Source organism: Juglans microcarpa x Juglans regia, chromosome 5D (assembly GCF_004785595.1).
Source record: "Juglans microcarpa x Juglans regia isolate MS1-56 chromosome 5D, Jm3101_v1.0, whole genome shotgun sequence".
NCBI lineage: Eukaryota > Viridiplantae > Streptophyta > Magnoliopsida > Fagales > Juglandaceae > Juglans > Juglans microcarpa x Juglans regia.
The window spans coordinates 34,339,383-34,483,561 of NC_054602.1; the positions used below are offsets into that span (position 1 = coordinate 34,339,383).

Sequence of the window (144,179 nt, forward strand, 5' to 3'; positions counted from 1 at the left end):
TCCAAGTCAGAAGGAGGGATGGGCTTTAAGGATATGAAAACCTTCAATATGGCTCTTCTAGCAAAGCAAGGGTGGCTAATTCTGCAAGAGGAATCATCCCTACTGCATAAAGTCTACAGAGCTAGATATTTTCCTCGTGGCCAATTCCTAGATGCAGGCTTAGGACAACACCCTTCCTATGCATAGAGAGGAATATGGGAGGCCAAAAATAAGCTGAAACAAGGATGTATCTGGAGGGTGGACAATGGGAGATCAATTAATACATGGTCTGATAACTAGATACTAGGTTTCAAGCCGTCGAGCTACAACTTAAGAGAGTCTGAACATTCCCATATGGATGCCACAATTACATATCTCATTGACCAGACTACCAAGTGGTGGGATTTGGAAAAAATTAGAAGGTTATTTCAACCACAGGTAGCAGCAAAGATCTTGAAGATTGGGCTTGGCACAGGAGAACATGCAGACAAACTAGTATGGGTAGCAGCAAAAGATGGCAAATACAGTGTAAGGAGTGCCTATAGGTTCTTCAAAGAAAGGGGTCAGAAAATAAATGAAGGGGAAAGCTCAATTGCAAGTAGACAAAAGGGGGTGTAGAAGGCAATATGGAAGATCTCATCTCCAAAATAGGCACTGGAGCATGCCATCTCACTGCTTAAGCTACATCAGAAAATGAAAGACAAAGCCAGAGAAGAAAGCAAAATCTCCGATTGGAAGGGAAAAGCCATCGACAGGAGTGCTGACACTTAGGCTGTATTTGGATGTTGAACTGAGTTAAGTAGGGATGATGAAATATTATTAGAATATTATTTTTTAATATTATTATTATTTTGAAATTTGAAAAAATTAAATTATTTGTTATATTTTGTGTTGAAATTTAAAAAAATTATAATGATGAGTTGAGATGAGTTTAGTAACCAAACGTACCCTTAATGTTGACGGGGTTATCTTCCAAGACCAACACAGGGCAGGGGTGGGCATAATTAATAGGCGAGTTTTGCTACACAACCTCCACCACATTCCACACTTTACTATTTTTTTAATTTTTTAATTTTTTAATTTTTTTTTAAACACACATTAATTTTTGTGTTGAAATTTAAAAAAATTGTAATGATGAGTTGAGATGGGTTTAGTAACCAAACGTACCTTTAATGTTGACGGGGCTATCTTCCAAGACCAACACAGGGCAGGGGTGGGCATAATTAATAGGCGAGTTTTGCTACACAATCTCCACCACATTCCACACTCTACTATTTTTTAAATTTTTAAATTTTTAAATTTTTTTTTAAATTTTTTTTGACTTTATTTCTTTTAAATTATTTCAAATTTTTTATTCATTATTCATATAATAAATATTTAATAAAAGAAAAAAATTAAAAAAATATATAAAGTGTAGAATATTAGGAGATTGTGAAGATTTTTTTATTAATAGGCTGCTAGTAAGAGTAGTGGTCAATGGTCTCTGCTGGGGAATATCATAAAGGAAACCAAATTGCTCATGGCTAGATTCAGATCTTGCACCATTTAACACGTTGGACTTATGGGGAATGAAGTAGCTCATAGGTTAGCTAGAGATGCTTGGTATGTAGATGACATTTCAATTTGGTGGGAATCTTGCCGAGAGGTCGTACAACAAATTGTCTATTTCAATGAAGCTTATTCAATTAAAAAAAAAAAAAGAGATAGTCTTTCTATTTCTTCACTGTTACTTTCCTCTCCTTTCACCCACCGGTGAATCTCATTTTCATTTTAGTGGATACTTCAAACAAGTAGCATTAATTGTTTTCCTAAAGAATTATTGCCACCTTATCATTTTAAGTGTTATTTGAATAGTAAGATTAAATTAGATGATTTATAAATAATAATAAAATAATTTATGAATAATAGTAAAATATTTTGAGTTGAGATGTTTTATGAAGTTTTGAGAAATGAGAGATAAAATGTTGAAGAAAAATATTATGAAGTTAAGAAATTTTTAGAATATAATTTTTTAATATAATTTTTATTTTAGAATTTAAAAAAGTTAAATTATCTTTTGTGTTTTGTTTAGAAGTTTATAAAAGTTGTAATGATTAAGTAATGATTAGATAAAAATTTAAAAATTTAAAATTAAAAAATATTTATATTTATAATTTTTAAATATTAAGATAAAATAAAATAAGAGGCATTTCCTATCCAAACCAGACCTTAAGCACACTAAGCATGAGGAATTTAGGAAGAGAGCGGTTAAGGACTGGACTCGGTGAGATACCCATTTTTACACCATCCAATATTAGCCTAACACGTGTATTTCTTAGGAAGTTTACAATAAAATTGGGTGTAGAAAAAAAATTCATGCAAGTCTCACTTCACTCTCCACCTACCCCCCCCCCCCTCCTCTCTCTCTCTCTCTCTCTCTCTCTCTCTCTCTCTCAAAGGCCACTATAGATCTCCCTCCTCGAAACTTAAGGATAGAACTCGTGATCTCCTTTAGTCAATCTCCTCAAAACCGAACGATAGATCTCATGTACTAAGTGAGCTCTTAAGATTAGGGTTCCATCGAAGGCTCAATTAGGGATAAAGGGAGAGGATTTTGTCAGGGAGCGGGGGAGGAGAGAAGGGAGAAGAGAGGGAGTAAGGAGGAGGAGAAAGGGAGAGAAGGGTTCTGTCGGGGAGCTAGAGGGTTCTGTTGAAGGCTCAATTAGATCTCATTTGGATATATATATGAGATGAGATTAAATGAGATAAAAGTTAAAAGTTAAATAAAATATTATTAGAATATAATTTTTTAATATTATTTTTATTTTAAGATTTAAAAAAATTAAATTATTTATTATATTTTATGTATAAATTTAAAAAAATTATAATGATTATATAAAATGAGATGAGATATCATCTTGATAACCAAGCAAAATGCAGATATAATTTACTATTGTAAACCGCTTACGCGTCGAAAGATAATTTGAGGGCGTAAAACACATAAAAACGGAAGCACTCGTTTGAAGATAAACTCATTTAGGAAATGGATATGCCCATGAATAAAGTTGAGGAAAACAACTGTCAATATGTGATGAAGGATTCAAGGATGCGAAATTTGACTTAAATCACGTCTTTTCAAGTGATCTAAATGAAATCAAGTAATTTATCTCAAGTATCTTGTGAAATTTTGAACTTGACATAGTTTAATAATACAATTCAGGTTGAACTCTAGGGTTAAATATTAATTAATTTTTAACTTTTCAATACACGTGCTTTCAACTCCAGTTAATTTACTAATTTTTCTATTAGTAAATCAATGACAATGTGCTGTTACTTACGCCACGTCAACGCCAATGATGGATTACGACTTAAGCAATATTCGATGCAATTGCCTAGGTCCTACCAATGACCACAGCCATAGTTATTTTTAAAAATTTTAATTTTTTCACGCGTGACTCTAAAGTCAGGTTTTATTTCACAAAATTTTAAAATTTTTTCATCGCATCTTAACATCTAAACATAATTTAAATATAAAAATTTAAAAATTTTTATCTAATTATTACCTAATCATTATAATTTTTTTAAAATTCTAAATAAAACATAAAAAATAATTAAATTTTTTTAAATTCCAAATATAAAAAAAATTATATTCTAATCATCTTTTAGTTTTATAATTTCTATTCACTTTTTTCTCTTTTATTTTTTAAAGTTATATTAAAATTTTAAATCAAATCATTTCATTATTATTCGTAAATTATTTTATTATTATTTACAGATTTCTCATAACTAAACGAGACGTATGTGATTTCAATATTTAATATTTTAATATTAACTCTAAATCTTTTTTTTTTTTAAATAATAAGTTTGTTACTGTACCGGCATGGACAATCTTAATATTTAATACCAAAACTATTGTTATTGCAACCATTATCAATTTATTACCATACCAACCTCACTGTACAACTACAAACACCAGACATTGATCCCTGCAAATTCAAACCCTATTAAACGTTTTTTCAAATCGTTGGTCCAATCACAACCAACATAAAATTATAGTTTTACAGCTTTGAGGAAGAGTCAAACACGTGAATCGTAGCGTTTTTGAACTCCATCTTCCAAGGCCAAATTCCTAAAATTGCCTATCGGCGCTCCATGTCAATTGTCATCAATCCCCAACTTGAACTCCACGGCCACCATCTCTAAAAAGCTCTTCTGGCCGTCGGATGTTCATCCCCCCTCGATCCTACGGACAGGAACAGGGCCCCTCCTCCCTGGCAAATGCCTATGACCATTAGAACACTCTCGAATAGCTAAATCCAAATTCAAGTTTTACATTAGATTATCTATATATTTTTTATATAATAATAAAATAATATTAATTTATTTTAAAAAAAAAATTAAATTATTATATTTTACCATTCTACTGATTAAATTTATTAATCAAACACTTAATTAAATTTATATTTTCATAATACAATGAGAGTGCTCTTAGTGCGTCACGTAGCACTAGGCAAGGTCTCGTCATTAATTTGTCGGCTCCAAGACTATCATGGCATTGATTTGACTTTTACCAAAATACTCCCATTAAATGTGGGCGTACTTTTCACGTTAAGCAAATGTGTTTGAATGTTAAAGAAAATTGAGTTGAGTTAAGTGATATAATAAAATATTATTAAAATAATATTTTTTAATATTATTATTATTTTAAAATTTAAAAAAGTTAAATTATTTATTATATTTTATATTAGAATTTGAAAAAATTATATGATGAGTTGAGAGGAGTTGAAGATCTAAACTATTATTTATTTTATTCATTTCAAATATTTTCTCTAATTACTAATGTTATCTTCATATATTTTGATATTTGCAATATCTCTTCATATACAATAGCATATAATTATGTTCTATTTTAAATTAATCCAAATTTATGAATTAAATCAAAATATAAATTAATTTAAAAAATAAAAAGAAGATATTTTGTCTACATGCGAAAAATAGTTCACTTGATGATTTAGAATAGCATTAGCATTGGTCTATGCATATGCATATGCAAAGTCATATTTGCATAATATAGCCCTAAAATATTTCACATTGACTTATACATATCCAAATATTTAGCTATCTATGAACAGTGCTTATCTAAATTTAGATAACTACTATTCACCCTACAAATTATATTTTAATCATTATTTCTCTCTCCTCCCACTCTCTCTCATAATCCTTTCATTTTCTCACTCCTTCAACAACACAACAAATCTTCACTTGCACATTCATTTTATTATTATGATATATTATATATATATTCATTTTATTATATTTTTAATATAATATATAAAAAAATTATATTTTTTATTATTACATTTGTATTATTAATGTCAAATATATGTAGTGGATGCTAATTACAAAATATATATAAAAAAATTAATTTTAGCAAAAAATTAATAATAATAAAATAATTTTATTATTATTTTGTCTCAAATATGCATAAGCAAATGTGAGAATTTTATTTGAATGGCAAAGTGGATATACAAAAGAGGTAATTTTGCATATGCATATGCATAGACCAATGCTAATGCTCTTATTCGAAAAGATCCCTGAAGCTAAAAATCATTATTTGAGCAAAACTTGGTGCCTAAGGGTGTTATTTGAGAGAAATCCAGAGTCGTTGACGGAAGAAAGCATGAGAAAGAGAGAAAAGGAGTCTGAAATGAAGATAAAAGATATTGAAGAAATGAGAAAAATCAGACGAGAAAAGAGAAATGAATTAAAAATATTTTACATAGATAAACAGTTCTCTCTAGATGTAGTAGGATCACTGTAGCAAATGAAAAATAAAGATGAAATATAATATCCATTGTAGGTCATTTTTGAGCAAATTTCTTTATATTTAAAAAAAAAAATGTATTATAAAACATCCATCGGAAGTGCTCTAACATAACAATGTTTCAAGGTTAATATCTTCCTATAATTATACTTTATTCCCAAATTACCCACTTCTTATATTTTGTTTTTATTTTTGTTTTTTTGTTTTTTATGTTCAAAATATAAGTGATAATTAGGTAGCTTATAATTATTATACTTGGAAGCTTATTATTTTTCATAAGTTTTTAAAGTACACGATAATAATATTAGAATTTATTCATTTTAAATAAATAATAACTTGAATAAATATATTACTTATGATTTAATAATTTTAATTTAAGAGACAATTGATACGAATTATCATTTATTAATTATAATTTTTGCGTCTGTGCAATTTCCGAGGCATCCCTTCCATCGGTGGAGAGCTTCGGCCTTCCCCCTTTCTTCACAACGGTTTGGAATCTTTGGATACATCAAGTATTGTTTGTGTGCAAGATATGAAAAATCTGTAAATATAATAAAATAATTTATAAATAATAATAAAATAGTTTGAGTAAATGTTAATTTAAGAATCTCTTTCGATTTTTTTTTTTGACATTTTCATTCATCATAGATGATTTATTTTATGAATTCCTTTAACCATTCATTACTTTTTATTATGAATAATTTTTACTAAAAAATGTAGAACTTGAATCACATTTATTGATGGATTATATTTTTATATGATTATCTACTTAAATAATTTATATATATAATTATTTAAAAGATATCGCATTCGCATGTATTATTCAAAATGACAAAATTTAAAATAAAAAACTATTAATTAATAAAAACACTTTCGAATATAATGGAATGAATATATATTAACTCATCTTAATGCTGAAAGAAATATTCATCAATGGAATTTGTTGGAGTCTTAAATGTAGGCTGTAGCTAAGCTATGGGGCATCAAAACCAACAACTTGACTCATTTTTTTTATTTTATTTTTTATTTTTAGGATTCAGGCACCGAGAGCTTGACTTTAAGCCTAATTTATTTTTATAGATGAGATGAAGATGAAGATGAAGATAAAAATTAAATAAAATATTATTAAAATATATTTTTTAATATTATTTTTATTTTAAAATTTAAAAAATTGAATTATTTATTTTATTTTATGTGAAGATTGAAAAAAATTATAATAATTAAATAAGATAAAAATGATTGTGAAAATAAACGAGAGCTAATTACAAGAAACAACCTCCAAAAAATTTATCTATTTTTTTTAAACACTGCATTAGAAATGTGTCACAGTTTATATAGCTATGAGAGCATCCACATCCGATCCTCCGTAGCATTTCTTACCTTAAATTTTAGTACAAATTCTCAACTTTTTGACAAAAATCTTCTCCGGCTGTTTATTTGGAAAAATTTTGGGATTTGAATAGTAACTCATTAAATAGAGAGAGTTATTATTTATCTCTAAATTATTTTTTTATAAATATTTTATTCTAATCAATAAAGCAAATTATTCTTCTAATCATCTGTATATTTTCTCATGCTCATATTTATTAGAGTTGAAATTTGAAAAAATGTCACTATTGAGATGATTTAGTTTTTTTTAAATGAAAACATTTTAAAATATGATTTTTTAAAATATTATTATTACGAAAGTATTGATTTTAAAAATATTATTGTTTAGAGAGATAAATAGTTTTTAAAAAAATGTTACATATGAAAAACCGAAAAGATGGGCACAACAAATAATTAAATAACTATGAAAATGTGAAAAAAAAAAGTTGAAATCTTTTTTTCAGATCTTCTTTCGAGATACAAAAAATAGTAGTTAAAGATGTAGAAAGAAATCAGTAGAATAGAAAAAAAAAAAATAGAGTGTGATGTAGGAGCTTTGGAAGAATTAGTAAAATTTAGAAAAAAAAATATAAAAAGATAATTTTTAACTAAAATTTAGGGAAAAATCTGTCTATCCATAAATTATTGACCATGGCTAATTATGGTTTCGGTTTAATAATCATGATGGTAAATTACAGAATCCTACTTCCATTGGATGAATTTCATCATGCTATAAAAAAGATACTTCTTCTCGGCCGACAGCAAACAATAGCGGGGAAAATGTTTTTTTTTTTTCCTCTTATGAAAGTTATAATTGGGCATTCACAAGACCCACGTCATAAAGTTGTGTCGATGGAGATTACTATGTTCAGCATATCAAGATTTAGGTCCGTTTAGATATAGAAATATTCTCAATCTATCTCATTTCTTTTCATCTCATCATTATAATTTGTTCAAATTCTCATATAAAATATAATAAATAATTCAACTTTTTTAAATCTTAAAATAATAATAATATTAAAAAATAATATTATAATAATATTTTATTTAATTCATTTAAAACCATCTCATCTCATCTCATCTCACTATCCAAACCAGCCCAACATTAGATAAAATTTTGAGGCATGTGAAGTTTTTGCAACGTACTATTTTGTTCATTTTAATATTGCACGTACAACCCACCCAACATTTTCTTTTTTTCACCTATTTTTCAAGCATCATAGCAATTATACAAGATTGGGTAAAGTTTAATATTTATATTAATGAAGTAATTAATACCTCCTATGGTTTTTGTTAATTTTATTATTTTGAAATTTTCAGCAATGACGTTTTAAGAAATGTGGGATATATGCACATTGAGAAAAATACGCGAGTTTGAGCTTTAAATTGAAGAATTTAGGTAAAGTTTTGACTGTAATTTGTAAAACAAATGTTGTAGTTTGAGGTGCGCATTGATGGTTTTGATAGTTTGAGTGTAAGTTTATGGATACAAAATAAAATTTCAATCTTAAAAGAAAGATAGTGATCATATAAAATATAAATGACCTTATAATGGTCTTATCTTTTGAAGATATAATCAGTTAAATTACATTATATATAAATTACCATATGTACTATAGTAATCATTAGTCCTAAGATTATGAGAAAAGGAGTAATAATTAAGCAAAAGAATGGGAGAGTTTTCTTACACCATCGCATAGAAATATAAAAAAAAAAAAAAAAAATTAATAAAATCCAATTATTAATAGTATAGAACGAAGTAAATTACTTTTTTAATCTATAGTTTTATACTTTTTCTCACGTGTGAGTCATATATTGAATATATAATTTAACGATGAATATTGACAATGTTAGGACATAATTGTAATATTGGAAACTACTTGGGTCATTTGCTAGCAAAAACACTTGTATACCATGTTCATTGGCATATATGGTGTATATATATACGGTATTTGAAGAGGTGGATAGGGAAGACAACGTAGTCGGCAAGGGCATTAAAAAGATGCACAGGGCTGCACAGAAATGCACGTTAAAACGCACCCACCCACCCCGCACTGCCGCGCACACAACTCGCGCTTACACAGTCATAACTCACAATGTAAAAAAAAAAAAAAAAAAATACATCATTGTTCAGATATTGAATTGAATTGAGTTGAGATGATAAAATAATATTAAAATAATCTTTTTTAATATTATTATTATTTTAAAATTTAAAAAAATTAAATTGTTTATTATATTTTTTGTTAAAATTTAAAAAAATTATAATGATAAATTGAGATAAGTTTATGTATCAAACAAAACCTTAGTCAGTTAAAGTGTCTCGTCTCATTTTATTTTATTTCATCATTATAATTTTTTTAAATTTTTATATAAAATAAAATAAATAATTTTACTTTTCAAATTTTAAAATAATAATAATATTAAAAAATAATATTTTATTCAAATTTTAATAATTTCATCTCACCGAACCTTTGTCAAACCTTTCCATGGCTGCAGCCTGCAGGGATCGAGACTCGACGTTTCTCTCTGCATATTGCCAAGTTTCCCCTAATTCTCTGCTCGCTGCTATAAGTACCACTGCTCTCCTCAAACCCTTCCCCCACCCCGCTCACAACCAATGTCACCGAAAGCTACTGCTTCCCGTTGATGTAAAAAGAAAACAAAAAAGTATGGAAGAATCTATTAAGCTCAGGAGGGATAGCGCCATGGAGTAATAGCACTGGCTTTTGATTCTTCTGTTCTGTAGCGCTATCCATCCTGAGTTTCACCGGTTCTTCTTGCTCTCTCTCTCTCTCTCTCTCTATCCGTCCTGGCCTTCTGCAGGTGCAGCAGCAAGCTAGCAGTCTTTACCAAAGAGATCAACGAGAGAATGTTCATGTGGTAAGCAGTAGTAGTACTGGTACTTCATCCTTTTACATGCCCATTCATGCTTTTTCCTCTTCGATCTAATGTACCATGCCTTCTGTGTTTGGGAAGCTAGCTAACTAGCTAGCCGGATGAAGTTTTTGTCATTTCTATTTAGTTTGAGAATAAAGGTAAAGAACATATCATGTAGAAAAAAGATCAAATGGGAGTTGGCAGCTTGAGACAAAATGAGATCAAATCGATCAGGGTCTGCGCTTGATCTAATATTCATTGACCAGCTGCCAGTTTTTAAGACCATATTTTTCGTAAATAACAACGATCATGGACATATTTTTAAGATTTAAAGAATGGAAGACATAACCTTTTCACATTTTAGCATATATAAAATGATGCCTGGCTAGCTGTTGATCATCGACATCTTGAGTTTTCATGACAAATCAATTTGGGAATCCAAACAGAAAGAGATGGGAAAAGAGAGAGAGAGTGAGAGAGATGAAGAGAAGGAAAAAGTATTGGTATGTTTCTGTCTGCTAAAGTTTAATTATGTGCATAAAATTATGTTTCTGGACTCGATCGTCCATTAATATCACATGCAATTGCAGGGAGTAAGGGCTGTTGTTGACCAAACTTTCCAACTGCGTGGTGTGGCCGGCGTTACATCTTATGCCCCCAAATTCGAGCTTTTCTGATATTTATAATTTTATTCCATCTTCTTCAGGTACTCAGACGTCCACGCTTCCTTTGCCGCTTCCACTAATATTATGTCACTCAGCACAGTATCTTCTTCCACTTCTGATATGATTGGCTATGTATAGACATCTTTGCGTACTTTACTGATATGATTGACTATGTATTAAAAAAAAATCTTCCTTTGCCGCTTCCACTAATATTATGTCACTCAGCACAGTATCTTCTTCCACTTCTGATATGATTGGCTATGTATAGACATCTTTGCGTACTTTACTGATATGATTGACTATGTATTAAAAAAAAATTAATGCAGCCAACCACATCATAAAGAGTAAGCAAAAATGACTATTTAGCAAAATTCATTTTATAAAAGAAAAAATACTATTTAGTCCTTTCAATCATGTTACCGCTCAAAGTTACCACTTGAATATTTAATTTTTTTAATTAATTTATTTTATTTAATAATTAAAGAAGTGATTATTAGTGAAATTATATATGTATTTTAATTTTTTGTTAAAAATATTAAGAATTATTCTAAAAAAATAAACTATAAATTTATGCTAGATATACGTTAGCGGTAAGTGCTGAGCGGTCCGTTAGCACCACCCTTTATAAAACGGTTTGACTATATATTTGGGATGTATTTTCTGGACTCTAGAGTGATCGAATTACCCTTTGGTTTTGAGGAAGCCAATTAACGATTAGTCCACAAATTCTAACTTAGGTCCATGGAATAGGAAGCTTCTGCAAATTTCATATGAAAATCCCTGAAATTATTTTTTTTTAAAAAGAAGATAGAAAGAAAGAAAAGAAAAGAAAACAGTTTATGCAAGGGAGTGAGATTCTGATAAACAAATGTACCCGGTCAATTTGTTGAGATGGTTAAATTTAGAGATGGGTTAAGATGGTTTTAGATTAATTAAATAAAATATTGTTAAAATATTATCTTTAATATTATTATTGTTTTGAAATTTGAAAATGTTGAATTGTTTATTATATTTTGTGTGAGAATTTGAGAAAATTACAATAATAAGATAGATAAATTGATGTAAGTTTCAAATCCAAAAAATAGCTTAATGCTTTTTCTTTAAATTGAAGTCGACCTGTCAATTTACTTTATTTGTATTACTGGCAAAACCTAAGGATTTTGTTGGTTTGACCTTAGATAAATCAATCGAAAGTCCTACCATATAAGACTTAAAAAAAAAAAAAAAAAACCCGAAAGTCCTTGCGAAGATATAACAATTTTTTTTTTAAACGTAGGTGTAAATAATAACTTTCAAATTATTATAAGATAACCCTCCTCCTATTTCTTAAAAAATGCAATTTGATTTTCTTTTTAATCAGAAAATGCAATCTTGATATTAATAACAATGTTGTCCATCAGCCATTACAATATATTGAATACAAACAGGCACACAATCTATATCTATTAATTCATTGTCTAACAGCACAACTTTCCTTGCTAGTTGTTGAGCAACACCATTTAACTCCCTCCTCTCATGCTGAATTTTCTAAGTAGGATTACTAAGAAGAGTTCTTATGTCAACAAAAGAAGTTAAGCTTCCCTGACCTGGCCTCCAACGATGAAGCTGCTTGGACCACCTGACTAAAACTACCTTAAAAAATGAAGTAATCTAGGCCAAGATCTTGACAGAATAAAATAACAGTGATTAAGCCCATGTCTTCAGCAATTGAAGGATTAACACAACAAAACATAGGCTTCATCAAACTTGCAAGAACTAAACCAAAACAATCTCTTAGCACCTAATGTGGGAATTTATTTCACACATTTTCTTAGTCCTAATTGTTTTGATTCAAAGTGTTTTGTATGTAGTCATTGAACTTTGTATATGATTTGAGTATGGTTGTATTGAATACCTTTTGTTAATTGCAATTGAATGATTTCGGTTTTCATTCTTGCAATTTACTGGTCATGAATTGCTACTTAAGATGTTGAATGAAGTAACGAAAGTTGAAGTTCAATATTAGTTCGTGAATTCATCAAACCTTGGCAGTATAGTTTAGAAATAAATACACACCTTTGTGACCTACATTCAAGAATTCCACAGACCATAATGAATTTATATTAATTTTTGTGATCATGATAGTAAACATATGATTAATATAGGTATATGTGTTATACCTTGAAAGAGGATATCACATAAAAAAAAAAAAAGGAAATTCGGTCATTGTATTAGCAAAACAATAATGCAAGCAACTAGGTTTAAACTCATTGAAGGAATTCAGTGGATGAAATTCAAGCCCTATGAACTTTCATATTTGATTTTTTAGGTTAAGAATTTGCAGTCAGTCACATCAATTTGGGATTGTCTAAATAATATAGGAAATTTTATAAATTGGTACTTGAATCTCCTCCTTGTGGAAACAATATTCTTTGTGCCCAGTTCTACTTGTCACGATCCATGCACTTGTGGTAGAGTGTAAGGACCACCAAGTTTTTGGAGCTATTGTCAGGAAGGATTGTTTTCAATATTAATACAAATAAATTTATGTATTAATTTAGATTATATTGTTCTGTTTTGTTATTCATTTAGATGGACCCCACCATCTCAAGGCCAAATTTCATTTTTTTCTAGGGTTTTTTAGGCTGATTTGTGCTTTTGTTTGTCAATTTATGTATTTTGTATTTAATGTATGCCATGTAACTGTGAGCTAATTGAGTTTTTTTTTTTTTTTTTTTTTTTTTTTTTTTTTTTTTTTTATCTCTAGAAATTGAGAGAACCCTACGTACATTAAGGAGAAAACAAAGATTGGAGCTAGAGCAAGAACAAGCAGTAGCCATGGCAGATAACCAGAATCAAAGGGTGTTGCGTGACTATGCCGTGCCGAATGTCAATGGTGCTCATCCCAGCATTGTGAGACCTATCGTTAATGCTAAAAACTTTGAGATTAAGCCTGTTCTCATCCAGATTTTGCAGCAAGAGCAGTTTGGTGGAGGACCTACTGAGGATCCACATGCACACCTTGCCAATTTCTTGGAAATTTGTGATACAATTAAGATGAATGGAGTTAGTGATGATGCTATTCGGTTCTGACTTTTTCCATTTTCTATAAAGGATAAAGCCAAGACCTGGTTGAGTTCCAAAGCGCTTAACTCTTTCACCACCTGGAATGCTTTGTCACAAGATTTTCTAAGTAAGTATTTTCCCCATGTAAGACTGCCAAACTTAGAAATGATATTACCAGTTTTGTTTAGTTTGATGGTGAATCTTTGTATGAAACCTTAAAGAGATTTAAAGAATTGTAGAGGAAGTGTCCACATCATGGTCTTCCTAATTGGCTGATTGTACAGACTTTCTATAATAGATTAACACATTAGTCAGGATTACCATAGATGCAGCTGCATGAGGTAATTTAATGAGTAAGTCAACATAAGAGGCTTATGAGTTGTTAAAAGAAATTACCTCTAACAATTATCAGTGGTCTAATGAAGTAGGTATGCCTAAGAAAGTTCCAAGTATGTATGATGTAGATGGCATAAACATGTTGAATGCCAATGTTGATTCTTTGGTAAAAATGTTCGATAAGCTAGGTAATGTGAATTCTTTTTCTAGTTTTGTATTGAGTTGTGATTGTTGTGGAGGAGCTTACATGAGTTCTGATTGTATGCAGGTAGAGCAAGCCCAATTTGTGTCTAATTTAACAGGTAGCAGCAGCAGAAGAACCCTTATTCCAACACATACAACTCAGGCTGGAGGAATTATCCTAACTTTTCATGGAAAGATCAAGGTAACCAAGGTAGTAATTCTAGACCTTTCGATCTTCCTGGATTCCAACCAAGACCATTCCAACCAAAAAGTAAGTAGCCTTGGGAGATAGCTATTGAGAAGTTAACCAATGTCAGTTCAGAGAGATTTGAGAGACTAGAAGCAAAGTTTGATCAATTGGCGAGTTCCAACAAAAATGTGGAGATGCAATTGGGGCAGTTAGCCAATTCCATCAATCTCGTGGACAGGACAATTTTCCTAGTAAGACAAAGGTCAATCCGAAGGAGCATTGCAAGGTAGTCACCTTGAGAAGTGGTAAGCAACTTGGTCAGGTAAGTGGTGAGACTGTAGTTGGTGATGAAGTAAAACATGAAGAGGTGAGCAAGAAGGTCGGTGAAGAAGTTGAGGACCTAGCCAAGACACCATCCCCACTACCACCAGTCGAACCTTATGTCCCTCCTATTCATTTTCCTCAAAGGCTTAAGTAGAATAAAATTGATCAACAGTCTGAGAAATTTTTGAAAGTGTTTAGGCAGCTTCACATTAATATTCCTTTTGTAGATGCCTTAGCACAGATTCCTGCCTATACAAAGTTCCTAAAAGAGATTGTGTCTAAGAAGAGGAAATTGGAGAATTTCAAGACCATTGCCTTGACGAAGGAATGCAATGCCATTATCTAGAATAAGCTTCCACCAAAGCTAAGAGATCCATGGAGTTTTTCTATCCCTTGTACTATAGATGATGCTAATTTTTCTAAAGGTTTGTATGATTTAGGTGCTAGTGTTTCACTAATGCCTTTATTTGTGTCTAGGAAGCTTGAATTAAAGGAGTTGAAGCCTACTATCATCTCTCTACAGCTAGCTGATTGATCGGTGAAATATCCTTTGGGTGTTCTTAAGAATGTGTGATCAAGGTAAAAAAGTTTATCATTCCAGATGATTTTATTGTGTTGGAGATGGAAGAAGGCACCGAGATCCTTATCATTTTAGGCTGCTTTTTCTAACTACAGCTGGAGTTGTCATAGATGTTAAGAATGGTAGGCTGACTTTGAAAGTTGGTGAAGAAGAGGTACAATTTAATTTATTTGATGTTGCTAAATATCCTTCTTTTAATGATCATATTTTTCAAGTTGATGTTGTAGATGAGTCGACCAGAGAGATTTTGAGAGCTGAAAATACTAAAGAACCTCTCGAGAACTGTATAGTGAGTGCAAGGACAAGTAAAGATGATAATTTTGAGGTTGCAGAAGTAGCGTGTGCATTAGAGGCTACATGTCCTAAGCAGAAGCAGATAGGTATTCATTTTGAGGATCTAGGCAAAGGTAAGCCATTCCCTCCCCTTTCTAATGTGCAAGCACCAGTTCTGGAGTTAAAGCCATTACCCTCACATCTCAGGTATGCCTTTTTATGTGAGAATAGTACTTTGCCTGTGATTGTGAGTACTTCTTTGTCTAATGATTAACTTGACAAATTGATTCGTATTGTGAGATTGAGAAAAAAACTATAGGATGGATTATATCAGACCTTAGAGGAATTAGCCCTTCATTGTGTATGCATAGAATTCTAATGGGGGATAACCATAAACTTGTTGTTGGAAATCAGAGACGGTTAAATCTTAACGTGAAAGAAGTAGTTAGGGCTGAAGTTCTTAAATGGTTAGATGCAAGGATTATTTATCCTATATCTGATAGTTCATGGATTAGTCCAATGCATGTAGTACCTAAAAAGGGTGGGATGACTGTAGCGTATAATGAAAATAATGAATTAATTCCCACTAGAACAGCAACTAGGTGGAGAGTCTGCATAGATTATATGAAACTTAATAGTGTTATCCGTAAGGATCATTTTCCTTTACCCTTTCTTGATCAGGTGCTTAAGAGACTTGATGGGTATGTATATTACTATTTTCTAGATGGTTATTCAGGATATAACCAGATTCCTATATCCCCGAAGACCAAGAAAAGACCACATTCACTTGTCCTTATGGTAATCTGCATTCTGCAAGACGCCTTCTGATTTGTCTAATGCACCTGCTACATTCCATTAACATTGCATGATGGCTATTTTATATGATTTTGTTGAAAAGATTATGGAGGTTTTCATGGATGATTTTTCTGTTTTTTAATCTTCTTTTGATAGTGTTTAGATAACTTGTCACGAGTTTTGTAGCGATGTGAGGAAACCAATTTAGTTTTGAATTGGGTGAAATGTCATTTTATGGTGCAGGAAGGTATTGTTTTAGGCCAAAAAAATTTCAGCAAGAGGTATTGAGGTGGATCGAGCAAAAATAGAAATTATTGAAAAATTGCCACCACCTACCAATGTTAAGAGAGTTAGAAGTTTCCTTGGTCATGCAGGATTTTACCAGCGTTTTATTAAAGATTTGTCTAAAATTCCTAAACCTCTTTGTAATCTGTTGAATAAGGATGTTGTGTTTGATTTTAATGAGGACTGTTTGAATGCTTTTAATAGGTTGAAGCAAGAGTTGGTGTCAGCACCAATTATGCAGCCCCAGATTGGAGTTTGCCTTTTGAGCTAATGTGTGATACTAATAATTTCACTTTACGTGCTGTTCTCGACCAGAAAAAAGACAGGAAGTTGCATATTATATATTATACTAGTAGAGTTTTAAATAATGCACAATTGAATTATGCAACTACTGAAACAGAATTGCTTGATGTTTTGTTTGCTTTTGACAAATTTCGATCTTATCTTGTAGGTTCCAAGGTGATTATATATATAGACCATTCAACAATCAAGTATTTGCTGAAAAAGAAAGATGCCAAACCACGCTTGATTCGGCAGGTGCTGTTGCTTCAAGAATTTGATCTTGAGATTCAAGACAAGAGAGGCATGGAGAATGTGGTGGCATATCACTTGTCTAGATTAGAGGGGCAATCAAGAGTAGATGAGGTGCCCACTAATGAAAGCTTTCTAGATGAGCAGTTGTGTTTCAGTTATCCATTGGTATGTTGAATTGGTGAACTATTTGGTGAGTGGCATTGTTCCCCTTTATTTGAGCTATCATCAAAAGAAAAAGTTTTTGTGGGATGTGAAGCATTATTTTTGGAAAAATCGCTACTTTATAAACATTGTACATATGAGATGATTAGAAGATGTGTGCCCCAGGATGAGATGCAAGATATCCTTGACCATTGCCATTCCTTGGAGTGTGGTGAACATTTTAGTATGTCCAAGACAATTGCAAAGGTATGGCAGTCTGGTTTTTACTGGTCGACCATGTATCAAGATGGTAGACAATATGCAAGCATGTGTGATAGATGTCAGAGGGTTGATAACATTTTGAAAAAGAATAAGATGCCCTTGACCAATATCCTGGAGGTTGAACTGTTTGATTTGTGGGGAATTGATTTCATGGGCCCATTTCCCTATTCCTTCAATAATCAGTACATCCTGTAGGAGTGGATTATGTGTCTAAATGGGTTGAAGCTGCAACTCAGACTAATGACTCTCGGGTGGTGATGAGATTTGTGAAGAAAAATATTTTTTCAAGATTTGGTGTGCCAAGAGCCATTATTAGTGATGAAGGCTCCTATTTTTGTAATTGGTCATTTGAGGCTTTGTTGAAGAAATATGGGGTTACTCATAAGGTGGCACTTGCCTATCATCCCAAAATAAATGGGCAAGTGGAACTTGCAAATAGGGAATTGAAGCAAATTTTGGAGAAAATTGTGAGCAATTCAAGGAATGATTGAGCGAATAAGTTAGATGATGCACTTTGGGCCTATAGGACAGCTTTCAAGACATCTTTGGGTATGTCTCCTTACAGACTTGTCTTTGGAAAGTCTTGTCACTTACCAGTTGAATTGGAATATAGGGCCTATTGGGCAATTAAGGAGTTGGACATGGACTTGAAAGCTACAGGATTGTTATAGTTGAGTAAGTTGGAGGAGTTTAGGTTGGATGCTTATGAAAATGCTCGGATTTACAAGGAAAATAACAAGCATTGGCATAGCAAGCATCTTTAGATTAAAAACTTCAAAATTGGGCACCAGGTGTTGCTCTTCAACTCAAGACTTAGGCCCCGTTTAGATAGTAAAATTATTTCATCTCATCTCATCTCATCATTACAACTTTTTCAAATTCTCACACAAAATATAATAAACAATTCAACTTTTTCAAATCTCAAAACAATAATATTATTAAAAAATAATATTATAATAATATTTTATTCAACTTTAATTGAAAACTATCTTATCTTATTTCACTATCCAAATAGAGCCTTAAGCTATTCCTAGGCAAGATTCGGTCTAGGTGATCTAGCCTATTCACAGTAACAAAAGTATCCATATGGTGCTGTTGAGATGCATAGTGAGGTCACTGATGCATTCAAGGTTAAAGGGCAGCATTTGAAGCCTTATCTTGTTGGTAATGTAGTTCCTAAATGAGTTACTTCTTGAAAAATCCTACCTATGGTTGATGGTGTAGAAGTCAAGTTAATGACTATAAACAAGCATTTCTTTTGTTTTTGTTTTTGTTTTTATTTAAGTTTTTTTTTTTAATAATGAAGGCTGTGACACACATTCTTTTGGTTGTGTTGTGTAGGTTCGGAAAAATCAAACAAGAAGCTAGTTTGTGTTCAATTCAATTGGACATTTGTTATATTCAGCCTTGCTAAAAGGGGAGTTTTAGTCTTCCATTTTTCTTTCCTTTGACAATGTGAAAGTTAAGTTTGGGGAGTGGATAATTGATTATGCTGAATGTTGGTGCTGGCTATGTTTGTTTGAGAAAGAAAATTTTGTTTCTTTGAAATTCTGGTTTGTTCACATTCATGCAAGTTAATTGGTGATCATATCCATGTCTTCCAAATCAGATTTTTATATGAAAAATTAAGAAAAATGAACCTGCATTTGCACTTTTATGAGACTTATTTAGGATCAACATTACACTTTTGGGTTCTTTATTGTGTTAAGCATTGCATTTTTTTATTTAGGATAGGCGATATCTTATAAAGCAAGATTAAACATACTTGTTTTCTTTAGGATTATTGAAGTACACTTTTCCTTGCAAAGTTGTATTAGTCGTGTGACTATGCATAAAAGATGAGTGCGATGTTTTTCTTGTAATTATCCCATTTGATCTAGTCCTAAACAAGGTTTAAGTAAATAAAGTGATAATGAATAGAAAGTTGAATAAATAAATGTGTACGAAGTTCTATCTACTCTAATTTTTTGAGTTGCTTAGTAACTAGAGGTATTCGTTACCAATATTTACTTTTATGTCAAACGACAACTTGAAATATGAGTATGCAAAAGCACTTTAAGTGTGTGACTTGTTGAATAACCGGGTGCATCTATCACAAATACTTGTATTCGCGTCAAAAGGCGAGTGACAACTTAAAGACAAAGAATAAATAATAATAATAATAATACAATATATATATCTCTACTTTGCTATCTTGTTTGTAGTAGTGAGAAGGGGTGATTGCAGGTTGAGTTGTTACATAATTCAATCATGTTGGTTGCATGATAAATATGATTGAGTTTGGAATTATGTATGGATATTTGAACTAGAGAATGTGAGTATGCTTGGTTTTCCTTTATTTGCAATTATGTACTAAGTTAAAGATTTGATGTTTGCATGATAGGTCATTTGGGTGTGATGAGTTGAGCCTAACTATGGTTATTGTCCTTTATTTTTATGGTTTTCTTTTTGCTTGTGGACAAACAAACATTCAAGTTTGGGGGTATTTGATTTGGAAATTTATTTCACACATTTTCTTAGTCCTAATTGTTTTGATTCAGAGTGTTTTATATGTTTCTTACCTTCTTTGTCTATAATTTTAGGTGTCTTTTACATTTATTTAATTCTTAAAAATTCTTAATATTTTACAGGTGTTCAATTATTGAATTAAGTTGAAATTGGGCTGATATAAAGAGGCAGAATTCGGGTTAAGCATAGAAAGCAAATCCTAGTTGGGCTGGTCTAGTCAAAACATAACACTTTTTAGTTTTTGAGTTTTAACTGGAGTTACAGACCTTGGTTTCAGGTATTGTTTGGCTCTTTGGAGACCTAAGACGTAGACCTAAAACTTTTATGAGAGTACAAAACCCAGTTCTGCCTTTTTGAAGTTCAAAACTTAGTAGAAACGAAGAAGTCCGAATCTATCCAGAAGTTTACTGTAGCCTAGACCTTGTTTTGGTTTTTAGCCTGTATCTAGAGTTCTAGAAGTCAGAATAAAGCAAGCTTAGCTGCACTGGAAATCTGAGAATGAGATCTAAAACTTTTGTGAAGGGCCCAACTCCAAAATATGTCGTTTGGATGCTCTAACTCTAGCTGGAAGTCAAGTAATAAAATCAGCCAAGCATTCCAGATTTTAGCAGCAGATATGGGGGATTTTTTTTTTTTTTTAAAAAAAAAAATTTGAAAGGAGAATTGGTTTTGAATTGATTAGATGGCCTTCAGTTATTACTGGTAGAAGATAAGATGCTGAAATTGGAAAAAAAAAAAAAAAAGGCAAGTTGACGTTAAAAACTAGAGGAATGAATGAAACCAAAAAAAAAAAAAAAAGAAAGATTAAAGGAGCTATAATTTCGAAGAGGAAGAATGAAGCTCACGATTTCTGCAATTACAAAGTTTTTTCTTTCTTTCTCTATTTTTTAGCTATTGAATTGGTATTAAGAATGTTGAATTCGAATTTATATTTGAGAAATAATTGGATTCTTTTATTAGTTATGATTTGCTAGTTTTCTTATTCTAGGGCTAGGATGTAGTCATTGAATTTTAGATATGATTTGAGTATGGTTGTATTGACTACCCTTTGTTAATTACAATTGGATGATTTCGATTTTCATTCTTGCAATTTTCTGGCCATGAATTGCATGCTTAAGATGTTGAATGAAGTAACGAAAGTTGAAGTTCAATATTAGTTCGTAAATTCATCAAACCTTGGCAATGTAGTTTAGAAATAAATACACAACCTTCTGACCTACATTCAAGAATTCCACAGAGCATAATGAATTTATATTAATTTTTGTGATCACGACAGTAGACATAGGATTAATATAGGTATAGGTGTTATACCTTGAAAACGGATATCACATAAAAAAAAGAAAAGGAAATTCGGTCATTGTAATTAGCACATTAATGCAAGCAACCAGGTTTAAGCTCATTGAAGGAGTTCAATTTATGAAATCCAAGCCCTAGGAACCTTTCATACTTGATTTTTCAGGTTAAGAATTTGCAGTCAGTCACATCAAGTTGAGATTGTCTAAATAATATAAGAAATTTTATAAATTAGTAATTGAATCTCTTCCTTGCGGAAACGATATTCTTTGTTTCCTATTCTACTTGTCACAACCCATGCACTTGTGTTAGAGTCTAGGAATCACCAACACCACACCAGCTCCAATTTTATTATGGTTAGTACAGATAGCCACATCCCAATTCACCTTAATGCAATCAGGAGGAGGGACTTCCCAATGTAATGCAACAAGTTCTGTAATACTTCTAGTCGCAGGTCGATGGTGCATTGCATCCTTAAAATTCTCAATCTCTTGATAACTTGTTGATAAACAGAAGCAGGAGATTGAAAACAACCTTCATGTATAAAAGTATTGCTTATTAACCATATACATCGAGCCAAGATAGCAAACAATACCAAGTCATGTTGCATTAGTTTATCATACATATGTTCAAACAGACTAAAAAAGTCTACTATTGTGATAGCAGCTTTTTGGAGAGCTCATGAGCCCAAAAGCCACACATCCCCTGCTATGGGGCATGTCCATAAAATATGGCTTGGGGTCTCATCTTCAGCTAAACACATAGGGCATACAGACTTAGTAGCCACATGTCTCTTGTATAAATTGACTCTAGTAGGTAAAGCATTAGTGCATGGACGCCATAAGAACATCCTGACAACATTAGTGGTTTGCAAGGACCAAATCTTTCTCCATAAACTCCCATCCTGCCCTTGCTTAGAAGATTCACCAATAGACAATGTTAATATTTGCTTATGCAAGTGTTAGGCACTCCTTACAAAAAATGAGCTAGTAACAATTCCCCTCCATATCAATTTGTTAGCTGAAGGCATCATACTAACAGGTATCTTAAGAATTTCTTTCAAGTCCTTCATTAAAAGTAGCTTGAACTTCTTCCACCACCTAGTATGAGGATCAATGAGGTTAGCAACCACAACTTTCTCAAGAAGCACAGATAGATGAGACTGGATTTTGTAAGAAAAATCCCTTGGCAGTCACTTGTTCTTCCAAACTTTGATTTGAGTACCATCACTCACTCTCTAGATAAGACTGTCATTTAATAGAGGAATGGTTTGGAAAATACTTCTCTATATGTAAGAGGGCTTTAGAACCTAACTCAGCCTGCAAGAGCATAGTGTGTGGGAAATATTTTGCTTTAAAAATATTTCTTGGAAGGGAATCTGGGTCCATAAGAAATCTCCAAGCTTGCTTGGTTAGAAGAGCTATGTTAAAGCCATGCAAGTCTCTGAAACCAAGTCTTCCATAGGTTTTTCCAACACTTAATAGCTCCCAACGTTTCCAATGGATCTTAGACTGATTATCCTAGTGACCCCACCATAACATAACAAAAAAAGAGTGTAATTGTCTACAATGAGATTTAGGCAGCAAGAACACACTCATGCTATAAGTTGGAATAGCTTGTAATGCAGCTTTAATAAGAATTTCTTTTTCCAGCTTGTGATAGAAACTTATTTTTCCAATTATTAAGCCTCTTACCCACCCTCTCCATAATACTTTTGAAAGCACTCAAACGAGATCTATCAATAAGAGAGGGAAGACTTAAGTATTTGTTAAGGTTAGAAGAAGCTTTTAATCTTGCCAACTCCATAATGTACTGCTTGATTGTTGGCTTAGTATTTCTACTAAAAAATAAAGAAGTCTTCTCTCTATTAAGTTGTTGTCCTGATGCTTCTTCATAGACACCAAGAATCTGTTTAAATTGGCTAATTCCTGCATATTAGCTTGACAAAATAGGAGTCTATGATTTGCAAAAAACAGATGACTCATTTTGATCTTTCCCTTAGCAATTGTAATACCAGTGAGAAGTTTTTGTTGTTCTGTAACACATAGTTGACAGCTGAGTACTTCAACACAGAGAATAAATAGGTATGGTGATAATGGACAGGCTTGCCTCAATCCCCTTTGAGGTTTAAACCTTTGCTGAGGAACACCATTCAACAGAACAGAAAATGAAGAAGTAGTAACATAGTTTAAGATCAGATCAATCCACTTGGATGCAAAACCCAATTTAGCCATCACAGCTCTTTGAAATTCTCATTCTACCATGTCATATGCCTTACTCATATCCAATTTCAAAGCCATATACCCCTTGTTACCATGAAGCTGCATGTGCATAGTGAGTGAAGTTTCGTAGGCATCCAAAATATTATCTATAATTAATCTACTATGGACAAAAGCACATTGATTTGGTAAAATAAGTGAATGCAAAACTAATTTCAATCTTTTAATAAGAATCTTTGTAATAATTTTGTATATAACATTATATAGACTAATTGGTCTATATTCAGAAACACTACTTGGATTTTTGGTTTTTGGAATCAACACCACATATGTGAAGTTGATAGACTCAATATTAGAATTAGAGTTTAAGAATGAAAGTAAAGCATGACAGACCTTACTACCAACCACAGACCAATGATCTTGGTAGAAACATGCACCATACCCATAAAGACCAGGAGCTTTGTGGGCTCCCATTTGAAAGACAGCAGCTTTAATTTCTTCCTCAGTGAATTCCTGTAGCAAAGCATCATTCATTTCTACAAATACTTTTGGGGTCAAAGCATTTAAACAAGCATCGATCTGAGAAGGATAAGAGGAAGTAAACAAAGATTGATAGAACTTTGTAAAAGCACTGCCTATCTTGATAACATCAGTATGAGTGACCCCATGTTCATCAACCACTTGCAAAATCTTGTTCCTCATTCTTCTTTGACTAGCGCATAAATGGTAGAACTTTATGTTTCTGACACCGTGTTGATGCCAATGTATTTTAGCACGCTGTTTCCATTTCAGATGTAACCTTTCCTGTAGACAATTTATTTCTCTTTAAAGTTGCTTTGCTTCTTCCACTAATGAAGCTATCAAATTAGTCTGAATGGCCTCTAACTTTGTGAGTTTTTCTTGCAAAGTTTGATCAATAACTAGAGTTTTATTATGGACCCACCTTTTTAAGGATTTCATACAACTGCCAAGTTTTGTTGAAATAGTGGTAAGACTACTAGAAGATGCCAAACATCTTGATCTACTTCTATGCAATCCTCAAAAGTGGACCAATGAGCTTCATATCTGCTTGCTCTATAAGTAGGAGCAGAGGGACAAAGTCTTTGTTCCACAGTCAATAAGATAGGAGAGTGATCAAAAGTCACTGAAGTAAGCACCATAATCTCCCTATCCCCAATTTCATCACACCATGCAATAGAGGCCACTGTTTTATCAAGCTTTTCTTTGGTAAAACCGCCACATGTCCTATTATTTGACTAGGTAAATTTCCCTTTATAAAACCCCAGATCATTAAGCTGACAATCTTGCAAGACATCACTAAACATTGCAATATGCTTATCACTTCTTCTAGCACCACCATACTTCTCACTGTGAAATAATATTTCATTGAAATCACCAAGATAAAGCCACATCTGTGGTTGAAAAAAGTGCAGATGACGTAATATATTATAGCATTCCTCTCTCTCTCTCTCTCTCTCTCTCTCTCTTTTTAGTGATTGGGTGCCCATAAAAGCATGTGAGCATCCATAGGTGTTTGGAGGATGTTGTTGCCATCCATCCGCTAATTATCTTTGTGAAAAACTGTGTATCTCAAGTGGAATGTCATCTTTCCACAATAATGCTAGACCACCACCATGACCAACACCATCAACAGGAAATAGACAATGATAGTCCAAGAAATTTTTCAATTTTCCAAGCTTAGTTTTGTACCTTAGTTAAAATTGAAAATAAAATGCTAGGCTTTTATCCTTAACCATAAAGTTAAGGTCATGAACTGTTCGAGGGTTGCTAAGCCCTCGACAGTTCTAACTTAAAAGCCTAATTTCTCCCGACGGGGTTGGCTGCCAGCCTCCACTGATACATTCAAGGATGATCAAAGAGACATTTGTTTTCTTGCCATTCTCAGTTTATCAGTATTAAGAAGGGCAGCAGTAGGTAAAGATTTCCTCTTACGATTAACAATAATATATGCATGAGAAGGTACAGTCTCATTACAAATAGAATTTCAAACCTTGGTTTTCAACTTTTGTAGGGAAATATGTAGCATTGAAGCCTTCTGATTCAATGATTCCTCCATTGTCTCAAATTCGAACCCCTCATTAGTGATGGGGTTAGCATTAGGATCTGGGGCATCTTACATAGCAGGTGGTAGACCAATGTGCAGAGCAATGACATATAGATCAAATGGAGTAGTTACATCAGTTACAATTAGGATAGGTACCTTATCAGAGGAACAACCAATCATATTCACTTGTGTAGGAATATCACCATGCCACTTGTTATTATCCTTGCCAGGAACCAATGAGGCAATCACATAACTATCATGACAGTTTCCTGAAGAATTGGATGGGGATAACTACTCAGCAGAAGGGAGATTGGATGGTTGCTCTGATCGACCACCAAGATGTTTACCCACACCACCATGTGTAGTAGAAGTCGCAACCCTCAATCAAGAACCATATTACAAATTAGAAGTGACAAAATCAGAAGAAGAACCAGATTAACCAAACATCAAGAATCAACCATGCATAATAACACCACAAAAGAAACAGAAATGTGGCAAACGTTCAGATTGAAAAGACACAAAAACTTGGTGTCCCTTTAGAGATAGCATAGTCTCTCGTACAAGAGGTTTCAGTAGATCAACATCAACAAGAACCTACAGATACTTGCCCCAACCATTAACAATAGCATCCACATCCATAGTTATAGCTTTACCAATCAAGTTGCCAATCCGAGTCCTAATAACATAATTCATACAACCAAATGGCAAATTGTGTAATTGGACCTAGAAATGAGAGAGAGTAAATATAAAATCATTAAGGGAAGTAAAGCCATCAAAGAATTTCAAACATATCAAATGTTGATCAAATAGCCATGGTTGACCCTCCCAAACATTATGAAAATCTTGATTAGAACAAAATTCAAAGAGAAACAAATTGGCCCCAACTTCAATGTTGTTAACTTCTAGCACAAATTTCCATATATTTATGCATAGTATGTTTAAAGGCCTCTCTGTTAATCTTCTTTTCAACCAAAATCTTACCCACCAGACAAAAGAAGCCTTTGGACATAGTATGTTCAACATCCTTCTCGACTACTATAACGCCCTCTTTCTCTGTGTCAGTAAGACACAATTTACTTCACAAATTCATAAGTTCTTCTACCACTAAGACAACCAAATGAAAAGACAAAATACATAAGCAAGAGAAGACAAAATTTTTGCACAAAACAACCTTGCCTATGGCAAGAAAAACACATTCCACTCAAGAGTGAAGGGAGAAAAATTCCTCCTCAAAGAACTAGGGGATAGCCTTGAGAGGAAACGAATATCTAGGTTTTAAGAAAACAAAGGTCGTGGTTATAAAAAAAAAAATGCAATTTGATTGATTGAGTTTTGTATGATATCTTAGAAATAGCATGGCTGCCATGTTGGCACATTAGTTACATTCTATTGGTTGTAATAAGTTTTAGTATTACTCTGACTTTTGATATAAATACCTCACATGTACTTCATAACAGTGGTAAGAAAATACACAGTTTCAACACAAAACATGTGCACGAGTTCTCTCTCTTTCTCTCGCCTTCTACATTTATCATGTACTCAACTTTATCTCAGAAACCTCCTTGGCAGAATTCAGATTTTGTCATGGTATCAAAGAAATCTGACTAGTTGTTCTTGAATTCTCCATGGATCTAACAATGGTTTTATCCTTTCATTCTTCTCAAGTCTCAATCGAAGATCCATCTAGCCCTTATTTTCTCCATCACCTAGAGTTATGCTAGTGATATAACGATTAAATGGAGACAATTATCATTCTTGGGCCAAATCAATGTCTAAAGCCCTAAGTGCAAAGAACACGATGGGTTTTTATCAATGGAACCCTCAAGAAACCCCAGAATAAAGAATATACGATTTGTCAGCATGTATTAGGTGTAATGATATGGTTGTATCATGGATTATTAACTCTGTTGTAAAGAATATCGGTTCAAGCATCATGTACATTGATGTAGCGGAAGGCATGTGGAGAGATTTAAATGAGTGATTTTCACAAGAAGATCGACCTCATATTTTTCAATCGAGAAAAACAATCAATTCCCTAAAGCAAGAATAGAAATCGGAAGTGATTATTACACATAACTAAAATCATATTGGAATGAATGAGCTAATTTCAAGAAAATCACAACAAGAGAAATATGTGATGCAGTTTTTTATGGGATTGAACGAATCTTTCAATAGTTTGAGGAGTCAAATTTTGTTGCTTGAACCCTTTCCATCCATTAACAAAGTTATCGCACTTACACTTTAAGAAGAGAAACAAAGATAGGTGCTTGTCAATTTTGTCCTAAATCTTGAAACGATTACTGCACTGTTGACAAAAAAAGCACTGAATCTTGAGTCCATTGTTGCGTTAATGACTAAATCTAAAAAACCTGAAAATTCTTCTTCCAAACAATCTGGCTTAGGCAAAGATCGACCTTGTGAAGTCATTGTGGATACAATGGACATACCTTTGATAATTGCTACAAAATACATGGTTTTCCACCAAGCTTCAAATCCAAGAGAGCGACAACTCATTGAGCAAATCAAACATCTTCTTCCTTTGTAGGTCGAGGAAGTAATGAGATTCAAACGTTGACATTTGCTCAAGAGCAATGTCAGCAACTTCTTGCAATGCTTAGGCCCTCTGTTGCCATCCCTCACTCTATAAATCAGACCACTTCTCTTTTACAAGAATCAAACTCCATATCTCTTTCAGCATTTGGTATTCTTCCAACTCTACAATATTTTCCTTGTGAAAATTTTTCAGGTAAATCCACATCTTCAGCATTTTTAATTTCTTCAAACCATACACCTTGGATAATCGACATTGGAGCTACAGACCATAACTCCACTCAATTCTTTTCTTCAATCACTTATGCCATTAAATCTTTAGTAAAGTTACCAAATGGTAATCTTGTCGAAGTCACTCATGTTGGAAAAATTTCTCTTTCTAAAACAATTGGTCTTACACAATGTTCTTTGTGTTCCATGTTTCTCATTCAATCTTATCTTAGCTAACAAGTTAACTTGTGATTCCTTTTGTCATATCATTTTCATTTCTAATCTCTATTTTCTTTAGGACCTATCTACATGGACTATGATTGGCATGGGTGAGTAAAGAATGGGTTTATATAATTTCTTGCAACAATCTTCGGTTGGTTCTTCTGTTGCTTCCTCAGTTCATCAAGACTATAATTTGTGGCACAGTAGACTAGGCCACATTTCTTTTTCTAGACTAGAATTTCTCAATAAATCTGTCTTAGATATACAAATGTTAGATTCTACAACTTTCTTTCCATTTACAATTTGTCCATTAGCTAAACAAAAATGGTTGCCTTTTACACCTAATGATGATATTTCTAAATCTCCTTTTGTTCTCATTCATTGTGACCTATAGGGTCCATTTTTTGTTTCTGCTCTTGATGACTCTAAATACTTTCTAGAGATTAATTTCAAACAGCTTATGGTGTAAATACCCTCTTTACACTGTCCAATAAGCAACTGCCATGTCGTGGTTCCATAGAGAAAAACATACAAGCTACCTCACTCAATTAAAATACACCCCCTCCCCTTCCCCACCCCAAAACCCCCTTTCATGGGATTTTTTTTTCTCCATTCTTTTCCTTTCTTTCCTTGAAAGAAAAACTCCCTTCAGTATCTCTCTCGCTCTTTCATCCCTTCAGCTTTCTCCTCTATTTCAATCTATGTTCGGAAGAAATACATTCAAAGCTGATTCCATATGAATTTGGTTCATTTTGATCCTCTGCTTTTATTTTCTTAGTAAAAAATTCATAAGGAATCTCAAAGAGAGAGAGATGTTGAAGGGAGTTTTTCTTTACGACAGAGAAGGAAAGAGAGGAAAAAGCAAGAGAGAGAGAGGGGAGAAAAACATCCCAGTACACGGGTGGGTTTGTGGGAGGGGGCAAGTGAGGTGTATTTTAATTGAGAGAGGTGGGTTGTATATTTTTTTCCATGGAACCACGATGTGGCAGTTGCTTATTGGATGGTGTAAACACCCTCTTTACACCATAACCAATCTCTAGCATCTCTCTACTTTCTAACTATTGTAGAAGACTACTCAAAATCTACTTGGTTGACCTCATGCAAAACAAATCTCAAACCAAGACTTATTTGCAATCATTCTTTAATCTAGTGGAAACACAATCTCAAACACCGATTAAACAAATCAGAACAGACAATGGAGTTGAATTTCATATGCCTGAATATTTCTCAATCAATGGTGTGATTCATCAAAGAATTTGTGAAAAAACTTCAACAAAATGGTATAGTTGAGAGAAAACACCAGCATCTTTTGAATATTGCACACTCCTTGCGTTTTCAAGCATATCTACCATTGGAATTTTGGGGTGATTTCATCTTAATTGCAACCCACTCGATTAATCTAACTCCAACTCCTTTGTTGTTAAACAAGTCACCCTATGAAATCTTATATTCCACTCCTCCTTCATCTATTCATCTTAGAGTGTTTGGTTGCCTTTGTTTTGCATCTACCTTAACTAGAAATCGAACCAAATTTGATTTTAGAGCCAAAAAATGCATTTTCATTGGGTATTCATTTGCTATCAAAGAATACAAACTATTTGATCTTGAGACTCACACTACTTTCATTTTTGGATATGTTTTTTTTTTTCATGAAACAATTTTTCCTTTTTCTTTCTCTATTTCTCATTCTTGTCTTCCACAACAATCTTCCTCTGTTTTACCAAAAACAATACCAGATGCTGCTGATTCTCTTTTCTACAATTCCTCTTCTTCTAGTACAAATATTTCTTCTCCTCCTCCTGCTACTTCTCTTCCCATTCGACAATCAACAAGGTCACGAAATCAACCAAGTTATTTGCAAGACTACCATTATCAGGTGGCTACTTCTCATCCATTACAATTTGTTTCCTTGGCAGATACTTCCTCAGGTACAAAGCTTTCTCTCTCTAACTTTCTTTCTTGTCATAAACTCTCTCCCTCTCACAAAAACTTTGCTTTAACTATTTCTTAACATATAAAGCCTATATCTTTTTCCCAAGCCATTCATATTCCTAAATGGAAAACAACAATGAATGCTGAAATTAAAGCTCTTGAGGACAATGAAACTTGGACACTACTGCTTTACTTGTAGGAAAAAAATCTATAGGGTGTAAATGGGTATATAGAATTAAAGACAAGGTTGATGGTAGCATAAAAAGATATATAGCCAGATTGGTTGCCAAAAGATATACTAAGTTGAAGTTTAGACTTTCAAGAAACTTTTTGCCCAGTTGCAAAACTAACCACAAGCAATGTTTGTTAGTTTTGGCAGCTACTAAAAATTGGTATCTACATCAATTAGATGTAAATAATGTCTTTTTACATGGTAACCTCAATGAAGAAGTTTACATGGATATACCCCCTGGTTATGCACAAAAGGAGGAGGAGCATGTTTGTACACTTAAGAAGTCTCTTTATGGCCTATGACAAGCCTCTAGACAGTGGTTTCACAAATTATTTGTCGCTACACTTGATTATAGTTTTCATCAAGCTCATTTAGATCACTCTTTTTTTATCAGGTTTGATGCTTCTTCTTTTATTACTTTGTTAGTTTGTGTTGATGACATAATTTTTGTAAGTAATGATCTTCAGTCCATTACTGAGTTGACAACATTTATGGATAACAAATTCAAAATCAAGGATTTGGGAGTTTTGAAGTATTTCATTAGTTTAGAAGTAGTCAGATCATCCAATGACATTTCTTTATGTCAAAGAAAGTATGCATTGGATATATTGCAGGATTTAGGATTCTTAGTAGCCAAATCAGTGAAATTTCCTATGGAACAAAATGTCATATTTTCTTCTACTGAATGTGAACTCTTTGCAAATCCTTCTAGCTATCGGAGGCTCATTGGTAGACTCATCTACCTTACTATATCCAAACCCGATCTGGCATATGCTCTTCAAGTTCTTAGTCAATATATGGACAAGCTGAGACAACTTCACCTAGATGTTGTGCATAGAGTGCTTAAGTATTTGAAAGACACACCTAATTAGGGTCTTTTCTTCTTTGCCACTCCTGATCTTCACCTTAAAGCATTTTGTGATTTAGATTAGGCTAGCTGTGTAGATACTTGCAAGTATGTGACAAGTTTTTGTTTTTTGTTTTGTTTTGGTGTTTTTTTTTTTTTTTTTGAGTCTTTGATTTCTCGGAAATCAAAGAAACAACAAACTGTTATAAGGTCCTCTGCTGAAACAGAATATAGGGCCATGGCTTTTACAACATGTGAACTCTCTTGGTTACTTGTCTTGTTAAAAGATTTTTAGCTCCAACACTCTTAGCCCGCACTTCTCTTTTGTGACGACAAAGCTACTCTTCATATTGCAGTCAACCTAGTTTTCCACGAAAGAACCAAACGTATTGAAATGGACTGTCATATGGTCAGAAAAAAAAAATTACATGCCAATGTGATCAAGACTCTTCATGTTACTACTCTTCATATTGTTCTTCTTGTCATATGCAGGGTCATAACTTACGGACGTGCAATCCTGGAAAAGCTAGCAAGAATGGGAGAAATAGAGTTGGTAGAAAAGGCCAATCGGAGACAAAAAAATCTACTAGAAGAACAGGGGATTGAGCCAAGTGCTTCTGATAAAGTTGAAGTTCCCCCTCTCGTTGCTATGGAAAATATTGTTGTTATAGAAAATATTATGAGGATGGAAATGGGAACAGAGGAGGACGGGGTGGAAAAGATGACTAAATTAATCCCTCCATCAGCAGATCATGTGGTGCTGTTGGTTTCTGAGAAGGAAGATAATTCGGTGCAATTGGTAGACCAGGTGGTGTAGTTGGTATCTGAGAAAGAAGATCCTTCGGTGCAGCTAACTGAATTAAATCCTCTAGTGACAGACCATGTGGTGCAGTTGGTGCCACCTACTGAACCAGAGGCTGAAAAGGAAATGGTGTTAAACGTTGATGACCCAGATTGTGCTTGGAATGTTATGGGTGTGTGTCGAGTGGAGCATTCTATGGATAAGAATCAGAATATGCTTGAGGCCTGGATTGCGGAAGTGGATGTTTTGATAATTGTGTAGAATCAACCTTTGGTGGAAGAGGAATCTGATGAGGAAGTTGATGAAGACGTCTTTATAAAGGAAAATATTTCTTCGGAACCGGAACATCATCTAGAGATTTTTTCACAGGATAAGGAGTATCTCACAGAATTTGAGGTGAATGAAGGTAAAAAAAGGTATAAGAAAAAGATGTTTATTAAAATGCGAAGTTCTTCTTGGGTTCTTGCCCGAAAATCTAATCTTGATCAATGATTGATTCCATCTTCATATGGAATATTAGAGAGGTCGAGACCTCTAGAAGTAGATTAAAGACGTTGGTTGGAAGATACAAACCAAAAATTGTTGCTATATTAGAACCTTTTCAAAATTTAGAGGGTGCTCGTTAATTGGCAAGATGTCTAAATTTTGATAAGGTTATTTCAAATGAGGTGGAAGGGGGGAAAATATGGATTTTTTGGAGTAGTAATTATAAGGTGCAAGTTGTCAGGATGGGAACGCAATTTATTTCAGTAGTTGTAGGTGATGGTGCGGAGAAGTTTTTGTTATCTGTGATTGATGCCAAATGTTCCTGGGTGGAAAGGCGACATCTGTGGGACGAGCTCAACATTAATAATTTGGGTTCAGAACCTTGTGTAGTTGTGGGGGATTTTAATATTATCCGGAACAATTCGGAAAGAAGAAGAGGAAGACCTCGGCCTAATGTTGCTATGGATGATTTTAATGATTGGATTCATCAATGGGGTCTTATGGAGATGGCTACGAAAGGGAGTATGTTCACTTGGTGTAATGGGAAGTCGGGTTTGGCCCGTTCGTGGGCACGGCTTGATCACGCTCTAATGGATATTTCTTTCATTAATTTGTTTCCTAATGCTATTTGCTCTTATTTGTCTAGGTCTGCTTCGGATCATGCCCCCATGTTCATTGAGTTCAAAAAAGATCATTTCTTCTATGTGTCGGCTCCATTTCGTTTTCAACAAATGTGGGTGGATCATCATGGTTTCCTAGATTGTGTTCGATCTGCTTGGAATTTACGGGTGGAAGGTTCCTCGTTACATATTTTAAGCAGGAAATTAAAACAAACAAAGGTGATGCTTCGGGATTGGAATAAAAGGGTATTTTGCCGCACCCTGGGGCGTATTGATGCTCTTGAAAAACAGGATGAGGTGATTGAACAACAACTCCAAACGAACTGGGAGGTGAATTTGGAGACAGAGCTACATGAGGCAGTCTTAGATTTAGCTGGTTGGAGGCGTCGGGAAGAGATGAGATTGGCACAAATGGCTAAGTTGAAATGGAAGTTGGAGGGCGATCGTAATTCAAAGTTTTTTCATGCTTGTTTTGCTAATAAGAGAAGGAAAAAAGTGCTGGAAATGAGATCGAATGGGGTCGTTCATGAGAGTCGTGAAAGCATACACCAAGAGGCGGTGGAATTTTTTCAAAACTCACTTCAGGGAGAGCCACCCGTAGAGCAACCTAGTCTGGAAGGGCTCATTGATCCGGTCATACTAGAGGAGGAAAATGTCTCCTTGTTTCACCCGCCTACGCTAGAGGAAGTATTTGAGGCCTTGTCATCCATTCCAAATCATAGTACTCCGGGTCTTGATGGGTTTGGATCGGGTTTTTATAAAAGCAGTTGGGAGGTGGTTAAGGTTAATGTGTGGAAGGCTGTATTGGAATTCTTTATGACTAAGAATCTTCCTAAATTTTTCACGGCATCATATTTGGTTCTTATACCAAAGATGGAGTCACCTACAGGTTTTGATAAGTTCCGTCCTATTAGTTTTTATTCTGTGTTTTATAAAATTTGCTCCAAGATTATTGTCTCTTGATTAACAGGTATTTTACCTCGCTTGATTTCTTTGGAGCAATGAGCATTTATTCTTGGAAGGAGTATTTTTTAGAACATTAGCCTCACCCAGGAGTTGGTGCATTCTATTAATAAAAGGATTCACGGGGGTAATATTATGCTAAAAGTGGATATGGCGAAAGCTTATAATTGGGTGGACTGGGGGTTTGTGATAACTGTCTTACGAAGGTTTGGTTTTTCCTCTCAATTTTGTGATTTGATTTATTCATGTATTTCTAGCCCTTGGTATTCTGTCATGATGAATGGTACCGTTAAGGGTTTCTTTTTGGGCGGTCGAGGTCTTCGTCAAGGTGATCCTCTGTCTCCTTATTTGTTTATCATTCAACAAGATGTCCTATCCCGTTTGATCCATAGGAGTGTGCGAGAGAGTCAGTTTGTCCTTTTCTCTCAGGCCCGAGGTACGCCTATTGTCTCTCATTTGATGTATGTTGATGATGTCATGGTTTTTTCTAATGGAAGTCAGAGGTTGGTGCAGGTTCTTCAACAAATTTTGGTTCAATATGAGAGGTGGTCAGGACAATCTATCAATGTTCAGAAATCTACTTGTATTGTTCTGATAAAATTCCTACTATGCGCAAGTAGCGGCTTTTATGTCAGATGGGCTTTATGGAAGGGAACTTCCCTTTCAAATATTTAGGAGTGCCGATAATTCGAGAGAGATTGAAACAAGCTCATTTAGAAGACATGGTGAATAAAGTGAGGCAAAAGATCAGTGGTTAGAAGATGAGGCTTCTTTCTTCGGGAGGAAAACTTGTTCTTTTGAGGCATGTTATATCCAGTATGACTATTCACCTATTTGCTGTTTTACAGGTCTCTCAAATTACTATTTCCAAGATTCATAGATTGATGAGCTCATTCTTTTGGGGAGAAGTTGATGGGCGAGATAAAAAGAAATGGGTAGCGTGGAATCATATTTGTAATCCTGTGGAAGAAGGAGGGCTTAGTGTACGAAGTCTTCAGGACATTCAAAAAGCCTTGCATATGCGCTTTGCTTGGAACCTTATTCAAGGTAATTTTTTATGGGCTAATTTTTTCAAAGTAAAATATGTTGGTTCGCGGCCGTGGTCTCTTATAGAAACTAATAAAGGATCTATATTTTGGAGAATGGTTGCAAATTGTATTCCGTTGTTGTTAAATAACTCCAAGTGGAAGCTTAGAGAGGGAGATATTTTTTTTCTGGTATGACAAATGGAGGGATAATGGTCCTCTAATTAATGATATGCCTGTAGTGGGTTCACCTCTTTTGAAAGTTAAAGATTGCAAGTTGTCGGATAGTTGGGACGTGGAGTTATTGGAGAGTTTAGTAGGGCAGGATAAGGTGGATGAGATTATAACCGTTTTGGCAGGGCCGAATTATGGGAAGGATGTTCTAATTTGGACTCCTATGGATACCGGTATTTTCTCTACAAAATCTGCATGTACTTGTATTCGTATAAGAGGTAATCCTATAGATTGGCATGCGTGGATTTGGCATAATAGTCTTCCATTAAAAATGTCTATCCATTTTTGGAGGGCTTGGTTTATGGCCTTGAGTGTGGATGATAGATTACGCCGTATTGGTACGCCGTATTGGTATTCCTCTTGTTTCTAAATGTGATTGTTGTAATAATAGTCATATTGAAGACATTAACCATGTGCTCTTTGAAGGTGATTTTCTAAAAAGAATTTGGTCCTTTTTTGGCAATCTTTTTGGTATACCTCTTGGTAGATTTTGGAAATAGAATGCTGAGATTTGGTTTAAGCGTGCTAGCTGCTCTTCCCAGGTGGGTTTTATTGTTGGCATCATCCCCGTTATTGTTACTTGGCGTCTATGGAGGAGGAGGTGTCTTGCTCGGATGGAATGTATTCTGGAAACTCATAATTCTGTTGTTCATTCTATTTGTGTGTGGTTAGGGTCTTTTTCTCAGGCGGCTAAGGAAAATAAGAGTCTATCTCGTAGAGATGGCATGATCCTTGAGGCCCTGCAGATAAATCCGGTGGTTCCGAAAGTTCCATGTTGCAAAGTGGTAAGATGGTTTAAACCGCCATTGAGGTGGTATAAATTGAACATGGATGGTAGTAGTATTGGTAATCCAGGTTCCTGTGGCAATGGCGGGGTCATTCGTGATGATTCAAGTAGGCTTGTCCAGATTTATGTCTCTCATGTTGGTTATGGTTCTAATAACAAAGTGGAGATCATAGCACTCCTTCCTGGGTTGAGAATTTGCAAATTGTTGAACATCTCAAATGTGATAGTTGAAATGGATTCTATGGTGGTTATTTCTTGGTGGCTCAGAGGGAGATGTGGTGTGTGGTACCTTGATGATTTTTGGGAGGAAATTGTTGGTTTGACCTGCATAATTCGTTGTCGTTTTCAGCATGTTTTTCGTGAAGGTAATAAGGTGGTAGATTGGTTAGCCAAGGAAGGGGCTTTAGGTATTGATTTTGATTTTTCTAATAATTCTACTATGCCTCGGGTTCTTCGAGGCCTGATTTGTTTGGATTCTTTGGGCCTTCCCTCTTTGTAGTGTTAGGTCTGGATTTTTTGTGGTGGTTTCCTTTTCCCTTTTGTCCTAAAGGCTTGTTATAGTTAGTTTTTTTTTTCTGCTTGTGGTTTTTTGGGGTCACCCATGAACTTTGTTTTGTTATCACAGTATTCCTCCGCTACAAGTGAGGTTTTTTTATTAATAAATATGGGAGGGAGTCACTATTAGACATGTGACCTTCCGCTCTTTTAAAAAAAAAAAATGTTACTTCTCACCACCACTTGGGTGATTTTTTCAAAAAGACTCTCGGTTCTACTCAGTTTCATTCTTTTCTTTATAAGATGGGTGTTTTTTATATACACACTCCATCTTGAGGGGAACTCTAGAAATAGCATAGCTGCCATGTTGACACATTAGTTTCATTTTATTGGAAGTCTTAGTTTTACTCTGAATTTTGATATAAATACCTCACATGTACTTCATAATGGTGGTAAAAAAAAATACACAATTTTAACACAAAACACATGTTCAAGTTCTCTCTTTTTCTCTAGTCTTCTACATTTTTCTTGTACTCAACTTCTCTCTTAAAAACCTCCATGTCAGAATTCAGATTCTATCATGATGCCCAAGTGATAGATGATATCACTTTTTCATCATATAAATATCACATAATTCAAAAACATAAAAAATATGCGAGTCTCATGAAAACTTGTGATAAAATTCGAACAAAACATAAATATAGTTCCATTATTTGGGTTTTTTGTAAAATCTTTGTAATAAGATTCAAACAAAGATAAATATAGCATATGGATTATTATATACTATCAGATCTTGAAATTTACACGCGTACCAAGCAAAATTTAATCCTTTAGTGTCCATATATTGTGTCTATATCTCTTCGAATTATCAAAACTACATTCATATATAAAAAATTATAAAGCCAATGTGGCTTAATAATTGTGTTACATTAACGGCTTGCTTTTGTAAAGGTACTAACATGATTTTGTAATAACGTTTTATCAAGTGATCCTAAAATTAAGATGGTGAAGTGCTCCTGAGTTCAAAATTTTGCAGTCACATTCTTGGAGCAACAAATTTGAGGTATTTTCCTTTAAATTGTCGTGAAACTCTTTACTATAAAGTATATGCATCTATGAGATTAGTTTGAAATTTGTCCTGGACACTCAAAGTCAATACCAATAAAAAATATTTATCGAGTGATTATAGCCTCATTTATTTTTATCGATAAGATGAGTTGAGATGAAAGTTTAAAATTAAATAAAATATTGTTAGAATATTTTTTTAATATTATTTTTATTTTGAGATTTGAAAAAATTAAATTGTTTATTTTATTTTACGTGAAAATTTGAAAAAGTTGTAATGATTAGATGAAATGAGTTGTGAAAGTAAACAAAGCTAAACGGGGGCATCAATTTTTGATATAATGCATAAACTTGAAATTAGCTTAAAACAAAATTTGTTGGTTAAGGTTATGATGTCTAATTTATTATTATATGGATTGATTAAAGTTTATTTATATTTGACTTGCCCCAAAATCAATTGCTAACTATCAAAGTTGACAATTTTTATTACAACCAACTATTTTATGGTTTCCTACAATAAAAAATTAACAATTTATTAATATAAATTATCATAATGCCAACAGATTTATATATAAAATAAATATTTTATTTTATTTTTCTAATCTCTTCCCTACTTAGAGTTTTGACACGTCACATGTGGCACCCAAAGCTATATGATACAAGTTAAGAAGTGGCACATGTTTAACAAAAGAGTAGAATTATATAAAAAGTATGAAAGCTAAAAAAACATTTGAAATAAAAGTATTTAAATTTAAAAAAAAAAATTAAAACACAAGGGAAAATAGCAAAACAAACTCAAAAAAACCAAAATTTGAAAAATAACAAGAGAAACATACAACTATAAAATTTGAAAACGATGGTTGCCCATATTGGTTAGACATACAACTACAAAATTTTTCAAATCTTAAAAAAATAATAATATTATTATTAATCTATCATCTAAACATCTTTTAATTTAAAAACGAAATTTAACTTTTATACAATCATTTTGCCGAAATTTCAGACAAAAGTCAAGAAAAAAAAAAAAAAAAATCAAACACAAAGAGTTTCTCATAACCCATCCGCTTTCACAAATCTCAATACAAAAAATAATTAGTAAGTATTCTTGATATTTTCAGTCAATCATAACAAGTCATGCCAATTAAAAATAATGTATACGTAATAAATTTTTTATCTAGTTTTGCAAAATCCAATAACAAACCCATCTCAAAATATTTAAAAAAAAAAAAAGATTATGAAAATTTCTCAAAAGTTCCTTAAATCAAACGTCTATGGATTTTCAAAAAAATAATATTACATATAATCGTACGTAAAATGTTTTAGTATTGTATAATTTTTTTAAAAAAATATGAAATTTATTATTAAAAAATTAACTTTTTTATATAAATATTATATTTATTTATTTTTTTAAAAAAATTATGTAATTTTTATCTATTCAATAATTACAAATATCTTCATGATTACAAATATATATATATTATTTTTTTCAAGAAAGATTGTACGAGCTTTGCTTTGTCGGATTTGCTGTACAGGCCGAGCGAGGGTCGTAGTACTGTAGTACATGCAATGTAAAGGGATTGTATTGTGTATCTCTCGATATTTACGCACTCCCCCTTCCAAATATGTACACACACGATAAAGTAAGTACGTTCTGTAGATAAAGTACCTGCTAAAATATATGGTTGCCGGGCTTTCTTCAGTCCCCCTCCCTTCCTCCCTTCGTCTCTCACAATGGCGACTGCTCTCTCGCTTCACCATTTTCTTTGCCTACGCTCGCTGAAGACTAATTGCTTTTCTTCATCTAAATCTCCAACGCTCATCCGAAACCCAACTTGCCCCGTCCGTCTCCGACCCGTGCCCCAATCATCAACTCAGAAGCACGCTGACAGTGGCAGCCCCTCTCTAGAGACTCAAACTCCGCCCCTTGATGACTCAAAACCCGAAGCTTCGCGTAATCCTGTTGACCCGAATCCTCCATCCACCTCGTCTATTCCTTACTCCTTTTCTTCTCTTTTTCTTCGTCTAAGGTGCGCCCGATTTCGAAATGCTTTGAGCGTTGGGTTTCAATTCCAAGGTCTGAGTCTCATTTTGAGGTAGTTAATTTTGGGGTTTTGCAGAGATGGGATTAAGTTTGATGGGCTCGGGGTGGAGATATTGTCGATTGCATTGCCTGCTGCGTTGGCTTTGGCAGCTGACCCGCTTGCGTCGTTGGTTGATACAGCCTTTGTTGGCCATTTAGGTACTTCTGTTTCGCTTCAGTCTGTGGATGTGGTATATGTGACATCTCTTTGAATGATTGTGAATTCGGAACCTTGTGTTTTGAGTCATTTTTTGGGACAATCGGAGTCTTTGAACTCGTTAATAGTACTTTTTTAAGTATTGGAATGTTGCATATCTTATCCAGTTTTGGGACGGTGTTCTGGGATGTCTTGCTTATTAGGACGTGTGCAATTTCAGTTTCATATTTCCTATACGCACCATATATGATGGCCTGTTTTCGTCTTGCTCATTAGATGACTACCACTAAAAGAAGTTTTTTTTCCCTCTCATTATCTTTCTCATGTAGGATCTGCTGAACTGGCCGCTGTTGGGGTATCGGTTTCAGTTTTCAATTTGGTGTCAAAATTGTTTAATGTGCCATTACTCAACGTCACAACGTCCTTTGTTGCCGAAGAGCAGGCCTTGGTTGGTAAAGCGGCTGAAGATTCCAATCAAATTGACAAGGGTAAGTGTTAAATGTAGTCTGGCATATTATATCAATATTCATTTTGAGTTTCTAGGATTTTGATTTTGTGTCCTTTTGTTTTTAGTCTTATTGGGGTGTTCCGTTTTTTGGTTGTTATTAAGATGGCATGGGTGAGCGCGAAGGCAAGAAACTGCTTCCCTCGGTATCAACTTCTTTAGCACTTGCCGCTAGCATTGGTCTTGCTGAAGCTGTTGCACTTTCATTCGGCTCTGGTTTCTTAATGAATATCATGGGTATACCTGTTGTACGTAGACTTAACTTAATTATGAATTTAATTACCATTGCTTACTTTGTTATCAAACTATTTATATTATGTTTAGAATCATTGTTAAATTTAATAAATATATGTTGATGGTTCTATTCATGTAACGAAATTGTTGATGCAAATGTCTCTCCTTTGACATGATAGGTTGTATAGATTTTTTTCTTTGAAGAAAATTTTTGGACATCTAGAGTAAAAGATGTAAACTTTTTATAGAAATTTAATGATGAATATGAAAGTGGGTGAGGAATGGATTTAGCAAATCAGGAAACACTGTGAACCAGTGGGACGTTTTTGCAATGAACTCTAGGTGAAAGAATGACCACAAATTTGAGTCTTTTAAGTGAAATTTCTAAATGAGCATCATGTGGGAAATTGTCATAGCCTGTCTTGGAATACCTAAATATGGTAAATCCTATTCATTGGAGCCTCTAGTCTATTGCAATGCAGTGCCTTCTATATTTGGTAGCTTTTGTATGTGATGTGACTTTTTCTTGTATGCTTTTTAATATAATACTGAAGATATTGTTTGGAAAGTGTTAATGAGGTTTGATCGGTTGTAGGACTCACCAATGCGAGTGCCAGCTGAGCAGTTTCTTACCCTTAGGGCGTTTGGTGCTCCACCAATTGTAATTGCACTTGCTGCACAAGGCACTTTTCGTGGATTTATGGACACAAAAACACCACTTTATGCCATTGGCAAGTTGCAGCATGTCTCCTCTCTCTCTCTCTCTCTCTCTCTCTCTCTCTCTCTGGGTCTGTGTGTACCTGAACAAACACATTTACATCTGCTGTTGTGGCTTCTGGCTTGCATATATGTTTACGTGAACTCATACATTCAAGTTTATATTCTTTTTGCATTCATGAAAATGAGCTTTGAACAGAATTTCTCACATAAATAATTCTGATACAATTTACTTATAAAAAAAATAATTCTGATACAATTTAATGGATCACAAACTTCTAGAACTTTTGGAACATATGTTGTGACAGATTGCTTCTACTTATAAAAAAAAAAAAATTCTGATTGAGCAGTAGCACTTGACCGACCAATCAATTTATTGATTTCAACTAGTTAGGATCATACATAAACTGTATACACACATGCATTAATCAGATTGCCCTGTGGTCACATAAAAGAAGGTTCGACAAGTACATTTTCTCTTTTTCATGAAGGGATTGCTAGTAGTATACATGATGATGATGGACTCTTGAATATCAGGTGCTGGTAACTTGCTTAATGCACTATTGGATCCAATATTGATTTTTCTTTTTGGTCTTGGCATCAGTGGTGCAGCGATTTCTACTGTGATTTCTGAGTACGTCATAATGTGGTAAACTTTATGATGTTTGATGTTCTGTGAGTTGCATATTGCTTTAGTCTTTTCTCTCCTAACAGATTCTTTCATGTCACCCAGATATTTAATTGCTTTTATTCTTCTCTGGAAATTGAGTGGGGAGATTTCGCTTATTTCTCCAAACATTGATGGGAGAAGACTTGCCAGCTATCTAAAATCTGGTATGCACACTTCTAGTTTATGGGTGTCTGACTGTTTTGCTCTTTAATGTTTGGAAGCCTTATGATAGGAAAATTTAAAGAAGAGAGCTATTGTTTTGAATTGTTGACTGATATAGGCATGTGCCTTTGTCGTGTTTTTGTTGAATTTATGATTGAGTCACAATATTGTTCTCTCAACAGGATCAATGTTATAATCAAAGATTATGGGTAGCAGGTCTAGTATCAATTTTTCTCTCATGAGTTTATGCATTTGTATGGAATTTAAATTTTATGGAATGTACTGTAGTTTCCTTTCATGGCTTATCACTTATCATCAAATGAAATTCAGTTGGCTACCTTATGCTAAGCGAAGTTTTTTAATTAGTAGATACTACACCAAGTGAGTGTACTAGTACTGATTATTACATTTTTCAGGTGGGCTTCTTATTGGCAGGACCCTAGCTGTGCTTGTAACCATGACATTGGCAACATCCATGGCGGCTAGGGAGGGTCCCATACCTATGGCTGGTTATCAGATTTGTGCACAGGTTTGGTTGGCAGTGTCTTTGCTGACTGATGCTTTAGCACTTGCTGGTCAGGTATAGCTTACATATCGACTTATCACTATGTCCCAGATATAATCAAGTTGCATGCCTTAAAATTGACCGAGTATATATCAGGAGTTGCTTGGCAGCTTTTGTGGATCTCTGTCAAATTATTTCTTTGTGACATGCATAAGTTCCCTGGATGATTAGAATCTCATCTCAACCGTTGGAGATGCTTTTGAGGTGTACCTAATTGGTTTATTGCCTGCCTTAGGCACCTACTAGTCATGACCAACAAAAGAAATGAAGTTTTGGTAAAACCTTTTTCTATTTTTGGAACATCAGATATATGAATGAATACTAAGTTTGACTTCAGAAGTTCTGATGGACGAAAACCTTGGAAGTGCATTCTGCTTACTACATATCACCTGAAGTTCACACCAATCTTGCCAATTTTTTATTTGAAAACATAACTTTATGCCATTAAGAAACACTTTGAGCTTATTTATGTTCAAGAATCCATTTTAAAAAATTGTGGTAAAATTTGCCGAAGACCAAATTGTTGGCTAGTCTGGGGAAGCTTCTGGGAAAGTCTAAAATCAAGAGCTTTCTAAAAAACAAGTCTAAAATCACCTACAAAAAAAGCAGAGTATAAAATCAAGATGCACAGATGTGCGCGCACACATACACAGAGCACAGAGGATGCATTCACAAATGCAGACAGAAGCTGGAACTAATGATGCAATAGTTGCATCTGTTTTGCATCGTCTTTACATGACATTATTCTTCACAGGCTCTTCTTGCGAGTGGTTACTCCCAAGGAAATTATGGAGAGGCACGTCAAGTAATTTACAGAGTTCTTCAGGTTTATAACAATCTCCTATGATTACTGTTCTGAACTACTTTGATTTTTCTTTTGTCCCAAAAGAACAAATATGAGAACTGACATAATAATTTCATGTTATTTTTCTTCTAAATTTACGCAGATTGGTTTAGGAACAGGAATTGTATTGGCTGTCATTTTATTTCTTGGGTTCGGGGCATTTTCTAGCTTGTTCACTACAGATGTGGAAGTTCTGAAAATTGCCTGGTCAGGTGTTCTGGTAAGAACCTACAAAATCTGAAACCTTTTCCAGTTGAGCACATTTATATGTTTTGGGTAGATGCTGAGAATGATCTTTTTGTTGTGGTCTTTCGGAGTTATATGCTATGGAGTAAGGGCAGCATATTTAGTCTTTTCAGGTCCAGTTAAGTTAGAGTGTGAACCCATCAAACCCACTGTAAATTTTGACCTTTTTTGCCCAGGCTATGGACTGTGAAGATAGTATGCGGTACGTAGCTTTAAACAGTATGTTGTAGATTTTAATTTACCTGTGTGGTGACAGCTCTTGACACTTCCCAGTTTAGATAGGTTATTTTAAATTTTAGTAAATGCGAAAAAGGGCAGGGAACCTAGGTTGATCCCTCTTTTACCTTGATGATATTGGACAAGAATTATTATTTTTTCATTTAGTAATTTCTTGTTACAAATGATTCTGTTGAGCATATCCAACATGTCGCTCGTCTGCAGTTTGTAGCTGGATCACAGCCAATTAATGCTTTAGCATTTGTTCTTGACGGGCTCTACTATGGGGTTTCAGACTTCGGATACGCTGCCTACTCTATGGTGCATCCCTATTCCTATTGTAATGACATTTGCTTATTTTATATGTTCTCCTTTCTTAGCTCCCTTGTGATAAATAGGTGCTTGTTGGATTGATCTCCTCAATCTTCCTACTTGTGGCTGCTCCAGTATTTGGTCTTGCTGGAGTCTGGATGGGTTTGTTTCTCTTCATGACCTTGCGTGTTGTAGCTGGAATTTGGAGGTAATATAATTTCTGATTCATGACTATACAAGGCAATGTCAAGTCATTGCATTGTTATAATTGATGGACAAATCAGGTATCAACTGTTACGTGGTGCTGTTTGACGATTACTTCTTCCTTTTATTTATTCTTTTAAAGGTGGGAGGGGGTGTATCTTGCTTACTTTATCACGATAATTCCAAGCAGATTGGTTAGCTCATAAGGTCTTTGGCATTCTCAAAATAAGTTTACATTTTGAGCATGAATTTCAGAATAGATGATTTATATTTGGGTATATTCATATCCACCTGTTATTATCGGACAACTCTTTTCTTCCATCCCTGTAACTCTTTCGATAAAATTCCCCCAGGTTGGGCACTAGAAGTGGACCATGGAAAATGGTCTGGTCAGAGTTGAAACAAGAAACGGAGATATGATTCATGTTCTGCGTGCCAAAATTTCTGCCATCTGGTTTTGACTTTGAGATCCATCAGGATCATAAAACATTATGCTGTTAGAAAGAAATCCTGGTTTTGAAGTCGATCAAGCAACCTTTTACCAGTGCTCAAATCACAAGAGTTTTGGGTCAGGATATTAAACAGTTCTGAAGCTACAAGGATTCATTAATCAGAGTGGATTTTTGTCAGCTGCTAACAACTAAATGGATACGAGTATGGCTGGTTTGACGAGGAGGCAGGTACAATGTATTATTGGAGGTAGCTAAACATAACAAGGGTTTGAAGGGCGAGTTTTCTCCCTTTTTGGGCTTAATCAGATTCATATGTCTATCAGAGTTTGTTGTATATTCTTCGAGCTCTTTCTTTACAACCATGTCAGTTGCAAAGTGGGTAAATGCATAGATATGTATACACATGTATATTCCGATAATTAAGGTTTGTGCAGTAATTGTAAAAGAAATTTTCAGGTTTTTTGGAAAGATCTTAGAAGGATTTAGTTTTTAATATCTGAAAGACTCATTTAATTTAGGGCTCATAATTATGGGGCTTGTATAGGGGTGGATTGTGGTGTTAGGCTCTCCTCATGACTCACCATTTGATAAAAGTTTTTGTACCTATTTCTAATTACAATTCCGAAAGTCCTCTTGCTGTGATGGTATGGTGTTCTATTTCTCTCTCTTGGGAAGTTTGGACATTTAAGCATGCTGTAAGAATGCTTTTTCAAATAATATTTTCAATATGTAATACCCAGCAAGCTGAGCTGACAAGAGTTCAAAGCATTTCCGCCTAAAAAATCAACCACCTGGTTTGAGAGTTCTTGCAGGATGTCTAGAAATAAGTCAGATATGAGAATTTTTATTCCGAGAATCATATTATATATATATATATATATATATATATATATATATTTTATAGGGGGTGCTTCGAACCCAGATTTTCTATTTGGAAAACCGGACTATAGGCCATCAGCTCTGGCCGGGAATCATATTATATTACTAGTATTTCCAAATATAAATATAAATTTTAATGCATCGCATTTATCAGAATTTGGATGTGGGATGCCAAATAAAATGTTAGATTCCTTGAACAAAATGGCACGTTACAACTTTAAATGACCAGATAAAAAAAAACACCTTGATTTAATATTTAAAGGAGGAAATTAACAATCAAGTTCCTCAAGTACCTCCCTATGGAAAGAAGAATGGGTTAATTTCTGATACAGCTCAAGCTTTCCATCAATGATACTGTCTGTCTACCTCCTTATGGAAAGAAGAAAAAGGATGTACATATGAGTAAAGGGTGCGACTAACCCTACCTAAATAGATGCAAAGACTCGGAGAAAATGGAAACTACTGCTGCGGCTGCTGGTCCTAGTCCTCCAAAACATGAACAAAATTATTGGCAAAGATCTATCATAAAAGCATTTCCAAGTCAGAGTACATTGAATCAAGGAATTTTTTCTCTTCTACTAAGCAAAAATCATAATCCGGCCTCAAGCTATCCAGATTCACACTCCCTTTTAAATACGACTGTCCACACTGTTCCAATAAGCAAAAATCACAGTCGTGCCTCAAGACATCAAAGCTTCCATCCGCATCCAAATGTAACTCCCGCATATGATTTGAGTTGCCAGGCAAGTAAGCATCTGGACTCTGCAGCTGGTGAGGAAAATAGGCCTCAGAACAATCAGGTTTCTCCTTTAAATGTGGCTCCTGGATTTTATTCGAGCTGCCAGGCAAGTGAGCATCGAGATTCTGCAATTGGTGAGGGAAATAGTCCTTAAAGCAATCTAGTTTCTCCTTCAGATGTAGCACCCGCATACGATTCGAGCTGCTGCTACTAGGTAAGTGAGCATCTAGCTTCTGCACCTGCTGAGGAAAATAGTCCTTAGAGAAATCAGGTTTCTCCTCCACATTGTGGAATACACAAGACTGATAACGTTTTGGATTCAGCTTCATTGGTTCCTCAAACACGCAAACCTTAGAACAGCCTTGTTGTTCATTTGATTCCTCATCAGCAACTTCAGAGTAATTGAGCCTGCTTACAGTGGACAGTTGACTAATCATTGATTCCTTAACTTCACCAACCTCAGAATTACCCAATGATGCTTCAAACTCTGTCGGTGAGGTTTTAGATGTATCTGAAGACACTGATTCAGCAATTTGGTCGGGGAAGTTAAGGCGTGACAAAGGACCATACATAGCCCTTGCAGCTTCATCATAAGCAAGAGCTGCTTGAACAGCAGTGTCAAAAGTACCAAGCCAAAGCCGACTTCCCCTTCTCGAAGGTACATAAGTCCCATTAAGTGGTTGCCGGATTTCAGCAACCCACTTGCCCCAAGTCCTCTGCCTTACACCTCTATATTTGCAATGTGTGTTTTCAGGGCCACCTTTTCCTCTCATGCACCCCTTTCTCGAGCCCTTAGCTGGAACCTTACGTATCACATCTACTCCATCTTTTCCAGCATCAAGTTCATTGTTTAATTTCTTCCACTTTGCTAGAGTCTCCTCTATAGAATCACACTCAGTGCGTCTCTTCCGCAATCTTCTTTGCCTGCAATCATAGACCAGAAAGATCCGTTAATTAGCCATGTCAAGTCAGCAAGTAACAAGTGCAAAGCTGATTTAGACATCCCTACTCCCCCAACAAAACGAGATAGAGAAATAGTTCTACATGAAGCTTAAAGATTGGATCCTATTAACCTATAATTACTTTTAAGTGCATAATCTGTAATTAAAAATAAAATAAAAGACCATACTAAGGACTAGTTATCAAGTAGACGTTGATAGAATGAATAATCCAAAATGAAAATTTCAGTTACTCAATTACATCAAAGCAAACAGGGGAATGATTAACTAGAAGGCACAATTATTTTCTCAAAGAGATCTAGTTTTGGTAAACTGATCCTGATATTTAGCCTCCGTTCGGATCCTAAGAGTATCTCAAATCATATGTAAATAGTAGTGAACGGTTTATGAATAGTAATAAAGTAGTCTAATAACAGTTGTGTTAGCATAAATAACAAAACTAATTCAAAGGTACAAGGAATGAATATTTCATGTACCAAACATCTCAGTGATAAAATAAGAAACAAATAAAAAGGAGTAAGCAAGTAAGTGAAAAAAGCCCTATTTTTTCTGATTTTAGTTTGAAAACTCACCTTTCATCATTATAACTTTCCTAAATTTTTACACAAAATATAATAAATAATTTCATTTTTTTAAATCTCAAAACAATAATAATATTAAAAAATAATATTCTAATAATATTTTATTCTACTATTTATAAACCTTCGCAACTAATTCAAACAGAGAACTCATATAAGCCTTAAAATCCTAGTATGAACTCACAGCAACACCATCTATTGAGTTATGGGGTAAAAAAAAAATTAACTCCAATTCATTAAACCCCGCAACCTCCATCTCAACAAGTTGCTGCAGTAAGTCAGAAGCACCCACCCTTAACAAACCTGGACTGCACTCGATGTTTATCCACTCTCATCGTTCCTAGAGACTCCTCCAGTCCCATCCACCATACGTAAAAGCAAAAGGACCCACCAAGGAAGGAGGAGTAGATATGGAATCATGGGAACACCATATCCATATGTACAATAAATACATAAGAAAATCAACCACATATAAGAATTAAAGCAGACAAGTACGTTCAAGAAACAGAGATCGGGAGTTGGTCTATTTGCCACCCTCACACAAAAACCTAAGAAAAGCACATCAAACACGAGTAAGTACAGTTAAGTACGCTGATATAAGATAGAAAAATATCAAGAAACGTAGAAAAAAAAATGGGGGAATAAGTGCTACTAAAACTCATGATGAAGAAGAAGCCTCCTAACATCGTAATAACCCAAAAAAGGAAACGGGCCATGACTAACCCGTGAGCCATCTCTCTGACTGGGGACTCGTTCAAAAAGCCTCGGTGGAAGCTCGTGTTCTAAGCTCTGGGTAGGTATATATGATATTTGTTTCTTTGTTGTAGCGTTTTGCAGTGCTTGCTCTGTTTGTCTTGATAACGCTGGTATTGAGACCTTTGCCTTGGAGACGAAGTAACTCTGTCAACCGATCAACAAAGGATATCGATATATATAGAGAGAGAATAACAACATGCCATCAGGCACTCTCTCTGTTGCTGCGATGTTTCCGCGTATGCATATCCACAAAGGCTATATTTATGTAACCATGTGATCACGTGGCTATCGTATTTATCTTGCCGTGTCATACCTCGGATAGATTTGAGACACGTGGCTGGTGGCTATTTATCTTGGCATCCAGAGCTCTCTTCTGTACAAGTGAAGTTTAATTCTTGGTTTCATTTCCATTTTAAGGTGGACATGACGCGTGTGTGTAAAGTGGTTTAGGGTGGAAGAGGATGGGAAAAAGATCATTTTTTATACTCTTTTTTTTTTTTATTAAAGCAAAAGAAAAAAAAATGTATGGCTATTCTTGCTTTTCAACACGTTTGTGTCCAAGCAAGTACGTGTCAGTAACTAGGCCGGTTGCTTTTCAACACGTCAGACACGGCGTCGCGGGGTTCCTCGGGTGGTTGCGAGTTGCATTTTTCATTTATTTATATAGTTATTTCTGTCTAAAACTGCCCATTTGAATAAATAAATAAATAAACATAGCCGACACCATTTGAATCTCCCTATTGTCGTGAGCTTTTATTGGTTGATGTCGTGCATGTATTAGAGAGCATCCTCAGTAAATTAGTTAAAAATTAAATTTATTGTGTATTTAGTTATTAAAGAATAAAATATACTCATAATAGATTAACTAAATTTTAAATATTTGAAACTTAGCTACAGTAACTTTCAAATTTTTTTTTTTTAAATTTAAAGGTTACTGTACATACATCAAATACATATTTTATTAATTATTTATCTCTCATTTTCTTTCTATTACATATTTTATCACAATTGATATATTAATTTGAGTTAGTGATATATTAATTTAATAAGAATATGATTATTAATTAATATATAATAGGTAGAATAGTAAAATATGATAAAATAAAATAAATTAATAATTAAAAAAATTAAATATTTTTGAAATTATTAGTTATACATTACTATATAATGAATAAATGGATAATTTAATGTAGAGATTTGATATGAATAACCAAAATTAAATTCATCTTCTATTATTTTATTATTATATAATGAAAAAATAACTATTCCAATATAAAGATTTATGTGAATGAAATAACCAAAAGTTAAATTTTTCTTATATTTATAAAAAATATCTTTTAACTTTAGCTAATCTATTGAGAGTGCTCTAAAAGGATTTGGCTTTTGCATAGGATTTTGATTTGAAAAAAAAAAAATCTATTTATAAACTTGTTTTTCAAGCATTGAACATATTAATGATTAGGTCTAATAATAATAATAATAATAGATCTTAATATTAATTTTTTTTTTTCTAATGGATCTCATAATCAGGTGGTATGATGATACGACATAACTAAATAATTGGTTAACACACCAAGCTTATAAATAGTAAAACTATCCAAAATTTTGGGATCCATTATGACGATAAAATAAAGTTAAAACACCAACAAAATCTTGCTACTTGAAAGACTGTCAACATACCATGATTCCCATAACATGGGTGACCACGAGCATTAGTAGCAGACTTAATAAAGTTTAGTCGAAATTTAATTGAAAAATTCATTTTTATAAATTTAGCTAATTATATTTTAACAATACTAAATAACACTTTTTAAATCTATCATTATTCTATCAAAATATTAATTTTAACATTTTTATTTATTTTAACTCTAATTGTAATTTGAATATTTATTCGTTATTAAAAAAGTATACATTAATTTTTTAACGTTCATATTATTCCTAACAGATATAATTTTTTAACGGTTTTTTTTTTACAACGATCATATTCTTTCAACTGATATATTTTTTTAATGATCATATTTTTCCAACTGTCATATATTCACAACAAATATATTTTTTCTATAGTATTTTTGCAAATGAGAAAAACAACAGGCAACGGGAAGAGACTTGTTATAGTGAATAATATTTAACCAGTCCAAGGGGCTAGCCATAGTTGACTAGTGAATAAATCTTGAACTAAAATTACTGTTCACTTATTGAGTCCATTATAGTAAATTTTTGTACAATCTAACTAAATTTAGGCCGAAATTTAGATAAGTTGAATTTACTACTAGTGCTCTTACTGTAGATAGAAGCCTTGAACCAATGACCTTTATGTTTTGCTTATTCAAGGCATTGGTTTGGGCCTTTTCAATAAGCAAAACTCTTAGGGAAAATGACCTGAAAACGTCGGATGTGTCCGTGGTTTCAGTTCAGACCAATCAGATTCTGTACGGATCTCTCCTTCGGTGCTTTACTACTTCTGAAGTTCTTTGTCGAAGCAACTCTCAATCCTCCGTCTCGTTCAAAACTTATCTTTCCAACTTTTGGTACACAGTTTTTTTTTTCCTCTCCCTAGATGTTTTATTTGAGCCATTATATTTATTGTTAAGTTTCTTTTTTTTTCGCCATTTTATATTTATTCAATATTAAATATTATATAAGAAAAAAAATCTTATACACTACCCATTCCAAATGAAGTGACATTACCCATCAAAATATTAAATTATTTTTAAAAATAACTAAGAGATGATCTAAGAGTAATGAAAAATGCCAGTTTATAAAGTGAAATGAAGGTAAAATAAAAATATAGTATACAACATTACTATATGTAAAGTCATATCATAGATATTCACATTTTGTTCATAAATGAAACAACTAAAATATCTAATATTTTACATTACATAAATACAGTCCATTTCATTAGCAATCATCTTTTTGTATCTTAGATCTTTACAAATAAAATATTATCTATGGATCAAAACGAGGAAAAATTGTTCAGAAGTTCAGATCACCGTCAACAATATTTCCTATATTTATGTTTGGGAGCTAGAAATCTCGAACATGTGAGCACCAAAAATTCCTCGAAACCATTAAGACATTAAATCAAGCAGGCCCAGGTTGAATGACAACTCTAATCCTCTACAGCATGGGCTGGCTAAGAGATATTCTTTTGGCAGTTAAAAAGCAAGCAGATAAACCAGAACGAATTTCGGAAATTAAAAAAAAAAAAAAAAGGAATTTCAACAGCAAAAGATGAACAAAGCAAAGGATAACACACATGACTTGACGATATAGGCAAAATTATGCCATCCTTCGTCATAAAAAGAACCATAAACCACAACAAAATGACATATAAACTGTGGTTCCGTGGTTATCAGCCATCTTCAGCTCAAATGTCACCCTCAGATCAAACTGCGGGGCGTCTTGCTAGCAGTTCCAGGATCTCTTACCAGTACGCTTCAAGATATAATCAAGAAGATAAAGTGAGGCAGTGAAGGTGGCTCGCATCTTCTCAACCTTTTGCTCTCAAAATTCTAGCTCGTCATCAAATGAAAACTGCGCATGCTTCCCCATTTAGCCCACACAAGCATGTAAACAAGAATCCCTTGAAAAAAAAAAAAAATCAGCAAGAGTTGCCTGCAATGTTTGTTGAATTCTAACGCTAAAATAATAGAAGCACAAAATTAAAACTTAAAATGAATGGAAAGCAGCAGAGAAGACAAACATCACAACCATGGATGGAAGAATGCGAAAAATCATAAAGTAGAAGCTGAACGCACAAGCCCCAACTTTCATACAAATTTTAAGAAAAATAAATAATGAAAACGGGCATAGCCAGCCACAAAACACATAATAAAGTAAAAGCAAAGCTACTGACAAGGTTGACTATCTACTTCTTTCTAAGTGACGACCATTATCATAGAAAAACCAAGAGAACTGAAATTCCATTAACTCCACCAATCATTGCAGTTCCATTTAAGCTGACAAGATCAGAAGGAAGTCCTAATTAGCTTTACCAATGGAAATAAGTGAATTCCAAATTTAGAAGCCTGAATTTGAGTCAAGAGCAAGTTGACATTATTTGAAGGAGAAAAGCACAAACTTCTAAAGCACTTTTTTTTCCCTCTCAGGCATTCAATTTTTATGGTATGGTGGCTTCTCTCTCCGTACCCTCTAATCCCCCCAAAGGGCCCAAATATAGTTTTCAGGCATCAAATACTTACTTTATGGATAAGTAAAAAAAGAACTAATAGCATGAAGGGGGAAACCTCATGTACAAACAATGCGAACACCAATCCCTCCCAAAAAGTCCAATAATAATGAATTACAATAAAAAAGAAAGGAAATAAATAAATCTAAAAAAGAAGTTGCATCAGGATTTCGGGCACCAAATATCCCCCTTAGCAAAAATTTTAGATGCAGTGATATTCCCTTCCCCAAGGAGAGCACGGTTGTTCCACATAGACAATTGCTAGATGCAAAGTAGAGCATAAGATAATCCCTGAAACTGACCAGATTAAGTGGTGCTTATGGACTACACACAATATCTGTTTTAGATATCTTTTCACAACCGGAAAACTGCTCAATCAAGATGATAATCCCTTAATCCAGAACCTAAAACACTGGCATTTTGACTAGATCATCTATGTAGCAGCACGATATTAACACTTTCTGTATCCGAAAAACATAGTGACAGGCCTGAAATCAGACATAGCGTATTGTTCAGTTGAATCAAAGCATCGTGTTTAGTATTCTAAACTATAACTTAGTCAACACAAAAATTCACCATGTTATTTGGCATAATCAAAGCTGGACTTTGGGATAATGGTCTGTTCAAATACACTCTGATTTTTGTAAAAGTAAACGAGAATAAAGAAACCTAAATCGCCATCATCCAAACTTCCAGTACCGAATAATTTCTTCGCTAATAATTACCCGCTGTTTGACTCAATCATGAAACGAAAACTCAAATAGGAGAAACATAATTACCTGGTATAGAATAATAAAAATAGACGCCAAGGCTATGGAAGTTACTCTGATCCAGCGTACCGAGCAGCTTTCTGCCTCAACTTCCTATTGTGATTTTCCTGCAAGATTCTAATGGTATGATATATTTTGTATGACGATGATCAAGGTAATTCTCCACAGTTAAGTATATACAACGCCAATAATTCTTTAATTGAGCAATTCTAGTAACGGCATTAATGAAACATCATCGAAATTCATCTTCATTTTTCAAAATTAGACCTAATTTGTTCGATAATTTACATATCGAAATCCGACCTGCTCAAAAACCTTAGCAGAGCTCAACTCCACTTCCCTCGCCAATTTCTCGATCTTGGCGAGCATCTTCTCGTACAAATCCTCCAACCCGGTCGTATAATTGGTGGCCTCGGAACCCATCAGCCGACTCAATCTCCCGATCTCGAACCCTTCGGCACACTGATCGAGAAGCCTCTGGTCCTCGGCCGCCTGCTTAACCCGACTCGAGCTCTCTTCCTCGTCCTTCTTGTCCTCAACCATGGCTGAACTCCTCAACTCGCAGGCCAATGACGGAAAGTTGGAGTTAGGGCTAAAAGCGCCGTAGTGGCCACGGAACGCGGGGCCGATATTGACGATGTCGACGGACTTGGGGTCGAAGGATTCAGTGGAGGCGCGGAATTGGTACGCACGGTACTCGTGAGTGTGTATGGCTTGGTCAGGGATCGGAGTGGTGAGGAGGAGGAAAATGCAAGGGGAGAGGGAGGAGGAGGAGGAGTTGAGGATGGGGAAGGAAAGGTTGGGCAGAGAGGAGAGAGATTCGGAGACGGAGAATTCGCGCATGGAGGGACGGAGAGGAGATTTGCGGCGAGCAGAGAACCAGCCAAGGAGGGAGGAAGAGGAGGAGGGGCGAGGTGAGAAGGGTTGACACGGCCGGAGGGGAGTAGAAGGAGAGGGAGGTGGAGGAGGAGGAGAGGATGGAGGTGACTGTAGCGATTAGGGTTTCTGAGGAGGAGGAGGTGTTGGTGGTGGAGGAATCGTCCGAGAGGGTTGAGGGTGTGAGGAGGGACACGTGGCCGAAGAGGAGACCGTCGATGGGACCTGATGAGGAGGAAAACCGTTGCATCAGGGAGGCTAGGGTTGGGCCCGATATTGCTATCCTCTCCACGGGAAGGTCGTCCATGGCAGAACCAGAGAGAAAGACAGAGAGATGCGATCGAGGAGTGAAGGAACGATTTGATGAGAGCTTCTCAGAAAATTGAAGAACACCTTGGCTTAAAATTGAACGACGTGTAGTAGTTCCTTTGTAACAGTTGGAATTAAAACGACTTAAATCCCCGATGTTTTAATCTCACTTGCGGATTTGTTACAGAGGAGAGAGGATACATACACTGATACACATCTTAGATTTTTTTTAAATAAAAAATAAAAGTTCTCTTATAAATCAAAGTTTGTTAGTGTTAAAAAAGATTTTAGTCCTCATCACAACATATATATATATATATATATAGCATAAATTATAAACTATTGCAGCTTTTATAATTTCATTGAATCAATTTTCATTAACATGTTTTCTCTAAAGTCTTGTTAGCAGAGTGAACTACTTATCATCCTTTCACTATTTTATGATGTGGTATTAAATGATTAGAAACATCTGCTTATCATTTGAGGTCGGATGTTTCACTTGTTTCCAAAAAAAATATATATATAAAAGAATAATAATTTGAAAGAATACATAGTTCAATTACATGAGGAAAAAAAAGAAGAGCAACTCCTTATTCTCAATCAACCCCACATGGGCTGGTATTTAGATACACTTCAAAATAATGAGAATTAAAAGAATTTGAGCAGTACCTATCTCTCTCACAGCTTCTATAAACCCAAGTTAATAATATAATGATTATAAAAAATAAAAGAAACCCAACTATATATATAAGCCATTTTATTCACTTGCTGATGGGAATTTGTCTCCATCATCGCCTGCTGATGGCACTCCAGCCCCCCCATCATCACCTGAAAATGCAGGCAGCTCTGGCTTTATTTCCTCCAACTGCTCCAGAACTTGCTGAACCTCAGGCCGTGCTGCTGGTGAGGGATCAACACAGTGCAAAGCTAATTTCAGTGTGTTTAACAGTTCATCGCCTATTGATTGCACATCCCTCATCAGTTCCAAATCAAACACTTCGTTTGTCCACTCCTCCTTTACAATTGATGCCACCCACTGGGGCAAATCCATCCCATTCACCCCCTCACCGGGTGATTTCCCTGTCAAGAGCTCCAATATAATGACCCCAAAACTGTATACATCAGTCTTGGTGTTGCCCTTCTTGATCTTTGAGAGCTCTGGTGCATTGTAGCCAAGTGTTCCAGCAGTGGCGATCACATTGGTGTTGGCAGCAGCAGTCATGAGGCGAGAGAGGCCATAGTCTGCAATATGGGCGTTTGTCTTCTCGTCGAGTTGTATGTTGCTTGATGTGAGATTCCCATGTATCATGTCCACCTGGGTGTGCAGATGGAGTAAACCGCGTGCAATGCCCTTGGCTATGTTCATCCTTGTAGGCCACTCAATGATGGTTTCTGGCCCGCGTGCTGCATACAAAAAGTAAAGGTTTTTAGGTTTGGCATGAACAATAGCAAATGCGTCTACCTTATGCCTCATTGGGATAGAACATAATATTTGCATATCCCTAACTTTTTCAATATCATTGCAGGGAATTAAAGAGATTGCTGAATCAACTTACCATGGAGAAAAGATGCAAGAGTCCCGTTTGGCATGTAATCGAAAACAAGAAGCTTTTCTCCCTTTGGTCCCACGTAATATGCTCTGAGGGCTAAGAGATTCGGGTATCGGATTCTGCCTAGTGCAGCAACCTCATTTTCAAACTCCTTGAGACCCTTTGTACTCTTTTCCCTCAGCCTCTTCACTGCAACTTGATTACCATCGTCCAGTGTAGCCTTGTATGCAGTCCCATACGTACTCTTCCCCATAATTTCGGCAGTAGCACACAATAGATCGTCAGCTGTGAAGACAAATGGGCCGTCAAAGTGAACTAATTTTCCACCGGTTTCAGCTCCCGACTCAACTTGAGTGCCAGCAGGGACTGCCTTCTCAGAGCTACTCGCAGCACCCCAGTTGGCGGCTTTACCATTTTTTCCTTTCGAAGCAGCTCTTTTCCTGATCAAACAGCACAGCAAAATGCAGCAAAGAACAAGTAGAGCCGCTAGGAGGGCACCAGCTGCTATGAGAATTATGTCCTTGGTGCTTAGTCTGCGGTGATGGGGTTTCGAATTCCCTTGTGATGCTGGAAGGTTCTGAGGTGGGGGAGAAGGACATTGGGTTGAAGAGCTGTACCCACACAGCTGAATATTCCCAGCAAAAGAGCTTGAATTGAACTTTCTGGAAAGGAGGGATGGGACGGGACCAGACAGATTGTTGTAAGAAACGTTGAAAGAACTGAGGTTTGCTAGCATGGCAAATGAGGCTGGAATTTCTCCAGTAAAATTATTCCCAGAAAAGTCAATTTGTCTAATGCCTGAGATATTCCCAATTGTTGCAGGGATCTGCCCTTCTAATTGATTATTCTTTAGGTTGAGTACTGACAGATTTTGTAACCTGTCCAGTTCTTCTGGGACCTGGTTTTCAAGGTGGTTGCCCTCTAGGTTCAAGGAAACAAGAGAGGAGAGGTTGGAAAAGCTAGCAGGAAAGCTACCATTGATGGAGTTGTATGAAAAATCGAGCCTTTGGAGCCTTGAGAGGCTCCCTAGCTCACTCGGTATGGTCCCGGCAAGGCGGTTATGGCTAAGAGAAATCTCTTGAAGCCAACTCAACTTGCTAAAAGAAACCGGAATAGTTCCAGAGATACGATTATGATCAAAAGTCAAGACCTGAAGGTGGTAAGTATTCTTTACTGTTCCACCCCAAGTATTCGGAATAGAACCAGAGATATTGTTGTGCTGGAGAGCGAGGAGTGTCAGAGAAGATGACCGAGTGAGACTAGTTGGGATTGAACCAGTCAATGAATTGAAGCTAAGGTTAAGTCTGAATAGCCTGGTTGAGTTGGCAAGACTAGGAGGGATTATCCCAGTGAGAGCATTGCTACTTAAATCAAGAGTCTGAAGAACAGGACAGTTACCAATTGAAGGAGGAATAGAACCTGAAAGCCGGTTGTTGAAGAGGTAAACCCCTCTAAGATTGGGAAGAAACCCGAGGGACCAAGGGACAGTGCCAGCAAGAACATTGTCGTGGAGGCTGATCTTTCGAAGCGCCGGAAGCTGCCCAATCTTCTCGGAGATTCGGCCTCCCAAACCCTTCCATGGAAGCTGGATGGCAATAACCTGTCCGTTGACGCATTTGATTCCTACCCACCCACCAGAACAAGCTCCATACCCAGTGTCGTTCCAGCTGCGCAATATGCCTTTGAAATCGATTAGCTCATGCTTGAAGGCTCGGAGAGCTTGATAGTCTGCTTGGGTGACAACGATGCCATCCCATTGGTGGCCTGAAACAAGCTGAGAAGTGAAACCAAGAAGTTGAAAAAATAGTAATGTGTAAAAGAAAAACATTTTAGGGTATCCCAATGGGGAATGATACTTCCGTTCATTTTTCTTCCCGTGAATGAAATCTAACCGATCAGAGGTTTCTATTGATGGAAACTGTATTGGGTTTGTGACAAATGGACTCCTAAACTGACAATTAATGTCCATGAACAAGAGAGGGGGGGAGATAGAGAAAAGAATATGAAGAAAGAGACGGAGGAAGAACTGAGAGTTATTATCTCTGATTGCTCTCCCTTTAGTCTCCTTCAACTAGTAGCAAACCTAGGTATGAAAGTAGATTGAGGAGAGAGCTAAATAAGTGAGAAGAGATAACTGATACAGAGAGAGAGAGAGAGAGGTGGGACTGATAAAGGAAGTGAGAACTTAGGGAAGAGAAGGATGAGGTTGGGACAACAATGTCAAAGAAGAATGGGGTCAGAGTTGTTTATCCCAACGGCTAGTTCAGGTTTTGGTACGTTTTCTGCAACGGTTTGGGTAGAAATTGACCAGGTCTTGAGAGAGAGTGAGACTGAGAGATGCTGCTGCTTCTAACGGCTATATTACATTGGGCCACATGTGCTTGATGTTTTAATGGGCCTGAAAATGGGATGGAACCCAAAAAAAAAAAAAAAAAAAAAAAAAAAAAAAAAAAAAAAAAAAAAAAGGAAACACTTACCTGCCGTAATAAGCAGCGAAATGACCATAACAGCCCTGAAATGGACCAAAAGTCCATCATCATGACATCACCTGGGTCCGGTCCGGTTTGGAAGACGGGTAGCTAGTAACCTTAAAGTAAACAACATCCTGTTAATTACCATGCCCAAAAGATAAAGCAATTGAGAAATTATAGGAGAAATTATCTTTTACATGATTAAATAGTAGTATTTCTCAAGTCATTTATATAATTATCAAAACTCTCAATTTGCACCCTAAACTACGGGATCTTGATAATTTGCACTCTTTATTAAAATCTTATCATTAAGAGCGTCTCGTCTATCTTGTTTTTCATAAATATGAATACTTGAATTTTAACCAATTATGAAAATTTGATAATTTAAATTAATAAGTTGAAAGTTATGATAATTTAAGGTAAAATTGAGGAAAAAAGGGGTTAAGGGTACAAAATTTAGTAACCTAAAAATAAAAAGAAGTATTTTCAAACAACTAAACAAGAAATGATCTGAGCTCCTTGTCAGTTGATGATATGGTTATGAGAAGAAGGTAATGAGCATGGATTATGTGAACGGACATGAGTCCCACCCACCCTTTTAAAAGTAGTTCTAATTCAATACCCTTCCATCGCAATTGTTATTAGGGAAAATAATCAACTTACTACTCTTTTATAATTACTTTATAATTTAAATGAATTATTACTCTCTTGCAAAATAATTATAAAAAAAGTTGTAAGTGAATTATTACTCTAATTTCAAGTACTAGAGATAATACATTGTGAATAGACAATAGGCCTACTAGGCGAGCCCTCGCATGGGGCAGGGTGGGCAATCTACCCGTTTCATTCGGGTGAGCGGGTGGACTACTCAATTGTTTTTATATGTGGGGCAGGGACTAGGTGGGTTCTCCACCCGCCCACTCATATTCATCTTATAAAAGAAAATTAACCTACATAAATTTCAGAAGTTGCCCAACACAGACTCTTTCTCTTCTCCTTCACTCCCAGTTCATCTCCTCTTCCAATTCTCCTCACATACCTCTATGCAGACCCACAACCAAGATTGATCATGGATCTTTGAGCAAATCAACGGCCAATCGCGGCCACTAGTCACTGTTGTGATTCTCTCGTAGACTCACCAAACACAGCACAACCATGTTTCTATATACATTTCTTTGGCTTAATATGTTTTTTTATTGAATCTATGTATTATTCTCTTGAAATGATGTATTTGGGGCTTAATCTATAGATTTGGATGTTGAATGAGTTGATTTGGAAGGTTAGATCTGTTAATTTGGTGGTTGAAAATTACTAATAAAAAAAATAAAAAAAAAATGGTAGTTGAAAATATATTTGGTCTCTATTTGGCAAATTCCGAATGGCCTGTCCAACCACTCAACGATTGAACCAAGATATCCACATGTGTGGGACAGTGCAGGATGCAGGGCTAGCAAGTGGGGAGCGGATTGGGCAGCTGCCTGCCCACACAGTGCTGGTAGTAGCCCTAATGCACAATGAAAAAATCTACTCAACTACCGGTCTATTATCACACACTGCACACATTCACGTGGTGAACCGGTCTATAGCCCCACATCACAATTCTTCCCTCTCACCTAACACTCCCCCAAGCTTCCCTCATCCATCCTCTTTTTCCATTAGACTCGAGCCTTCTTTGTTCATCAATCCTTACCCAAGTCCTTTTCTCAGTTGCTAAAGTCTATACTTATTTCTCACAAAACTCTCTATTCTAAGGCCCCATCTTCCAGATCTCTCTCTATTCTAAGGCCCCATTACTAAACTAGGCTACCTCCTCTCTTTTCGCGTTTCCGTCTCGCCAAACTTCCATGAAGAACAACCGCGACGCTCTTCCTTTACTAGTCTAAACCTCTGTTTCGTCAAGTTTCGACGACAACCAACCACAATCGTCTAGAAAACTCAAGAAATACACTGAAAACAACTACCGTTGCAGTTGGTTCTAACCATTTTTGGGATCTGCTAAGAGTTTCTTTACAAAGTGTAAGCATTTGTGAGATCTATTGAGTGTTTATTTACGGATTGTGTTTGGATCTATATTTTTTTTCAATTTCTTATCTTTTCAATTTTACATATTGTATTTTCAATTTTACAGATTATTTTTATTTTTATACCGATCACAATCTGTTATTAACTTAGAGATTCTATTTTCAAGTTTTTTTTTTTTTTCTTTCAATTTCTACAAGAAGAGATACTAGTTTATTTATTTGTATGAAATTGTTCAAATCGGATCTCATTTGTCAACCTCCATGGCTTGGGCAGCTTTAGCTTTTGACAAGGCTATTAATTTGGTCTTTACTTTTCTCTCTCTCACTTGAAACCACTTCCACTTTTTTTTCTTGCCGTCACTATCGACTTTCATCTTATTCTTCTTTGCTTAAAGCTTCTTCATCATCGTTTCCTTATCTTTTTTCTCCTTTTAGAGATCGAATTCATGTTGCCTTTTTTGATGGGCAAGATTATTCTTCTTCGGTATTTTAATCTCTCTCGCACAGCTTATCGTCCCACAACCTTGGCCAAGAGATACTGGGGTTATTCATACCCAGTGTTGAATTGGGGGGGAGGGGGGCGAATGATGCAGGGAGGAAAAATAAAATCAAATAGGCCCCTATATCATAACGCAAAATAAAAAAAAGACACGTAGCGGTGTGAATAGTAGGAAGCTGTATAACTTTACTCATAACCAGTATGGCACAATTTCGTTTTCTTCCACTACTCATTACATTTTCAAATTACAAAAGTTAGCCAATTTAAAAAAGAAAAAGGAATTTCCCTAAAAAGTACAGAAGATGCAATTCAAGTACAACAAGCACCTTTGTCCAATTATCATGATTTAGATTGATGAAAAAGATAATACGACACGATCATCAGGTCTTAGCACACAGTGCACATAACCTTTTGGTAATTCAAGACTTCAATATATACCTTTGAAAATAATTAAACTGACTTCTAAACAAAAGCATGCAAATGAAATTAACATCTAGCAGTGTAGCAGCAAAATCATTCTACATAATATATATTCCAACCGAATAATATTAGCGTCCACAATGGCACGACAATGATATCATGTATAAACCTGTTCAATTTGACAGCAAAGATTTTCTAGGAAGAAAAATCCCACCGACTTTAAATGGTTGAATTGTACCATCAAAACCGGATTTGGAATCCATCAAACCCCAGGACCATGGAGCCTAATGGCAACACTCGGATCAACTCAGCTCCAGCATTTCCACATATTCAGTAGCATAATAAACGTTATACCTTGACCTCTATAATGCAAAACGATTGATATGTTCAAGTGTAACACATCTAGCAATCACTACCACCACCATTACCCCAATGTCAAAGCAACAATCACTACTTAACATTAACATTCTTCATAACAAGTCATATAGAGTTGAGCAACATCAGTATTTGATGTGTTGTTAAAACCTATTGTTATTGAAATAGGTAATTCAGCAAAACAACTCAGCCATTTCTTACCTGTGATGAGATTTCCAAGATTTGGACAATCGAATGTACAAGAATCGGCACTATGCCGTCAGCAATGAAATATTTATATTAGTAAATTATCATATGAATAGCAAGTTTTGACTATATTAATTGGGGGGGGGGGGGGGGGTATAAACAGTAGGTTAGCTAAAGTAGTTGCAATTGTCGATCATCATTGAACACCCATTCCCACAAAAACACATTATGGTGTAGTTTATTGACACAGAAATCATTTTGAAGCTAAAGTGTGTAATGCAGGAGTGTAGGGTTCCACTCACTTGCAAAACAACTTGCCATTTCTTACCTGATTTCCAAGCTTTGGACAATCAATTGTAAATGAATCAGCCTATGCTGTCATTAATTTTTTTATGACAATGAATCCCAGAAACCATGAAACACAGCATGTCTTTTACCCCGGTTAAACTCTGGACATATGAATGGCATGTTTTTGACTAGATTAATGAGGGGATATTAAACATTAGTTAGCTAAAGTAGTTGCAATAATCAATCATCATTAAGCATCCATTCCTACAAAAGTTATGGTTCAAACCACCCTTCCCCCCCCCCCCCCCCACCAAAGAGAAAAAGAGGGAAAAAAAAAAACTTCTTACATGCACAATGGTACTGAACTGCCATTTACCCAAAAAATAACAAAAGGATTTCTCATTAGTAACCTATCCGATAACAAAGCTAAATGAGCATGCTAAACTCAGGAAAACAAAAGACTATGCAATACCCTCATTGTTAAGACGATTCAACACTCTGAACTAATGTTTTATTTTTTAACCATGGTGTGTGATGGATCCAAATGGCAAACAAAGAAGAAAGATTTCACTGGTCCAATAAACCCAGCACAAGGAGAAATCCTAACTATTGATGTTTCCTTCCTCATAGCCTTGGTGGATCCAATTCACAAACCACCAACAAAGATTTTATTTGTTCTGCAAGTGTAGGCATAATCGAAAAGTTGACTAAAAATCTGTGTTCATATAGACATAAACAGCGCAGAAACGATAGTCTTGCACAGGCATAGCACCAAATTATTCACAGATCTGATTTTTTTTAGTTCTTAATAAACGGCTGCAAAATGTCAGCTTGCAGATTGAAAGTTGGAATGAAGAAAGTACATATTATCTATGAACAAACTGACATGTAACTTGAATTTAGAAATTCATACCCAAAAATCTGAAACATTAAATTCGAATCACATTGAATCGTTTAAAACAAATATAAAGAAGTTACAGATCCACCACCAAAAGTTTCACATTCTATCAAAAAATTGAATAAACGTTCGGAGATACAGTGTATATGGAATTTCGTCAAAATCAAATAAAAGAATTGAAACTTCGTATTTATAATTCTGTGTACCAAACGATTGAACTCTATATAGATCCGGATCTATCGAATCACACCCGTGCGGCGGCAACGGCGGCGTTGGTGGCGGCACCACTGAGGAAGGAGAGGAACCCGGAGGCAGGATTCTCCTGCTGGTCAAGGAAGAGGTCCTCGGGAACCCTAAAGGCGCCGTGGACGCAGACAACGCCGACACCGACTAGGAGAGCGGAGATGAGGAGTGATCCGACGGTAGTGAGGAAGATGACGAAGATACTTGTGACGGTCAAGAGGCCGAGGGTTTCTTTTTCGGAGAATGTGCGGCCGAAAAGAACGAGGGGCTGGTCGGAGGGGCGGAAGAGGTAGAGAAAGAGCCAGGAGGAGAGGAGGCCGAGGAGGACGAGGAGAGAGAAGGGATGGGAGAGGAGAGAGAAGGCGAGGGTGAGGGCAATGACAGAGAGGTAGTTGACACGGAAGTAGGAGTAGTTCTTGCGGATGCGGAGGGCGGCATCGGAGAAGGAGTCGGGCTTAGAGAAGGCGGAACGGTCGGCGAGCTCGGTCCAGGGGCGGCGCTGGGAGAGACCGTGGCGGAGAGACTCGGAAAGGTGGTTGATGAAAGCGCGGAAGGCAGGGGTGGCAATGGGGGGTTGGGATTCGGAGTTGGAGTTGGAGTTGGAGATTGGGAGGAGTATGGGCGGAGATGTTGCAGATGACATGGTCGCCGGTAATTGCAGAGGGATATGAGATGTCGGATTTTGGAAAAAACAATCGGATTCAGATTTAAGCTGGTGGTGAGGTGAGACGATTTTTTTCAGATCGAAGCTTCAAATCCTCCTATTTTGAAACTAACTCAACTCATATAAAGTCAATCAATAAATCACAGCTTTTTCAATTTTTTATTAAAAAAAAAAGGGGTTAAATTACCTCAACTTATTTTTTACATTTTAATTTAAAAAATTAAATTCACCTCAACTTAAAAAATTAAGAATAATACTAAAGTAACTATTAAATATACACACTAGTATAAATACGTTTTTTTTTTCCTTTAAGCATGTTTTAAACATCCTTAACCATTAGGAAAATATATAAGTTCACTAATAATCACTTCCTTAACTATTAGAAAAATAAAAATATATGAGTTGGCACATCTAGTGAATATATTTGATAGTCATACTATTATTTTTGAAAAGTTAAACTTATCTCAATGGAATTCACAAAATATTATTATTTATAACTTAACTCAACTCATCTTAACATTCAAACGTAGCCGAGTAATAATAGTGAGATAACCATAATTAAATATTGACCAAAATTTAACAAAGTTGCTTAAAATCCATCTACACCTAACTGGCCAAATGCGCAGTAAATTTTGCCAGTCCAAATAATTTTTCATCCATAAAAAAATTGATTCATGCTTGTGACCTTTAGGATAAGTGTGGGAGTAAAATTAGATGATAATTTTGTGAATAATAGTAAGATGGTTTGTGAATAATAGTGAGATAGTTTGAGTTTTATGAGATTTTGAAAAATACTAGAGAAAAAATTGAATAAAAAATATTATAAAGTTAAAATATTGTTAGAATATAATTTTTTTAATATAATTTTTATTTAGTAATTTGAAAAAGTTGAATTGCATTTCATTTTTTATTTAAAAGTTTAGAAAAGTTGTAATAATTAGTTAGAAAAAATTATATTTGAGTGATATTTAGAAAAAAATAAGATAATATAAGATAAAATGATAATTTTGGGATGGTGATTTTTTCCTAACAAGCCCTTCAACGTATTACAGTTCACTTCATTGTATGAAATTTTTCAGTATGTCTTGATTTATGGTAATAAAACTTTGGTTTCTCATGCCAGGTGTTGATTTCAAGGTGAAATATGTCAACATTGATTTCAAGATAAGATCGAAAAATATATTCGTTCAAAAATTATATCCGTTAGAAAATTATATCAATTGAAATAATATGGACGTTAGAAAATTAATGTGTACTTTTTTAATAATTATAAATATTCCAATTGCAATTAGAATTAAAATAAATGAAAAGTTTAAAATTAATATTTTGATAGAATAGTAATAAATTTTAGAGTTTGTTATTTGATGGTGTTGAGAAGTGACTAGATAAATTTATAAAAATAGATTTCCCAGTTAGAATTTGACCAAAATTTAACTATTTCATTACTGGTGCTCTAAGGTTTCGGTTTGGCCGACAAACTGGAAGGGTAAAATAGGTGAACAAAATAGCCGGTAATCGATTGTAGCCGAAAATTTCTACTCGACCTGAAAAGACTTGGATCAGAATTCGGAATCTTCCGTAATCGTTCTGGAAAAAGGGATCAAAATCGAGTTATTAACCGATTTCCATTTTCGTTTTGTACCCATCTGTCTCTTTCTTTCTCTCTGCTTTTGTTTTCTAGGATTTATCATTTGGGTATTTTGTTTTGGTTTTGAGAAATGAATCCGAGTATCGGGAATGGATCTATTTCAACAACCAGTTCAAACGAAGCTTGGAAAGTCGGCGATGTCGTTCCAAACCAGATCCCAGCGAGGCGGTGTGTTGGTCGTCGATGATGACCCCACATGCCTTGTGGTTTTAGAGAAGATGCTTTGGGCTTGTCATGGGCCTGGGTTGGGCCTTGGACTTGGAAGCCTTCTGATAAGCTTAATTGACTTAGTCTATTCTGTTAACAGTGGGGTTCATGTGTTGCCCGAATCTTGGGATATTTTATTATAGTTTGGGTTATGCGGATAGTGGATTGTTTTCTGTTGGGTTGTTAAGACTAAGTCTTTACGCAGTAGTTGTTATTTGTGGGTTGTTAATTGTTGCTTAATTTCAGTAAGTTAGTGGGTTGTTGGTTATTTGTCAAGTTATTTAAGTTGTTTTTGGAGTCAGCCCCCTCGAAGAGGCTATCTACTTATTTTTTGTTAACCAACCCTTACAAGTGGTATACAGAACTGTTCGATCCATGGTTGAAGGGCACAATACACGCTATTCCCACCTTGCCGACTCCTTGGCTACAGTTTGGCAAACTCAAGAAATTCAACACCAAAATCAAGAGGCCTTGCAACAGGCGGTTGAATGCTTGACAGCACAATTACAACTTGTGGTGACTAATGTGGAGACCTTGGTCCTTCAGCAAGGGAAGCATAAGGAAGACTCTCAATTTGGGTCAACACCTCAAATTGGGAATCCTTTGTTTGATGAGCATGGTGGCATTCAAACACGGGCTATTCTTCTTGACTTTCCCAAGTTCGATGGCGAAGAACCTAATGGTTGGATCTATCGTGCTAATCAATTTTTTACTTATCATCAAACTAACCCTCATTATCAAGTCCTCTTGGCTTCTTTTCACATGAAGGGTAAAGCCCTCACTTGGTTTCAGGATTTGGAGGTTTTGGGTGGGATTACAAGTTGGGACGGTTTCACTTAGTCCTTGCTCACCAGATTTGGTCCTTCCATTTTGGATGATCCATTAGAGGCTCTTAAATGGCTAAGGCAAAATACAACAGTGGAGGCTTACAAATCCCAATTTGAGGTCTTATCTAATCAGCTGAAAGAGTTGGCGAAACCGTACAAGCTCAGCTGTTTTTTAAGCAGCTTACGAGAGGATATTTGGTTCATGGTTCTTATGCTTAATCCCTCTAACCTTACAATGGTTTTGGGTATGGCGAAAATGCAGGAGGAAAATGTCACCGCCTTCAGGCGAGGTTCACGAGTAAGTTTTATTCCCACACACCCATTTAGTAATCCCCAAGCATCAGATACAAGGACGATTGTTCCAGTCCAACGTTTATCCATGTTACAAATGAAGAAAGGGAGGCCGAAAAGCTTATGTTACAATTGTGACGAAAAATGGTGGCCAGGCCACAAATGCAAATCAGCTCGTTTATTTATCATGGAATGTGCTAACTCGGATGAGGAGGAGCCGCAATCAATTCAACAACCAACACTTCTAGAAGGAACCGAATGCCCATCAGGAGGTGATGAGGTGCAGCCGGAACCAACTCCTGAGATTTCCATCCATGCTCTAGCAAGTTTGCCAAGTCCCAAAACCATGCGCATTCTGGGACATGTCAACGGTTGTGTTGTGGTGATTCTTATCGACACCGGAAGCACCTATGATCATGGACCCCTTTGTAAGATAATCCAAGAAATGGGAATTGGCAGCTTAATTCTGGAGCTGGCCATACGTATATTTATATAGAAGAGTTTGTTGCAATATAAAATCTATGAAGATTTGTAGAAAACAGAAATACAAGTTTGAATTCAAATATTTAAAAATACACAAGTAGTTAAGATAAGGATGTGGACTGAGGTTGTTGAGACTTTGAATTATCTGATAACAAAGCATTATCTTCTAATCTCTGTGATGATGAGCTAGAGTTGTTCAATTGATCTTGCAGTAGCTTAACATCCCCCCTCAAGGTAATTGGGAGTTCACGAACCATTAACTTGTTTCCTAGCAGTTGAAACCGAGCACTGGTTAGGGCCTTTGTGAACAAATCAGCTAATTGAGCAGTAGTAGAGATATGTCGAAGAGAGATGTCCTTCCGTGTAACTTTCTCCCTAACAAAGTGATAGTCCACCTCTATATGCTTAGTTCGAGCATGGAAAACTGGATTGGAGGCTAAGGACAGTGCACTGAGATTATCACACCATAGGACTGGAGCAGTAGGTAGTGAGACACGAAGGTCATTGAGTACCATTCGAAGCCAATACAGTTCAGCTGTTGCAAAGGCCATGGATCGATATTCTGACTCGGTGCTTGAACGAGAAACAACAGGCTGCTTCTTGGCAAACCATGATATCAAACAAGGTCCAAGGAAGATAGCATAACCCGTGGTGGAACGCCTGTCATCAATGCTACCAACCCAATCTGAATCACTAAAGGCATTTAACTGAAGAGAACCACGATCATAAACCAGACCATGATGGAGATAGCCTTTAAGATAGCGTAACACTCTTTTGGCAGCAGACCAATGGGCTATAGTTGGCTGGTGCATAAACTGACATAATTGATTCACAGGAAATGAAATGTCAGGGCGTGTGAGTGTGCAGTATTGCACCCACCACTTGTCTGTACTCCGTAGCATCTTGCAATGACTCTCCTTCAAGTTCAGATAATTTAGCACCTGTTGGTAATGGTGTAGCACATGGCTTAACACCAAGCATGCGAGTCTGATGCAGCAAGTCCACAATATACTTGGACTGTGACAAGTGCAGACCAGAGGAAGTATGAATCACTTTGATGCCCAGAAAGTAGTGCAGTGGTCCTAGGTCCTTTAGAGCAAAATCACCCTGTAAAGACTTGATCAAATGCATAATAAAGGAGAGCTTGGAACTTGTGATGATAATATCATCCACATAAACCAAGAGGAAAATGTGAATATCATGGGAATGAGATGTAAAGAGTGAGTGATCAACTTGAGAAGCCACAAAGCCAAGATTAAGTAGGACTTCAGAAAGTTTATGAAACCAAGCACGAGGGGCCTGCTTAAGGCCATAAAGTGCCTTGCGAAGCTTGAAAACTAAGTGAGGGTGAGAAGAATCCCTGAAACCAGTAGGTTGTTCCATAAATACCTATTCTTCCAAGTCTCCGTGTAAAAAGGTATTGGATACATCCAATTGCCTTAATGGCCAGTCAAAGTGGACAGCCAAAGCAAGAATAAGTCGGACAGTAGATGCTTTGACAACAGGACTAAATGTTTCAGCATAATCTAAACCTTCTTGTTGTTGAAATCCTTTAGCCACCTAACGTGCCTTGAACCTCTCAATAGTGCCATTAGTTCTTTGTTTAACCTTAAACACCCACTTATTTTTAATAACATTTTTATCAGTAGGTCGAGGACATAAGACCCAAGTTTTATTATCCAAGAGGGCTTGAAATTCAGCATTCATTGCTTGTATCCATTCTTCAAACTTGGATGCTTGAGCATAAGATGAAGGTTCTGTTGGAATGGTAGAGGAATGCAATGCACACAAGCGATATTTTGTAGAATAGAATGTATGAAAGTCAGGATAAATTTTAGGTTTTGAGTGACCAGTCGTACTTCTAGTCAACATTGGATGAGTTGGAGGATTTATAGGTGCTGGAGTAGGTTGCGGAGAAAGGGCTGTAGTAGAACTAGAGGTTGACAAAGGAGTGGCACAAGGTGAGTTAAAAGGAGGATCAGCATAGGAGGCTAAAGGAGAAATATCTATATGAATTGAAGACTGAGGCATATCAGGTAAAATGGAAGGGTTAGAAATAGGTACCTGAATCTGAGATGAGGAATTTGTAGAAGAACCATCCTTGGCAGCAGACTCAAATACACACGGCTTCAATAGAGATGAAATGCAGGATTTGGCAGGGAACAAAGTTTCATCAAACACCACATGTCGACTAAGATATACACGCTTGGAGAGTGGATCATAACATCTATAGCCCCAAGAATTGGAACTATAGCCAAGAAAAATACATTGTTTAGACCTAAACTGAAGTTTGTGATTGTTATATGGTCGTAACAATGGATAGCATGCACTGCCAAAGGATTTCAGAAATGTATAATCTGGATTCTTTTGTAATAGCACTTGATAAGGTGACTTGAATCCCAAAACTGATGAGGGCATGCGATTGATGAGAAATATAGTTGTGCTAAATGCATCAACCCAAAAAGAAAATGGCATATGAGAGTGGGCCAAAAGACTTAAACCAGTTTCTACAATGTGTCTATGCTTCCTCTCAGCAGTACCATTTTGTTGAGAGGTGTAAGGACATGACACACGATGAAAGATCACATGTTCTGCTAGAAACTGTTTAAATTGATTAGAGAGGAATTCACCACCTCCATCAGTTTGTAGTGCTTTAATTTGAGTAGATAAAAGATTTTCAGCATAGCATTTAAAATTAACAAAGGAAGAGAAAACTTCAGATTTGCGAATAAGAGGAAAAATCCAAGAAAAACTAGAATAGTCATCAATAAAGCTGACATAATAAATACATCCATTCAAAGAAACAATTGGTGAACACTATACATCAGAATGAACTAGTTCCAAGGGACTAGTAGACTGCCTAACAGAATTGGAAAAGGGAAGACACTTGCTTTTAGCAAGTTGACAAGGTTCACACACTAAAGACTTAGGAAAAGTTCCTTTGACAGATAGCTGGAATTGAGACTTGAGCAGTTGAAATATCCTAGGTTCTGGATGGCCAAGACGTGCATGCCAGATGGAGTAGTCACCAGATACACCAATGAAAGCTGTGTACTTCTTAGCCTTATTATTGGAGGAAGGAAATTGGATAGGATATAGCCCATCCCTACTTGGCTCATGTAAAAGAGTCTGCCCCAAGTGATTGTCCTATACAAAATAAGAATCAGAAGTTAGCATAAACCAGCAGTTATTATTAGAACATAATTTTTGTATGGATAACAGATTGATGATAGCATGTGGGCAACGTAAAACATTATTGAGTTTAAGATTAGAGTGAGGTGTAGAAAAAGAAGAATGGCCAGTGTGTGTAATGAGCAAACCCGAGCCATTGCCAACAGCTACTTCATCTCCACCTTGGTAGGGAGAGCTGAGTTGAAGTTGCTTGAGATCACCAGTGATATGGTAATTTGCCCCACTATCAGCAATCCAAGTATTATCCTCAGTAGAAGGAGAGAACTTAGCAGACATAGCAGCCAGTTGGGATGGAAGGTGACGGCCTTGGTAAGAGAAATCCATCCTATGATAGCAATCGAGAGCTGAGTGTCCATTTTTGCCACAAATTTGACAAGGTGCATGAGGAACAACTTTGATGGAGGAGTCTGGTGACTTCTTAGATGTAGAATGAGCAGAGGAATAAGTATTAGACTTCTTGTTATGAGTATACCTCGGCTTAGCACCATTCTTCTGAGTGTAAAGAGCAAAGCCACCTTCTGTAGAGTCCATCTGATGATCAGATGAAATCATTACCTCATAATTAAGCAATTCTGACTGGAAATCATCAAAGCAAAGAGGAGTGGCACGAGTAGCCAAAGTATAAGATGTGACAAAAGGATGAAAGCTAGGATTTAAGCCACTTGTAATGTAGGATATTAAATCATCCTCATCAACAGATTTACCAACAGCAGCAAGCTGATCAGACCAGATTTTAGCCTGATTCAGATACTCAGAGCAGGATTTAGAGCCCTGTTGGAGTGTTTGCAGCTGGCACTTCAAATGAGCAATCTGAGATCAAGATTGAGAAGCAAACCATGAGGATAAATAAGTCCAGACTTGTCGTGAAGAGTCCAAGTCATAAACAGCAGAAAGAAGATCACCAGATAAAGTGGTGATAAACCAACTCAATAAATACTGGTCTTTCTTTGTCCAAAGAATATATGCTGGATTAAGAGCAGTGGTAGGAATACCATGATCATCCAAGCAGTGTTTAGGAGGGCAAGGTTCAGACCCATCCACTATCCTAAGAATATCATTACTTCTAAGGATAGGAAGAAACTGGGATACCCAGTGAAAGTAGTTGGTATTGTCAAGTCTGATTGAAAGCAAGTGAGAAAAATTTGGAGCAGCAAATGTAGAGGATATTAAAGTAGAAGAATTACTAGAGGAGTTGGTAGTAGCAGAGTGCGAAGGGAGGTCCATATTAGGATCGGAAAAAAAAATGGCGATTAGCCTAGAGAAAAACTGATACCATGTAAGATAATCCAAGAAATGGGAATTGGCAGCTTAATTCTGGAGCTGGCCATACGTATATTTATATAGAAGAGTTTGTTACAATATAAAATCTATGAAGATTTTTAGAAAACAGAAATACAAGTTTGAATTCAAATATTTAAAAATACACAAGTAGTTAAGATAAGGATGTGGACTGAGGTTGTTGAGACTTTGAATTATCTGATAACAGAGCATTATCTTCTAATCTCTGTGATGATGAGCTGGAGTTGTTCAATTGATCTTGCAGTAGCTTAACACCCTCAATTCAGAACCGAGCGCATCTGCATTCACAATCAACAGCAGGACTCTTGGTTAGAGTAGCCAATGGAGACACTCTGCTTAGTACGGGCAAATGTGTGGATGTTCAGTTTCACATGCAAGGTAACAATTATCACACAAATTTTTATGTTTTGACTTTGAGTGGATGTGATATTGTGTTAGGAGTTTAATGGCTCAGTACCTTGGGGCCTATTTTATGGGATTTTGTTCAATTGCGTATGGAATTTAATCTCTTAGGTTCTAAGCATGTTTTATAGGGCATTACTCCAATCGAGGTCTCATTGATGGATGGGGCTCAGTTTGGAAAGGCTAGGGCTCAGTTTGGAAAGGCTATAAAGCAAGACAAACGGGGTTTGGTATTACAGCTTCTTCATCCTACGACATTTAGCATTTCTACTTTAGAAACTGACCCTATTCTTACAAAATTGCTTGAACAATTTCAAGAAATTTTTCAAGAACCCACGAGACTCCCACCAAACTGTGACCACAACCACAATATTGTCCTTCATCCTAATTCTAAACCCATTTGTGTTGGTCCATATCGATATCCCTATTTTCAAAATACTGAGATCGAAAAACTTGTTCATGACATGCTTGCCTCAAGTATTATTCATCCTAGCCATAGTCATTTTTCTTCTTCGGTTCTTTTAGTTCATAAACAGGATGGTAGTTGGCGTCTTTGTGTTGATTATCGAGCTTTAAATAAAGAAACTGTTAAGGCATGAACTCCTAGATGAATTGCATAGGTCAACTATTTTCAGCAAGTTGGACTTATGTTCCTGGTATCATCAAATTTGGGTTAATCCCGATAATGTCCGAGAAACAACATTTCATACTCATGAAGGCCATTACAAATTTCTCGTAATGCCCTTTGACCTTAGAAATGCACCAGCTACTTTTCAATATCTCATTAATCATATTTCTAAACCATTATTGCGGAAATTCATCTTAGTTTTCTTTGATAATATTCTTATTTATAGCACCACCCTTAAAGAGCATAGACATCATTTGACCGCGGTGTTGGAAATTTTACAACACCACCATCCTTTTGCAAAAAAAATCAAAGTGTGCTTTTAGGTGTCATGAGATTGAATATCTTGGTCATTTAATATCAAGTAATGGAGTCCAAGCTCACCCTAAAAAAATTGCATCAATGCTAAACTGGCCTTTTCCTTCAACCCTTAAATCCTTAAGGGGTTTCTTAGGTCTTACAGTGTATTATTGCAAATTCATAAAGGGATATGGGTCTATTGCTGCTCCTTTGACTTCTCTACTTCGAAAAAATTCATTTGAATGGAATCTTGCTGCCAAAAAAGCCTTCACTGCCCTTAAAGAAGCTGTGACCAATTCCCTTGTTTTAATTCTTCTTGACTTCACTAACTCATTTACTATTCAACGTGATGCTTCTAGTTGTGGTGTAGGTGTTGTATTAATGCAACAGAACAGACTCATTGCCTTTATAAGCCAAGCAATTCATGGAAAGGCGTTGCACCTCTTCACGTATGAAAAGGAATTAATGGCTTTAGTGTTGGCAATAAAGAAATGGCGTTCTTATGTTTTGGGGCAGACTTTTAAAGTGCAGACAGGCCATCAAAGCCTCAAGTACCTACTTGAACAAAAGGTTGGAACACCAATGCAACAGAAATGACTTACTAAACTGTTGGGATTTGATTTTGTGGTTGAATACAGGATGGGAAAGATAATCTGGTAGCAGATGTTTTATCCTGGAAATTTGAAGATGCACCAGCCCAGTTGGTTGCAATGTCCTTTTCTTCTCCTAGTTGGATTTCATATCTGCGTATATCCTATTATGAGGATCCTAAAATACAGAAACTAATCTCTGATTTTGCAATTAAACTCCTGGATGAGTCTAAATTTCACATGAAAGATGGTCTGTTGTTTTACAGGGGTAGGCTGTATATTAGTGATTCTGCTATTATAAAAAATCAGCTACTCAATCTAGCTCATGGAAGTCCTCAAGCAGGCCACTCGGGACTTCATAAAACTCTTCATCGAGCTCGAGTCAATTATTACTTGAAGGGTATGAAAGAAGATGTCAATAAATTCATTAAGGAGTGTGAAGTGTGCCAGCGCAATAAAACTGAAAAATATTCACCCAACGGGACTCCTCCAACTGTTGCCTATTCCTACTAAAGTATTAGATATTTCCTTACACTTTAATGAAGGGCCGCCTCTTTCTAACAAATTCAATGTGATTTTGGTTGGAGTGGATAGGCTTAGTAAGCATGCGCATTTCCTTCAAGTGACGCACCCTTACTCAGCTTCTAAAATTGCGCAGATTTACTCAGCTTCTAAAATTGCACAGATTTTTATTGCCAACATTTTTAAATTACATGGCATGCCTAGTTCTATTATCAGTGATAGGGATCTAGTGTTCACTAGCCTATTTCGGAAAGAATTGTTCAAGTTGCATGGGATTGAGCTCAAATTTTCTTCAGCTTATCATCCACAAACGAATGGTCAAACAGAAATCGTTAAGAAGTGTGTGGAGCAGTATTTACATTGTTTTTTAGGTGATAAACCAAAAGATTGGTCTCGGTGGTTGCCTATTGTCAAGTGGTGGTATAATACAAACATTCATACGTCCACAAAAATAACACCATTTAAGGCAGTTTACGAATACCCACCTCCACCTTTGTTGGCGCATTCACTGGGAACAGCTACAGTTTAGTCGGTGGAGGACACATTAAGGAGTCGGGATGGGATTTTGCGCCTTTTACGAGGGAACCTACAAGTGGCATAAGAATGGATGAAGCGTTTTGCTGATTTAAAACGAACATAAAGGAATTTCAAAATAGGTGACTGGGTCTGCCTACGTCTCCAACCGTACAAGCAACATTCGGTCGTGCAGCATAAGAATCTGAAGTTTTCACCCAGATTTTACTGTCCTTATCAGATCGTGGAGCGAATTGGTAGTGTTGCTTACCGATTGGATCTTCCCTCCACCTCCCTCCTTCATCCCGTGTTTCATGTATCGTGTTTAAAGAGGAAGTTGGGTGCTCAGAACGTGTTGGTGACTAACATTCCTCCGTTGGCTGTTGATGGTGGACCACAAGCTGAGCTTGAGAAAATTTTGCAGCGCCGCTTGAAGAAGAAGAAAGACAAGCCGTGAGTGAACTGCTTGTCAAGTGGAAGGGGCTAGGGCTCGAAGACACCTCTTGGGTTGAATTTCAGCAACTATAAAAAGACTTCCTTGACCTTGAGTGCAAGATCTTCTAATGGGGGAAGGATTGTCATGGGCCTGGGTTGGGCCTTAGATTTGGAAGCCTTCTGATAAGTTTAATTGACTTAGTCTATTCTATTAACAGTGGAGTTCATGTGGTGCCCAAGTCTTGGGGTATTTAATTATAGTTTGGGTTATGCGGATAGTGGATTATTTTCCGTTGGGTTGTTAAGACTGAGTCTTTACACAGTAGTTGTTATTTGTGGGTTGTTAATTGTTGCTTAATTTAAGTAAGTTAGTGGGTTGTTGGTTGTTTGTCAGGTTATTTAAGTTGTTGTTATTAATGAAAATCTATTCAGAATTTTACCCAATACTCGTATTAGGAGGACTCAACCCTCTCGAAGAGGCTATCTACTTATTTTTTGTTAACCAGCCCCTTACAGGGCTTGTCTTTATGAATGTTTTATTCTTTAATTTCACTTTCTCATTCTTTAATTATTTTTCTCTGTCTCTCATCATGCTTTTGTTTCCTAGCATTTCGCCATTTATTTTTTTGTTAAGAAGACGATTTTGGTTTGTGTTTGGCTAATATATATATATATATATATATATATATATTGCACAATAATTAAATTATGCAAGCACAAAATAAACAGGCGGTTAAACCGGCCATATGCATGTATGAATATGCAAAATTAGTTGTAATAAACATATAAGTTTTATTAAAATTAACAAGCTTAAAGTAATTACAGGTGCAAGGTAGTACAGATTTGCACTTACAGAAATCAGGATAAATAAGGAGACTCAAGATTAGGGAGAGATGATAAGAAGGTTTCTCTTGAATGTGAGTTCTCCCTTAGCTCAAGGTAAGGTTCTCCTTTTATAACATAAATAGTTCCTATTTACAATCATTAAAGTAAAATAGTAAATCAATCCGTGAGTGAACAGTAGGAACTGTTTAAGCACGGGGCTCAGAGTGTCATTATTGTGTCTTTCCAGCTGTCTTTGTGGGCGGCTGCTTTTGACATAAGATGACAAAATAACATTCGGTCGTCTGGTTATCTTCCAGCTGTCTTTTGAGGCGGCTGCTTTGGATAGTAGGTGACGATTATCTCAAAGTAAACTTTGGTTAGTCTTCTTTGAACTTAAGTAGTAGTCAATCATATTCCAGCTTTGGAATGCCTTCTAAATTATGACCAAATATGTTACTGTATGAAGCCTCTGATGATGCTTCTAAATTCTCATCATCTTCAGAATTATCGCTCGTAGACTTAGACAGTTGCTGCTCAAGCAATTTTATTAAATCTTTTTTGCCAAGTCTGTTTAGGATATTATCTTTGGCAGACTTAGAAGATTTCTTTGAGCATGAGCTGATGGTTTTTCCTCTTGCTGAAGCAGTTGGTAAACTAGGGACCTGAATCATTAAAGGGTATTCAGGAACAGGTGTGCCAGATTTGATTGCTGGAAATTCCTTCTTGTCTTGCAAATCAGGGGCGACTTGAAGGAAATCTTTAATCATTTGGTTGATTACTTTTTCAGTATATCCAAACTTATCCCACCACTTTGTGAAGTAGGCTCGGTCAATTATATTGACATTTTTCTCATAAGTCCATTTAAAGATCCACGGTAGTTTGTAGTTCTTGCAAAAATAGAGCTCATAAGGAAACATCATTGAATGCCGGTTTAATTTTGTACCAGCAACTTGTTAGTAGAATGTAAAAGCTCTGGCGAGCTGCTCAGGAAGATTGTCTGGAATTAATCCAAATTGGTCCCACCATTGGAGAAACCAATAAGGGAAAGTTCCTTTGAATCTCGTATCAAAATTGATGAACCATGAATGGCTATATCAGGTACCTGAAAGAACATGAAACGTCTCCAGGCAGTTATATAATTAAAGTAATTATAACTCAGTACAGAGTCTGAGAGTCTTTTAGGAGTCCATGGGTTTGTTCCCCATTCGGCCTTTGTCATGACTCGGAGGATATAAACACTGTGGTAGATTAATTTGGTAGAATCATTATTATCATAAATGAGTTTTATGACAAGAGAGTTGGTGAGAATCAAAATACTGGAATAATACTGAAAATTTTTGGAGGAATCTTCAGGTATCCAGTGGAAATTGGGGGAAAATAGGAAGAAACTATTTTGAACGGATCTGTTAAATTAGAATGGTTAGGTTCTATATGAAATAGATGGGTAATAAATGGCTTCTTCATATATTCAGATTTTCCTTTTGGGAGGAAAAACTGATTAATTAAAGCAGGTATTTTTTATGCCACTGCTTTCGCATATGGATCAAAAGATGTAGAAACCGTAGACTCAAAGGTCGCCGGTTGTACAATTTTACCAAGAGGTGTAAACCTATTGGCAATATTCAGTGTTGTTGATGAGGCACTGGGCACAGTGGTGGATCCAGACTCATTCTTGATGAGTTTTATACTGGGTATTAGAGGTGGGGGGTTCGCTCTCTGTTTTTCTTTTGCTTTCTTCTTGCTCACGCTCATGGTTGGGTGTCTGCAAGAACTCTCTGGTAAGAAAATCAGGGATAGAATTATCAATACCTTTGATGTATTCAATATCAAAATAAAAAACACTTAAAATACCTTGTCATCGTGCAAAAATATATTTTGATGCAATGTTTTCAACATCTTGTTACAAAACAAATTTAGCACTCATACAATCAATTCGAAGTAAAAACTTCTTATTTAACAAATCAGATTGAAATTTAGAAATACATAGTACTATGGATAAAATTTCTTTTTTAATAGTACTATATTTTTCTTGTGCAGGATTCCAGGTTCCAGAATGGAAGCGAACAATTTGTTCAGGACAACCTGGTAAAACAGATTGTTTCAGAATGCCACCATAACCAATGTTTGAGGCATCTGTTTCAACAATTTTAAAAGAATCAGAAGTGGGGTACCAAGGCACGGAAGGGTTTTAACGTGTGCTTTGATTTTTCTCACTATGTTTGTATGAATTTCTGTCCAATGAGGAGGATGGGAACGAAGTCGTTTGAACAAAGGACGATATTGTTTCCTCATATCCTTGTAGAAATCAGTAACATAATTGAAAGATCCTAAGAACCTCTGCAATTGATTTTTGTCAAGAATAATATCAGGAAATTTGTCGGCAAAATCAATGGCTCTTTGGATGGGCCTGATTTTCCCTTCAGAGATATCATAATTAAGGAATCTGATCTTGGTTTGAAACAGTTTGATTTTCTTTGCTGAAACGACAAGACCATTGATTTTAATGATGTCTAGAAACGAGTTCAAATGTTTCCAGTGTTCATCAATAGATTTGAAAAAAACAAGGACATCATCTATATAGACGATGGTAAAAGCAGAGAACAAGTTAAAAACATCGTTCATGATATGTTGGAACTCACTAGGGGCATTTTTTAAACTGAATGACATCACATTCCATTCGAAATGACCAAAGGGGATAACAAAACAAATGCTGTCTTATACCGGTCTGACTCAGCTATCTGGATTTGCCAAAAATCAGATTTAAGGTCAAATTTGGAAAAGACCACAGCATCACTCAACCTATGAATTAAGTCATTTTTGTTGGGAATAGGGTACCTAATCTACTGCAAGACTTTATTCAAGGGTTTGTAATTAATGACTAGACGAGAGGTACCTCTTTCTAGTTCAACATTTTTCCTGACATAAAAAGCTGGCCAAGACCAAGGGACTTGCTATCTCTAATTATGCCTTTATCTTTAAGGTCTGCAATTTCCTTTTTGTAGAATTTTAAAGTCTGACTATTCATCTGAATGGGTCTGGCTTTAGTGGAAATAGTACTTTTATCAAAATTTTTGATATAGAGAAGAAAAACGATGTGTTTCTTCCTATGCCAAAAAGCATTTGGTAAATCAGAACAAACATAAAAAACAAGACGCTTGTTAAAATCATCAATTTTTGAAATTAAAATTGGCGAAAATAATTGTTTAGAAATCTTTTTATATCTGATTTCCTGTTGAAAGAAATTCAAATGTTTTTTTTTTTCAAAGAGCAAAGATTTCAAACCTTTATCTTGATCAATCTCTTGACGAGATGCAAATTTGAATTTGACATTTTGATCAAAATGGTCGGTATTAATACCGTCTTTTTCAGTCAAAAAAGGATATAAAGCAGAAATAAATGGAATGTCTAAAATCACTTTGTCAGACATGTTTCTGACTAAAACAGAAGAGATTTTAAAGCAAACATTATTTTGACAAACATGAGCATTGTTAAGCTCATATGTGATTTTCATCTGAGACCCATTTGCAGAAAATAATTTCTCAGAGGATTTTTCAAAATATTTGCTAGGATTGAGTCATTCCTGAATACAATTCAGGTCTGATCCGGAATCAATCATAACAACAACAAAAAATTGAAAATCATGGGCAACCACAATGGTGACCCTAGAAAACCATTTTGGAAGAATGGTATGATGGATCAAACAAATCTGATTATCAGCAGCTAACTCATGTTGGCTTGAACCAGAATCATTTGTTTGCTCATTGTCGGAAGGAATATCCTGATCAAGTTGTTTATCAATTTTTAACACTAAAAATTCTTATTTTAAAATCTCATTTTCAGACTTAAGGTTGTTAACCTCATATCTGAGTTCAACGATTTTTTTCTTAACAAAATTAATTTCGTGTTGTAAATCATTTGTAGAAATTTTCTTGGATTTTTTCTTTTGAAATCTCTCCAAGGTTTCTTGAAAACTAATTATTTGTTTAGAAGACTCTGGTTCTTAGCGAGCCATAGTCTTTCTTAACTTAAGAAGATATTCTTCCTTAAGCTCAGGATTTGTTATTTGAGAATCAAGATTAGCAATAGATTTTCTTGTTCTTCAGACTTAGACAAGACAAGAATTGTCTTACCCTTTGTCTGGCAACAAGTATCATTACAATTGCAACCTAGCTTAGGACCAGTAGAATCTGGAGATTCAGTTTCTGAGTGATATTCTGAATCACTAGAACTGAACTCAAGGATATCAGATGATGAAGACGAAGTTATTTCTAGGAGTTGAAATAGTTCTTCTTTATTATTGTTATCAATATTCAACTGATTAAGTTTCTTTTTTATTTTTTTGTCTTTTTTGACTTTCTGGGGGCATTTGTCAGCAAAATGTCCTGGATTGCCACAAATAAAACATTTTCCTTGAGAAAAATCCTTAGATTTTTTTTTCTTAGAAAATGGCTTAGAAAATAGTTTTTTATAAGTTTTCTTATAAAATTCCTCACGGGGTTTTCTCCTGATACCACCATGAGGTTTAAAAAACTTGTGCTTCCTTTTAGAGGAAGCTATAGCAGGAAGTCCAAGTTGTTCACAAAATGTTCTCATTTCATATTTGGTTTTCTTGCTATTTCTCATCTGCTCACGAAGCATTCTTTGATCATTACACATACTAATACCAAATTTCTTAATTACAGTACAGATATCACCATAAGTGTATGCATCGTAATTTAGAAACCCAGCAATAGTAAGTTCATCCTTCACTTTGTAAGCGAACAAGCGAGGTAATCCATCAATGAATTTTTCTTTCCAGTAAGGCTTCTGACTATCATCCCAGAGCATTACTTTGGAAATAAAAACATCTTGATACCATCTATAATCAGACATCTGATGACATCTAAGATTATTTAACTGGTCGCTGATGCGGCTAGTTATATCAGATGGTATGCTAATAAAATGCTTTAAAATTGTATAAATCAAAGTATTAACTCCATCAGATTGGGCAGATCCAATGGATTCATAAAAAAATAGGTAACCCTTCATCATTACACTTGACAGCGTTCTGAATGGTTTCCTTAGCATCTCTGGTTAGGTGTTTATCCCACCAGTTTCTTAAAACACCGAAAAATCCTTGTGTTAAAATCTTAACAATATCAGGTTGTCTGATATTGTTGTTCACATAAGCATTTGCTACAAGAGACATTTTACTCATGGTATTCATGATCTTTTGTTCCGAGAAACCATCAATATTCCATTCGTAAACCTTGTCAGCAGAGTAAGAAGATTGGTTTTGAAAAACTTTTTCTTCAAACTGTAAATCAGGAAGAGTAGGCCTGGAATACCAATTCTTCGTTAGGCTCATTGGTTTGGGTTCTTTTGAAGAAAATCTGGCTATTTCAGGTTTTAAAATAATATCTTGAAAATTCTTTTCGAGTAAATCAAGATCCTTTTCTTCAAAAGAGTGATCGTTAGAAGACTCATCTGTAGTTTCAACAAGAACTTTTTCTTCTATTTCTTTGTTAGACAAAGCACTAGTAGAAGGCTGTTCTTTCTTCAGATCATTTAACATTTGATCAATCTTATCAAGAGTCTTTGCCTGTGGGTTTTTTAAATCAATTTTGGTAAGATGATCAAATGTTTTTCAACTGTTTTCTTTGGTTGATCTTTAGTCAAAACGAAAGGAATATGATCAGGTTTTTCAACCTTTTCTTCAATCCGATCTAACTGTTGTCCAATCGTATGAAAGGGCAAGATTCACAAAGTTATTCTAAGAAATAACTTTTTTTGTTTCTTTAAGAATCTTATCTTTCTCAAGATCTCTAGAAACAGTTTCCGAGATTTTGAAAGGTGATGAGAACAGTCTCTAAAGGTGGATGGCTAGATTGAACAACCATCTTTCCTTCTTCCTTGACAAAATCAGTTTTAACAACATTTAAAGTATTGTTAGAAATATAAATATTTTCAACAAAATCGAAGAAAAAAATATGCTTTTGTTGCTTATTCATTTCTTCTTTCCATTTCAATTTAACACGTTTTTTTTTTTCAGAATACTTTGTGTGATAAGCTTTTCGCCTAGCACTGTTTTTTGAAAGTTTGTATTCTTCAAAAAGATAAACAAAATCAAACACAAATGGTTTATTCAACACAGTTAAACTGTGATGAACTTGTGGTGCAACAGGAGCTACCATATCTGAAGCTGTAGGTGATAAAGATGAGTCATCTTCTTTATCGGCTTCATTTTGAAAATGCTGATTTTTAGAGGATTCAGCATCTTGTGCAGAATAAAAAGTAGAAGTAAATTGAGAGGACGTAGAAAGTCCTTTCAGTTTTAAAACAGGATTAACAGATTGGGTTGTTTTAATAAAATCTTCCAGAAATTGTTTGAGATTTTGATCTCTTCTTACTAGAATTCCTTCATTCTTTCATTTGTTCTGTTGTTTTTTTTTTTTTTTTTTTTTTTTTTGTGTGGAAATGGAAATTTCTAGGAGAAAGAGGAAGACAGTATCTAAAATTTTCAACTGCAATTAGATTGTTATTATTGATCATGCCAAGCACATCTAATTTGGTTTAACAGCAGTAGAAATTTCTCTTGTTTTTGAGTTATTTGCCTTGTTCAGAGATCGGGATGACTTTCTATTATTCAATTTGTGCATTTAGGTATCTGTATTATTGCTTTCTAGGAAATCGTTAGCCTTTCCAAACTTGCAGTTGGATGTTGTACGAATAGCCGAATAGGTATCTTTTAAAAATAAGAAAAGGTCAGGAAACCGATCAAGTTCGGAATTAGTTTCAAAACAAAAATTCAGTTAAAAATACCGATTGGAAGTGATTATATTCGAACCATTTCATTCAAACCATTTCATTATTCACAAATTTTTGAACCGGTCTTATTCTTTATTATATCTACAAAAACATTATTTAAAAGTCTGAAAATTTATACATTAGATAATTTATTGATATATCAATTAATATAACAATATTTTTATTTTTATTTTTTAAAACTAATCAAACAATAAGAAAACCGTTCCGCAAATTTTCTAAAAAATTTAAGAAAATGATAAGATTACTACCCTCCTACTATTCATTTACTACTCTTTTTGTATTTGATTTTTATTTTATTTTTTATTTTACTTAATAGTTAAGTAAGTGACTATTAGTAAAATTATATATTTTTTTAATTTTTTCTTAATGATTAAAAATGTTAAAAAAATACTTAAAATAAAATAATAAAAAATAAATACATTATAAGTAGTAAATGTATAATAACCCTATCACTACCCATTTAAAAATTCATTGAATTATGACTCAAACTTTAAGTTGAGGGAGCGTCTTCCTGAATAGTTTTCAGTGAGTAGAATGCTTACTATAATCACGCTTATGGATATCTTGTCTTCACTTGTGCTGTATGGTCATTTTATACCCCGTCCTTACCCTCTCACCCTAAACTCCATTCGCTTACCCTTGCTGCAGAGGAATATGGATTTAAAAGCCCACCGGTCGTTCCTCCACAAATCAGAACAGCCCTTCCAAAATGCATATCAAAGATCTGATATTTCCAACGATCAAAGCCAACAAACATCATATTTGATCAAAAATCCTAGCTTTTTGTAGACCCATGGCAATATTGTATTCTTACCCACAATACAATATTCTATTGTTCAATTCAAAGACCCACAACATTATTTTAGCTAAATAAAAAGAGTAGGAGGGGCAACCGGCTTCCCTAGCTGTATGCAATGTGAAAAATACAACCCCAGGACAAATTTTCCATAGTTGCATCACCTTTGTCTTGAAGTAAATAAAACTTTACTTCCACTCCACTTCAATAACAGTCGCCTAAAAAATAAAGAATGTCTTTCAACAAAAGTTAAGTGCTTTCCAAGTAACAACGCCTAGGCCCAAGTCAAATGATGATGAAACGATGTAAGTAAAGCCGTCAGACCTTCCGTCTACATCAACGTGAAATCGAAGCTGGAACTACCCAGAATGACTAACACGAATAGAATCAAATCCTTCCTTCAGGTAAAAGGGTAAGAGACTCTTTTAAGAATTGGTGAGAAGCACCTCTCTGGATGGATTACTACGTTTCAGTGGATTGATTGAGACTTGTCCTCAATCATTACCATTTTGGTGGTTTTTTTTCTAACAAGAGATCTGTTTAATGAATCTCCTTGTAAACCTCTGTAAATTCTACTCAATCTGCTGTGATGTAATAAGGATAGCTGCAGAATGTAATGGATTGATTGCGGAAGAATTAATAAACAGAGGGAAAGTGTTTGATAAAAAGTCTCATAGACTCATATGCATTGATAAGGAAAACTTAAGAGGGTTTCCAACCTCCATACACAAATCAAATCTTCACAAGGATTCCAGAATATTTTCCAACAACCACCCCCTTCCCTGTACATATACTAGAAGACACCTCCTAATTCAACAACTAACCAGCAAAATGCCATGGCCACTGATCTAGACCCATGGACCACTAACAACTTTAACAATCAATTAAAATAAAACATAACACTGGGTTGGAGGCCCATCAAACCCGATCCAATGTAATTGGGTTCATAACAATTTCCCCCCTTTAAAGAACCTTGTCCTCAAGGTTGAAATTTTGATTCTCAAATTGCCTTGCCCCAACTTCTATGGTACTCACTTCCGTCTGATGTGTATATCCTTGAAGTAGGATGAGAGTGTGGTATATAACATTACTCTTGAAGGAAAATTCTATACACCATACTACCATCTCACTTTTATCCTATTAACTATGATATGGCACATTTATCACCATTAAATGATAATTTATTGCATGATTCTTTATCATCTAATGGTGATCAATATGCCACATACCACTTAATATGATCAAAATAGGATGAGAGTGTGGTGTATAGCATTACTCATCCTTGAAATGGTGGAACTAGGACATGTCTGTTTTGCTCTTGAGGCAATGTAAGTGCTGAAACCAAGAGGTGATACTGATAAGGTCTTATTCAAATGGATTTTCAAGGAATATAATAGGGTCTCGGCCACAATGGGCTGGTGCAGATTTGCTAGAGCATCCCCCAATGCACTGAGTAGAGCTAAAGAAACTTTATCAAAATAGATCCTGAATTTTGAAAAGCAATTATGCCTCTCCTTCATGCTCCACCACAATAACATTGTCTCAAAAGAGATGCCATCAATCTTTTCAAATATATGAAACATATCAGATGTGTACACTAGCTCCTTGGACATGACCATAGATACCTGGATCTCAAAAGCAGTGTCTCGAACCTGATCATTAATTGGACCATAATACGTCAATGGCCGATCCAGTAGCTGTGGTACTCAGCATTCCAAAATCAGCTATAGCAATACCAGGCATAGTGGCAAAACTGAAACCAACATCGGTGCTAACAGCAATTGAAAAGATAGGAATATTGATAGATTTGTAACCCACTGCAAGGCCAAAAATGGCCTTAATAGAAACTCTAGTCGGGTAGGAATCAACAACATCCTTCACTCGATTGTATGCATTGCTAGAGTGGCACTAAGTTACAACTCCAATAATAAGTCTAGCCCAACTACCAACACCTACGCACCAGAAGAGTTCCCAATTTTTTACATCTCGTTCAATACCACCATAGCAAGGCTTAAAAAATTTAATGGCAATGTAAAGAAACGAAAGACCACTTGCAACAAGGAGAGAACCCCACTTATTGTGTTCTGCAACAAGCCAAGACTCAAAGGTTGAAAGTAGAAGAGATGTGGAAAATGCTGTGATACCAAGAGACACAACATACTACAAAAGAGGCACAGTTCGCCCATCCTCCATTTGTACGTTAAAAGAGAACATAAGGCAACCTATTGGAGAATCCCATACATTCTTTGATAGACCTCGTCCTCTTGACTGAACATCGGCAACACAAACCGTACCAATTGGAAGCTCACAAAAATTGCGAGAAACAACATCGTGCGTAGAAGGCAACCCCGGAGACCAAATGAGGAATCTGCCAAACTGATTAGTCGAAAGAAAATTCATGAAGGAATCGATGCTAAAAGAGTATTCGTCTTCTTTCAATGGTCTCTCCAACTCCGATTGCAAATGTATTGAAACCTCGCCATTGTCAAGCAACTTCAGAGCGTTAGTACTTTTTATAGATTTAGTGATCTCATTTTCGGCCGTCGACTTTCCACCTAGAATTAGCGTATGAGATGAATTGAAATCCATAGCGGGATTCATATAGATCAAATTGAGAGAGGTAGAGTCACCGGCCTTGAGCATCAGTTGAGCACCGAGCACTGAATCGGTCTCCAGCAGAGAATGAGAAGGAGCTTCCTCCATGTATTGTTGCACCACGGCTGAGGAACTACCTTCCCTTGAAGATCCAATCCAGAGAATCAACTCGAGCTGCCTTCCGTTGAAGATGAGGCGCTCCTGGTTGGGTGAGCTACCTTGCAGGTCTTGGCCCTCAGCCTGCACATGGGCGATGGTGCTGATTTGGAGGTCATGGAACTGGTTTGGATGGGATTGGATCAATGTAATAGTCTCCCGTGAGGTTAGAGATGGGAGAATGCTGTAGGGAATTTTCCTCTCACCAGGAAAATGCTCCAGCCACATGCTTTTAGAGTGTCCCGATAGATTAATGGGTAAAACATGTGGAAAGAAGTTAAGAGATTGGAGAATATATGTTTGTTTCATGAGAAAGTGTAGGAAAAGAGATGACTCTGCGCTTCCCTCACAGGCCCAAAAATTGGTTGAGGAAACAAAAAACGGAGACAACGGAAATAAATTCTGCCTAGGTCAATCTCCCACCTGGTGTTGCCATTCATCCCAAATGCTGGCTCTCCTCCTTTAACAACCATAACGTGGTTTTTGTTAAGTGCGACCATTGAAGGGGAATAGAGATCTGAAAGTAAAAGTGAAAGCGAAATTAATTTTGGATTTCTGAGAGCAGAGGGAAGAGGGATTTCTTTGGGAACTACTTCCCTGGGCACTGCTATTATCTCTTCCACCTCTACTGTATTTATTTTTCCTTTCTCCATGATTTCATCATCCTTCGCACCATTTTCCTCATGCCATGCGGATTTTTGTGTTTCTTCGATTGAATTCGTAACTGACTTTTCTACTCCCTCCTCTAAATTTTTTTAGCCAAATTCTTCCCTCCTCATATCCAGAAGAAGATGACCAGTTCTCAATATTTTTGTCTGTTAACTCAATCTCATCTTCCAGAAGAACATCTCCATCCTTCAATATTTGTTGGTCCAATGGATAGATATGTCTTCCATGTGCGTATTCAATGTTCAGCTTCACATAATAAATTGTAAAGGAAGGTTCAACTAAGATTTTTAAATTTTTTCCATTTGAAAATTTCACTGTAAGGACCATTTCTCCAGGATCTCTATACAATTCATCATAGAGTGCACAGTGATAATTTTGAAAACATACTTGAAGTTCTGCATTACTCAACTCCATGGCAAGATCGTGGGTTCTAGATACCACTTGTAATGAATCTCCTTGTAAACCTCTGTAAATTCTACTCAACCTGCTGTGATGTAAAAAGGATAGCTGCGGAATGTAATGTATTGATTGCAGAAGAATTAATAAACACAGCGAAAGTGTTTGATAAAGAGTCTCATAGACTCATATGCATTGATAAGGAAAACTTCGAGGGCTTCCAACCTCCATACACAAATCAAATCTTCACAAAGGTTCCAGAATATTTTCCAGATCCCCAACAACCATCCACTTCCTTGTACATATACTAGAAGACGCCTCCTAATTCGACAACTACCAGCAAAAGGCCATGGGCCACTGATCTAGACCCGTGGACCACTAACAACTTTAACAATCAATTAAAATAAAACATACCACTGGGTTGGAGGCCCATCAAACCCGACCCAATGTAAACGGGTTCATAACAATCTGTTAGTGAATCACAGGGGGTAAGCTGAATCCTTTGGTGAATCCTATTCCCACACTTACTAAGAAGCCAGCCAATCGTTAATATAGAAAGGGTGACAATCCAATAACAAAAACATCAGATTTTAAGTACCATAACATCACATAACATTCATTGGCCATTGCCAAAGAAGTTTTCTCCAGGTAGCATATAAGAAAGACAACTGTTTTGCATTATCAAACCTAACAACACACTGAAAAGAAATGATTATGTCTTCCCCAACAATTACTGAGATACCTATGATACCAAATACATTATTGATAACAAAGTTGTCCTGAATTCAGAGTATTGAGTCGTTTAGGAATTCAAGACACTGGTTTAGATCTTACCGAGAATTTAGAAGGTAGAGCCATTCCATCCAAAGTTGGAACCCTGCAAAAGAAATATACATAGAGGAAAATAAAATAGCCTTATTACCTGAAGGAGTGGTGAAGCATGGGCCGATAAGGAAAAGCTAGAAAGAGTTTTAATCATGGTTTTAAACAGTAAAGATTTATTTACGTGATCTAACTCTGGTGTAAAGCATGCAAACACTGAGCATATGCTTGGGTTTGGTGTGCCTAAACAAAATTGAGAAATGCAATGAGAAGAAAGAAGTGCACAGCAATGACCCTTCTTCATGACAACTTGGGAAGTTGAGATAGCTTGCCTTAGAGTCATAGAATTTGAGGAAGTATCTAGACTTGGGCACTTTCAACTTGCTCTCAAGAATTGTAGCAATTGCAGCACTCAGTTTCTTGTTCACATCAGGGTTAAGCCCACCGATGGACACCAACTCGCCATAGGCTGCTGGCTGCTCGGTCCCCCCAAATGACATGGGCACTGATCCCTTCAGCACAATCATCACATACTGCATGATAAAAGATACCAAATAGTTAAAGTTGAGAAAAGGTACCACAACAAAGTACGATCTAGGTTGACAATACCACTGTTGTATTTAGTTATTAGTTAAGAGAACTTGTGTAATCAACTAAAAATGAAAAAACTGGAACGGTAATCTACATATAATAAAAGATATTAAAAAAAAAATCCAAAAGAGAACACTTGGTCTGGCATAAGAACAAGTTCATTGAGAGCATGATCAACACACAAACAAGATCTGACTTAGTTCACAATATAAGGTTTTGACCATTCTAAAGAAAACCATCCTTATCCTAAATGGAGGACTGAGTTTTGTCCACACTAACACAAGTGAACAACTTAGGACATGTTCAGTATGAAGTCTAGCTGTCTACAAAATGATTATAAGTTACGCAGGTGCATAAATTGGTGAAGTCCAAGATGGAGTATTCATGACCTTTTATCCTTGTGCAATATCCATTAATCAAATCTTTAGAGCAAAACAATAGACTCTCTCTCATGACTCCTCTCTCCATATTTCCAGTGCCTCTCGCCGGGAAATATCGTTATTGATTTTTCTTTATCGTTCTTTCTTTTCTTTTCTTGTTTCTGTTTTTAGTTTTTCTTAGCTACTGAGTAGTGTGTCTGGAGGTGTTGTCGATGGAGTGCAGCTTTGGGGTGGAAGCTAAATCTTTTGTGTTTAGAAGGAAGGGGGGTAATCCTTTTAGTATTGCCGAAAAGTGTAGGAAATTTACTAAGGTTCTTTTCATTAGTGGTGATGTGGTGGTTTGGATGGCAAAGGTGGTTGAAGAATGTCTGAGTTTTTCGGGTAATAGAGCTTTTTTTCTTACTAGGAGAGAGGGGAATAGAGTCTTCTTACTCCAACTTTCTCATAATTCTTAAGGAAGATTTGTTAAGTTGATTGAGTTGGGTGAGGGTAAGGGGAAAGGAATTATTGTAGTTCCTGAAGGGAGAAATGGCAGTGGCTGGTCTGGTTTCATGAAGAAGGCGCGTGAGATTGCTGGTTCTAGATCCTCTGTTTCAGTTCAAGAAAACAGAGGTCCTATTGGAGAATCGAGGGAGTTTAGTTCCAGAGAAACTCCTTATTTAGTTGCTGCCAAGAAATCTGTAGATGTTGATTTGGGTTTTAAAAATAGGAGTGATGTGGTGGAATCACCAGGAAGAATTAAGAAGGATGTTTTGAAGGAGATGAACAGTCGTAGGATCTCTTTAGAAGAGGGTGACAGTTGTTTTTCCGAGAAGTGGAAAAAGGTAGGGGAAGTTGAAGGTCTCTCTGGCACATTCGGGCGGAATTAATGGGCTTGAGTCTTCTGATGGATTGGGGAAGGGGGTCATGTGGGCCTAAGCCTGTTAAGCCTTCTGGATGCAAGCTTAATGGGCCAAATAAGGGCCCAATAAGGAAGCACACTAAGGTTGCTCTTCGCCAGAGAGATTATGTGTTTCATCCTTCGGCTATGGTGGTCTCCATTGTTCAGAAGCCTGGTCCATTAACTCAGACAACATTGCAGGCGAGGTGCGAACCGACGAGAACTATTCAGGTGACAAGTTCTGCAGCAGTGAACAGTGAAATGGGAGGAGGGTCTAAAGATTGTTTTCGCCCGATAGATCCTGAGCTTCCTTCTTCGGCTACAGTGGACATTAATGTTCAAAGATCTGGTTCATTACCACAAACTAGGTCGCCGGTGAGGTGTGAGCCGATGGGGACTATTCAGTTGTTGAGATCTACGGTAGTGAACAGTGCTGAGGGGTCTTTTGTTGCAGCGAAGCTGTTGAATGCACAGCCCAGAGAGGATTTGGGTACAATCCAGTCAGTGTCCTCTCAGAAGGGGTCGATGGAGGTGGGGGGGTCTTCTTGTACTATCCCGACGTCGTGCTTGCCCTTGCAGGAAGGGTTGATGGAAGGTGAGTTGTAGGTAAAGCTTTTGGGGGTGAGTCCAGCCTAGGTTTTGGAGTCAAAGGCTTACTTGTCTTGTGATAATAGGGCTGGGGACATTGAGGAGAGCAGTGAAGGGTTTAAGGGTATCGATTCCTCTATGGAAGAGGTTCCCTGCTCTTTTTTCAACAACTCTAATTTACAGATGGTGTTGGGGAGAGGTGATGACTCGGTTTCTTGTGAGTCGGGGGAGCTTGTAGATTCTGGTGAAGATTTAAATCCTGTTCCTTTGAGTTATTTGAATGCAGGTTTTGATTGGCCTTGTAATTCTTTTGATTGAGTTCTGAGAAAGGTAGAAGAGATTAGAGATGTTGTGGGGATTTCTTGTAATGGATATGAAGAACAATTTAGAGCTCTTCTGATTGCTATAGAAGCGGGTCAACCTGATTTGGCCAAATCTGCTGCAAAAAAGGAGAGGGAACTTAAAAGGTTGGAGTGCTCTATTACCTATAAATCCAAGGATGGGTGTGTTTGGAAGGAAAAAGGTAAGGAAAGGGCTGTCAATGGTTTGTCATGAAGCCCAAAATCATTTCTTGGAATGTTCGGGGTTTAAATGATTATAGGAAGCGCTTAAGGGTGAAATATTGGATGCGTCAATGGAAGGCCGATGTTATTTGCTTTCAAGAAACCAAGCTGAAATTTGTGAATCAGGCCACAGTTCAAAGTTTATGGAATTGTAGTAGTGTGGGTTGGGTAGAGCTGGTATCAAATGGGGCCTCGGGTGGAATCATTATTTTGTGGAATAGGAGGGTGGTGGAGCTGGTGGATCACTTTGTGGGAGAATTTTTGGTGGCATGTCATTTTAAGAATCTTGAGGATGAGTTTGAGTGGGCGTTTGCTGGGGTTTATGGTCCTAATGTGGATGGTAGAAGGAATCTTTTATGGGACGAAATGTCAGGTGTTTGTAGTTGGTGGAATTTACCTTGGTGTTTTGGAGGGGATTTTAATCTTACTCGGTTTCCTAATGAGAGGTTGGGGGATTCAGTTTTTCTAGTGCTATGGTTACTTTTTCAGATTTAATTTTTGATTTAAATCTGATAGATTTACCTTTAGTGGGAGGAGATTATTCTTGGTCTAATGGTAGATCTTCTTCTAGGTTGGATAGGTTTCTGTTTCACCTTCTTGGGAGGCCCATTTTTCTGGTTTGAAGCAGAAAGTTTTGCCGAGATTGTGCTCCGATCACTTTCCCATATGTTGGATTGTGGAGGTTTTGTGAGTAGAAGAAGTTATTTTAAATTTGAGAATATGTGGCTAAAGGTTGAAGGTTTTGGGGAAAAGGTAAGATGTTGGTGGAATTCCTATAATTTTTCAGGCACTCCTAGTTTTGTTTTGGCTAGAAAGTTGAAATCTCTTAAGTTAGATTTGATGAGATAGAATAAAGAGGAGTTTGGGTTGTTGGATATCAAGAGGAAGCATCTTAAGGAGGAGTTGCAAACTTTGGAAGAGAAGGAGGTGCAAGGGTTGTTTTCGGAAGAGGATAGAACCAGAAAATTATGGGTGGTTTCTGATTTGGAAAACTTAGCACTAATGGAAGAGATTTCTTGGAGGCAAAAATCGAGGGTGTTGTGGCTGAAGGAAGGGAATAGGTGTACCAAATTTTTTCATCAAATGGCAAACTCTCATAGAAGATATAATGCGATTGAGTTTCTTCGTGACGGGGACAGGTTGATTAAGGATTAAGAAGATGTTAAGGCCCACATTGTCCATTATTATGAGCAGTTGTTTTTAGAGAATTTTTCTTGGAGACCAAAACTAGACAGCCTTGTTTTTAACTCAATAGAGCAGGTTGAAGTTGTATGGTTGGAAAGAGAATTTGAACAAGAAGAAGTTCTAGACGTGGTAAAGGGTATGGATAAGGATAAGGATAAGGCTCTGGGACCTGATGGATTCTCTTTGGCTTTTTTTCAGGATTGTTGGGATGTTGTTAGAGAAGATATCATGAAGGTGTTTGCTGAGTTTCACTCATATATGAAGTATGAGAAGAGCTTGAATGCGACTTTCATTGCTCTTATTCCTAAAAAGGTAGGGGCTGTGGAGATAAGAGACTTTAGGCCTATTAGTTTAGTAAATGGCATTTATAAAATCATCTCCAAGGTGCTGGCTAATCGTTTGAGTAGGGTGATGGAGAGGATAATTTCACTATCTCAAAATGCTTTTGTGAAAGGTAGACAGATTTTAGATTCTGTTTTAATTGCTAATGAATGTTTGGATGGTAGATTGAAGTTGGAACAAGCTGGTATTCTTATTAAATTCGATATGGAAAAAGCCTACAACCATGTAAGTTGGGATTTTCTTGATTATCTTTTGAGGAGATATGGCTTTGGTGTTAAATGGAGATCATGGATAAAGCATTGTGTTTCAACTTCAAAATTTTCTATATTGGTGAATGGAGAACCGGCTGGTTTCTTCTGTAGTTCTTGTGGCTTGAGGCAAGGCGACCCCTTGTCCCCTTTTCTTTTTGTTATGATCATGGATGCCATGAGTAGAATGATTGATAAGGCTGTGGAGGGTAATTTTCTGTCCAGTTTGAGGTGGGTAATGAGATAAGGAATAATTTAAAGATTTCTCATTTGTTATTTGCTGATGATACCCTGCTTTTTAGTGAGCCTAATTTGGATAATATACGTGCTTTAAGAGCACTTTTACTGTATTTTGAAACTGCTTCAGGGTTAAGAGTTAATTTATCGAAGTCTGAAATAGTTCTTGTGGGTGATGTTCAGAATTTATCAGATTTGGCAAACTTACTGGGGTGCAGAATCTCTTCTTTGCCTATGAGGTATCTTGGACTTCCTTTGGGGGCTTCTTTTAAAGCTGTAAACATTTGGGACGGGGTGATAGAAAAAATTGAAAGGAGGTTAGCTGGATGGAAGAGGATTTTTTTGTCTAAGGGGGGTAGACTTACTCTTATAAAAAGTACTCTATCTAACCTGCCCACCTATTTCCTTTCTCTATTTCCTCTTCCGGAAAGGGTTGAAAGGAGAATTGGGAGTTTATTTCGAAACTTCTAATGGGGAGGCATAGGTGAGGAAAAGAAGTATCCTTTGGTTAGTTGGAAGAAGGTTTGTCAACCGTTGGATCGCAGTGGTTTGGGGATTAAAGATTTAAGGGTAATAGAGCTTTACTTGGGAAATGGCTTTGGAGATATCAATTGGAGAGCAAAACTCTATGGAAAAATGTGATAGATGTGAAATATGGAACTTTGTGTGGGGAGGTTGGTGGTCTAAAGTATCTAGTGGAGCTTACGGGGTTAGTTTGTGGAAATTTATTAGAAAAGGTTGGGATTCCTTCTCCAATAATTTCAGATTGAAGATGGGAGATGGAAAGAGGATACTCTTCTGGCATGATTTGTGGTGTGGGGATATTGCTCTTAAGCTGGAATTTCCTGCCCTTTTCAGAATTGCAAGGGATCAAAATGCAGCTGTCTGTGATTTGTATTGCAGTAGTAACAATAAGGTTGAATGGAATGTTATTTTTAAGAGGGATGTTAATGATTGGGAGGTGGATGAAGTTAAGGCTCTACTGGTTAAACTTTACAGCTCAAAACTGGTCCAAGATCGAGAGGATTGTATGGTGTGGATTCCTGCTGTAAATGCTAAGTTTTGAGTTTCATCTTATTACAGAATTTTGTCAAACCATAGTAGTTGTGTTTTCCCTTGGAAAAGTATTTGGAAAGTGAAAGTTCCTTCTAACGTTGCTTTTTTTCTGTTGGGTGGTTTCTTTGGGCAAAGTATTGACTACTGAAAACCTTAGAAGGAGAGGTTTGTTTATTGCGGATTGGTGTGTTTTGTGCAAAAGGGATGGAGAATCTGTAAATCACCTTTTCCTTCACTGCGAAGTGACAAGATTCTTGTGGAACGAGGTTTTGAGTTAGACAGGATTACATTGGGTTATGCCCAGGGAAGTGGTGGATTTATTGGTAGGGTGGAAGGGTATGAAGGGCTGTAAGAAGGCGATGAGTGTTTGGAAAATGATTCCTCCTTGTCTTATGTGGTGCATTTGGCTCAAAAGAAATGGGAGATGCTTCGAAGATAGAGAACATTCTTTGGGAGATCTTAGGGTTTTTTTCTTGAGTACTTTGAGTTCTTGGGCTAACGCTTTTGTAATGGCGGATAATTTTCTGCATCTGTTTTAGCTTTATGGTGGTAGTTTTCTTTTTGCTTCTGGAAGTTGTAGGTATTTCCTTTGTATACATCCTGTGTACTTGGGCTTATGCCTATTTCTTTGAATAAAATTTATTACTTACCAAAAAAAAAATATCCATTAATCAATTAATGTTTAACATGTGCATAATTTTTATTTTTTTTATAGGTATTTTAAGTGTTAACATTGTAATGGAATTGTTGAAGTTCATCTTCTGTTGAAGGGGAAGATAATTGTCCACATATGACATAGTAACTGGGAGGTTAGGGAAGATATTCTGAAATTGGAGAGAGTAGACTTCAGTTTAGATGGATGCAAGGCATGGACACTCTTAGTAATTTAATAACTTTGTAAACAGTAAACATAATAATTAAATAGCAACATAATATTTACACAGGTAAACAATAAACAAATAAGGATAATAGTAGTCCTACCGAGAAAACCCACCGAGAGTGGGTACCCATTTTTTTTTTTTCACTTGATGGTTAAGGACGTGTTTTTTAATGAGTTTGTATTTTTTAAAAAAAAAAAAAATGTTTAAGGGGATTAAAAAAAATGTTTGAAAAAAACAACCAAAAAAAAAAAAAATTACACATTTGGTACCCACTCATGGTGGGTATTTTCGGTGAGTGTAGCATTGTCCAACAAATAAATATACTTAAAATTGCACTTTTATTTAAAATAGCAAGATTACTTACAACCTTAAGCTTTACTTGAATTCATCACTTCAAAGATTAACTTAGGTTTCGACGAATAGGGATGCATCAAGAAAATAAGGGAGCGGTTTCTCTCTGATTAATTTTGTTTGTTGGGGGATGGGGCTTGGGCTGGGCCGAGAACCGCCTGGAATTTCCCCCGTCTGCCAGGCCCAAAATAATATATATATATATATATATATATTAAAAAAAAAATTCATAAGTATAAAACGAAGTCGTTTTGGGGAAAACCCCATTGGTGTTTGACTGTGTACTATATAAAGAAAGCTACAAAACCCTAACTCAATGTCATTCTCTCCTCTCCTCTCTTCTCTCTCTCTCTCCCTCTGTCATTCTATAACTCTGTTCTGCCTCCAGGCTCCCTCTCTCTTCTTCCATTCACCTCTTCCTCCTCCTCTCCTCCTCCTCCTCTCCTCCTCCTCCTCCCTCCTCCACTTTTTCTTCTTGAAGCTTGTGATTGTGAGACACCCACGGCCACGGCATGGTCGTGGGTCTGAGGCCACGAATGGCCATGGGTTTGCGAAGAGACCCACGGCAATTCATGGCCGTGGTTCTTTGCTCAAACTTACAGCCACGCCGTGGTCTTGCCAGAGTAGAAGGTTGCGATTTTTTTAAGATGATTTTTTTCAATCTGTGTTTGTAACTTTTTGTATTTGTTGTTGGATGATGGATCTGTGGATTTTAGAAATAGATATGTGGATTTGGTAAAAAATCTGGGTTGGTTTTGGATTTTGTCATTGTTTTTGGGTTGGTGTTGGATTTTGTTCTTGTTTTCCGGTTGTGTTTCGCTGTGGATGGGCAATGGGCAGGGTGGGGCGGATGGCAGTGGGGGCCAATCCACCCCCTGGCATCCGGACGAGAGCACAGGGCCCAACTCTCCCCCCCTGGCCCATGCAGGGGCAGGAATAGGGTGGCCCCCATCCGCGGGGTGCAGGTAGCACCCTTACCTAGTAGCAGGCAGGACAAAGACTACAAGCTAACTGCTCATTTCTCACCAATCACACTCAATCACTAAGGACACAAACAAACAGACTGTTGGTCCTTTGATCTAGATATAACCATATCAATGCTCCTTAACACTGATTTTATAAGAGAATAGAACCCATCGACTAGCAGCTACCACCAAGAATACTGGGTAAACAATGTGCATCGCTCTCGCCATACTGTCATCTGAGCCATCCATAAATCCGTATTCCAGAGACCAAGAAGACACACATCCAATACTCCCAATTCACATTATAAAAGGAAATCGTAATGATACTGAAGATAGATAAGAAAAATAAACATTACTTATCACCAAAAAAAAAAAAAAAAAAAAAAAAAAAAAGATAAGAAAAATAAACATTAGGAAGTAAACCTAAACCCTAAACAGAAGACGCTAGAAAAAATGTTCAAGAGCTAAAGCGCCTCTAAATTGAGTCAAATCGGAGAGCGAAAAAAGTAATATCTTAATCCGAAAAGAAAAGGAAAGAAAATCAAAGGCACAAAAGAGTCGACAAAAAAAAAAAAAAAACCAGAAAGAGAGCGTACGGCTTCAGGTTTTCCGATGAGTTTAGCGACGATGGAGGTGGCTTCCGAAAGGATGGAGGAGGTGTCAACGCCTTCGAGGCTTACGTTCGTCGAAATATTCAGGCACGGCATCGTGTCTCTCAGACTCTCACTCTCTCGCTAATTCTCAACCTCTCGGGCTTTGCTCACCGCTACTACCACTGAAATCCCTCGCTCCTGTAAAAGAATTTATCCCATTTATCTTAAAAAAAAAAAAAAAAAAAAAAAAAAAAGGAAGGTTGAAAATTTAGGCATTTGTTTTCAGATGACATCAGTTAAAATAAAAATTAAAAAATAAATTAAATATTATTAAAATATATTTTTTTAATATTATTTTTATTTTAAGATTTAAAAATTTAAATTAATTATTTTATTTTGTACAGAAATTTAAAAAAATTATAATAATTAAATGAGATGAGATATAATAAATTGAGTTAAGTTATGAAAACAAACTAGACCTACTCTCATTTATTTTCAATTGGACTGTTTGGTTATAAAAGATTAGTTGAAAATTGAAAGTTAGGTAAAATATTATTTTTTAATATTATTTTTATTTTAAAATTTAAAATAATTGAATTATTTTTTTATATTTTACTTAAGAATTTAAAAAAATTATAATAATTAAATAAAATGAGATAGTTTGTAAAAACAACCAGAGCTTAATAGAAAATAAATCAAGACTCTAACAAATTAACAATTTAATAAAAATAGAGATTATAATTAAGATTAGATATTAAAAAATTACTTACAGAGATTAGTCCTTGATTTATTTTTAAAAATTTCACTTTCTCAGCTCTCAATTTTGATCAACTCATTTATTTAATCACTTTTGCATTAATCAACCTTAGAAACATCACTCCATCATCAGCGGTGAGTATTTAACTCCAAATATTTTTGTAAGCTATGCATACAAATTTACAATGAAATTAACTTAAAAATAGTATGAAGATTAAACTGGGAAAATTATTTTAAATGGGCCAAAGATTTATAAGGCCTCGTTTGTATGTTGAGATGATATGAGAATTTGTGAATTGTATTGAAATAGTTTATGAACAGTAGTAAAATAATTTGAATAAAGAATCTTAAAATGTTTTATAGGATTTTGAAAAATAATAGAAAAAAATTGAATAAAAAAATTATAAAGTAAAATATTGATAGAATATAATGTTTTAATATAATTATTGTTTTAGAATTTTAAAAATTTTAATTGTTTTTTGTGTTTTGGTTAGAAATTTAAAAAAGTTGTAATGATTATATAAAAAAATTGAAAATTTGAAAATTTGAAATTTAAAAATGTTTATTTTTTAATAATATTTAGATGTTGAGATTGGATTGAATAAGATAAGATGAGATAAGTTGTGACCATCTAAATATCCAAACAACCCTAAGAACTTAAAAACACAAGAAAATCTTATTCTGGAATTTTGAGGGAGGGGATGCTCTCTCTACTCTCTAGTCTCTCCCTTAAATCTAGAGGTCTCTTCCTCCCTTTGTTAATATCACCTACTCTCATCATCTTGGGAGGGGAGGACCTCCAATTTCACCATGATGGCTGGCAGTCTTGGAGGTCCCCTCCACTCTTTCTTGGATCGGGGTCCCTACTCCATGCTTCGATTTTGTTTTTTTAATTTCACTGTATTGACAAATTGAGTTTATTTTTTTTATTTTTTACTTACTTGTTTTTATTTTTTAATACTTTAGTTTATTTTTGTTACTTTTTACTTTTAATGTTGTCTTTATTTTTTAAAAGATTTACATGTGACGAAGTGTCAAACATTCTTTGTGGTTAAATGGCCGAAGAGTACTGAAATGGCTGATTTGATCCGAGTTGAGAGTACAAAAAGAAAATTGAAAAAATTGGACTAATAGGTTCAAAAGGCAAACAACAAAGACTAGACTGGCCCATGAGACACCAGTAGGCTGTCTTATTCTAGCAATTTAAAAAAATGGACTTCAGTGGAGCCCAAACTGAGACTTTGATTAGAACATAAAATCTCTTGGGCCTGTATTTCGAGGTTGGATTGGACTAAACTAGCCCCACCTTTGGTCGTGAAAAACAACAACGCCCATTAACAAGCTTGAATGTGGGCTCTATCCATTTTCTAGCAAAATGAATTAATTTATCCCCTATTTTCCTCTTTTCCTGTCAACATTCTTCTGTTTCGATTAAGGGTGTTATCCCATGGTGCAGGACGGAGTAGACCCATGCGGGATGGGGGCAGGGCGGAAGGAGGAGGGATAGTTGGGGACGGCCCCCGCTGCCCAACCCTAGTTCCAACAGGAGTTTTAGAAAGAGAAAAAAACAAATAGTAAGAATTATAAGTCAATTTAATTGCTCATAAATTCCAATATTTCTTTGCACTTCTTAAGATGTAAAGCTCGAGCTGTTTATAAATGAATTGTTCAACTCAATAATGCCAGGGATCCTTGAATTTTGTGGAAACCATATGCATTAATGATTGTTTAGAAAACACAGTACGTACGTGGATACTAAACGACATAAATAATTGCATTGGATAATAAAACTGAGTAGCATATGTAATTAGGTTCACGAATTGTAAGAATGGTGAGCATGCCATGATGTCGTCGCATGATGTCATGATCACAACATGAATGAATGATCATATTTTGGAATAATTGCGCCCAGCAGTTGTATCGTAGACTTTGAGGAAGAATCGGGTCCTGGGAATACACAGCTTGGACTCTAAAATTGTGCCAATGGTGGCAATCAGTTTCTTCTTCACTTCTGAATTGATGCCACCCATTGACACTATCTCACCATATGCAGCTGGTTCTTTGTTCCCCTCAAAGGATATCTCCAACGATCCTTTTAATATCACCATCACATACTGCATGCGCATGCCAAAAATATAAAAATAAAATTAGAATTACATGCATTGAAATTAATAGTATTAAGCAGCAAAACACTACTCACCAAGGTCTAAATGATGCATTGTTATAATCTTAAAGGTTAAAAGTTTAATCAAATTAATATCCAATAGTCCTAGGATTTTCAGATCAATGGTTGAGTTTTTAACAATTGATATCAGAGCATGAATTACATCACGAATTCAAGTCACGGAAGGGGCGACTTATAGATTGAATTAAAATGTCTTTGTACTATATATGAGCATAGTGTTAAGTCATTGAATATTAATAGATGACTGAAGCTGCCAAAAGGAAAAGGACTGCCACTGGATTAATGTCGATAGAATGGGTCGCCATGTGCGTCGGATTCGGAAGCGTGATAAAATGTTATAATTCTAAGATCATAACATACGACTGTTGCGATCTCAGATTTTCTTCATCCTAAATTTTGTTATCCCCCGTCACACATACCATGCGACATATTTTAAGTAGCTGATAGAAGCAATCACTTGACATGTGTGACTAGAATCACAATATCTATGATAAACAGTAGCATTCATCATCTTAATTAGTCACAATCACCTACTAATAAAAAAAGAGTGTAAGTGCCACACTGCCACACACTTCTTTTAAAAAATAGTAAATAAATATGAAACGTAAATAAAAAAATTAATTTTTTAATAATAAATTTTATTCTTTTTCAAAATTGGTACATAACGATTGCATAATCTATAATTATATCTATTATTATTTTTGTGCCAAAATATATTTAAAATATGTCATATCAATGAACTAATCAAAGATGACAACATGCAAGACCAAGAAGTCTAATATTCACACATAATAGATGCTTTGATCTATAAATGCGATAAAGTTTCCAGATAGATCAACTTAGCTTTTAATAGTTTTGGGATTGAGAAAACAAAAAACAAACAAAAAGTTGCAAAAATATCGGAATTGTTGGTGTGAACAGGCGTGGGTGTTTTGAGTTGATGGGGACGTATGCAAATGCAAGTTGGCAGGCACCCCCAAAGACCGGATGGTGGGAAAGGAGATGGCGACTCATGTGGGACCATGAGTTTCGTCTTACCCCACTAGTAAAGCTTGGATTGTGGTCCTTTTTAGATATTGAAACTTTACAATTTTTTTTAAATATTTTTTTTAATAATTTTTAAATGAATATAAATATTCACGGTGGATACGGCAAATCAATCAACCTAACTCTTTATGGTATACCTTCTATATTCTATTTTATTTTACACACAAAATCCACTGGAGTTTGTCTCTTGAAAAGTGGGCTGGGTGCAATTGCCCGCCCCCACTGAAATTTTAAAAAGCATTTTAAAAGCTCCTCTAATATATTTTAATTTTTCTAAAAATGTAAAAGAATTACTGGTGCATGCACTAAACAATGTGGGGTTTATTTACCTATATAAAAATATTACTAATATGTCAATAAATTGATCTCATATCCCCATTTTAAAATTTATATTTTTAACCAAATGATATTTTTTTACATATATGGAATTGAGGATACGTTTTTAATAGAATTAGTGATAAAATAATTCCAAAATATGAAAAAACCCAAAGAGAAAAATGATATCGTATTAATTTTCATTTATTTATTTTAATTATTTGCACACTCAGAAAAATCCAGCTGCTTTTAGCCATTATATATATTATATATATACACAATTATACAGTACTCTATTGAAGCATTAATTTAAGATTGTTTAGATATTGAGTTGAGTTGAGTTAAAATGAATTAAATTCTTTATAAATAGTAATAAGTTGAGATGATAAAGTAAATTTTGTGGGACTCACTTAAGACGAGTTTAGATGTATTTATAAGAATTTGAAAAATGTTGTGGGTCTCACGTGTAAAGAGTTATTGAGTTAAAAATTATTTTGAATCCTACATGTAAAGAGATTTTGAGTTGAGATGAGTTTAGTAGTTTGATAGTTGAGTATTTAGATGTTAGACTCAATTTAAAATTAGATTAAACTGAGTTAATCTTAGGACATTCCAAACGGGGTTAGAAGCATTCTCCAATATCATCTGGTATTAAAGTAATTCTCCAAGAGCAAAAAACATGGACAGTAATTCAAGGAGAAAGAGTTAGGTTGCGTTTGGTTTTCAAACTCATGGGTTCAGTTGAGTTTAGTTTAACTATAAATTACGTCTAATAGTTATATACTTAATTTTTAAATTATTAAACTCATCCCAACTCAAAACCTTCTTACACATAAAATTAACAATCTTTTTAAACTTAAAACATCTTTATATATGAGACCTATAATCTTTTTTAATTTCTCATAAAAAATATTAAATTCGTCTTAATATTCAAACACATTTTAAACTCAGTTGAAATAGATTCTATATAATTTACTTTATTATTTAACTCATTACTATTTATAAAAAATTCAACTCAATTGATTCAACTCAACTTCAAAATGCAGCCTTAGAAGCATTCTCGCGATAAGATAGCAGTAACAGTCATTTCGTATAAACAGCTTGTTAGGACAACAACTCACAAGAACGCCGGTATGCAATCATAACAACTGCAGCGGCTAGAAGAAGAAGAAGATCATACTACGGAGCTACAATATATAACCACCAGAATGATATAATACCCAGATGATTTAATCGCTTTGAGGAGAATGAAAACGATTAGAAGAAAAAAAAAATCATTAAAGAAAGGAGAACAAGGATGAGGTCTGGAGGGTAGGAGAAGATCAACAGATTCTGCAGCAGTTAGAGTCTCTTTGATCCATCCCTCCTAAAATTCGATCCTAAAATTCGATCAGAAACTATGTTGTATTGTCCATAAATAGACAACTCTTGTTTAAAGCCGATATAAATTTGGAACGCATGCATTAAAGGCTAAAACAAAGTACTTGAGAATACAGAAAGAAAAGACTGAAAAAGGACGGGAGGAGAGCATACATTTTCAGGTTTACCGATGATGTTAGAGATGGCTTTGGTGGCTTCAGAAAAGATGGGATTGGTGTCAACACCATCGAGGCTCACGTTGGTGGAGATGTAAAGACAAGGCATCTTTGCTGCTGCTGCTGTCACGGCTCACCTGATCAGCCCTTTCACTAATTTCCCTTTACCTTTCCCTTTCCCTCCTGCTCGATCGCTAGCGTGTAGAATGGGTGTTATAAAATTTTAGTGATCAAGAAGGCTTAAAAAGGGCACCGATGATTGATGATTCTCTGGTCTCAGGACTTGTTTGTTTTTGTATATAATTGAGATTTAAGATAAAAATTAAAAATTAAATAAAATATTATTATAATATATATTTTTAATATATATTTATTTTGATATTTAAAAAAATTAAATAATTTATTTTATATAAAAATTTAATAAAATTATAATAATTAAATGAAAAAAAATAATAAAAAATTTTGTAACGTGAACGACACCTTTATTTCTTTTCACCGGACGTACGCTAGCTATACCATTCTCGTCCGTTTTCAAGGTACCACCACCACAGATTTTATATATATCCTACACCTTGATCTTGTCATTATCATGTCAGAAACACGTTTTCAATGACCCGACCGGGTACCATTAATCTCTCCTGCAAAACAATAAAATAAATAAAAAATCAAGAGGAATGAATGAGCAGACTAGGAGATCAGCAAGAGATGGAGGTAGGTAGGTAGGTAGGTAGGTACCAATTATATATAATTTTAGTATAAAACATTGATATATGATATTATATAAGTTTTAGATATTATGTTTACCACTTTAAAGGATGTATTAGGAAGATAATATTTTTTTAGATTTATTATTTTTTTAACTTTTCATAAAATACTAAAAATCATCTCAACTTATTTAATTCATGCATTCAAACCCATAATAACTACATATACATATATATATCATTACAATAAATTTTAATTTTAGGAATGAAATTGTTTAAGGATGAACTAAATTTCGTCTCTGAAAATAATTATTGACTTTATAAAAACATTCGAACGGTTAAATATCCGATCGAACTATATATTATGTGACGAATTAGGTCGTCTCAAAAAGTCAAACACATTCAAATGACAACAATTCCATTCGAACATAGAATTAATGTTTGTTCGAATGGTTTATAATTTGTTTGAATAGTAATGTTGATAGTGAAGTAATTTATTTTGTTGGAGAAAGTTCAAATCCGTTCGAACCTCAATTTTTTTATTTGAACGGGAAAATTTTGATGGAAAAATTTGACGGGAAGGTTACAAGATTGTTCAAACTACACATATTGCGTTCAGACAATACACCGTGAGCATTCGAACAGATCATTTGGTGGGAAATTAAATTAAAATTAGTGGGAATTTTTTTAAACCTTTTTCGAACAGAACATAAAATATTTACGAATTCATAAATTAATTTTATGTAATTAATGTAAAAATATTTTAGTGATTTATTTTATGTTAAATAAGATTTTTAGTTAAATAAATATTACTTATAGTGTCATTTTTTATATTATCATGAACATTAAGTAAAATGAAAAAAAAAACATAATTAACAATAAACAAGCTAGCAAACACTAAAAATAAAAATCATACATTAATTGCATCCCAAAAATATAATGTATGGCGGAAATATAATGTATGACTATTTGAATATTTAAATTAATTATACAAAATACAAATAGTTATGATTGTCAATAAAAAAACACATTTGATGCAAATAAAAGATATACACTAATGGGCCAGATCATCTAGTAAGGTGTGTCTCAAATTAAGTCACTCCAGACATGAGTTTCGACTCAGTCTCTGCGAGTGCGACCTGGACTGCATCAATAATCTTTGATATCTATGCGCGCATCTTTGCAAGCACGATATCTGCAATCTTTTCACGAGTAGCACTGTGTGATGCACCCTGGGTTGATGCCTCACTAGATACGCCCTGTGCACCTTCCTAAATGTCAACCGCCTCTGTAGTGGGTGCATGAATATCTGGAGTGTCTGGTGCTACGAGACAAGGTTTTCGAGTTGATTGGTTCAATTGGTTCCCGAACACGTTCAAACGCATCTGGTCTGACTCCTTTCGCTAAAAGAAATCGTATGAGCAAGACTCCAAACGATAATATATCGATCATAAAATTTTTTTGATAAGTAAAAGTATTTTATATATATATCAAAACGAGTAACCAAGTACATTGAATAAAATAAAACTCTACTTGTCGTAATATAGGTAGCCTCTGATTGAATCATACCAAATAGATATCTCGTTAGGTCGATAGGCACCCCACGAGAGACCTGTAACATAAATCGTGCCCGGTCCATGCTCACCTCAATTTTGTGCAGTCGCAGATCGATGTTGTTGGCTATTATAATGTTCATGATCTTGAAAAAGCTAGATAAGTCCACCTGTTTGATGCTATTGCTCCCATCATAGGAAGGAGCATCTAGACCCACAACCAACTGACGAACCTCATGATCAGTGAGGCCATCGATCTCATCAGGCATCACAATATCCTCTTCCTCTACAGTCTCCCCATCGCTTGCAGGTGTAGACTCTCTAAACACCACGTTAGGATATGTAGTGGGCAGTCGAAGGATACCAAGAAAATCAACAACTGCATCAACTGAAAATTGTATTGAGACGCCTCGAACGAAGAAGGTGTATGTGTCATCCTCCTGGCTGGCATGACCAAGTTTTTTATAGAACTCAAATATAATATAGTGTAGAAAACTATCTTGTTTGTCCCTCCGTACTTCTGATCGATGATCGGTGTCCAACCACAATCGAGAAAGACAGATATGAGAGAATGTCTCTCCTACAGAAGGTCCCTAAAATCATCTATCTTCACCTGGCGCTCAATAAAACAGTCCTCTTTCAAACTTCTTCGCTAGATGATTGCCCTATCGCGACCTGCTTCTTTCCCTAATAAGCCATTAGAATGACGTTAAATTTAATTTATAAAATTAATGAAAATAATTACAGAATATGATAATTATAATTAGATCAAGATAATTATATCTAACAAAAAATTAAAATAAAAAATATATCGTTCGAATGACTAACAACACGTTCCAACGGTATTACAGTACATTCGACTAGTATTAAATAGCCGCTCGAATGCTAATAGATTTCTATTCGAACCTTGTAATTGTTGTTTGAACAATCACCATTCGTTTTTCCTCCCACAACAATAATGAGAGACAGGAATGATCATAGAACCATCCCATCCTCCATTTCCAGCCAACTAAGGGATTGAAATGAGATTTTTTTCAAAACCTCATTTTCAAACCATTTAAAACAAGTTTTTAGAGAAATTAATCGGTAAAAATGTTGGGAGAGAACATACACGTTGCAGGTTGGAGAGTGATGGTGGACGGTGGTTTTGATGGCGGCGTTTGGCAACGGTTGGCACTGGAGAAGTGGAGTTTGATGGGATTTTTGCGTAATGGTGTAGGGTCTGAACACAATGGCTAATATTTATTTTTTACCGTTCGAACGGCTAGTTATGACATTCGAATGGTTTCTATAAATATTTTATCCTTTCAAACGTCTTATGAATACTGTTCTAACGAGAAAAAAATATTGCGTTAGTTATTATTATATTTTTGTATATAATATAGTATATATACTTATACTACTTATATAATACTTATATACTACTTATATATACTTATATATACAACTATATAATTATACACTACTACATATATAATATACTTATATAGTTATATCTAACTATATCATATAATATACTTATATATAGTTATACTTACATATATAGTTATATAAATACTAGTATATAATTATATACTACTATATATATAATATACTTACAATACTACTATATAATATACTTATATATTTATATACTATTATATAAATACTACTATATAATTATATAGTCTTGTACACTATTATATCCTTATCTTCTACTATATATTTAGACTTATATATATATATATATATATATTCTTAACTTATATTATACGTATTAACTTATATATAATTGTCTTGAAGTGTATATATATAATCAAACATATGTTTAAAGTTAAGTTTTTGGATATTTTACAGCTAGAGCTAGCTAGCTTTAATCCACTTGAACGATCAAGGGACATGCATATATACAGGTGATCCAAGTAGTACTGCAGGCTGGGCATGCATGCACAATATTGCATATAACGTGCGAACGACAGGATCATATATTCAACTCCTAATTAGTCTTAGTGATGGAGAAGCGAGACTCTTTATTGGAAAGTCCGTGGAGATGGGATACCCTAATTTACATTACTAATGACATATGTTGGACGTAATTAATTAAAGAGAAGAAAATCAAGAAAGTGTGGGAAAACATGGAAAAGCTGATGCACGATTTGATTATGAAGTTGAGAAAAAAAAAAAGGATGAAAAATACGACAAAGCACCTTAATTGCTTGCTAACTCCACAATCAAAAGACGTCTATATTAATTCATCGATCGATAGTTGAAGTATGGAAATAAGAAGCGAATTCTATAATATTTATTGAGAATTAGTAATATTTGCAAAATTTATACTATCAGCACGTTGCAAAAAAAATTGACTTTTGTGATTAATTTATTGTAATTAAAAGACTATTTGTAATTAATTTTAATTGTAAATAGTTATTTCACTTGAATTAACTAGTCGTAAATAAGTAATTTTCTTATAGTGATAATAAATGCTATATATATATATATATATATATATATATATATATAACCGATTTCGTATATACATGTCTATCGATTTGTCGGCAGGTTTTAAAAAAAGTTCCAAGAAATGTCGTTTTCTAAAAATTCACTCCAAAAAAGGTTGTTTTCAATATACAGGAAAGAAAAATATATAGCACGTACGGAAAAAAAATCAAATTTGATAGTATTAAAATCAACCAAGGCCATGATGATCAATGCCAATATTTTTCAATTTGGTAATCACATTGAGTTTCGAATATTTATGAACTTGAAATCGATTGCCATTAATTTATATATTATGATGGATCTTAATTTCCTTGATCTGTCCTTAATTATAAGCTGGGCTCTTCTTTTTTTTTTTTTCGATTGATTGTACGCATGAGTGAGAAAATTAAAACTTAATGATGATCATGTCAAATTTTGAATATATATACATACAGCAAATTAAGGACTCGTTTGTTTTTAAAAACTATCTCATCTCATTTAATTTAATTATTATAATTTTTTTAACTTTCAATATAATATAATTTAACTTTTTTAAATTTTAAAATAAAAATAATATTAAAAAATATATTCTAATAATATTTTATTTAATTTTTTAATTTTAATCTCACTTCATCTCATCTATAAAAACAAACAAGGCTAAGTGAATGGATGAATTTTCAATGACTTTGTGGCAGTCGTGTTCCATCAACCTACTCTCTCAACATTACATTTGCTATCACAATTATTGCTCGATAGAACTAATTACACGTCTTCCATAATTTGTAATGGTAATGAAAAGAATAAAGATGTACGCGAGTTCTGATTTTTATAGATGCGTTCTCTCTTTAATTATTACAAGAGAGCGAGTACTATCAAGAGCCATGGGGTAAATGATCTTTTAGTTTGGGACTTTCGTGATCTCATTTGTTTTTTAAGATAAGGTGAATTAAGATAAAAATAAAAATTAAATAAAATATTATTAAAATATATATTTTTTAATATTATTTTATTTTAAGATTTGTAAAAATTAAATTGTTTATTTTATTTTGTGTACAAATTTAAAAAAATTATAATATTTAAATGAGATTAGATGAGATAAAATATATTGTGAAAATAAACGAGACCTTAAGTATTAGCCATTTAAAAATTTATTGAATTTCTTAATAAGGTTGGAGTACTCTAAGTCATAGCTCAAATTCAACTTGAATGAGCGTCAACAGCTTTTTCTCATACGTTTGGGTAGTGTAGTATTGTGAATAGTAGTAAAAAAATAATAATAAAATATTGAATAGTAGTAAAAACTAATGAATAGTAATAAAAAGTAGGTGAAAAGTAATAATAAAATAATAAATAGTAGTGAAGTATTCTGAGAATATTTGAGATATTCTAAATACCTCCAAGCAAGTAAAACCTTATTATGATCACCGACTATTAAGGATAAGGATGTTGAAGAAGCCAAATGAGTTTAAAAGTGCAATTCCATAAGACTTTGTTACTTAGAGTAGACTTTGTTCTGTTATCAATTACTATCTTAGAGTTTGTTATGAGTTATATTACTACTATATTTATATCTAATACTTTCTCTATTAATAAGATAGTCCACACGCATTGCTCCATATGGTTGATATTTTCCTCAACGCGACAGACAGAGAACCTATCTCCAGCTGTCCATTCATACTTTTCACATTCAGTTAAAAAAAAAAAAAAAGTTAAAAAGAATGTGAATATAATCATCACAAATAGTTTGTAGTGTTGTAAAAGAAAATTACAAAAAATTAAAAAAGGTATCAAATTTCCTTATATTAAGAATATAGATCATTTTGTTGACAAATTAAACAAAAATCATTAAAAAAAACATGTGAATCATTTTTTTGCATTTGAAACCAAACCCAAGTTACGTATTATTTCCTAGTGAATGACTTAAAATATGTGAAAGCAAGCCCACCTCCACTTTTTGGTTTCGGTGGAAATTAAAGACAGCAGAGTTCCCTTCTCCTTTGTCTGCACTACCAACCCCACCAACAGCTACATGTTAAAAATCAAACCTCGGGTTGATGGTCGAGTAGATTCTTCGGTCATAGAAACCTTAATATCTACAACTTCGTTGCAAATCATAACAAAAAAGTTCGACAAGGCTTTCGATCTTTTTTAAAGTAGATCGGGATAGCTGATAAAACTCTGAGAATAGTCCTTAGCCACGAATTGATTTGGAAAATGGAGAGGAATGGGGATTATTTCCTTGTGAAGAGTGCATACTTTCTGATTTGCAGATGCGGGGAAGAGGGTGAAGAAGTAGAGAGTTCAGAGGCCTATGAGAAGAGGAAGTTTTGAAAGAAAATGCGGAATTTTGAAAATGCCTAATAAAGGTTAAAAACATAGTAATTAGGAGGGGTTGCAATGATATCATCCCCACTAGATCCAATTTAAAGAAACAGACAGTGATTGGGAATGATGGCAAATGTTTTTAATTTCTACGAGGTTGAAAGTGAAACCATGCATTATGTTAATGTCCCGGAAGCTCCTACATATGGAGGAAACTCTGCCCTTTCCATAATGTTCACTGAGCCAAACATGAGCTTCGAGCTGGTTCTTTGTCAGAAGTATCAGCAGTACACATCCACGAGAAGAGCTACGCACTAGCTTCCTTTTGTACCATTGCATGGGGGCTGTCGAGCAAGTGAATCAAAGCATGGAAAAAGTCTCTATTATGGGTGGACAGCAGGGCCGAATCCCGTTGCCCCGTCCCGCATTTAGAGCCCCTAACAGGAGCGGGTGGTGAGAGAGGGCCCAATCCTATCGTGTCCTCACTTACATTTATATATATACATAAATATATATTTATATATATAAACATAAATATATATTTATATTTTATAAATTATGTATAAAAAATATATATTATAATTTATTAGACTTATTCATAAAACATATATTGACAAATTTAAAAATTATATAATTTAAAAACTAATACATTACAATTTACACAAAATATGTAATAGTAAATTCAAAAACCCCACCCCTAACTCATGCGAGCCAAGATGTGAGGAAGGGGTGGTCCTGTCCCGTAGGGGACAAGTAGTAGTACCCCTGATCTCTATTGACCCAACAAATAAGGTAGATTGATGCTCCATTGTAATTGAGATTGTTTTGTTTTTGGCAATAGAGTTTATTTATTTTTATTAAAAAAAAAAAGGTATATCCAAGGCACAAATTGCTACTGAGATATTATAATTAATGTTTTAGATTTTATTTTTTGTGGATTTATGTTTTGGATTTGATTATCAAGCCAGCGTACAAGCGCGCGTTCCTCTTTACTAAACGACTTGTAGCTACGGACTCCAACGGTCTCGATCGGTTCTCGTGAAGTGATTGTTCCCCAAACAAGTTTCAGAGCAAGAAGCTCCTTCTGCTCTGCTCTGTTTCGATTCGATGGATCGAGACTTGCCAAGCTCCTGCGAACGATCAATCAGAAGCCCCTCGGAAAACCCCGCTGACGACTCTCTCTCCCAGAAACCCTTGCTTCCCTCAGATCCCTCGTCATTACACCCTCCACTCCGGACACCACCATTTCCTCCATCTTCCAAACCCTAACCCGCTCTCTCCAACTCAGTCGCGACCCGCTCGTTCTACACCACACCCTAAAGCTCCTCTCCGACCTTTCCTCCCACCGCCCCAGCCTCTCTTCTTCGGTCTCCGAATTGGTCCGTTCCCACGCGCTCCTCTCCTCCGACTCGACCCGCCTCGCCGCCGAGTCTCTCGATGTGCTCGCCTCGATCGCCGAACGGGGTGGAACCCCAGTAGATCTCGATGACCGGTCATTCGTCTCTCTTTGCTTCGGTCCTTCCGTGTCCGTACGGTCATGGCTTCTCAGAAATGCCGAGCGGTTCCGAATTGGGCCGCATGTGTTGCTCACTATGTTTTTAGGGTTTACTAGGGATCCTTACCCGTACGTGAGAAAAACCGCTCTGGACGGGCTCGTTGGTTTGAGCAAGCCCGGTGTTGTCGAGGATCTTGACATGATTCAGGGCTGTTATTGCCGTGCCGTCGAGCTTCTTCTCGACACGGAAGACTATGTAAGATCCGCTGCAGTTCGCGCGGTAAGATATTGGTCCGTAAATTCTCTCTTTTTTCTGTTTAAAATGTTTTGGTCTTTATAATTGTAGCCATAGAAACATTTTTGCTTGAAATGTTTGTTGGTAGCGATGGCGATCTTACTGATTAAAAATGCTCGACTTGATGGAAATGTGCTTTACCTATAAAAAAACTGCCATACAATAATGTGGTATTGTATCTATATTTTATCTATGTTGTGAATTCAGGTACGTGCATGGGGTCTGATGCTTGTAGCATTCAACCTGGAGACAAAACTGTACTGGTCAGATAACTTATTTGTTAAGGTTTGCTCAATACTTTGCCATATAATTTATTTTTCATTGTTGCCCTTCCTGATTTCTGGTGTATGCAGTACATTTTATCATATTATTGTTCCTGGCGAATCAACTGGCAAATGTTTATGTAGCATTTTGTCACTAGTTATTCTTTTGAAATTACATCTAACTCTCTTTGTTCATAATGCTGTTGTAGTTCTATCATGCTTCTTGGACCTGATAACTTGTTTATTTTTTTTTTGCAATGTAGATTAATTCACAATTTGACCTTCTGTTTCCATCAAATAACCTTATAAAACTTGAATAAATAAATAATCCTTGTCTCGGGGCAGGTTGATGGGAAGGAACTGTCCGTGGTGCTTCTTATTTTATGATTTTGAACTTGACCCATAGTTTGTGTGCTCAAGTTTTGTCTTAGGCATCTTATGAATTCACCTGTTATTTATTTATTTATTTTTTATAAGTAAGAAAACTATATTACTCAAAGAATAGGCCTAGCCCAGTATGTACAATAGGGAGCCCTGGCTAAGAGGGCGCAAGAGAGAGCAGGTTCACCTGTTATTCTACTATGATGTTAACATGCTCCCCCCATTTCTTATCTGCTGTGACATGATGTCCTTAAAAACTATCACATACTTCCAATTTTGGATTGTTACTCAAATATGCTTGAGTCAAATTTTGCATAGGATATCTTCAAGGAAATAATTTATTTTTATGAATAAGAAAATTTTATTGAGACAAGTAACAGGGCAAAACCAAGTACACAAGAAGTATGCAATAGGGCTGATACCCACATGGTGCGGGGTGGGGGGTACCCTTCCCCGCACCCTGCCCCGCACCATGTGGGGGTGGGGTTTTTTTCCCTGCACCCCGCCCCCGGGAGTGGGGGCGGGGGAAAAAACTCCATCCGCCCTACCCCCGCCTAGGCCAACACATTGTCTAAAAAAAATTTTTTTTGTCTAAAAATATTTTTTTAGACCTAAATTTTAATATAATTAAAATTTATAAATACAAAAAAAATTTAAACTCATTAGAGTTAGATTTTGGATTGTCTTGGCCTCCTAAGCCAACCTTTATATAGGAAGCCAAGGCAATCCAATGACTTGAATACAATTTCAAGTCTTTAATAAATTGTATATATATCTATATACAATATATTTATATATATATATAAAATAAAAATTATATATGTGGAGTGGAGCGGGGGCAGGGAGCGGCCCCGTTGGGGTCATCCCGCCCCCCGCCCCCACTAGGCCTTCTCCATGCGGGACGGGGGGGACGGGGGCGGGGTACGGGGCCCCACTGCTCACCCCTAGTATACAAATACTAAACTTAGGGTGTTTGGCAATTGAGAGTACTTGAGGTACTCTCACTACTATTCTTTACTTTATTATTATTTTTTACCTACTTTTCTACTATTCATTACTTTTCACCTACTTTTTAATATTTTATTATTACTTTTTCATTACTTTTTTACTACTATTCACAAACATTCTCAACACTTCTCATGTATTCTTACTATCCAAACCAAGCCTTAGTTACAAGTTAGGAACTAGTAAAAGAAACAAGAAAATGATGGACACTAGTTCCATTAAAGACAATAGCTGAAGCCCGCTGAAATAAAGTTTTAAAGAAAAAACATCTAAGTTCATCCACTGAGCATTCCTTATCTTCAAAGCATCGATTATTCCTCTCGACCCATATACACCACACAAGGCATAAAGGGATCATGTTCCAAACATTCGCAATTTGCAAATTTCCCCTTAAACCTCTCCAACAAGCAAAAAATCCACCACTCTCCTAGGCATCACCCAAGCCATTCCGCTCCTACTAAACACTTCATACCATAACACCCTAGCCACCTAACCCCTAGGGGTTGGCTTAAGTGGTAAAGGCCTTGGGCTTGAGGGTATGTTTCCCCTAGGTTTAAGGTTTAAATACCCTTGGATGCAAACAATTTCTAAGGGCCATCGGACTTGGAGACTTTCTCCTTGAATTACCCAATGTGCACTTGCGGGAAACTCTTTTCCGAGGGCCTGTGCACTCCCGGGATTAGTCAAGACGCTGTTCCTGGACACTCGATGTCAAAAAAAAAAAAAAAAAATCCCTAGCCACCTCACAATGTAGTAACAAATGATCCACCGATTCTCCATATTTGTTACATAAGAAATACTAATCCATAAAAATTAAACCAGGCTTCCTGAGATTGTCCAAAGTTAATATTTTTCCCTAAAGAAGCAGACCAACCAAAGAACGCAACCTTTGAAGGCACCTTGCAGTTCCAAATACTCTTCCAAGGAAAAGATTGCACCATATTCATCCTAGACAGCATCATGTACAAAGAACGAACTGAAAACTTCTTATTATCGGTATGAATCCAGACCATCTTATCACGCACATGACTCCCAAGCTGTGTAGCGCACAATAAGCCAAACAAATCAGAAACTTCATCCCTTTCCCAGTCATGCAAGGAAATAAATTAGAACCTCTTACCTTGCATCAAGTAAGGGCTGGTTTATTTTCAAGACTAAAACTCAAAACTTTGAAAACCTCTCGTCTCATCATTACAACTTTTCCAAATTCTCACATAAAATAAAATAAACATTTCAACTTTTTCAAATCCCAAAACAAAAATAATATTGAAAAATATATTCTAACAAGATTTTATTCAACTTTTTAACTTTAATATCAACTCATCTCTTCTCATCTCTTAAAACAAACGAGGCTTAAATGGTCGGATATCCATTTCTGTCGTATTGTCTTAGTTTGGGGTTATTGATCCAAATATTCGATCATTTGTTGTGCGTGTAACGTGATATCTTATGCATTGTATATGCTTGCAGCTCTGTTCAATGGGAAGAGATATGAGCATGGAGGTACGAGTTGAAGCTTTTGATGCCCTTGGGAAGATAGAAATAGTGTCTGCGGATATTCTTTTACAAACCTTATCTAAGAGAGTCTCAGGGACGACAAAAGGAATGGGATCTTTTGGTCAGTGTCCTGCTGCAGAAGTTGAAAGTTCGGCATCGAGTGTGGCTGGAGTTTTGGTGCATGGGCTGGAGGATGAATTCAATGAGGTAACTTTTGGTGCCCTGAACTCAAATTTATGTATTACCATAACCAAGATGAAGCTTTGATATGGCCGTATCCTTTTTTTTTTTTTTTCAATTGACAACCTCCAACCGCACCCTTCTATATATGCATATATCATCATGCTTTGATGCTTTCTAAGAATGTTGTCCTCCTTGTTTTTATTATTGTATATGTAAATAAATTCTATTCTAAGAGCATTAGCAATGGTGTTGGCAATGACAAAGGTAAAATTTTGCTAAAATCACATGTTTTGCCTTTTGCCTTTGCCATTCAAAAGAGATTCCTACATTGGTTATGCATCTACCAGCCAAAATAATAATCAAATATTATTTTTTAATAATAATAATTTTTTTCTAATTTTTTTTTTCATATTTTGCAATTTTACTGACCATATGTTAATTGATAATTTAATAATTTAACTTTTAATTAAATTATTGTTTTGCCTTCTGTCAAGAGAGAGTGAGTGGGAGGATAGAAAAATAAATGATAAAATAATCAATATATGGTGAACAGTACATATCCAAATATAGAGACACTGTAGCTTGTAAGCGAAAAATTTGCATTTGGCTCTTCCAATATAGTAGATTTAATGGTGTTGTTAGCTAAATATTGGTTTGCATTGGTGACCATAGCTAGTGCTCTAATACACGCTGTATTGTGTTGGTTTGTGGTTTTACATTTTATGCAATTATGGTCACTATCTCATATATATATGTATGATTTTTAGATATGTTACTTTAGGAAGCATGATGATTTTTTAGATTTGTTAGTTTTAGGGACATGTGCAGAGATATTGTTTGAATTTGACTGTATTCATTCTATATCGATTAGATCCACTATCTCATACACATTGATTTTATTTTATTATGCTGTTTGTGCTAAATCTGAAGGTTAGGAAGTCCACTTGTCATTCCTTGCGTACACTTACCATCATCTCTGCTGAGTTTTCTGAAAAGGCATTAAACTTGTTAATGGATGTACTAAACGATGATTCAATGTTTGTCCGGTTACAAGCATTGGAAACTATGCTGCATATGGCAACCTGCGGCCTTCTAAAGGTGCAAGGAACACACATGCACATGGTCAGTTTCTTATTCTTCCATTATTTTCTGAAATGATTCCCTTGATTATATTGTCCCTTTTGGTATATCCTGTTTAGCATTTGTTTGGTTGGCATTAACAAATTCCTACTTGTTCGTTGTAATTTGTGATTAGTCCATCCATACTTGTTTTGGAAACCATGTAGCTCATTGAGGAGGTGAGTAGCTTACTGTCTGATCATTAACCTAATTTGATCTTTGCAGTTTCTTGGCTCTCTAATGGACGGTAATATGTCCATAAGATCTGCTACAAGGAAAATACTTAAATTAGTGAAGCTGCCAAATATAGAAACGTTTAAATTATCTGTTGATGGCATCATTGATAATTTGGAAAGACATCCACAGGTTTGCTTTGTTGGACACACTGCATTTTTCCTCTTCTTTTCTTTTACTTCTATGGCTGATTTTTATCACTTCTTTCCAGGATGAAGCTGACATATTCTCTGTATTGTTTCACATTGGACGTAACCATTGGAAATTTGGGATGTCCATCATCAATGAGGTTTTTGAGGAGGTTAGAATGGTTTCTATTACTGAACAGGAGGCCCTGGGGTTTAAACTGGATTCTGCCTTATCATGAATAAAAAGTGTCCAGCTGGTGTTTTCAGAAGACAATGATTCAAAGGAAGTTTGCATGTGCTTATGCCTTTAAGAGTTGAATTTCACTTGTCCAATGTACAAGTATTATCACTTTCATATTAAAAGCATGGGATGATTTCCTGTTCTTCTGGGGCTACATCACTTTGAGTTAGTGAGGATGATACAAGTATTGAATGAGTAATGATATACCTACAACTCTCTTACAACCCATTTCACAATCAACCAATGCAAGCATGCCACTTCATTAAAAATGAATCTCAATATTACAAAACTACCCTTCATTTAATATAGAGTTATAGTTTAGTTATTGATGATTCAATTTTTTTTTTAACCAGATAATTTACATCTGATTAGGTTACTGTTGTGAGGGCATGACATTAAAAACATAGATATCGGGCAAATTATATTTGAAAGCACACAGCCAGATTTAAATTGTGATACTTTTATGTGTTGGTTACTTCTGAAGAGTCAGCTCAGCTCTGAATACAACATATTCTATCCTTTTTTTATATATATATATATAAATATAATACCATTCTTTCCAATTGGTTGAATTCTCAAGCAATATATTTTTTTTGTGATCCCTTTGTAGTTCAACTATAATTTAATCATCTATGAGATCAACCTGATTTATTGGTCCTTTTCTCTGACTTCCAATTCAATTTCAGATGGAGCTAGCTTCTGAGGGCAACTTCGGGTTTGATACTGCAAGAGTAGCTGCATTGCTGATTCTGGCCATTTCAGCTCCGCTCTCTCATGGTCAGCATGCCTGCAATATTCCACCTATAATATTTTCTTATGCAGTTACATTGCTTGGAAGGATCTCTGTTGCATTGACTGATATTATGAATCAAGACGCTCTTCTGGCTTACTTGTCTCAATGCAGTAGATCAACCAGATTCTCTGCCATGGAGTTTAACCTCAGAGAGGACAAGCCACGCTTGCCTGCAGTTACTATTGTGAGCTCAAGTCACAGTAGCAATGAGATCAATGGTACTGTTGGGTCACCTTTTCAGCAAGGAGAAGATGGGGCCGCCAACCTTCAGTATCAGGCAATGAGGGAACCAATGGAAGTAGCATCTTCGCATGTTGGTTACCACCTGGAGGTTCAGGATGAAGTAATAAGGTCCATGAATCTTATTCTTGCGAAGGTCAAAGATATTTGGCCACTAATACAATCGGGATTTACGAATGAAGTACTAAGGGTTCTAAGGTTGTTATATAGTTTTCTTTCTAATTGATATGTTTTCTGGATATATAGGGTATTGATATGTTCTAACTGTCCTGGTAACCTAACAATCTGTTCCCCTTTCTTTGCCTCTGCCAGTTTTGATTGCCCCTTTTGTTACAGCTTCCAGTCTAAGATTTTTTTCCCACACTTCTGTAATCAGGAGTTTCAAGGAAGAGTTGGCAACTTTCACCTCTGGCTCACTTAGATCTGTTGGTGCTGTAGCATTTGCATTGCAGTATCTCCGGGTAGTGAAACAGCTTGCCAAAGTATGGGAACACTTCCTGCCTGCAAGAAAGCTCTGTTCTGGAATGGGAGAATTGGACATTGCTTTGGGAAAACTAGAGACGAGACTTAGAGAACTGAGGAGTAGGTTTACTGGCTTATCTTTGGAACAGGAGCTGCAAATCTTGGAGCTACTACTTCTGACTTGTACACTTAGGTTGTCTAAAGTCGAAAGCTACTGCCAAGTTGCAAGTTTGAAAAAGCTATCAATGACAGCGTCACATGTAGAATCCATCCTGAAATTAGGATCTATTGAACCGTCCAATTTCATGAGTGAAGTTGGCAAATTATCATACCTAACTAGAACCTCTAGTTTTGGAGCACCATGTGATCCATTTCTGTTCAAGGAATTGCTTAAATATTTCTCCCTCGAGCAGTTTGTGGTTTTTGGAAGAATTGATCATATTAAGGCAGAACTTGTCGTTCCTGATAATGACTCTGAAAATCATCTTCCTTTTGTTCCACACCTACCTGTTGGTATACCGTGTGAGATTACTCTTCATAATATCTGTAGCGAGAATAAGTTGTGGGTGAGAATGACCATGGATGATGAATCAACTCAGTTTGTCTTTTTGGATTTGGACCTCTTTGGAAGCAGTGATGAGGTCAGGAAATTTACATATGTTGTGCCCTTTTACAGAACCCCCAGTGCATTTTCTTTCACATTGAGAATCTGTATAGGTATGGAATGCTCATTTGAAGATGTTCCACCGGTCAAAAGATATGGTGGTCCAGACCGGGAGCTAACATATCTTTGCCAAGAAAAGGAAGTTCATCTCTCCATGGTTGGTTAACACTGAATGGTTTGTTTTATTCTACCATGGCAATAAATAAGAATATACTTATTTTTTTTGCATCAGAGATATTCACTATCCAAGGTTCAATATATCAAATGATTGTAGACCCTTGAATTTGACTCATCTGGAAGGGCTGTGGAAAGCGATATCAGGCCAAAGGATCTAGACCAGCTTTATATGATTATCTTGAATAAGTGTATGCTTGCTAAGTCATGGAGCTAGGTTAGTTGATATTCAAGCAGAGAAGAATGGATGAAAGGTGGAGTTAGAGAAGCTAACTCATTTCTGCTCCTCCTAATTTGTACGAAGAATCCTCACTGGGTATTTCTCCCCATTTTGAAATTTGCCTGGAAATGTCACCAAAGTTGGATGCCTAGGAAGCCCTTGAATCGAATACAAATATCATTTAATCTTATTGACAGGTAGTTTTCCGTCCAAAAGTTTTGAACCTTATATTTTAGTTTCCTTTTATTCTCAATCTTCACATCTGCGCTTGTGTTTGCCAGGTTGTTTCATTCCTGACGGGTAAGTGGTGAAAAAATTAATGCACTTTTTGTTTGTGGAAATTTAGTCACAAGTATTAAGAATGGGCAGGGTAGCTTTTGAGAAGATGAACATAAAAGAAGGGCCTCTTCCTCTTTGCCTTTAAATTTTCGTCGAATAGACAAGATTTGAATGAATCTGTCTCAAATTCTTAAATACCAGCGGTATTCTGTGATGGTAAGCTAGGTTGGGTTGTAGTGTATCAAAGGCATCTATCTGTGCATTGAGAAATCATCTTCTAACAAGAATCTCTGAATGATTTCAGCCTACTTAGAGCACTAGTAGTGGACTTAAAAAAGTTATATTTTGGTCAAAATTTAATTAGATTGCATAAAAATTCATTGTAGTGGACTCAACAAAGTTATAGTAATTTTAACTTTGATCATTTTCACTGGCCATATCTGTTAAGTCCAAGTTGGCTAAATATTATTTTGGCATAAAAAATTCCCTAAACTGTGTGCTATTCGTTTCGTTCGAGCTCACAATTCTAAAAAATTCATCTTCGTGTCAAAAGCACGAAGTGCTCAAATCCCAAACTCAACCATAGAAGGTGATCAGTCTCCATCAGTTATCATTTCAATGATGTGGCATATTATTGTAATGCTTCAAGTTCTAGTTCTGCAATATTATGATTAGTTGATATCAATTTTTTTTTTAAAATCTAATATCAACGTTAGAAAATTAATGCGTAGTTTTTTAATAACGACTAAATATTTAAATTATAATTAGAATTAAAATAAATAAAAATGTCAAAATCAATATTTTAATATAATAGTGATAGATTTGGAGAATTCGTTATTTGGTGTTGTTGAAAAGTGACTAGCTAAATTTATAAAAATGAATTCTTTAATAAAATTTTGGCCAAATTCACTATTAATATGCCTGGAAATTTTATTAGTTGAACATATCTCATATCACATCATTTTGATATGAGACATATAAACTGGCATATCAAAATGATGTATGCAGAGAGAGTAGAATACTTTGATATGTTCATGCTCCTCGTGTTCAGTGGTTGTAAGGAGCATCAACGGGCAGTGCTGCCAGGACATTGAAAATATTGTAAGGAACACAAAATTTTTGTCGTATGTACAGTTCCATCCCACTACCTTGGCAAAACAATGGCGGAGATGAATGCCCTATTTCAAAGGCTAGCCTGTTCTTCTTCTTCTGTACATTTAAACAAGATCAATTACAAGTAACGTCCAGCCGTATCAGGACTGAACGCAATTGCTGACGTGAAGCACCTTTTCCCAACGGCCCTTGTGTGGGTTTCTTGCCAACCCTGACCATCCTTGTAGGTTTCAACCTGTATTATATTGCAAGAAAAATAAGCAGTTAAAAAATGAAGTGACAAAAAAGGAATCATGCATGAGAGAAACTATAGCAAATGTAACTCACTGTGTCAACAATGTTTCCGCAACCTTTAATCCCTCCAATTACGTAGATAGAATCCTTGATAACACCAGCAGCAGAATATCCTCTAGGGTTTTTCATTGGTTCGCCAAACATCCACGAACCGTTACGTGGATCGAAAATTTCAATGCTTGGAACCATTGTAGTTCCATCATATCCACCCAGAGCGTATCTGTTAAAAAGTAAACGTCATAATGAAGACAAACATCCATATGCAAGGTCATTGATAGAGTAAGAATGAAAAATCTTACAATTTCTCATTGAAAACAACCAGGGAATGGGAGCTTCTCTTTGTATTCATACTTGCAATTCTTGTCCAAGAATGTTCTCTGGGGTCAAATCTCTCAGCAGACCTGATGCAGTAAAAAATTCCAGTCAACTCTAGATACAGAAATTACATATAACACAAAAATGGAAAAGGTTCCACATGCAGTTATTTTATCTAGTTTTCCTTCTTTTTGATGAGTAAAGTCTTCTTAAACTATTAAGGACATTATTTGTATATAAATGTGCATAGATAGTAGATACCCCAACCATTCTTCTTTATCTTTTTTAATTTTGTACAAACTGCTTGAGTGTGTGTCCACATGTCCTCGAGTGTTTTGCAAGGCTAATAACATGTAGACACGTTCTTATAAATGCATCTTAGTTCATGCACGTGCACATACGAACATATAGATACATCTACCAAAGTTTAGGGAGAAATCTAGAATCAAGAAGCGATATCTTACTCCAAGTAATTTTTCCCATCAAATCCACCAGTAGCATAAAGCACACCACTCAGTTCCACTGCAGCAAGAGCAAACCGCTGGAAAAATAAAAGAAACAACCAAGGACCAATTTCGGATCAATTTGCACAAACATAATGCTTTGAGAAAAAGTGTCATTGAAGGGCACAAAACGCCTAAAATCATGCATGAGGCTTGAGTTAAACAACAAAAGTAATTTGTGACTTAAAAACAAGTGAGCTAAGCAGCACTTGTTACCCTTTGTAGCATTGAGCGTGTTGAGATCCATCTTCCAATTTCTAAATCAAGCATCTCAACATCTGAAAAGCTTTTGGTGCCATTCCCCCCACCAATGGCAAATATTTTGTTATCTATAGTAGCTCCAGCTAAACTACCCTTTTCCTGATTCAGTGGAGTGTGCAAGGTCCATTGATCATTAGCTGGGCTATATGACTCCACTTCACAGGAGAAGATAGAAATGTTAGCAAAACTTGAATGCCAGTAGGAAGCATTTCTTAGTCAGTAGGAGTACATACCTGTGTCATACCACACATTTCCATTTCCTCCTCCAAATACGTAAAGCTCACCCTTCAGCTGTGCAGCTGAGGAGAATGATCTGACAGAGTTCATCGGCCTAAGAGATTTTATCACATCCTGAGAAGGATCATATAAATTCACTGCTGACAACCATGATTCACCATCATATCCTCCTATTAGAAATATTGACTCATTAGGATCGAGATGGACCTCATCAAGTCCATCAATAATCATCTCATTAACAAATGCCACAGAAGGATTGGACAAAGGTTCCAAAATCGCACAATGATCTTTCAAACGCTGAATTTCCATTTCTGCCACCACCTGAACAAACATGGTAAATGACGTTCATCCAAACATGAAAGAAGCAAAATAGAAAAATGGCATACACTTCATCTATACGAGTGTTGCAAGGAAAAGAAAACATAGCATAAAGTCAAAGTCGTAGACAAATGGATTATAATTCTACTTTAAAATGAAAAGGTGTAGACACAGACATATGAACTACAAATTCCAATACCTAGACTCAACTCATGTTAAGAGGGCAAAACGTACATGTCAACTGCTAAACTAAAGCTTTCTAAACGAAAAGAACTAGTTTTTCCCTAAGTTCTTTACAAAGCTTCTTCAATGTTCGAGGGCCAAAAAATTTCATTTAATTGCCAAATCAATCCTACAATTAGGGGTGTAAATGAATCAATTTGGAGTGAGTGGTTGGTGGTCAAGCTCTATTCGTTTAATTTTTTTATTTGAACACGAGTTGAGTCAAGCTTATTACTGAGTTACATTTTATGTACATGAATGGTTCATTTTTGTTAGAGATCAAGTTTTTCAAGAGCTATTTAATTTTGACATAATAAATCTGGGTTATATATCTTATCATTTTATCTATTAATGCTGACAAACCAAATCTGGGTTTTTGTAATATTATCGTAGTAGAACAAAAAATAATAAATACAAAGTTATGTAGTTTAAACAAGTCTACTTGAGTTTATAAGAGTCGTAAATAATAGATTATAATTCTATGTAAACGAACAGCTCATTCAATAAACAAGCTAAGTCAGATTCGAGTTTGGTCAAGCCAATTTAAGCGGCTTGTCAAATATTATACGGGTTATAAATAATGCATTAATTGACTGTGGACCTGACGGTTATAATTGTTTTTTTACTTATAATAACCACAATCAATTTCTGCCATTATTTTCCACACTATGGCTGGAAATCATCTGTACATAGCTTTTTTTTACTCAACCTTACAAAGGCACCTTTAAATTCAAAAAATTTCCTAATAACTTCAGTTTAATGGGCTATCTAGAACAGATACAGAAAATGGAAAATCATAACACTAGAAAAACATGCGAGGTGGTACCAGCTTCTGCTCCAAAACGCCAAACTTCTGAGTTTGTCCTGCATTAAAAGCCTTTAGCTCTTGCACCTCTCGAATTAACTACATGAACACCTAAGAATATATCAGAAACGTTGTATACAAAACCAGACTCAACAACAACAGAGTTGCCATGATCAGAATTTATAAATGTAGACAACAGACATCCTCGACTACCTGGGTTATGGTGGACCAGCACTCAGATGATGAATGAGGATTCCCTCCTTTCTTCTCTTCTACATAAGATGGTGGATGGGGGTTCTCTTCATTTTTCTCATGCACACCAAATGACGAGTGAGGATTATCCTCTTTATTCTCTTCTACACCTGTTGGCATCCCTTGAAAGCCTTTGTCTTCCAATTGAATACCATTCATGAAGGCAACATCTTCCATATAACCCGACACAGGCAAGTCTTGATGTTCATGGCAAAGAGCCAATTCTTTCAGTTTAGTCAATATAACTTTGATCTCATCTAGTTCGGCTAACTCTGCATCTAATTGAGCTTCCAATATCGGGCTGTCTACGTCAAATGAAGAAGCAACATCTGTAGAATCCGACTTCTGACTTGAGGGATTAGAATGTTTGATTTCCAAAGCAAGTGGATTCAACTCTTCACCTTCCTCTCCAGCATTGTTCCGGGGAAGAGGTTGAAAAATAGTTCTCCACTTCGCAGAATTATGCGGCAAACAAGAACTTGGAGCATCCACTAGAGATGCAAATAAGGACATGAGCCTATTTGTTTGAGCCCGGTCTAGCTCAAACCAGAAATGGGTATGAGAGTAGTAGTTGTCAATAATTATTGGTTTAAACTGATTTTCAAGCAGCGGTTGGTAATGCATGCGGATACGTATCTGAACCTTTATGAAGAATGCAGTGCTATATCAGAGCCAGATCAACATCGTTGATAAACCCAGCGTGTAACTTGAAACAATTAGACCACATGAAATAGTTTCATAGGATACCTGTGCGGGATATTTTGTTCTCTCTGAACCCTCAGTGGTCCAGCCATGAGGGTTAATATTCATTTGGCCAGGGCTAGCAGCCTCAAAGATTCCATGAAGTTTTCTGTCACTGTAGTTGAATAGGAACAGTGGCAAGCCCGGATCAATATTCTTGACATATGAAAAGTGCAGTATTGGTAAGCCTGCCAAATTTGAAGAACCTATTTCCTGAGTTAATGGAGCCAAAACGTATAAATTGACAAAGAAGCAATAATCACGAGGTTCGCAAATTATTATGATTTATAGCTTGTAATTTGTAGAAAATTCGAGCCTCACTTGTTCTACCGAACATGATGCAATGGTGCTTAGAGAAGGGAAGAATAGATGTTACCATTGTAGTGCAATTAATCCATAAAAGACAAATAAATACGTATCACGCTAGATATGAAAAGAAGGCAGGTGACTGACCAAAGAGTTGCTTAGAGAGACATTCCTTTATGGTATTGTTCTTGCAACCAAATATGACCCCGCCAAGGTGACTCTTCCCCAAATTTCTTCTGGCTGAAGAACCAGTCACCAAATTTGGTGATGAAGGTACACTTTTGTTAACAATAGATGCCTGAGTTTCCATTCTGAAATCCAAAGAGGCCAAACAATATAAGAAACCCAGATTATAAATGAAGACTTTAGGCCTCGTTTGGATGTTGAGTGATGTTGAGATGAGTTGAGATGGTGAAATGAGTTTTGTGGGTCCACCTAAGATGAGTTTAGATGTGTTTGGATGTTAAGATGGGTTTAGATTTATTTATGGGAAGTTGAAAAAGGTTGTGGGTTCTACGTGTAAAGAGGTGTTGAGTTGAAAAAGGTTGTAGGTCCTATGTGTAAAAAAGTTTTGAGTTGAGTGATGTTTAGTGATTTGAGAGTTAGGTGTTTGGATGTTAAACTCAGTTTAAAATTAGATTGAACTGAATTAATTTCAGTACGTTCCAACATCCAAACGGGGCCTTAATACTGACACAAGAGCCATATTCGTGTTACACTACAAGCTACTACCAATGAATAGAAAAGGTGGGAAGAATTACGGATATATTGATCAACCATGAAGGATTATGAAACAAATTCGAGATTAACCATGGCCAGACTATTATGAAAAAACAAGATATTGCACTAAGCATAGTTAATTGATGATGATTAGATTACTGATCAAAGGGCTAGAGGGTAGAGAAATGAAACTCAGATGATCTTTTCTTTTATAAGCAATAAAAATTCATTATAAAAAGCAAAAGGCGCGGTCCAAGTACAAAGGATGTATACTAGCTGACACGATGAAACTCAATGACCGCATTACTAACAACCCAGGTTTTCGTGTTAACTTGTACAAATCGATTAGGGCTTTTAAGGGATTCAGCTTGAAGCACAAGCCTGACACACATAGCATCCAACTAACGCAGTTCATGAAGATTCAATTAGAAATAGCTCGGAACGTCATAAAGGTTAATCATTTCTTGACTAATACCACAAGAAGTAACATCTCCAATAATAAAGGAAAAAACAATAGTACGAATGACGAATCGCATTGTTGCTTTCAAAATATCAGCCAACGCCAACGGAATATACAAATTAAGAAAAAAACATCATATCAAGAATTAGCAAAATATTAAATATAATCACAAACATCACGTGCATAAGAACTGCCAAATGCGAAACAGCAAAATAGCGTTTAGTACAGAGTGGATAAACCGATAAACACCAAGTACCAATCAGAAGACGGACATTAAAGAAAAAAAAAAGAAAAAAAAAAACAAGCATGCAATGAAAGAATAAGATAAAGAGAAAGAAAGTAAACAGGAAAACCTCAAAAACCAAGAAGGCCAAGACTCTAAAAAGCATAAAATTCCGCCACTAAAAAAGGCCAAAATAAAAAGTAGTTCTTACTTCTAATCAAACCAATCCATTCGGTAAACTTCTTGCATTGTTTCCTTTAATAACCAAACTAAATATTAGAGAGAGACCGGAGACATACTCTGAGTTGCAGCAAACCTATTGGGAACCAAGATGGCAAGAGCTACGAGAACGAGAGCCGTGGTTTAAAATTAAAGGGTTTTGTCATATATTCACCGCCACATCCCACACCTGATTTTTTTTTATAATAATATACATAATAATATATATATATATATATTATACACATGAAAATGAGAATTGACTAGATGAATTTGCTCTTACAGTTAAGATATTTTATTTTATTTCTTATAATAATTAAGAAAGTAATTATTAGAGAACTTATATATATTTTTTTAATAGTTAGGAATGTTTTAAGATGTTTGAAAGAATTGTTTTAAAAAAAAAATGAAATTACCCTAATGATAACTTTGAGTGGAGAAATTTTTATATCGGTTATGCTACAAAATTATTGATATTTTGGCTTTTTCTTAAATTAAAATAGATTATATTTTTAAATTATGAATTAACACACTGACTCATATGCAACAAAACTGTACATGATTTATTGAGAGTAGTGACTAGTGCATCAAACGGGGGGTTATGAATGAACCATGCACGAATGGTACATGTATGAACCGGATCCGAGAATACATAAAAATAGTCCTTTTTGCCCTATGTTTATTCTCTTGTGGCTTATTTGGTCCGCGTGCCCAAGTAGTTTTGAACAGGGATTAACCAGTCCATTTGGTATGATTGTAAACAAAATTTGGGACTGAATCAGTATGTATTGATATTGCATTTTTAAAAATCGATTCTGCACCGATTACTCTATAAATTGATACTTTCAGTTTTATCGATTCCGGTCTAGTTCGATCCGATTTTTCGATTTTAATATACTAGATACTATATTATATAATTGTGATAATATATTGTAGTATATTATAATATATATTATAATTGTATTATATACTATAGTGATATATTATTAGTATAATTATTAATATGCACTATATAGTATTAGTATAATTATTAATACAATACACTATAATGATATAAGATTTTAAAATTTAAAATTATATTAATTAGTAATTTATCATATGAACCGGTTCGGTGCGGTCCGATTTGATTTTAGAAAAAGAAAAATCAGAACCAGATTGATTTTGACCTGTTTTAAGAAAAATAAAACCGGTATCGAACCGAACCAAACTCGGTACCGGACCAAATCCATTGGTTCGGTTCGGTCTGGTCCGGCCTAGTTTACCGATTCACTGATTTTTTTAAACCTCTAGTTTTGAATTATAAGTCTATTATTTAAATAAAAATAATTTGAAATATCGTACATCAATTAATATAATTTAAATGAGAATATGTAAGATAAATAGTAAATTGTTATCATCATATTATATAATTTTAAATATTTTTTTTTTTATTTCTTGATAAAAAAGCAAAAGCAAACCTTGCTTTTATTTATAAGTCTTTATGCATTTCAAAATCTTTTTAGAAAGAAAAAATATATTCATCATCTATTTTCTCATCCTTCCATGACGAGACATTAGATAATAAATTTATAAGTGAAATATAATAAATAATCTTTAATTATATAATACCATATCATAAGATAATGAGTTGCATTACTCTTTTAAAAATAAATTTTGTTATTTTCGATTGTAGTAATTCACGTGATATGTTTTCGTTTACGTCGGCTAAATTCAAAATGAAGAGACTTTTTTAAAAATCTATAGTTTATTACTTGAGCTGTCTCCTGTTTCATTTTTTTTGTTAGATTGATCTAATTTTCGCCTTATAAATATTGAAAATATTAATGGGTCGAAGATATTTTAACAAAACGGAAGGAAAAAGAAGCTCTCATGGGCCGTTAAACACTTCCATATTTAAGATGAGGGCCCAATAATCTCATGTGAACAAAATGCTGTTTATTTGGAAGAAGCAAGAGTTCAGTATTACTCCCGTTTAAGAGTAGGGCCCAATGCCTAATGAAGAGAGGGCGGCAACATCTTATTTAAATTTGAGTAATCCTACATATAATTTTAAAATTCACAAATACTGCATAACCGTTTTAAAAAATTAATTTTTTTATATGAATCTCATAATTATTTATTTTTTTTAAAAAAATTATATAACACTTGCACACAAAATAACTGTTGTGCAAATATCATTTCTCTTAAAATTTTGAAGGGTGAATGATTATTTTATATCTTTTACTGCTTTAAACTCTATTTTATAATGGGAAATACCCTATCTACAAAAAAATTATATAAAAATAATCTAACAAATTGATATGATTTAATAAAAGTATTTATATTGGTTGAAATAATATTTATATTTGTACCAAAAGTATGATAAAAGTATGACATCCGTTTACAACCAGTAGAATAAACCGTGGCGGTACTTGTAAAATTTTTGGGGGCAAACTTTTCTATGGTGTAATATATTTATGTAAAATTAACAAATATAGCTATATATTAAATTAGATCTTGATAATTTACTACATAAATATAAAGTAAAACTTAATATATCGTTTCATTAATATTCATCTATTATCAAATCCACAACAAATATACAAAACCATCTCAAATCCATAACATTACACATTCAAAACCAAAACTAGCAAAAAGATAAAAAACCAAAAGTAGCCAGAAATTTGAAGATCTAAGGAAAAAAAACCTAAATGTTGTGCACGCCACTAGAGAGAGAGGGGAAGAGAGAAGATGCAAACTCGGGCCGCCCTGTCACGTCGATTGTGAGAGGGAGAAAGGGCAGTGGTGCACGATAGAGAGACGAGAAAGCTTAAAGAGGAAATAATGAAAGTGATATGAACTCGTAGGAATGGAATCCTTTAAACCCACAAAAAAACACCCCAGTGATTATGAGTGGAGGGATAACCCTAAATAACCCCCTCCTCCAAAAGAAAAATGCCATTTTGGTGTTCAATTTTTAAAAGAACTGGGGGGGTGTGGAGTGGAGGGGAGGGGAGGGGAGGGGGTGGTGAGGCTAGCCCTTCCCCAGCCCGGAGCCCCACCACTCTGCCCTTGCCACAGTAGGCCAAGTGATATTTTAGAAGGTCATTTTTCATTCTAGTGTGTAAGCTAGTTAATTAAATTTCATGTAAAATCTAGATATTTTTGTCTCACATTAAACATATAATGATATAATTGAGATCTTAAATAATTCTTTTCTACCTCAATGAAGTCTAGAAGATAAAACTTTTCAACTAGTTTTCATATAAATTATCAACCTTAAATGATTTTTCTTATATTTTCACTTTGGATTCCATATTAAGAAACCTAATATTATATAACAAAAAACTTTGGGATTCATATTAATAAATTTATCATTTCTCCTAAACTTAGTTTAAATTAATTTTAGTGAGGTCACACACTTGAAAATAAATAATATATAAAAAGGAAACAAAGTTGGGACTATAGGAAAACAAAAAAAAGAAAAAATTAAATAGAGGCATTTGTAGGTATATTGAAATTTTAGAGAGTATATGGAGATTATAAATTTTTTGGAAGGCCATTCTCTATATTTATAGAATTATTAATAAAATTCATGGAGCATTTTGAAATTTCAAAAAATTTGGGAGGAAGGTATGGCTCCCCTAAGGCCAACGTGGGTCCGCCACTTGATATATAGAAGGAAAATGATACTACACCACCTAAGTTTACTCCTTCAGTTTGACTGCTCGACTATTGTCATTATTGTAATAGTTAAGGAAGTGATTGTTTGTATTTTCTTTACAATTATTTAAAAATATTTAAAAAATATTTCAAAGAAAAAATAATAAAAATACAAAATACAAATGCATTATAGGACACGTCTAATAGTACACGTTGAGCGGCATAGTAGCAACGTTTAGAGTAGTGCTAGTGGTACTCACACTTTTATGTGGTCTATAATATGTAGTGGCATGGCATACCTTGGTTTGGATAATAAAATGAAATGAAATGAGATGAAATAGTTTTAGATGAGTTGAATAAACTATTGTTAGAATATATATATTTTTTAATATTATTATTGTTTTGAAATTTGAAAAAGTTGAATTATTTATTATATTTTACATGTAAATTTGAGAAAAATGTAATGTTGAGATGAGATGAAACCATCTCTAAATCCAAACAAGAATCTTCTAAATTTTGAAAAAAGTAGTGTTACATATATTATATTTTTACTTACAAAACTCATTTTGTTAGTTTTCTTTTGAAAATCAAAATTGAAGTTTTAAATTTCATGATTTTCAATATATTAATAATTGATATGTGGAGAAGTAAACTTTTTATAAATTCTTTTTAAATACATCTACCATTTTTTTTTATCCCTGAAGTTAAGAACCCTTTTATGTTGTTATTAAACTAGTTATTAAATGTATTTTTGTACCTCAAAAATTTAAAAGAGCCATCTAATTCTAATAATGTCAACTTTCTGATGAACATTTGAAAATAAAACTCGATGAACACAAAACAGAGGCAGAGTAGATGAAAAGAAGAACTTTCATGTAATTGACTTGATGAATTAATACAAGTACTGAATGTATTTATAGAGATAAAATATAATAATAGAAAAATTAACTAACTTTCTACATCTTTTCCTACTTTGACATGTGCTTCTTTAGACTTTAATTTCATTTTCTCAATTTGTGAGGCAATACTCCAACACCCCCCTAAGATGAACATGTATATTAAAGATGTTCATCTTGCGAAGAGTGTGATGAAAAGGGAGGGAGCCTAAAGGCTTTATGAATATATTTGCCAGCTGCAATCTTGAAGGAATGTGGAAAAGTTTAATAATGTTTTGTTGTAGCTTCTCTCGAACGAGATGGTAGTCAATTTGAATGTGCTTTGTCCTCTCACGCTGAACTGGATTGGTAGCACTAGATAATGTTGATTTGTTGTCTGTATAGAGTAGTGTTGGTTGTTGGTGGTTGATGTTTAAGTCTTGCAAGGCATAAAAGAGCCACTGGATCTCACATGTTGTTGAGGCAAGGGCTCTATATTTTGCTTCTGCATAAGACCTGCCAATGGTAGCCTGCTTTTTACTTTTCCATGAGATCAATGAGTTGCTTAGGAAAATAGCAAAACCTGTTACACTGCTTCTAGTATCAACACACACTGCCCAGTTACTGTCTAAGAAGGCCTTTAGCTGCAATTCTGATGAAGAGGAAAAGAATAGACCTTGTCTTGATGTAGCTTTTAGATATCTGAGTACTCTAATAGCTGCTTGGTAATGACTAACAGCAAGTTTGGCAAGGAATTGACTTAGAACTTGAACTGAATATGCAAGGTCAGGTCTATTGATTGTAAGGTACAATAATCTTCCAACCAACCTTCTATAAGCTGAAGGATCTTCATAGAGATCTGAATCTGTTGCAGTAAGTTTAAGATTCGACTCCATTGGAAAGGCAGCAGGCTTAGCACCTAGAATTCCAGTGTCTTGAAGTATGTCTAAGGCATACTTTCTTTGACAGATTGATATGCCATTTTTAGATCTCGCCACTTCCAAGCCAAGGAAATATTTGAGTTCCCCCAAATCTTTAATTGTGAACTTGTCATTTAAGAAATTTTTGAGCAATTCAATCTTTAGTAAATTACACTAGCCAGTAGAACATCATCTACATAGACTAGGAGTGCTATAAAAGAAGATTAAGATTTCTTAATGAACAAAGAACAATCTGAATTTCCTTGAGTGAAGCCATAATCAAGTAGAGCAGTGGACAGTTTTGCAAACCTTTGTCTAGCGGCCTGTTTTAAACCATAAAGGCTCTTGAAAAGTTTGCAAACTTTGTTTTCTTCTTTGACAGCCAATCCAGGGGGTAATCCATATAAACCTCTTCATGTAAGTCACCATGTAAAAAAGCATTAGTCACATCTAGTTGGTGAATCTGCCAATTTTTAATTGATGCTATAGCAAGAATCAACCTTATAGATGTGATCTTGGCTACTGGAGAAAATGTGTCAAAAAGGTCTAAGCCTTCTTGTTAAGTGTAGCCTTTAGCTACTAATCTAGTTTTGTGCCTTTCTATAGTGCCATATGCCTTGTACTTAATTCGAAATATCCATTTGCAACCTATGGTCTGTTTATTTTTAGGAAGAGTAACAAGTTCCCAAATTTTGTTTAACTCTAAGGCATTTATTTCATTTTGCATAGCAACTTGCCATTCAAGAATTTTGGCAGCTTGTTTGTAGGTTTTGGGTTCTTGGGAGGCTGAAATGGATGCTAAAAAGGTTTTATGGGATGTGGATAGTCGATTGATAGAGAGAAAATCAGAAATAGGATGGAGATTACTTGAATTAACAAAACAACCAGTAGAAGCAGATGATTGATTTGCACTTGAAACAGTAGAAACATTACCACAATAATAGTCCTGCAAGAAAATTGGTGGTTGTTTAATTCTTGAAGATTTTCTTAGTTGTGTGTTTGAGGCAGATTGGTAGGATTGATTATTATTGGAAAAATCCTGAGCATTAGGAAAATAAGATGAATCAATATGTAAGATTGGTTCATTAGAAGGTAGATTATGATCTGTCTAAATGAGAGAAGGAGAATTTTGATCTTTTATGATCTGATCATAAAGGAAATCTGAAGTAGAGTTGGTTGGAGAAAATAAAAAAAATTGTGTCTCAGAATATGAAATGGGTGGAAGAGCTTTAAAAGGAAACCTGTTTTCACAGAAAACTACATTTCTCGAGATGAATATCTTGTTTGTATTGAGGTCCATCAACTTATAGCCTTTTATATCAAAGGGGTAACCTAAGAAAAGGCATTTGTGGCTCTTGGATCAAATTTATGTCTGTGATTTGTAAGTGTTGAGGCAAAGCAAAGACAACCAAAAGCTTTGAGATGGGAGGGATTAGGTGCTTTGTTGAAAAGCATTTCAAATGGTGTTTTATTTTTGAGAAGGGGGTGGGAATTCTGTTTATGATGTGTGCAGCAGTTGACACACAATCACTCCAAAAGGTTAAATGTATATTTGATTGAAACATTAATGCTCTGGCAGTGTTTAACAAGTGTTGATACTTCCTCTCCACAACTCCATTTTGTTGTGGAGTTTCCACACTTCTTTGATGTATAATGCCATGATCATTATAGAATTGGGTTAGAAGGAATTTTGGTCCATTGTCTGACCTTAATGTTTTGATAGGAACACTAAATTGTGTTTCTACCATTTTATAGAAACTTTTAAGTATAGAAGGGACTTCAAACTTTGCTTTGAGCATATAAACCCAAGTGCATCGTGTGAAGTCATCAAATATAGTGAGAAAGAATTTGTATCCAGAATATGAAATAATACCAAAGGGAGCCCATATGTCACAGTGGATCAAATGAAACATTTTATTAGAAACAGTTTGAGATACAGGGAAAGAAAGTTTTCTTTGCTTTGCTAAATGACATATATCACAAACATTTGTGGAATCAAAAGATATGGATGATTCTAATTGTCTAAGAGAAGGTAATCTTGAGTTAGAAACATGTCCTAATCTGTAGTGCCAAAGATCTAGTTGAGTTTGAGTAATGGCTGAAACAAAAGATGAAGAATTAAACTGGGGTTGATTGCAGGTAGTCTCTTTTGAGGTAGTTTGAGATAAATGGTAAAGTCCATGTTTCTCAAATGCAATCCCAACCATCTTCTTTGCTGATTGGTCTTGTAAAAGATAGTAAGAATCAAAGCATGATACAGAGAGATTAGATTTTTTTGTTAGTTTGGAAACAGATAGCAAATTGAATGAAAAACTTGGAACACAACACATTATGCAGAAATAATGTGTTTGAGAGGCAGACAGTACCAATATGAGTAGCTAGGACAGAGTTGCCATTAGAATCAAAAGATATGGATGATTCTAATTGTCTAAGAGAAGGTAATCTTGAGTTAGAAACATGTCCTAATCTATAGTGTCAAAGATCTAATTGAGTTTGAATAATGGCTGAAACAAAAGATGAAGAATTAAACTGGGGCTGATTGCAGGTAGCCTCTTTGAGGTAGTTTGAGATAAATGGTAAAGTCCATGTTTCTCAAATGCAATCCCAATCATCTTCTTTGCTGATTGGTCCTGTAAAAGACAGTAAGAATCGAGGAAAGATACAGAGAGATTAGATTCTTTTGTTAGTTTGGAAACATATAGCAAATTGAATGAAAAACTTGGAACACACAACACATTATGCAGAAATAATGTGTTTGAGAGGCAGACAGTACCAATATGAGTAGCTGGGATAGAGTTGCCATTGCACAGATTAATGGAAGTATTAATTTGCTTGGGTGTAGAAGAATATAAGAGGGTGAACAGATCATGTGATTTGTTCAACCAGTATCCAAAATCCAAGAAAAATTATGTTGTGAAGTTGAAGAAACTGAATAACAAGAATGTGATAGTTTACCAGAGAATTGAGAAGTAACAAGATTCACAACTGGTGTAGGGGATGGATTTGAATTTGCAAGTGCTAGTAGTTTAGTAAATTCCTTAGAAGTTAAAGAAAACTTTTTATTCTCATTACTATTTTGAATGTAGACCTGTCCAGTTGAAATGGTAGCATGGGCAATAGGAAGATTTCGCTTTCCTTTAGGTCTAGTCCAACCAGGAGGATAACCATGAAGTTGGAAGCATTTTTTCACTGTGTGTTCATTATATCCACAGTGAGTGCAGTACAAAGAAGACTTCTTCTACTCATCTTTGGAGAACTTTGACTGAACAAATGGTTGAGTATTCTGTTTGACTAACAAGGCGTGGGTTTCATGGCATACAGAATTGGTTAATTGTCTTTGGCTTTCCTCTTGAAGCAGTAAAGAAAAGACTTTAGCCATGCTTGGCAATGGAAAAACAAGAAGTAATTGACTCCTGACTGAAGCATAGGAATCATTTAAGCCAACCATGAACTTTAACACATAATCAGATTGCTGTCGAAGTAGTAAGAAATAAAAAAGATTGCATGTGAATGATGTCATCTTTCCATAGGTGCAAGTTGGGAATGGCCTGTAGCTAACATACTCATCCCATAAGGTTTTGAAAACACTAAAGTATTCAGTGATTGATGAAGAACCCTGAGTTATAGAACTTAGAGATTTTTCAAGGTGAAAAACCCACCCTTGGGCCATCGCTTCTCAAATATCTTGTTTTTAACTCATTCCATAGATCTACAGCAGATGCTACATAAAGCAAACTATTTCTAATATATTTAGAAATAGAATTCATAAGCCAAGAAAGTATCAAATTATTGGCACGGAGCCAAGCAGTATGATGAACACACTAATTAGTAGGAGGAGCTGTAATAGAACCATCAATGAAAGCTACCTTGTTCTTGACAGTTTGAGCCATAGTGATCGATCGACTCCAAGCGATGTAGTTGTCTCCTACAAAGACTTCTGAGACCAAGAGAGAACTCGGATTATCACTAGGATGAAGATAATATGAGCTAGAAGAATCATCTGAAGGATTAAAGGGACGAGAAGATTCTGAAGAGTTGAGAGGGTTTACTTCTATCATTTTACCAAGAAAATGCAGGAAAGCGTAGAAAATATGCAAGAAAATATCTTAAGAAAATTCCTAAGCAGAATTTACAATGTAGATTGCAAGATTTAGGAAAGAAAATATGCAGAAGCAAGTATGGTTTTCAATCTGATACCCTGTCAACTTTCTGATGAACATTTGAAAATAAAACTCAGTGAACACAAAACAGAGGCAGAGTAGATGAAAAGAAGAACTTTCATGTAATTGACTCGATAAATTAATATAAGTACAGAATGTATTTATAGAAATAAAATACAATAACAGAAAAATTAACTAACTTTCTGCATCTTTTCCTACTTTTACACGTGCTTCTTTAGACTTTAATTCTGTTTTCTCAATTTGTGAGGCAATACTCCAACAAATAACTCTAAAACCAAACTATGTCCGAATTTTATCAATCTCTTTTAATAAATGTACAAGGAAATCTTACACACTCTCACCAAATCAAAATATAATTTGTCATTTTATCTTTCTCTTTAAACACATATATTAAACTATTAAAATAAAAAATAATAATAAATCACATATTAACTAAATAGATGTGTACGATGTAAAACTCTCTCCTAAAATTTGTCAATCCTTTAAGGTCCTTTGTCGTTTTCATTATTTTCTCTTCTTTGTGACCAGAATAATCGTAAATGTCAAGATTTTTGCTTTCTGCGAGATTTTAGTTCAAGAAAAAAAAATCATTATTTGTTACTCAGATATTGTTATTGTCGTTGACTAATATTAGAATGGAAACAGTTGTGAGACCCGTGACTTTACTTCTAGAAAAAAAAAAAAAAAAAGATATAAAATGAAAATAAAAAGTTTGTAGGCTAAGAGCTAAGAGATCACATTACCTGTAAATAATAATAAAATAATTTATAAATAATAATAAAATTATAAAAAAATAATAGTATATAATTTATAAATAATAATGGAGTAATTTTAGAATATCGGAAACATTGTGTTGCAAGCAATCCTAATTTTCGGGTCATATTTTTTTATATAAGAAATGAATGGTACAATTATTAAATAGATAAATCTTAAATAAATTTTTGTGAAAAAATGATTTCACCCTCAAAGTATAAAAAAAAATATATATATATTTTATTAATGAAATTCATTGTTTTATTAAAGACTGATAGAAAACTTTTACTGTGATTACTTTTCAGCAATGCTTCTGCAGAATTCGGCAGTAACCCAAACTGACAAGTTAAGCAGTAGTACGTACGTTGCGTAATTTGATAATTTCCTGTCCTTCAACGCAACATGACATTGTTCAGAGAAACCTCAATGCAGTACAGGACCATATTAAAAGCTATAAGGCCTGAAAGTCAAGCTGCTCCTTCGTTTCCACAAGCTTCCTTGAAAGTGTTTCATTGTTTCTATCTCACATTCACGATCTTTGACCAAAAGATCAGTAACTATATATATATATATATATATATATATATATTGTGATGGTCTCTGTTCAAGGGTCCTCCTCCCTCCTACTCATCAGCTATTGTGATGGTTTTTGTAGCAATCATAGCAACATATATAGATTTTGTGTGCCAATTGGGTTATGCACGATCTTTTTACCAAGTCTTTACAGCCATAGACATCAAAAGGCAGCACTATGATAATTGATATGCATTCATGCATGGGTTTTTGGTTGAGTTTCTTCTTAATCTGTTCCTGTAGAGTTTGTTCATTTTATAACTCAGCAGTTGAATCTGGTTGAGAAAATGATGCATGTAAAAGAAAGCTGAACTTTAAAGTCCAAAGGCAAGGAAGGGGTCAAGACTCAAGACTCAAGACTGAGAATGAGTGAAAGTAGTTGCTGGAATTTTGAAGGAAAAGAAGAGAGAGAGAGAGAGAAATCGTTTTAGAAAGAATAACCTCGCCATATTAGATGGATATCGGGCATGAATGGTTTGTTGAGATCACTCAATTATCTGACAGAGACGAATATATCGTTGTCATTACAACGTGAGATTAATATAACTTGCTAAGACGATAAATCATGCAGGCCAGTGTAATCATTGGTCAGCACATCATGCAGGTGGTGTATTTGTTCCGATTTCACATCAGTTTAGCCTAAATTATTAATGTGGCATGTGCCGTTGGGTACTACTGATTAAGATCAATTGTTATTTGGAAATTAATGGGTCTACCTTCTACATACAATTTACTATTCAAACACTTAACTGGGTTTATAGTGTCAAATGTCAATATCTCTTCTAAATTTTTCTATTTCGAGTTGCACTAGGAATATTTCATGTGAATGAGATTCTACATTGTTTGAGAAGGAAAATTTTTTACTCTTTATAAAGTTATAATATGGTTACATTTATATCATTGACTAATTCTTTTAAATTATAGGTTATATAATTTGGGCCTTCTATTGAGACGTTACAACTAGTGCCTTGAACCATACCAAGAGGCTAGGGTTAGATTTAATTTATGGTTTTCAACAATATAAGATGGGTAAATGATGGTTGGCTAAGAACATGATGTAGTAGTATCTTGTTTCGAGATCGACCACTTTAATCCACTCGAACAAACAAACGAAGAAAAAGATAAAGCTTTGAATACTTTTCCTTGGTTTTCCCCTGCCCAAAATCATGACACTTCTGTTCTGATCCTACATGAGCTGTATTCCTTACATGTTGTTGTTGAGTTTAGTCGTTATGGTGGGACATAAAGGGGGTTAGAAAAATCATATCCTTGGAAGATTCTCAAGCAGGGCTTGGTATTATTTTCCTGTGAGGAAAGTAGCAGATTCCTTTCAGACGGCAGAGTATCTCTTTGGTTTATAAGCATATATGTATCTATACACACACATACATATAATAATAGACCTTATTGTGGCTGCATTTGGCTACTGTTGGTTTGTTCTTTGTTTTACATCCTGTAATTCATTTGAGAGATGCGACAAAATCTTAAAAAAAGAAGGGTTGGGGGATGGATCATTTCTGTGGGAACTTTTTCTTTCTTGGCAGTCTCTTTCTGGGAGGGATCAGGGCATGCTTGCAATTTCGGTGACCAGATTGCAGCCAAATAGGGCTGTCCCCACAGAACTTCAATGTATGCGTGACCAAATGGCTATGCATTCATAACTTCTGTTATTTTGTTGCTTTAATGGATAAGAAAGCTGCACGTATGCTTATTACCCAAGCCAAAACTTGAAATAATAAGAAAATTAACTGCATTTTCCATCTGAGATATTCTGAAAGTGACAATTCTCTCTAAAACAAGACACAGAAAGTCTATAGCCTAAAGGAGTCCAATTCCATCAACATTTACAACCCCCATTTCTTCCTACCACAAGAGTTAAAACACAGTAAAAATAGGGATCCAAATTGAAAAACTCTAGGCAACCTACTTTTTCTATTTACACAACCACCACATATCATACTTTTTTTTATTAATTTTTTTTATTTTTTTCTTTTATAAAATATTTAATATATGAATAATAAATAAAAAATTAAATTAGTTTAAAATGAATAAACTTAAATTTTTTTTAAAAAAATATTAAAAAATTAAAAAAATATGGTGCGTGGAAGTTGGAAAGGTTGTGTAGCATTACTCATCCAAATTTACCTTTAACCGTAAGAACACAACTTTTTGGAAGACATATTTTTTTGTAAAGTATGAAGCGCCGTGTAGTCGTTTTGAAAAAGAATATAGTCTATTATTAAAAAAATAATTACTTTTATATGAATTTCGTATTTATTTATTTTTTTTAAAGTAATTATATGATGTTTACGCACTCAAAACTATATTTATCATTTTTTTTTTTTTTTTTGTATAACAGAAATGTACAGAATATTAAGGATTGTGGTTGGGGAAGCTCAGCAAAAAAGAAAAAGAAGTATAATTAGGACATTTCAAAACTTTTTAAAGATTGATGATTAAAGCGGATTTTAATCAAGTGAAGTTTGTGGTCGAGTCAAAAGTGATTTGGGTAAAACCAAGAAAAGTAAAAAGAAAGAAAGAAATACTTTGATAATCCGTTTGTTTTTAAGTTTTTAAACACAAACTTTTGCGAGTTCCCATGTGTGTGTGAAACCTAAACCTGTACTTGACATTTTGTTATCGCTCATTCCTGACACCAGTTCCTATATCAAAAGGCCATTAATGACCCATTCAGCAGTGGTAAACGCAATAGTACTCTTGAGGATACTGAGATCAGAATTTCATGTATGTTTCACTCAACCTTCTTGAGATAGAAACATAAATATATTTGGTGGATTTCTATAATGCTTGATTAATACAATTGCAAAGAATACTCACTCATTCATGACCGTTAAAAGCCTCTTCCTCCTCCTAAATTTGAAATTTCCTGCCATTTTTTACTTTCTTTCTGCTGGCCAAGGTTCCTTATTCAGTCCTATTGACCCACATATGGGGATTTAGGAGTAAAAAGCTAAAGAGCTTAGGTGGGTAAAATGATTTTTATGGGTCCTATGATAAGCACATGAGCCATGCCTAATTAATTACCTTTGGTTGGATCCCCAAAAGTTCTCATGAATTCCTTGTTCACACAAAACTAATGCCGTTTTTCTTCTTTGAATTTAGAATCCAATGCAAATATTCCAGCTTTCCCTTAAAAGTGGGCCCAAAGGTCCCCCTTCGATGTCTCTAAAGTCCATGTTTTGATATTCTCATAAAACTAGCTTTAAAGGCCAATATGTTATAAATATTATGATAATGGCGCAGACAATCTCAATTTTGCTGCATGGGCATGAAGTCTGGGTAAGATAAGCTAAAGCAGCATCAAGTTTCGTAGGGATATTTTCTTTTTGAGTTTTCGGTTCATGGGTGGATTAGAGCCAAAAACCAAAGGACATCAAAAGGACAAAAGGTTTTTTGTCCACATGAGCAAGTTTTTTCAGGAGGCTCATCACTGAACACACTTCACATTCCAAGAGATGATACAAAATTGTCCATATTATTATGCTTTTCATGTCCATTTGTCCTCTGTTTGATTCCCGAGAAAAGCATAGGAAATTATACGAATTCCATCTATCGTCCCCATCGATTCTATTGTGTGTTGTAATGAAGAATTCCATCAAAATGGTCCACCCAGTCTGTTTACAGTCTGTTTAAAAGATCGGACTCCATTATCAGAGTAAACTGCAAGAAAGAACATTAGGTTATAAACATGATTAAGCTTGACTAAAGTTACTTTCTTTTTTCCCAGCATTGCGACAAAAGCTTTAACAAACAGGACCACGAACCGATCAGAAAGCACTTACTTGAAGAACATCAACGTGTTAATGATTTCAGATAACCCAGTTTAATTTTTTTTTTTTTTTTAAACTTGGGATTTATACCTTGTCAGATGTTTCTCTCCCACGTTTTCTTTGGACCATTTTACTTTGTAGCTCCCGAGTTCGAGTTAGGGAGGCGTGTTACAGAGAACTGAAAGCGGTCCCACGTGAGGTCAGAAAATTGAAAAAGAAATTATTGCTTGTTAGGTGAGAATGCGTTGAATTGAATTTAGTTAAATTAAGTTGATAAGATAAAATATTGATAGGATATTACTTTTAAATATTATTATTTTAAAATTTAAAAAATTAAATTATTTATTATATTTTATGTTAGAATTTAAAAAATTTATAACGAAGAGTTAAAATGAGTTTGGATCCAAAGTCATCCTAAAACTATTTTCACAAAAAAATTTCTTGGCTAATAATGTTGATTATTGGACAATAATTGTGTGATTTTTCGTATATTATTTTTTTTACAATATTAAATATAATTTTAGGATGGCAAATTATATATATATATTTTGAAAAAAAAGTAAACTTTATTATTTAACAAATAACTTTTTTATGTGTATTATAAATTTATTCATTTTTTTAAAAGAGAGTATCAAGACTTAACATGTTATAAAATTACAAATATTATTTGTCATTTAGATGAGAAATGTTTGGCAAATTTTAAGGTGTAAAGTCTCGTATATTATTTTTTCAAAAAAATGGTATATATGAAAAACTTATATTAAAGTATTCAATTTTTAATAAATATTTAATATTTTTTAAAAAATAAATATATTATACCTAGCATTACTCTATTTTCAACGTTTTGTAAAAGATGGATAGTACTCATCAGTCTTATCCTTTGTCTTGTATTGAAATAACCCGTGGGCCACCCCAATATTGGGTGAGTCTAAAGAATTATTGTGCAAAGAAGATCTTAAACTCTAGATGTTCATTGAGATTCTGGTTATGTCCTAACCCTTTGATTTAATTAAAGTTTTTTACATAATGATAAACATATAAACTTTTTAAATGTGTTATAAAGTAAAATTGATTTAATTTGAACAAAATTGATATCATAAGAAACAATTATAAAAGAATTTAAAAGATAAGAAATTTAGAGTATGTTTAAATATTAAAGTGAGTTAAGTTGAGATTATAAAATATTATTAAAATATTATTTTTTAATATTATTATTATTTAAAAATTTAAAAAAATTAAAATTATTTATTATATTTTATATTATAATTTATAATTTAAAAAAATTATAATAATGAATTGAGGGGAATTGATAAACTCAACTAAACTTAATCAACAGTGGTTTTACGATAGCGCGTGTGGGAACCGCACTTCTCTCACCTTCAGAATGCTGTCC

At 35.0% G+C, this 144,179-nt stretch overlaps 10 protein-coding genes, 1 long non-coding RNA gene, 1 other non-coding gene and 1 pseudogene across 18 annotated transcripts; 3 read left to right on the forward strand and 10 right to left on the reverse strand.

The window, feature by feature from the left end:
• Positions 1-13,895: 13,895 nt before the first annotated feature.
• LOC121266636 lies at positions 13,896-14,002 on the reverse strand. The gene has a single exon (XR_005940858.1). It is a non-coding gene; the product is annotated as a small nucleolar RNA R71 (small nucleolar RNA).
• A 24,912-nt stretch (positions 14,003-38,914) lies between these two features.
• On the forward strand, positions 38,915-52,793 carry LOC121264422. Its single transcript, XR_005940495.1, has 3 exons — positions 38,915-38,927; positions 39,222-39,227; positions 52,676-52,793. It is a non-coding gene; the product is annotated as an uncharacterized LOC121264422 (long non-coding RNA).
• Positions 39,850-46,077, forward strand: LOC121264419 (protein DETOXIFICATION 44, chloroplastic). The gene is made up of 13 exons (XM_041167578.1): positions 39,850-40,245; positions 40,336-40,457; positions 40,785-40,943; positions 41,066-41,208; positions 41,790-41,925; positions 42,449-42,545; positions 42,645-42,745; positions 43,160-43,323; positions 44,063-44,134; positions 44,256-44,372; positions 44,840-44,935; positions 45,013-45,134; positions 45,484-46,077. The coding sequence occupies exons 1-13, from the start codon at positions 39,950-39,952 to the stop codon at positions 45,548-45,550; spliced, it is 1,692 nt and encodes a 563-aa protein (XP_041023512.1). The 5' UTR covers positions 39,850-39,949; the 3' UTR covers positions 45,551-46,077.
• On the reverse strand, positions 46,967-49,710 carry LOC121264420 (dehydration-responsive element-binding protein 2A-like). Its single transcript, XM_041167579.1, has 2 exons — positions 49,461-49,710; positions 46,967-48,124 (listed from the first exon to the last, which is right to left on the reverse strand). Exons 1-2 carry the CDS (start codon positions 49,469-49,471, stop codon positions 46,984-46,986), a joined length of 1,152 nt encoding a protein of 383 aa, XP_041023513.1. The 5' UTR covers positions 49,472-49,710; the 3' UTR covers positions 46,967-46,983.
• An 819-nt stretch (positions 52,794-53,612) lies between the features above and the next one.
• Positions 53,613-55,732, reverse strand: LOC121264421 (cell wall protein RBR3). Its single transcript, XM_041167580.1, is given in 4 exon segments — positions 53,613-54,173; positions 54,465-54,562; positions 54,759-55,374; positions 55,376-55,732. Coding segments are annotated over 3 exon segments (936 nt in total). The 5' UTR covers positions 55,639-55,732; the 3' UTR covers positions 53,613-54,173; positions 54,465-54,505.
• A 407-nt stretch (positions 55,733-56,139) lies between these two features.
• Positions 56,140-59,417, reverse strand: LOC121266157 (probably inactive leucine-rich repeat receptor-like protein kinase IMK2). The gene is made up of 2 exons (XM_041169894.1): positions 57,197-59,417; positions 56,140-57,044 (listed from the first exon to the last, which is right to left on the reverse strand). The coding sequence occupies exons 1-2, from the start codon at positions 59,157-59,159 to the stop codon at positions 56,398-56,400; spliced, it is 2,610 nt and encodes an 869-aa protein (XP_041025828.1). The 5' UTR covers positions 59,160-59,417; the 3' UTR covers positions 56,140-56,397.
• Positions 59,418-61,922: 2,505 nt separating this feature from the next.
• Positions 61,923-63,822, reverse strand: LOC121265927 (annotated as a pseudogene).
• Positions 63,823-64,339: 517 nt separating this feature from the next.
• On the reverse strand, positions 64,340-65,352 carry LOC121266473 (PRA1 family protein B4-like). Its single transcript, XM_041170307.1, has one exon. It carries the CDS (start codon positions 65,232-65,234, stop codon positions 64,593-64,595), a length of 642 nt encoding a protein of 213 aa, XP_041026241.1. The 5' UTR covers positions 65,235-65,352; the 3' UTR covers positions 64,340-64,592.
• A 20,949-nt stretch (positions 65,353-86,301) lies between these two features.
• LOC121265324 (biotin--protein ligase 1, chloroplastic-like) lies at positions 86,302-89,258 on the reverse strand. The gene has a single exon (XM_041168909.1). It carries the CDS (start codon positions 88,075-88,077, stop codon positions 87,178-87,180), a length of 900 nt encoding a protein of 299 aa, XP_041024843.1. The 5' UTR covers positions 88,078-89,258; the 3' UTR covers positions 86,302-87,177.
• A 147-nt stretch (positions 89,259-89,405) lies between these two features.
• Positions 89,406-98,753, reverse strand: LOC121265325 (macrophage migration inhibitory factor homolog). Of its 3 annotated transcripts, XM_041168911.1 has the most exons (4): positions 98,519-98,727; positions 89,988-90,188; positions 89,840-89,898; positions 89,406-89,710 (listed from the first exon to the last, which is right to left on the reverse strand). In XM_041168911.1, exons 1-3 carry the CDS (start codon positions 98,627-98,629, stop codon positions 89,845-89,847), a joined length of 366 nt encoding a protein of 121 aa, XP_041024845.1. In that variant the 5' UTR covers positions 98,630-98,727; the 3' UTR covers positions 89,406-89,710; positions 89,840-89,844. The 3 variants fall into 3 exon arrangements, with proteins under 3 accessions (XP_041024845.1, XP_041024846.1, XP_041024844.1); XM_041168912.1 differs by lacking the exon at positions 89,840-89,898 and having other exon boundaries at positions 98,519-98,753; XM_041168910.1 differs by having other exon boundaries at positions 89,840-90,188; positions 98,519-98,729.
• A 2,215-nt stretch (positions 98,754-100,968) lies between these two features.
• LOC121265330 (macrophage migration inhibitory factor homolog) lies at positions 100,969-104,601 on the reverse strand. Its single transcript, XM_041168921.1, has 2 exons — positions 104,352-104,601; positions 100,969-101,385 (listed from the first exon to the last, which is right to left on the reverse strand). The coding sequence occupies exons 1-2, from the start codon at positions 104,460-104,462 to the stop codon at positions 101,158-101,160; spliced, it is 339 nt and encodes a 112-aa protein (XP_041024855.1). The 5' UTR covers positions 104,463-104,601; the 3' UTR covers positions 100,969-101,157.
• Positions 104,602-112,387: 7,786 nt separating this feature from the next.
• LOC121265326 (protein SIEL) lies at positions 112,388-121,110 on the forward strand. Its single transcript, XM_041168913.1, is given in 10 exon segments — positions 112,388-112,572; positions 112,575-113,164; positions 113,387-113,464; positions 116,299-116,532; positions 117,439-117,630; positions 117,853-117,993; positions 118,073-118,162; positions 118,917-119,461; positions 119,640-120,980; positions 121,065-121,110. Coding segments are annotated over 9 exon segments (2,862 nt in total). The 5' UTR covers positions 112,388-112,496; the 3' UTR covers positions 120,556-120,980; positions 121,065-121,110.
• A 1,156-nt stretch (positions 121,111-122,266) lies between these two features.
• LOC121265327 lies at positions 122,267-128,253 on the reverse strand. Of its 5 annotated transcripts, none has more exons than XM_041168917.1 (11): positions 128,132-128,253; positions 126,577-126,740; positions 126,130-126,311; positions 125,344-126,024; positions 125,152-125,229; positions 123,782-124,106; positions 123,504-123,703; positions 123,249-123,325; positions 122,769-122,870; positions 122,503-122,689; positions 122,267-122,410 (listed from the first exon to the last, which is right to left on the reverse strand). In XM_041168917.1, exons 2-11 carry the CDS (start codon positions 126,737-126,739, stop codon positions 122,294-122,296), a joined length of 2,112 nt encoding a protein of 703 aa, XP_041024851.1. In that variant the 5' UTR covers position 126,740; positions 128,132-128,253; the 3' UTR covers positions 122,267-122,293. The 5 variants fall into 5 exon arrangements, with proteins under 5 accessions (XP_041024851.1, XP_041024849.1, XP_041024852.1 ...); XM_041168915.1 differs by having other exon boundaries at positions 126,130-126,329; XM_041168918.1 differs by having other exon boundaries at positions 125,344-125,802; positions 126,130-126,329; positions 128,044-128,179.
• Positions 128,254-144,179: the final 15,926 nt, after the last annotated feature.

What these genes read in the sequence shown, in the direction of transcription:
- LOC121265324 (XM_041168909.1), bottom strand. Translation starts at nt 88,077, where the DNA reads ATGAAACAAACATATATTCTCCAATCTCTTAACTTCTTTCCACATGTT.
- LOC121265330 (XM_041168921.1), bottom strand. Translation starts at nt 104,462, where the DNA reads ATGCCTTGTCTTTACATCTCCACCAACGTGAGCCTCGATGGTGTTGAC. An exon ending in TCATCGGTAAACCTGAAAAT is followed by an intron (nt 101,386 to 104,351) that starts GTATGCTCTCCT and finishes ATGCGCATGCAG; the next exon opens with TATGTGATGGTGATATTAAA.
- LOC121266473 (XM_041170307.1), bottom strand. Translation starts at nt 65,234, where the DNA reads ATGTCATCTGCAACATCTCCGCCCATACTCCTCCCAATCTCCAACTCC.
- LOC121265325 (XM_041168910.1), bottom strand. Translation starts at nt 98,629, where the DNA reads ATGCCGTGCCTGAATATTTCGACGAACGTAAGCCTCGAAGGCGTTGAC. An exon ending in TCATCGGAAAACCTGAAGCC is followed by an intron (nt 90,189 to 98,518) that starts GTACGCTCTCTT and finishes TTTATCATGCAG; the next exon opens with TATGTGATGATTGTGCTGAA. An exon ending in TTACACCAGAGTTAGATCAC is followed by an intron (nt 89,711 to 89,839) that starts GTAAATAAATCT and finishes TTTCTTTTGCAG; the next exon opens with GGTTCCAACTTTGGATGGAA.
- LOC121266157 (XM_041169894.1), bottom strand. Translation starts at nt 59,159, where the DNA reads ATGGACATTAATTGTCAGTTTAGGAGTCCATTTGTCACAAACCCAATA. An exon ending in TCTTGCATCTTTTCTCCATG is followed by an intron (nt 57,045 to 57,196) that starts GTAAGTTGATTC and finishes TTTTGTATGCAG; the next exon opens with CACGCGGGCCAGAAACCATC.
- LOC121265327 (XM_041168915.1), bottom strand. Translation starts at nt 126,739, where the DNA reads ATGGAAACTCAGGCATCTATTGTTAACAAAAGTGTACCTTCATCACCA. An exon ending in GATGGGAAAAATTACTTGGA is followed by an intron (nt 122,871 to 123,248) that starts GTAAGATATCGC and finishes TTACTGCATCAG; the next exon opens with GTCTGCTGAGAGATTTGACC. An exon ending in GTTGTTTTCAATGAGAAATT is followed by an intron (nt 122,690 to 122,768) that starts GTAAGATTTTTC and finishes ACTTTTTAACAG; the next exon opens with ATACGCTCTGGGTGGATATG.
- LOC121264419 (XM_041167578.1), top strand. Translation starts at nt 39,950, where the DNA reads ATGGCGACTGCTCTCTCGCTTCACCATTTTCTTTGCCTACGCTCGCTG. An exon ending in AACACCACTTTATGCCATTG is followed by an intron (nt 41,926 to 42,448) that starts GCAAGTTGCAGC and finishes CTTGAATATCAG; the next exon opens with GTGCTGGTAACTTGCTTAAT. An exon ending in TTGCCTGGTCAGGTGTTCTG is followed by an intron (nt 44,373 to 44,839) that starts GTAAGAACCTAC and finishes GCTCGTCTGCAG; the next exon opens with TTTGTAGCTGGATCACAGCC.